We start from the raw sequence: 144,179 nt of genomic DNA, 5'->3' as shown, positions 1-144,179 counted from the left end.
CAAAGGAGTGGAATATGTTAGTGTTGGTGGGTCATTTTTAGCACTGATTCCAAACTCCTTATAGAGGACCTTCCTGTACTGCAGAAGCTGGAGAGGTTAAAACCACATTTCTGATTTCCTGAATTCTAAGGTAGTAGATTGGATACACATCTTATTTCTCTTCCTCTTGAAATCCTACACAAGGTACAATAAAGAGATTTATTTTTTAAAAAAGATGTAAGCCCTCTGGAACTGGGTGAACAAGAGTAGAGACAAGAACAACAATATTTCAGAAGCTGGATAGTGACACTGAAGAAAGCAAATGCCTATTCCACCACTGTATTTTAGAAGCATATAGCATGTTTGATTTCATAGGTTTGCAGCTGGAAAGCAATTTGCCTCAGGATGAATCATACCTTGAGTCTCATCCATATCTGATTTAGATGATATTTGGCTGAGAATGTGGACTTCAGACTTTTGAGTCGACGCTGGAATTATTTAAGACTTTGGGGACTACTGGGATGGAATGAGTGCATTTTGCATGTGAGAAAGACATAAATTTTGGCGGGGGGGCAGGGCCTGAATGCTGTGGTCTGAATATTTGTGTCCCTTGGAATGTATATACTGACATCCTAACCCCCAAGGTCATGGTATTAGCAAGTGGGGCCTTTGGGAGGTGATTAGGTCATAAGGGCACATTTCTCACTATTAAAATTAGTGTCCTTATAACAGAGACCCCAGACAGCTAGCTAGCCCCTTCCACCATGTGAGGAAACAGTGAGAAGATGTCCATATATGAAGGATGGTCTTTCTTGATCTTGGACTTCCCAGCCTCTAGAACTATGAGAAATTAATTTCTGTTGTTTATAAGCTACCAAGTATATGGTATTTTGTTATAGCAGCCTGAACAGACACACTCCTAACAACCTCCCCAGCAATTTTGAGAGCACCCAATTCCCTATTTTAAATGCTCTTCTGCCTATTTTAATAGCAGAGTGGTTTGTTTCCTGAACTGATATAAGTGATAATAAAAATTTTCAAACAGAGAAACTGCAAACCTATTTTAGAATCATTAAAGTAATTCATTTTATTTGTATCTATCCTATACACTGAATGCTACTAAAATGAGTGTTAAGTGGTTTAAAAACGGAGAACTCTCTAGGAGATTCTCTTCTGTTTGTACTAACTACTGGCACATTTAAAAAAATTACACATCAGCCTGGGCACGATGGCTCACACCTGTAATCCCAGCACTTAGGGTGGTCGAGGCAAGTGGGTCACTTGAGGACAGGAGTTCAAGACCAACCTGAGCAACATGGTGAAACCCCTGTCTCCACTAAAAATACGAAAATTAGCTGGGTATGGTGGCATGTGCCTGTAGTCCCAGCTACTCGGAGGCTGAGGTGGGAGAATCACTTGAACCCGGAGGCGGAATTTGCAGTGAGCCAAGATCATGCCACTGCCCTCTAGCCTGGGTGACAGAGTGAGACCTTGTCTCAAATACAAAACAAAACAAACAAACAGAAACAAACAAAAAACACACATCAAGTCACGGGCAGCATGTTTAACTTTATTTTTAAAGTTTATCCAGAATATAGAATGACTGAATGAGTAGCTATTAAGGATTATTTTCTATAAAGTAATATTTTTACTTAAAAAACTGACAAAAATGAACATGACTGGCAGAAGTACAGTGGCTTACTCTACTCTCTAAGAAATGCCTGGTGACATCAGTTAAAAGGTATGTCAGAGACTAACAGCCGGGTCACTCCAAGTTTCACTCTCTTTGACTCAGCATCCTGAAATGACTCTCAACAGGCTGGGAAAGCCATTAAAACAGCTCCTGGCCCATAGCAATAACAGGCTTTTTACCTTTCAATCCTGGTGATACTCTGGGAGCTGATGACAATTCTGAATTTTGTCTCTTTTTACACTGTTTGCAATGTGAATTTGACAGTGAGTAAATGAATAAAAGGGAGTGAAACGTGGGAAATTTTAGTCTTTGAGTACCACTGAGCACTTGGTATTTTATTTGCTTCTGAGGCAGCTTTTCATATTTACAGTTAATCCAGTGACATTTTTGGCTGTGCTTTTAGAAGAGAACAATTGATGGCTAAGAGGGCAAATGACTGAGAAGTCACAGCCCTCTGCAAATGCAGACACGCAAATTTACAATTTTCTGGCAGACGACAAACAGCAACAAACATTCAAGTCTACATTTTCAGAGGTTTACTCTGTATTAACCAGGTCACCATACAGTGCAGAATAAGATAGAATTGCTTTTGACTCTCAGGCCTTTTAAAGACTGGTTGGAGCCTTCTAATGCTTGACCATATGTGAATTATCCACTTGGTGGATTATTTGAAATTCAGCCAGCGTAACCCCAAATGAACTGCTCTGCCTAAGTTATATTTAGAAAACCACTCACTTATTTAAACATTAGACTACACAAAAATTTATGGGCTGAATATATCCAAGATAAAGTATATAACTATATATATATAAACATTCCTAAAAGTAAAAGGATTTTTTTTTTGGTCCCCCAAAGTTTTGGAATTAAAATTATTTAGAGCTGGCAGGGTCCTTAAGACATTTCATCCAAGAGTTTCATTTTATAGCTGAGAAAACAGACACGATGAGGTTTACTGACTTGCCAAGCAAAACAGTTCATTGTTAAATTAACATTTTTAAATCATAGCTTCCCTTCCATTATCCTGCACATAAGGAAGTTTTTGGAAATATTTTTAGAATTGTCTGTGATATGGAGGAAATAATCCAAGGCCACACCAAAGCTCCCTAAGGACAGAGTTGGACTCCAGGGGTGATGGGCTGATATGCTGGGGTATGCAGTTGCGGGAAGGAGCCTGCCAGGTGTTCCTTCACTTGTCCTTGTTAGCCCACACTACAAGAAGTCCTCAGAACCTGTCCTCACTTTCTTTTTATTTTGTTTTATAACTCACTCAGACTGCTTAATTGTCCTTATGCTATCTCTTTTCTGCAAGTAAACCTCAGTTGCCTTCTGTGAACTATGGAATTTTAGGGAGGAGTTGGACCCATGAGTACGGAGAGGCAACCCCACACACTAACAGAAAGTAAGCACCAGGGCTGCTGGAGAAGAGAGGAGAGTATAGTTCACAGTGTATATTTAATGCTGCTGAGCAGCTGAGCATCAGGGATTGTGAGACTTTACACCCCAGAAGTTGCTCAATAGTGGTCTGTGGGGCTCTGCTAGAAACCAGCAAGGGAGCCAGCAGAGAAAAGGGAGTGCAGCCGGTGAACAAATCCCAGAAGCTCATCTCAGGACTGCTGGCTACCTTTCAGGCTAATGACCTACAGCTGGGGACTTGCAGCTATTTGCAGATGTACTTAGATTTTAAAAGGAAGTCTGTACCACCTGATACACATTAGCATGGCTACTATTTTTTTAAAAAAGAAAAAACAGAAAATAATTATTAGTGAGGATGTGGAGAAATTGTAGCCTTTGTGCACGGTTGTGGGAATGTAAAATAGTCCAGCCACTATAGAAAATAGTATGGCAGTTCCTCAAAAAATTAAAAATTGAACTATCATATAGTCAAGCTATCCTAATTCTTGATATATACCTAAAAGAATTGAAAGCAGGGACTTCAGCCTGGGCAACATGGCAAAACCCTGTCTCTACAAAAAATACAAACTTTAGCTGGGTGTGGTGGCATGCGCTTGTAGTCCCAGCTATTTGGGAGGCTGAGGTGGAATGATTGCTTGAACCCAGGAGGTCGAGGCTGCAGCGAACTGAGATCATGCCACTGCACTTCGGCCTGGGTGACAGAGTGAGACCCTGTCTCAGGAAAAAAAAAAAAAAAAAAGAAAGAAAAGAAAAGCAGGGACTTGAACATACATTGGCACACTCATGTTCATAGCAATATTATTTACAATAGCCAAAAAGTGAAAACAACTTGTGTGCATTGACAGATAAACGTTTAAGCAAAATATGTACACACAATGCAGTATTATTCAGCCTTAAAAATGGATGAAATTCTGATACATGCTACCACGTGGATGAACCTTGAAGACATTATGCCAGTCACAAAAAGACACATATTTTATTATTCCACTGATAAAACATATCTACAGTCAAAATCATAGATAGAAAGTTGAATCATAGTTTCCAGGGGCTGGGGAAAGGGGGAAATGAAGAGTTATTGCTTAACAGGTACAGAGTTTCAGTTTTGCAAGATGAAAAGCGTTCTGGTGGTGGATGATTGCACAACAATGTGAATGTACTTAATACCACTGAGCTATACAGTTAAAAATAATTGGGGGAGGGGAGGGATAGCTTTAGGAGATACACCTAACGCTAAATGACGAGTTAATGGGTGCAGCACACCAGCATGGCACATGTATACATATGTAACTAACCTGCACATTGTGCATATGTACCCTAAAACTTAAAGTATAATAATAATGAAATAAAAAAAATAATTAAAACTAAATTTTTATGTGCATTTTGCCACAATTTTTTTTGAGAAAAGGAAGTTTGCAGTATTCCTAAAGTGTATGTTAGCTGAAATTTGTTAAGTATTTGATTTTTTTTCATTGAAAGGAAAGCCATAGCCTATCTTTCATCATTCTTCCCTTAGTTCCTTCCTCTTTCCTTTCTTCCTTCATCCTTCCCTTCTTCCTGCCTTCAAACATCTACTTGATGTTTGCCAAACATTGTGGGAGGCCCCTGATAAAACATACCATGGTTGGGTGCTGTGGTTCACACCTGTAATCCCAGCACTTTGGGAAGCCAAGGCAAGAGGATTGCTTGAATCTAGGGGTTTGAGACAAGCCTGGGCAACAAACTGAGAGCCCATCTCTACAAAAATAAAAATTAAAACATTTGCCAGGCACAGTGGCATGTGCCTGTAGTCCCAACTACTTATGTGGCTGAGGCAGGAGGATCACTTGAGCCCAGGAGTTTGAGGCTGGCTGCAGTGAGCTATGATCACACCACCCCTGTACTCCACTCCAGCCCAGGCAACAGAGCAAGATCCTGTCTCTTAAAAAAAAAAAAAAAAAAAAAAAAAAAGATAATATGCCCTGCTGGTAATCCAGGTAAATAGACATTATCATCTGACCGAGGTCTGCTCTGTGATAGAGACGTGCTCAGTTTCCCATGGGAGCTTAGAGAGGGGACACTAATGCAGCCTTGGAGACAAAGGAAAACCTGTAGCATTTTGGGATTCCTAACTGAAGTCTTGGAGGGTGAATAGAAATTAGCTACCTAAAGAAGGAAAAATCTGAACTAACATAACAACATCAGTAATAACATTTTATAGTAATAAAGCTACAATTAATGCATTATTTATACAAATGATGTTTGTTAAACACTAGGTGCCAGGCACAGTTCTAGGTGCTGAAAATATGAAGGTAGACAAGATAAAATTTCTCTCTCATGAAGCTTAGGGGCAGACAGTCAATAAATACATAGATAATATATGGAATTATCAAATTGTGGTAAGTGCTATGCAGAACAACAGAGCAGGGGAAAAGGAAAGGGAGGTTTGGGTTAAGGGAGGGAGAGGACATTACTAATTTTTATAGGGTAGCTAGGGAAGGCCTCACTAATACAGTGGCATCTGAGCAGAGGACAAAAGGTGGGAAGGGCAGGACCCTGGGGAAAGAAGTAGAGACCAGAAGAATACCATAGGCAAAGTTCTTGAGGTGGGAAGCATGCCAGGTGTGTTTGTAAGACAGTGTGACCGGAGTTGCAGCAGGGAGGGAAAGAGTATTTGGAGAGGAAGGGGGTGAGAGGAGGGCAGCGTTCCCATCATACAGGGCATTTGGGACCACAGGAGGACAGGAGCATGTGCTGCCTATGAGATGGAAGCCACTAGAGGGTTTTGAGCAGAGGAATGGCTAAAAACTTGGGTTTTAAAGGGATCATTTTGTTTACTCTGTTAAGAAGATTGGAAGAGGCAAGACTGGATATAACATCACTAATTAGGAGACTATTGCAATAATCCAGGAGAAATTGATAGTGGCTTGAACCAGGATGGCAACAGTTGATACAGTTGATGTTGTCATATTCCAGATATATGTTGAAGGTGGAATCACAAGATTTGCTGACAGACTGGATATCAAGTGTGAACAAAAGCAAATAATCAAGAATGACTCCCAAGTTGTTGGCCTAAACAACTAGAAGCACAGACCTGTCATTTACTAAGATGAAAATCCCGTAGGACACGCAGATTTGGGGTGGGAGTAGGCAGGTAATCAGACGTTTGGTTTTGGACACATCAAGTTTGAGATGCCTGTCAGATATTCATGTGGAGATATCAAGTGCTGTTATATGTAGAAAGTTCCAGAGTTTAGAGGAGAAGTGTAGCTAAAGACATAAATTAGAATCTCCCTGCTTGGATTGCTTCCAAGCCACGACCCTCCCTGGGTGAGATTCCCAAGTGGGGAAGTATAGATAAAGAAGATGTCTAATGATTGGGCCATTGGGTACTTGGGACACTCCACTAGTCAGGGAAATGAGGTGGAACCAGCGAAGAAGACAGAAAGAACAGCCACAGAGCTAAAAAGGAGAAGCAAGTGAGTCTCCAAAACTAAGTGAAAAAGACGTGTTTTGAAGAAAAGGGAGTGAGCAACTGTGTCGAGTGCTGAAGACAGGTCAAGTATAAAGAGGGCTGAGATTGGACCACTGGATTTGGCAGCATGGAGGTCAGTAGTGACTGCAAGAGCTACTTCAGTGGGGCGGTAGGAGCGAGAGCTTGGTTGGAGTGCATTTGAGACAAAATAGCTTTTACCTATTTGAATTCTCTATGCCTTGGTTTCCTTATCTATAAAATTTGGAGTAACTCAGTACTATTCTCATAGAGTTTTTGTCATAAAAATTAAAGGAAAAAACACATCTGAAGTGCCTGATTAAGGTGTAGTATGTAGTAAGTCCTTAGTAAACATAAGCTATTGTTATTATTAAAATATTATTTTTATTTCAACCATCCAAAGGAAAAATTGGCATTTACTTTTCTTTACCTTAATCAACTTTTTTATAATGCTCAGATAAGAATTGTCACATTTAATGACCATTTTTCTCTTTTTTACATTTATTTTCTCTAAGTACAGAAATAAAATGAGGGTATATAGACAAATACCATAAAAGGGGAGGAGAGGAAGTAGAAACAGATAGAGATAGGACACCTTTAAGGAGTTTTGATGCAAAGGAGCAGAAGAATCTAGCGGTGCTGGAGGGTATTTTTGTTTTTGCTTTTTAAGTTGAGAAAAATAACAATGTATGGCAGGGAAAATGATCCAGTCAAGAGGGGAAAATTAATGAAAAAAGATGAGAATGTCTTGAAGAGGGAAAGAGGAATGGAATCTGGTATTCAAGTGTACAGGCTGGCCTTAGGAATGTAGTCAGTTCATCTGTTATCGAGGGACAGGCAGCACCTACAGGTGTAAATGCAGGTGGGTGGGCAGATGTAGCAGAATTTCTCATCTAAGGCTTTTTGCTGCTTTCTTAATAAGACATGAAGCAAGATCCTCAGCTGAGAATAAGGAGGGGGAGAGGTGTTGGGGGTTTGAGAAAAGATGTGAAAAGTGAAGCAGTCATCTAAGAGATGAGGAAAATGAATATATTAAGGAAGGGTAGGAGGATTATCTTGCAGCACTGAGGACCTAATTGAGATTGGTGTTGTCTTAGTCCGTTTTTTGTTCCTCTAACAGAATACCTGAGACTGGGTAGTTTATAAAGAAAAGAAATTCAGTTTTTACAGTTCTAGAAGCTGAAAGTCCAAGACTGAGGAGCTGCATCTGATGAGGGCCTTCTTGCTGATGGGAACTCTCCAGAGAGTCCTGAGGTGGTACAGGGCATCACATGGCAACAGGAAAAGAACATGCAAACTGGCTTTTATAACAGACCCGATGTGTTGATAACCTATTAACCCATTCATCTATTAATCCATGAATCACCTCTTAAAGGCCCCTCCCCTTAGTATTGTTACATTGGGAATAACATTTCAACATGAATTTAGAGGGGACAAAATTGAATCCATAGCAGTGGTGATGAATTTAACATGGCACAGTCAGCATATTTTCCAATCATGTTTGTCTATGTGGATACTCATTCAGAGGAATTGGAAAGCTGGCATCATCAGGAGGGATTTCATCAGGTGAGCACAATGAAAGGAGAGAGAGGTAAGAGATTAGGTGGGTATGCAAAGGGTAACTGTAGGAAAGAAACATGCAAACTAAGGTGGAAAAGCAAGGAAGTGAAGCAATGAGGAGGTGAGGTATAATGCAATGGTAGAATCCTGACAAGGTACTAGAGGGATGGCATGGGAAAATTAGGAGGTGGGGTCAGAGAGTAGGTTATTTGAAAATGAGATGGAAAAGAAGTTGCAGCTATTGGTAATGACAAGGCATGACCATGCAGTGGGAGCTAAGGTAGGTTGGAAGACAAGACCATTGGAGGAGAGGAGAGGTGGAGGTCAAAGACTTGAGAGGTCAGTGCATGGAAAGGATTATCTGTATGTCATAGAAATTGTTCTGAATTAAGACAAGATTACCTTTGGAGACAATGACAGTGAGACAAGAGCTAAACTCTTCAAGGAATGAAGTGGAGTGGTCCAAGATCTGCAGATGGCTGCAAAAAGAAGGGCTGGCAGTTGTTTAATGCAAAGAGATTCAAATTTTGTGGGGAGGGGTGGTGCAAGTTTAGGAAGAGCAAGGGAAAATGGTCTTAAAGCAGCAATAGGAACACACAGGTTATGCATCCCTCCTCCAGGCCCAGTGGAACATGGGATGTGACAGAAAAGCAGCCACCTCTTGAGAGAACTGCAAAGGAAGCAGTGCCCCCGCGGACAGGTAATTTTCAGTTAGGCCGAGAAGGTGAAGAGAGTATAGGAAATTTTGCTAATGGTGAACTGCACATTCCAGGGAGCACAGTGAAAGTTCCTATGTTATGGAGGGGAAGGAAATAGGATCAGGTGAAAAAATATACAGAGCATTATGGGCATACAGTCCTACCTTGTGGCAATACAGGGCACACATATAAGGATAAAGGGCAGGATGGGACTTGCAGCAATGGTCTCCCAGGTAGACTGTGGCAGTGAGACCATAACTCTGGTGGGAGAGGAAGGGATGAGGGTTTTACCAGGAGCACGAAGGCTCTGGGCTCTGTCTTCTCTCCTGTAGGGAGGAGGCTAGGAAAGGTGTGATGCCACAGAAGCATGGGGCTATTACAGGAGCCCAGGTAAGGGATGATGATGGCTTGGGTTATTGTAATAGTGGAGCTACCAAGGAGTAGCTGAATAAGTAATGTATTTTTGAGATAGAGCTCAGAGGACTAGCTAATGGACTGATTGATGGGGCAGGACTGGAAGCAGGGACTGGGAGAAAGGGAAATCAAGGATGGTTCTAGGTTTTGGTCTGAGAAATGGATGACTGAGAAACAGGGATGGCAATGAGTGACTAAAGAAAGAGCTTTTCAGATAAAGTTTGAGGTGCCTATTTAATGTTTAGATGGAGATAGTGAGTAAGCTGTTGGATTTATGTCTGAAGCTGTAAGTAGAGGAGCTTGGTGACTTTCAGCAAGTTATGTAATTTCCCTAAGCCTATTTCCAACTGGAAAATATAACTATCTATTATTGTTATCTATGTGATGTGAGAATTAAATATGGTAATGCCGTAAAGTGCTTAAGCTAGAGCCTGGCTCTTGTGCAGAGTGATGCATAAGAGACATTTAATTATCCCTGAGGGAAAAACAGGGGTTCACTGAACCTAAAGTGACTTTTCCAGAGCTGCTGAATAGTAAGCCCCACAATCAAGGCTTGAATACCAGTCTACGCTCTTTCTACTACACTAGTGGCTCAATTAGAAGTAATATTTATTGACAATCCTCTGCAGCCAGGGGACAATTCTTACCATAGTATCAAAGAATACAAAGAGATATAAACTATTCTTAGAGTGTTTTCATATCAGGCATCTCTCTTGTTTCTCCAGAGAGTTATGATATAGGGAAGAGGAAAGTATAGGCTATGAAATCCAAACTGACCTGGTTCAGATTTCAGATTATAATTGTGCTCTTAGATTATTCATCATAACAGCAGATTTGGGGATCTTCATTTTCTAAAAAGTAAAATTATTAAGTATTTACTCCTTGGCTTTCTGTAGCAACCAAATTCCATTGGTGTAACCTGCTTTTTAAAAATGTTCTTCACTAACTTAAGATCTACATTTCCAGTTAAATAATTACACACACCCCCACCCACAGTAATTACCATTTTCTGAATACTAGTTCTAGACTATTAGCCTTCTTATGTCAACTTTAGAAATCCTAGAGTCTTGTTAATTTTCTCTACTAAAGAGAAGAAAATTGTCCTCCTAATCAGACTCACTACCACTGTTCAATATCCCATCAGAGACAATCTGCCTCATTTTCCTGTGAAATAGAGCTTACTTCACAGAAGATGATAGAGCTTACTCAGAACAGAAAATGAGCTCTTAGAGGTCTTTGGGAACATTAATTGCAATGGATTAATAATTTACCTTTAACAGTTTTCAACAAATACTTCTTGAGAAAAATCTTATCAAAATACTATAAGCTTTTGCTGCTGGTTAATCCTGTCTATAGCATGATGAAAAAATGGGCTCAGCTTTCATAACTTCAGGAATACAAAGCTCATTATTCAACTTCCATCCATGGCTTTAGTAAACAAAGATAGAGATTCTGCCCTTAAGGTACACCCTGACTATAGGGGATACAGGCAAGAAAACAAAGAGGTGTATAGTACAGAGCATAACAGATGCTTGTTGTAACAGGGTGGAGGCACAGAAGTGGAACAAGGCTTTGTGGGGATGAGGTTGCTGCCAGGGATCATTTCAGAGAATGATATACCCATGCTGCAAAGGACAGGCCTTGAAAAACCAAACCTGGCACAACTTGCATTTACAAACTGTTTTATTTAATGGAAATGCCTTTTTATAACTTCTATTCATTTATTTAACATTTACTGGGGGCCAGGCAGAGTGGTTCATGCCTGTAATTCCAGCAACTTGTAAGGCCGAGGCAGGCGGATTACCTGAGGTCAGGAGCGTGAGACCAGCCTGGCCAACAAGGTGAAACCCCGTCTCTACTAAAAATACAAAAATTAGCCTGGCGTGGTGGCTTGCGCTGTAATCCCAGCTACTTGGGAGGCTGAGGCAGAAGAATCACTTAAAGCTGGGAGGCGAAGTTTGCAATGAGGCCAGATCGCACCACTGCAATCCAGCCTGGACAAATGCTTTTTTTTTTTTTTAAGACGGATCTCACTCTGTCACAGAGGCTAGAGTGCAGTGGCGCGATCTTGGTTTGTTGCAACCTCTGCCTTCCAGGTTCAAGCTATTCTCTTGCCTCAGCCTCCCAAGTTGCTGGGATTACAAGCGCCCATCAGCATGCCCAGCTAATTTTTGTATTTTTAGTAGAGATGGGGTTTCACCAGGTAGGCCAGGCTGGTCTCGAACTACTGACCTCAAGTGATCCACCTGCCTCAGCCTCCCAAAGCGGTGGGACAACAGGCGTCAGCCATCGTGCCCGGCCACTTCTGCACCTTCACCATTCTGAAAATAAATGATCTGTACAAATGTAGAGTTTAATCAGAACTCTCCCAGATAGCAGTTTTTACTAAGTATTCATTAAAGTCTTGTCTGGCTAAGAAGGATGTGAGACTACAGGTCCTAATATTACTTAATTTCATATTGAGAAATTCTTGTGCTTACGACCCTAACTCTAGCCAGCTGACTTACAAATGCCCATCATTGGTCATGACAGGAAAATTATTTACTGCATAATTTTTACAGAAGGTAGGTAAGAGGCGCTATCACCAGATGTAAAGGATGGTATATTAACAGACTCCCACTTACCAACTTCTACCTTACAAAAGCAGACAGATATAACCAAAGCCCTGAGCCAGGGTAAAAGCAGGTTAATTCTGCCCACTGACAGATGGCATTAGTAGTAGCTGCAAGCCTTTCAGTACCTGCTACAACTGCACACTAAATGATTGTGAAATTCATTGAAAACAAAGTCTGCTTTCCAAATCCCAGAAACAAAGAGCATCGGAGCTGAAAGGGATATGAGAGGTCATCTGGTGGAGGCTTTGCCAGTAGATTTTAAAGCTTTATCTAGCAACTTTCACCACAATGAACCTTTCGCATCTTGTCAACTTCTCTGATTTTCCTGGAACCTTAACCTGTGTTGAGAATCCCACCCCATATTCCTCTCTTACTCCTTCCCACATTCATGGAATGGCTTAAATATCATCACCCTACCCTGTGTTGGGATTTTATAGTTGCAAAGAAATTAAAAAGTGGCAGAATAATGAGAAAACGTTCTGGAGTAATGATAATATCCTATATATTGATAAGAGTGTGGGTCATACAAACATATGTATTTGTCAACACTTTGGAATGGTACACTAAAGATTTGCAAAAAACCCAAAACACTCTTAAAAATATATTGAACTCTAATAAATGAAGACAGGCTGAAGTATTTAGAGATGAAATATGTTGATGTCCACAAATGTATCAAAAATATCAGATGGACTGATGGATGGACAAAAGGATAGATAGACAGGACAAAGGTCCCCATCCAGACCCCAAGAGAGGGCTCTCGGATCTTGTGCAAGAAAGAATTCAGAGCGAGTCTGCAGTGCAAAGTAAAAGCAAGTTTATTAAAAAAGTAAAATGGTGAAAGGACAGCTACTCCATAGACAGAGTAGGATGTTCCCAAAAGTAAGAGGAGGAACGCACCCACCCTAGGTACAATGCTTGCATATACGGGGAGAGGTGCTCTGCTACTAGGGTTTGTGATAGAAAATTAATTTTCTTAATTACTATATTTTGCAAGAATCCATATTATTATCTTTAAAGCAAAATTAGGAATGCCTTTATTCTCCAGACTCGGGATATCTGGACACTCCCAAGTCAGGGTTTGTTTTAGTAAACATTATTAATTTGTTCCCTTAAACACACATCTAGAGGCTAGGAATGCCTAACTTTCTGGGAATGCAACCCAGCAAGTCCCAGCCTCATTTTCCTAGCCTCACTCAAAATGGAGTCGTTCTTGTTTGACTGCCTCTGACAGATAGATAGATCATTATGTGAGAAGGCAAACATGGTAAATGTTCATTGCAGAATCTAGGTGGTTACATGGATGTTTACTGGATAGTTCTTTTAATTTGATTTTTCTGAAAATTTTTCATAAAAAATTTAAATAATTTATAATTTAATGATACATAAAATGCTAGTAAAAATAACTAATTAACAAATACATTGTTTAAGTAGTAACCAATAAGACATTTAAAATTTTTTACAATAAAATGTTCGGTAGGGGAAAGTGGCAGAATCCTTCTTCTTAGGCCAACTCGTCATTTTACAGATGAGGAAACTAATGCTTAGAGAGCATGTCTGATCCTTCTGATCCTATTATTCCACTTTTTAAGATCTCCAAACGCTCCCTCATTCCCTTTACAATAAAACCCAAGCTCTCTGGCTTGGCACACAAAGCACTTCATAACCTGTCCCTGACTCTTTCTCTGACCACATCTTCCATCCTACATGCAGAAGAGCACAGCCATGAGACACATGAGCAATGGAGCAGGCTAATAATTTGTCACCCTTTTAATATGATAGCTCTTTTAAAACTAATTTTTACTTATCAAAGCAATATATGTACATAGCTTAAAATGTCAAGTAGTTCAAAAGGCTTATAACAAAAAACAGCCGTATTTTCACGCAGCTCTATCCCACCCCCAACATTCCATTATCCAGAGACAATCACTTTCAGCTGTATTAGCTGTTTCTCTTTGCCTCCAATTCCTGGATTTGTGATTCTCTCTCTATTCATCAAGTTAGATATTATCTATTGATTTCCTTTTGTTGGTGGTGAGGCTATTAGCGCTGCTACTCTTCCTCTGCCCCTTCTCCCATTCTTCCAACATAATTGTATCACATCTTTTGGTAAAATCCATATTCAGTTCAATTAATATGACTGTAAATATTGTTTTCTGATGAATCAAGAAAAGTGTTGAGATTACATTTTTTCTTGCATATCTTTTAATTTATTTTGAAGTTGGCAATTGCTTACGTTTTTTCATTTGCTTAGATTTCATTGAACCAATTGTAAGTGTTCCCACAATAAACCAACAGCTGTGTAAAATGCTTCTCAACAAAAACTTTCACATGACCAACCTCTTAGATAATCTAATAGTAGTTCCATTTTCTTCCTCCTGGCACCATCCTTCCTGGAGCCCCCAGTCCCACCTAATTCACACAGGTTATTTTCTGGGCTTGCCACCTGGCCTAGTCTTATCTGTTGGTCTTCAGGGACTTCCTTTGGTCATCATTCTGGAGATGCCCTTCACCTGACTCCTGTGTGTAATCCCCTGTTCCTTGGATCTTTCTTGGTTTATTTCATCATTTGGTGGAACAAATCATCCAGCAGTTTCCTGAGAAAGGATATGTGAAAAGAACGTCTTTTTGTGATGTTACTTTTATAAAAATGTGTATATCCTATCCTCACCCATAATCAAAGGTTTATTTTGGTGGGTGAGTATAGAATTCTAGGTTAAAAATCATTTTTACTAAGATTTTCAATGGCATTATTCCATTAGCTTCCAGCTCTCAATGTTGTTGAGAAGTCCGGTAGTATTCTTTTACTCCAATCCTTTGGAATGACTTTTTTTTCTCTTTGAAAGCCTTTTGTCTTCCTCTGAATTTTTGTTTTTATTCTGCTGGCTTCCACCTACGTTATTGGGGGATTTAATCACATCTCCAGTGATCTTTGTGTATCTTTTCTATTCATTTTGTAAAATGAAAATAAATCTCAGGACCCCTGAAATCACTAAGCCAAAGGGAAAAGTCAAGCTGGAAGCCATATAAGACAAACCTGCCTCCCATTTTATTACTAAATAAGATAGCTACAAAGAGTTTTTGTTTGTTTGTTTGTTTGTTTGTTTTTTTAGCTACATACCTCCTTCACAATTTGCTCACAAGGCAATTCCTTGTGGATAAAGGATAGACAGAACTCAAAGTCATCCCTCTGTTCACCTGAGACAACTGCCTATCTGACTGCTTACTCTGCCCTATTGTTTCACTAAGGCAGACTGACATAAGTGTCTACTCCTCTACTCTATTCTCACATGTAAATTGTATATTCAGTGAAAGGCTAATCAGAAACTCAAAAGAATGCAAACTTTTGTCTTTTATCTATCTAAGACCTGGAAGCTTCTTCTTCCCCTTTGAGTTGTTCTGCCTTTCTGGACCAAAACAATGTACATCTTACACATATTCATTGATGTCTCATGTCTCTCTAAAATGTATAAAACCAAGCTATGCCCTGCCCACCTTGGGCACATGTCATCTGGACCTCCTAAGGCTGTGTCAGGGGCACATCCTTAACCTTGGCAAAATAAACTTTTGAAATTGATTGAGATCTGTCTCACATACTTTTGGGTTAACAAATTATATTAAAAAAAACAAGGCATTTGAAAGATGTTTGGAAGCTATTTATATGTTGGTGGCCCTGTCTTCTGATGGCCTTTACTAAATTATAAACAAATGGCCAGCAACATTTTTCATTTGGTATCCCTACAATTAATATAAGTAGGTCTCTTCTCCAGTGGTATTCGATTTCTCCAGAGAAGGATCACCCCGTCTCTATGAGTGGAGGGAAAAGAGGGAGTACCGCTAAACCTGGCAGAGAAGGGCATGGAGGCTCTTACTTTCCTCTTTTCAGACTCTAGCACCTCACTGCCAGCTCTCCTCTGTGTGGTACCTGATTTCCTAAGACTTTCTAGCTTAGATTTTCCATAAACCCATCTTCCTATTTTGTAGAGTGGGTGGGAACCTAGACATCTAGGGGCTTCTTACACACTCTTACTCCCTATTTTCACTCCTTCACCTAGCCTCTGTCTTCCGGGTACCTGATGCCACCAATTCCTGAGTTTTTCTGCTGTTCAGTGGAGTGGACTATCTCCTTCAAATTAGCCTGGCCCTGGGCAGGTACGTTAGTTTGACCTTCCTCCTCTTTAGTTCAGCGCTGCCCCTAAATGGACTTCTCCTTGGAGGAGATGGCTAGAAAATATAAAGTTCATTGATTATATCTATAAGCACCTACTGAATACCACTGGGTACTGGGAATAAAAAGATAAATAAGATCCAGTCCCTGACCTCAAGGAGCTCATAGGCGAATTGTCAAGAGAATCACATAAACAAACAATTGCAGTACAGTGTTATGAGTGTAGCAGTCCAGATGCTTAGAAGACATAGAGAGAAAAGAGGCTGTAATTTCCTCTGCAGGAGCAGTGTTTCAGAGCGGTGACACAAGCTGAGTTTTGAAAAACATAAATACGAGTTTACCAGCCAAATAGGAAGAGGGAAAATATTCCAAGAAGAGGGACAAAAACATGGGCAAAGGTTCATTTCTTCATCTGTTTAAACATTTATTAAGAACTTGCACTAGGTAGTCATTGGGGATACAATTCTTTTGTTGTTGTAGAGACACGGTCTCACTCTGTTGTCCAGGCTGGAGTACAGTGGTACAATCACAGCTCACTGCAGCCTCTACCTCCTGGGGTTAAGCAATCCTCTCACCTCAGCTTCCTGAGTAGCTGGGACTACAGGTGCACACTACCACACTGGGCTAATTTTTTCTAATTTTTAAATTTTTTTTGTAGAGACAAGGTCTCACTATGTTGCCCAGGCTGGTCTTGAGTTCCTGGTCTCAAGCAATCCACCTGCCTTGAACTCCCAAAGTGTTTGGATTACAGGCATGAGCCACCATGCCTGGCCAGGGATACAATTCTGAACAGAACGAAGTCCCTGTTCTTGAAGTTTGCAGAATGACAAAATCAGACAATCAAATTATCAGACAAATACCTAATTACGAACTGTGATAATTGTCACAGATGGAAAGTAATAAGAATGGCAGGGTTGGGAGGGAGGGGTCCCAGCATGGTGTATTGAGGGAACCATAAGCAATTCTATATGGCTGGATAGGAGCAGAACGCCCAGCTATCTTGGACTGGGCAACAAGTCAATTGTTCCCATTTTACCCTTGGGCTGATCCATACTCGTAAACAGTTCTTCAACCCCTGGACAGATAATTATGAATTCTAGATTTCTTTCCTTCTTTCAGCAAGTTTAGCTTTTCTGAGAATTTCACTTACTTTTAAAAATTATGAAGACTCAAGCGAGACTTAACCTGTCATATGGCTGCTCGCTGCCTCTGTCAACATGTTCGAGTCCATCTGGAGTTTCTCAGAATCTTTCCATGTTTTTTTTTTTTTTTTAACGTCTCCAAACAATTTAGCATCATCAGCCACCTTCTCCAACTTAGAGTTCACCTTTTCTTGCCAAATGCATTAAGCACACTAACAGTTGGAAATTTATTTTTATTTTTATTTTTTGAGATGGAGTCTCGCTCTGTCACCAGGCTGCAGTGCAGTGGTGCCATCTCGGCTCACTGCAACCTCCGACTGCCTGGTTCAAGCGATTCTCTTGCCTCAACCTCCTGAGTAGCTGGGATTACAGGCACGCACCATCATGCCCAGCTAATTTTTGTATTTTTAGTAGAGATGGGGTTTCACCATGTTGGCCAGTTTGGTCTCAATCTCCTGACCTCATGATCCACCCACCTTGGCCTCCCAAAGTGCTGGGATTAAAGGTGTGAGCCACCGCACCCAGCCAGAGACATTTTTAAAAGCTGACTTTGGATATACTCTCTCTTCTCCTATTAGAAATGACTAGTATGTTTTATTCTCATTTAGCAAACCAAGACTGCTAAGATTTCTGCTTGTGTGATATTATCAAGTTGTGGTGTCACTGGCACTGGCTTCCAGGTTATACCAGGCTGGATTCCTCATTTGCACACTAAAGTCTACAGTGTCCAGATCTACATTTATAGAGAATACACACCTAGTGCAGCCTATTAAATGTTTCACCTAGAAATGATGTCCAGGGCACCCCACTCAGACTGACTACCAAAGGCCCTCAGCAAAATGGCCAAGTAGGTATAGTTTGCCTTTGGTGCCTACTCATAGGCCCCATCTTTGCCTCATCCCCATGTCCTTTTTCCCCAGCCACAGTTTTTTTGCACTCAGCTCTACTGCAAAAAAAAAATTAGAGGCACAAGGGAGGCATTGAGAGAGATGAAGAGAATTTTTTTTTTAATGACTCTGACAGTAAATGATTCTTTCTGGGGGCATGCGGATGTTTATGTGTCCACCCCCAAACTGCTCATACACATCTTCAAAGAGGCCCTCAGAGAAGGAGAAGGGGGTCTGTGGGAACAAGATAAGGGAGGGAAAAGGTTCAGAAAGGAGAAGTTCTGATGACAGCCTTGCCCTTGACAGCAGAAGAGAAGCTATCTACATTTCTGGGTAACAGATAAGGATAAAGTTGAACACCATGTCAGGTTTTTTTGGAGACTTTGTATTTCCCCATGTTGTTATTTTTGTTATTACCTTCTGTTTTTCCATGATAATTAGTCCCAAACGAAGCCCTTAAAATGGAAAAGGTCAGTGTATTTATTTTGGTGCACAGCAAGAAGGGAGTATATCCCACCCTACATTCTCTCTTGAAGAAAAATGAGAACCAAGAACTTGAAAGTTTAACTGGGAAGTCTGAGAGTTCCCCAACAATCCTTAGAGCAATGCAACCCTCCTCACCTCCAAATGCTCCATGTTTTAACGTGACCTTTCCTTTCTTACCCTTAATCCAAACTTCAATGTGGGTAAAACAGGAAGAGAGAGTACCTGGATCACCATGGCAAAATCAGAGAAGGCGTCACAGAAGAGGAAGATACATATGCGCGTCTTAATGTGGCATCATCTCTAACAAAATACTTGTATAATGCACCTACATCAGCCACAGTGCCTGGGTCAGCCTCCACGGTATCTTCAGGGCAAGCATCACTTTCCATTTCCCAAAAGGAATAGCTACTTTCTATTTTGTTTTTGGAAAAGGAAGGTAGGGCAGAGCGAGCCCTAAGAGAAACATCCAGTGGAAACATGTTTTAGAGTCTGCTACATTCACTTCAGAGCCCATGATTCTCTTGCATGTGTTCCTGAAAGTTATTATATTAACCAGACACAAATGGGAAACATTTTACATTAATGACTATAGCTGTGTTCCCTTTATCTTGCCAAAGAAAGTGTCTATATGTTTTCCTTTTATTCTGTTAATTATTCAGCATCAATGAAAAGTACCCTTGCAACATTTTTTTATCAAAACCAGGTTTCCTATGTCACTTTCATACATAATAGGAAATGAAGACCCCGAATCAGCCCATCAGAAGCAGGAGATCCCTTTCATCGACCTTCTCATTCCATCTCTATGCCGGAGCATTCTTGTGACCTAACCATATTGAAACTGCCTTTGCAAAATATGACTGAGACAGTGAAAGAGGTATAACTTCACCAATTCCATCTTGGTTCTAACCTCCAAGCTCTCCTTGATCATTCCTAGGCATTGGCTGAACTAACTTTGGGAGAAACTTAGTTTATAGTTTACAATTTAAAACAGACATGGTAACAGCCCTTTCCTAAAGCAGGCCTCCTTCTTGCCCGGGAACTAGATTGCCTCTGTAGGACTAACATTAGCACAAGATTAGAAATTATGGTTTAGGAGTCATGCAACTGGTGGCTATAAGATTCTGACCCTCCCTAAACTGCTCCTAAGATCAGTGCTTGAGATATTTTGCAGACCCTGCACTTGATGGTTCAGCTGGCACTACCCACCCAGATCAATAAACTGGCTCACCTGATCCTAGGTGGCCCACCCAGGAACTGACTCAGTTCAGGAAGACAGCTTCAACTCCCTATGATTTCAACCCTAACCAATCAGCACTCCCGGCTCCCCCCATCCACCAAGCTGTCCTTAAAAACTCCTCCAGAGTCTCGGGGAGACTGATTTGAGTAACAATAAAACACCAGTCTCCCGCACAGCGAGCTCTGTGTCAATTACTCTTTCTCTATTGCAATTCCCCTGTCTTGAGAAATCAGCTCTGTCTAGGCAGTGGGCGAGGTACACTCCTTGGGTGGTTCCAAATTGTTTACCTTCCAGTCTTCTAGGATGACCTACCATACACATCCTCAAGAGCCTCTTGAGTAGCACCCATTTCCTTCTCTAGCTTCCCTTCCCTTAGCTTCTTGGGTTTGGGGCTGGTGGCTGGAAGGAATTAGGAGGCTATAGCCTGTTTTAGGGTAGAGTGCAGTAGAGTAGTGGTTATGAGGGTGGCCTCTGCAGTCTCACTGCCTATATTACAATCCTTGTTTCCTCCACTTAACAGCAGTGTTGCCTATAAAATAGGCCCAAAGCCTATAAAATGAGGATCACAAACCCTTAATGTAGACAGGTTGACAGTGGCACGAACCTGACTTCTGCTAAAATAACAACTAATAATCCCAAATTGGGTACCCCACTTACACTTGTCAGTAAAGGCAACCGACAGCCCTAATCCTGAGCGGGCATTCCACCTGAGTGGGAAGACAACACTTCTAAGCAGCCCAGCACTTATATAATACCTAATCAATAAAGCCAGATATTGCCAGCCAATAAGAGACACTCTAAGACTTGGTTTTTTAATATAGAAGAGAGCTAGTTTGTGGTTTTAGCTTTAGAAGATGTGGTAGCCAACCCCAAGGTGGCCCCCCAATGATCTACACCTCCAGGTATTCATGCCCTTGGGTAGTTCTCTCCTACATTGTGTCAGAGTTGGGCTATGTGATGGATAGAATATGGCAGACATGATGAAATGTCAATTACAAGGCTAAGTTACAAAAGACATTGTGGCTTCTGCCTTGCTTTCTCTTGTACTGCACTTTCTCAGGGACGCCCATTGCCGCGGCTTGAGGCCTAGAGAAGAGGCCCATGAGGCAAGGAACTGAAGTCTTCTTCAGTCTTCCTACATCCAGCAAGGAACTCAGGTCTTTTCAATGAGTGTGGTCAGCTACCACTCTTGCCAAGAGCCACGAGTGTCTGTCATCTTAGAAGCCAATCCTCCATCCCAATCAAGGCTTCAGATGACTGCAGGCTTGGCCAAAATCTTGTCTACAACTTCATGACACACTGTAAGCCAGGAACGTTCAGCTAAGCTGCTCCTAGATTTCTTACCCTTGGAAACTGTGAGATAATAAATGTTTGCTGTGTTAAGCTGCTAAACTTGAGGTAACTTTTGGGAGTACCCAGCAATACACAACTAACATAAAACACTTTATCTGTCTTCTTTTTTTTTTTTTTTTTGAGACGGTGTCTCGCTCTGTCCCCCAGGGCTAGAGTGCAGTGGTGTGATCTCAGCTCACTGCAGTCTGCACCTCCCGGGTTCAAATGATTCTCCTGCCTCAGCCTCCCAAGTAGCTGGGATTACAGGCATGCGCCACCATGCCTGGTTAATTTTTGTATTTTTAGTAGAGATGGGGTTTCACCATGTTGGCCAGGCTGGTCTTGAACTCCTGACATCAAGTGATCCACCTGCCTCGGCCTCCCAAAGTGCTGGGATTACAGGCCTGAGCCACCACGCCCAGCCCACTTTCTCTCTTGAACCCAAGCCCCTAGGGCCAAAACTCCACTGTATGCCTGGTCAACAGTAAAATAAACTTCCACTCTGATCTCACACTGTGGCAATAATATGCCTATTTCATCAAGTTGGGAGGATTAAGCAGATAGTGCATGTAAAGTGTTTAGTATGAGCCCAGTACATGGTAAGCACTCAACTAATGCTATTTACCACTATTATACAGAGACATAGGCCTGTGGGTGGTTTCTCTGGCTCTTGGTGTCCAAGAGGCTTAAGGCACAGCATAATTAATGAGGACTTAGAGCTCAGGGGACAGGGAAGGAAATCCGAATGGATCTTCCCCACTCCTAGTAGCTCAGAGGGAGCAAGCCTCCAGCTGCTACAGCCAGGATTCCCTTCTATGGGGGCAGAAGGAACAGGTCAGAGAAGAAACATCCCCTTTTCTTGGTCTCTAAATTGACAAAGCAGTATGTAAAATGATAGAAAAAATGTACCAAGTGAGGAAAGGGAAAGAAACAGGAAGTTAAGGTAGGAAAGTTATCTTCATCTGCTTCTTGATTTTGCCCTGGAACTACCTCATTTATTTTCAGCTTTCCCTGGGCCAAGCAGAATCTGTGCACAACCATGCATTCTAGAGCTTAGGACAAAGCACAAGTCTACTGTCTAGCATCTGCTTGTGGCCTAGGCCATCTCCGGTATGTATGGGCTGTAAGAAAAGTGGTAGGCTCTGGGGGTGCAAGTCAGGAGGTTTATTACTGGATCATTTATTGTCAGTGGAACCATGCCAGAAGGGAAAGGTAGTTGCTTGGAATACAAAGAACAAAGTGCAGACTCTGATCTGAAAGTCTGTCAATCCATGTGCCAAACTAATTAGGCAGGAAATAAACTGAAGAACAATTGAGAGCCAAGAGTGGTCAGAGACAGACTAAAGTAAAATGGGTCACTTGGAGCAATCATGGAATTAATTTGGTGAATGTTGTTTATATGCTGAAGCCATTATTGTTAAATACACTAAATGTAAGCCTCACAATTTTCATCTTTTTGATCACAATTATATTCCTAGTACCTAGATCAGAGCCTGGCGTATAGTAGGTGCTTCATAAATATTTGTTAAGTGAACGACTGAATGAATGAATGAATGAATGCAAATGTGATTCAACACAGCTCGAGAAGTTGGGGTAAATTTAGAAAGACCTATTATTTAAGTATACACACAGATTTATTTTAATTTATACAGTTATGATTCACACTTTTTTTAGGGACAATCTCCCATATAACTCGGTAGTCAATGTGCATTATGCATTCTGCTTGGAGACTTGGTCAGGTTTCAAGTTCTTCCTGACTAAAAACTTTGAGTTCCACTCACCAGTTAGACAAATTAGAGAGAGTGTTCTAGCTTTGTCGGCTATGGAAATAGAAGGGAGAAACAAGCCGGCTGTTACAAATATGTCATATGAGGAAATTATAGTTTGAATTCACTGGTCAGTACCAACATATTAACAGAATTAATTGTCCTTCAAGGGTTGTAAGCTGCCATATCTTTAAGGGGTAGAAATACTCAACTAGCTGTCTAACATATGGGCCCCCAAATGATCTACTCTTAGAGAAACTCATTTGATGAGACCAACTGTTTCTCAGCCTAAGACTCTCCAGGATCACTGCATTTCTGTTGTTCCATTTGTATGAATAAACAAGAAACCTAAGAAATGTCTATATTTTCTCTGCTCTTCCCAGTCTGGACTAGAGATGTGAACTCTACTTGTTTGACAAGAATCCTTTACTCTCTACCTTTAGGACTTTCAACCATTTCAGAAATCTCTTGCTCAGTAAACAAATCTCTCTTCACAAGGAGATAATGCAGCACAAAGTTCAGCTCAGAGTCTATGTAGGAAAGACTGCAGTTACCCATCGATTGTCCACAGTCGACTTGGTTTGAGCTTCCCAGAGCTCAACTTGGGAACAGTACTGTCACCTGGAGCCATTCTGTGCTGAATGACAGCCATCTGCTTTCCATGTGCCCTTTCTATTTGGACAAATAAAAATAATCACCCCACATTACAATCCATAAATTCATAGTTCTTCAAAGACACTTAGCCCCACTTCTGAGTAGTAAGACCTCTGACAGCAATTCTTTGGGTATCAAGAATGGATCATCTAGAGCAAACCTGCGAAATACTGAGAATGTGCATTTCTAACAAGAAAAATGCTCTTGATTCCTGTTTTGGAAACTTTTATTTTCCCATCTGTCTGTAATTGCATTACTCAGATGATGCACAAAGAGTGAGTGAACAATTATTTACATGAACCCTGGCTTAAGACCCTAAATTCTGACCATACTGATACTAGTTTAAAATAATATATGATTTGTTATAATCCTATTATTATTCCTATTCATAACATGTGTCCTTATCTTCAAAGATAATCCACTATTGAAGTATTAGGGATTTGGGAGTTGTGGATAAAAGAAGTGAATTAAATTCATTCATTCAACAAGTATTATTGTACCTACTATCTTGGCCTGATACCCCTGCAGTGGGATGCAGGGGTGATTTTATATTTATTGAGGGCCATCCTTGTGACTTTCCCACTTTCATCTTCATTCAGAAGATACCTGTGTCTTTGTAGCTATCTATTAATTGATTCATAACATTATATGCAGCACTATACCAATGTGCACTATAATTACTTTTTTAAAGCTGGAGTTTTATGACTCTTATATTGTGTGCATCATGAAGTTTGGACAGTTAGCCTGGAACAAATATATTCACTTTTTTAGTTCTCCTTTCTGTCAAAGATTATTTTGTCAAAACAAATATAACAAGGAAAACACATATTTTGAGAATCAGTATTACTGTTATTACAGTGCTGTAAAATTTGCCACTCAACACGACTGACGACCTAAATAACAACAGTTGAGAAGCAGCCAGAGTCCCAGGCTTCCCACATACCACTACTGCTTAGACAAATAAAAAGCAGGTGGTGAGAAACTTCCAGCATCAAAAAAGAGAATCAAAAGCAAAGGTTTACAGCTTTGATGCTGTCCTGCCTTTGAGAAATCCCTCCAGAAGACAAACGGCACTGGGGTGACTACTGTTTAAAATAAAAGTCTCCCTAGAACCACTATGAATGCAGTGAAAAGAAACAGACTTTAATACACACACATAGCTGGGCGTGGTGGTGCACGCCTGTAGTCCCAGCTACTCAGGAGGCTAAGGGTGGGAGGATTGCTTGAGCCCAGGAGTCCAAGGCTGCAGTGAGCTATGATGGTGCTACCACACTCCAGCCTGGACAACAGAGCAAGGCCCCAACTCTAAAATAAATAAATAATAAAAATACATACATACATATGTACATCATATACATATATGCACACATATATGCATACACATATATGCACACATATATGCATACACATGTATGCAAACACATATATGCACACATATATGCACACATGTATGCACATATATGCACACACATGTATGCACATATATGCACATATAAGCACACACATGTGTGCACATATATGCACACATATGTATGCACATATAGGCACATATATGTATGCACATATATGCACATATGTATACACATATATGCACACCTATGTATACACATATGCATACATATATGTATACACATATATACATACATATGTATACACATATACACACATATATGTATACACATATATACATATATAACTATATTATATAAAGTAGTATATGTCTGAGGGAAAGTAATGGGAAGAAGTAAGGGAACCAAAGGGAAACTGTGTGTGAACTCCTCCCACCTCAGGACTTTGAAAGGTAATACTTGGCTTTTTGAAGTAAGCACCTCTCTGAAGGGGACAGTGATCAGAATGAATTCACACCTGGTGAGCCTGTTTTGTTTTGTTAGCATAGCACTAAGCAGCAGAATATGCTGGAAACTTTCTTTGTACGAAGTGCACCTTAACTTCTGCAACTGCTGTGAAGCTGGTCATTTTAGGATTCATAATTTGGAAAAGAAAATGAAAGTACCCTGGTGTTTTTACTTATTCCAACCACTAAAATGGAAGTTTCATGAGAGCACAGATGTGCTCACAGCTATGACCCTACATCTATAAATTGATGGTCCTTAATATTTATTTGTCAGTTGAAGTCCAGGCGCGGTGGGTGGCTCACGCCTGTAATCCCAGCACTTTGGGAGGCTGAGGCAGGCAGATCACTTGAGGTCAGGAGTTTGAGACCAGCCTGGCCAACATGGTGAAACCCCATCTCTACTAAAAATAGAAAAATTAGCTGGGCGTGGTGGCACGTGCCTGTAATCCCAGCTACTCAGGAGGCTGAGGCAGGAGAATCACTTGAACCCAGGAGGTGGAGGTTTCAGTGAGCCAAGATCGCACCACTGCATTCCAGCCTGGGTAACAGAGCAAGACTCCATCTCAAAAAAAAAAAAAAAAATTGTTAGTTGAATAAATGGATGAAATGAAGGATCAATCAATGAGATCAATGAGTATTGAGTGCTTTCTATATGTAATGGAGAATACAGGAATAGAAGGCCTAATTGCTGCCTACAGGAAACTTTGCAACCAGATAGAGACACAAAGTTAACCACCATAAAGTGATTGGAAAACAATGTTCAATAGTAATAATGACAATAATGAAAGCTGGGTTATGAGCAGTTCCATTTGTAATGCTCTTAAGGTACTTGGAAACAGAGAGATAATGCTGAATTAGGCCTTAAAAATTGATAGGATTTAAATAACACTGCATGCTTAGTAACCCTACTCCTCCAAGTGGCACCGTGGGGATTCTGGGGCACATCCTCAGATCGTCTGGGTCTGGTTCTAATCATTTAAAATTTTTTTAAATGTGTTAAATTAATCTGTCAGATCTACCTGTAAGAGTGGCACTGCCTTCATTAGAGGAAGAAGGAAAGACAAAGAATGATTTTATAATATAGCTATGGTGACCATATATTTAGAGCTCCAACTCCAGTCATACAATAGGACATCATATTTGGAATTGAGACTCTATAGAAAAATCTATGCTCAATAAATACTTTCAAATTGTCTGACTGATACAGATCCCACGGCCCTCATCTCACTCATCACAGGTAAAGAGTTATTGTGATATAAAGTGGATGCTGTTTCTTTGCCTTAATGATACTTTAGGAAAGTTAGCTTTCAGAGAGAGCTTTGCTGAAGACTTAAAGACTGATAAGGGTAACAAATTGATCTCCGGGTAGCCCCTTAACATCTTAAAGTCAAAAGATCAATAGATGGAATGAATCAAAGCTGTTTTGTTTGCCTAATCTGAATATAGTTGAGGATGTAGACCTGCACAGACAGTGAGGGATCCTCTAGCTTCTCAGAAAGATTTTGTGATACCACTATACTAACACTGCCATACCTATACATATACATTCCCAGGAGTTCCACTTAATATTTTTTGCAAGAATATCTTGAATGGCAAGACTTTTTATTTCCTACTTTACTGGCCTCTTTCTTGTTTTCTTCCTACACTGTCCTTAAGTCAGGTTGCAGATAAAATGTGTGTTTGTCTGTTATTCCAGGAACAGTCCTTGTTGAATTTAATGGAGAAATGGGGTCACACTAGGACTTTTGGAAGACATTGACAAGTGTCCTAAAATGAAAGCAATGTACAGCAAAAGTCTCTTCTAAAGCTCTCTGTGTTTTGCATTATTCTTAAGGACAATAAAAACAAAAAGAAGACAAACCTTTTGATTGAGAAACAAAAGACAGGTACAGAAAAATATACACAAAAAATGTACAGTATACCTTTATGAGTCATTATGGCAAACACCTTTGTAACCACCATCCAAGCCAAAAAACAGAACTCTGCCAACCCAACCCCAGCGCAGAAGCTTCTCCAAATGCTCATTCAAATTATAACCTCTTCTTTCCCCAAAAGTAACCAGTATCTGGGTACTAAAGCAATTTACTTTCTTTACAGAATTATCACCCAAATGTAATAAAACATCCTATGTGCATCCCTAGACTATTGTTTTGTCTTGTCTGTTAACATTTTTTTTTTCTTTTAATTCTATTCCAAGTTACAGGTTCCTTTTCCAGTTCTCTTCTTTATACTCTATCTGTTGAGGAACCCAGACCATCTACACCCCTATACTCTGAATGTTGCTGATTATGCACTCATGAAGCAGTTCAACCAGTTTCTCTGTCCTCTTTATGTCCCACAGATTGGCAGCCAGATCTGGGGATATGATCACACTCAACTTTGATTCCTTTGGGAAGACTAGGCGATGGTGTTTTCTTTCATATGGAGACATGTCTGCCTGTCTCTTTTTGTACCGTCAGCAGCTGTTGGTGCTCAGTGCCTATGTCCATTAAATCATTGGGGGTTAAAAAGTGGTGACACTTTATATCATTTCTTTTTAATTTACTTGTTGAAATAGTTTTATATAAAGATGGTTTCCCTCATTAACTAGTTAGTAATATAATGGTACTGTTCATATAAGGTAGGACAAATGCTTAATTCTTTTCCATTATTAATTTTCAAGACAATGATTTAGCTGTCTATCATCTTCTAAAGAAGACCAACTTAAAACAAACAACTATATTTATACATACATATATGTGTATAAATATATAACCTTGAACACATGTATTTAATTATAATTGATGAGTTTTAATAAATTATTATCAACTTTGAAGCTCAAATTGTTATCATCCTGTGTTTGGCCAATGGAAATCTCTTTAGGCTGGCTCCTGGGTCTTTGGACATGACCCTGGTAAGTTCTTTTTCTGTTTTTTTTTTTTTTTTTTTTTTTGAGACAGTCTTGCTCTATCTCCCAGGCTGGAGTGCAGTGGTACAATCTTGGCGCACTGCAACCTCTGCCTCCCGAGTTCAAGCAATTCTCATGCCTCAGCCTCCCGAGTAGCTGGGATTACAGGCACCTGCCACCATGCCCAGCTAATTTTTGTTTTAGTAGAGATGGGGTTTCACCGTGTTGGCCAGGCTGGCCTTGAACTCCTGACCTCAAGTGATCCACCCGTCTCGGCCTCCCAAAGAGCTGGGATTACAGGCATAAGTCACTGCGTCCAGCCAGACCCTGGTAAGTCTTGATAGGTTCCCCACTATCTAGTATGACAAGATAGTTGAGGCTCATCTTGTATATTGACTGCCAGTTATGAGTGTAATTATATTCTCCAAAATTCATATATTAAAATTCGAACCCCAAGTACCTCAAAATATGACTTCATTGAGAGAGAATCTTTACAGATGTAATCAAATTGGAGTGAGGTCATTAGAGTGGGCTCTAATCTAGTATGACTGGTATCCTTATGAACAGGGGAAATTGGGTCACAGAAATACATATAGAGGAAAGACAATGTGAAGGGAGAAGATAGCCTGGAGCTGTGAGACAATACATTTCTGTTGTTTAAGACACTCAGTTTGTGGTACTTTGTTACAACAGCCCTAGCAAACTAATACATTTCCCAAGATTTGAAATTAGCCATTTCTCCAAGAAGCCCTGGTTTCTTTAAATGAGAATGCTATTCAAAAATCACAATCTGGCTTTTATGGGTGCTGATCACTACAGGACTGAACACTGTTTTTAGGCCTCTTCTGTGGACAGAGATATCAAGGTTGAAAAAGAAAATATCCTTAAACAAAACTGTTTTTAAAACAACACATACAGAAAAGCACACATTTTAAATAAAAAATACCTCGGAGTTAATAGTAACATTTCCAATTCAGATTCAGGACCACAGTTTTTTTGTTTGTTTGTTTTTTAATCCTCCTGTATTCACACAAGAAAGCCTGGTTCTCACCAGGCACGGTGGCTCATGCCTGTAATCCCTGAACTTTGGGACGCCAGGGTGGGTGGATCACTTGAGGTCAGGAGTTTGAGGCCAGCCTGGCCAACATGATGAAATCCCGTCTCTACTAAAAGTAGAAAAAATTAGCCAGGTGTGGTGGCAGGCACCTGTAATCCCAGCTACTCAGGAGGCTGAGGCAGGAGAATTGCTTGAACCCGGGAGGCGGAGGATGCAGTGAGCCATGATCACACCACTGCACTCTACCCTGGGTGACAGAGCAAGACCCCCTCTAAAAAAAAATTAAAAAAAAAAAAAACCTAGTTCTCAAGGGCAGAGAATATCTGATAATTGCTGTTTACTTTATCCTGTATTACACATATCACAGGCTCAGAAAAATATACATTTACTGAGAACAGCTAAAATTGTTTCCATATATTCTTTCCCCCTTCTCCCCTCAGTTTTAATAGATGTACTGTATTGACGTTGTCAGATAGCCATTACGTACTATGCTTTCCCTATTACCACTTGTTTAGTCTTAGTCCTACAAGTAACTATTTGCTAATGCTCATGAGCATTCCTTATGTCAATGTCTCTAATCATTTTGGTGTCTAAAGTTCATTTTCTAGCAGATTCCTCAGGGAAAGAAAGTGAAAGCAATATTCCCTGAGTTTTTGCATGTTGATAAACGTTTGTCTTTTATATTTGAAGTTCAGATTTGATGGATATAAAATCCTTGGCTCACGTTTTCTTTGAGTGTCTCAAATATGGTACTCCCTTTTTATCTGGCATGAAGTATTATTTACAAATTTGCTAATCTGTGTTTGCCTCATAAAATTACATGGGTTTGAGGGTTTTTCTGTTTTTGTTTTTGCCTAAATGTCTAAAGATTTTTTCCCATTTTTTTTTAAGTCCATGAATTTTACTAAATTATGTCTTAGTGTTGGTTATTCTGAATGACTATTCTCAGACTATGGTGTGCTCTTTCAACATGTAACTTAAAATATTTTTTCTTGTTATATCAGGAAAGTTCTTGAATTATGGTTTTGAGTATCTGTTCAGTTCTCTCAGTTTGATTTCTCATATGGGAGACTTCCTATTATCTAGATGTTGGATCTTCTTTGTCTTCAATTTTTTCACATTCTATTGAATTGTTTCTCTTTTAACTTTTTTTATTTTTAAAATCCTTATTCGTTTCACTCTCTTTTCTCTTATGGCATTATCTGTAGTTTATTCTCTTGTATTTTTTCTAGTTAAGACTTTATTTCTTAAGTGATTTTTGTTTCTAATTCTCCGGGTTCTATCATCTCATTTCTGAGTTTTAAAAATCTGATTAATAGATTTTCCCATGTCTTACATTATTTTCTTAATGCTTTTTAGCTTATTTTGAAACTGAAAGTTACACTCTTGATGTGTTCTGTGGATACATGTCTCCAGTGTGCTTTTGTTGACTGAACTGATGTCATTCTGCTTTTTATTTTTGTATAGTAACTGATTTGTTGCTCATTTTATGTGAAAAAGGTTTTTCTGAAGTTTTAGGAGACATGGTTGAAGGCAGTTTTGCTAACTTCGGAAAGTTCCTTGTTTTGTCTTCATAACGTAATTTTTAAAAGTAACTATTTGCCACCTGAGATTTTCTAGCTGTGGGTCTTCTTACCTTTGTCTCTGTTGTCTTTATCCTGATCCATTTTGATTCCAATTTCAGAAGTCTGGGTCATGCTCCATTTTGGAAGGAAGCCCTGTTTGGTCAGTTTTATAAGTTCATTGTGGCCCAACTGTTCTAGCTCATTCCACCCTTAATGTGGGCCTCTTGTATTCACCTGCTTTTGGAGTGGGAGAAAATGCCTCCAAATTTCAGCTACTATTCTGAAATAGGTCTGTTGCACTTTGCACTCACAAAATATCTGTTGGCTATTTTTCCTATTCTGTTCTTGGGTTTATCAGGGGCTCTATTGTTTTCCTCTGCTTTCTCCCACACAAATGGCAGATCTTGCAGATATTAATGATTTGTTCTAATCTGCTTGTATAGTAGTCCCTCTTTATCCATGGAGGATATATTCCAAAACCCGCAGTGGGTGGCTGAAGCTGCAAATAGTTCCAAACCTTATATATACTATGTTTTTATTTTCCCGTACATACATACCTATGATAAAGTTTAATTTGTAAATTAGGCACAGTAAGAGATTAACAACAATAAAATAGAGCCATTATAAAAATATACTATAATAAAAGTTATGTGAATGTGGTCTCTCTCTCTCTTAAAATATCTTATTGTACTGCACCATGGGAAATCACAGAAAGCAAAACTGTGGGTAAGGGGGGGACTGCTGGTATTTGGGGTTTTCCAGGGATGCTTTATCACCTGATTTTATTGTAAATGTTTTTGGTTTTGCTATCTAGTGGATCTGTTTGTTGTTATGTTATGATTTCGAGAGATTAAAAAACTGTCATTGCTGTTGTAGTCCCAGAATCTTCTCAATCCTAATACATTTTTTGTATATATATTTAAAGAACAACAGAATTGTCCCACACGCCGCCCAAAACAACATGATCTCCCGACACACCAGGTTGCATCACAGATCTTGGAGCTGGAAAAAGCCTCAAGAGATCATCCGGTTCAGCTCCCTGCGGTTAGGCAGGAAAAGCACCATCCTAAATTCAGAATAGATAACAGAAGCACTCAGAAATTAAGTAAGAAGTAGAACCTAATATTATTTAATGGTTTTAAATTTTGGTGTTTTTTTATAGTGTTCATACAACTGAAAATCTAAATGTATAAATATATACCACAGAATGTTACTCAAATTAAAATAAACACACAAACAATTCCACAGTATAAACATCAAGTTTATGGTACATTTGGGTATGGATGAGTGTTAAAATTTCTGTATTTATTATAGCCATGTATTGGAAATATTAATTTAAAATATATACTTTTCAAAATAAATCTGAAAATCAGCTAAATGCAACATCCAATTCAACCAGTTTGTGAACAGCTTTGTGAGTGAGCCAGAATATTTTAAGGCAAATTCTTGTGAATTATCTAGGGAATGAAATCTGATGATGGTAAAATACTGAACTCACAAATGATAGCTTTTTTTTTTAAAGATGGTCCTCCATAATAATGAAAAGAAATAACTGTAATACAAGATGAAAATAACCTAAAAGTAAACAGAACATGTCATTAATAGAGTCCTTCATTATCTAGCGTAGCCTGTAATGGAGGAAACGGCAAGTGTAATTCTCTTATCTTACCATAGGCAGTAAGCACACACTGTAAAATCCATCTCTTCATTTTCTGGTTGAAAAGATCATTGTAGAAAAGGCCTGCCAGGGAGTAGAGGTCATGCTGATTTATTGGCAATTAAACCTGCAGGATTTCTGCACTCCCTTCAAAACAAAGTATCTGAGGCTATTCAGCCAGGATGATTACATAGTGGGCTATCTACTAAAACCCAGGAGTCTTTCCCTTAGTGCACAACAGATACAATTGACTTGGTTGTATTTAGAAAATTACTGCTATTTTCTGTGCAGACTCTTGTTGTATCTTCCTAAAATCGCCTCAGCCCAAAGAATTACCTTGTTAGTCAATTTAATAAAGCAGAATCTTACCAAGTGATATATGATTCAGCTTGGAGGCATAAGAACTTCGGTAAAAATACCACCAGGGACTCACTTGAAGCAAATGAATGTATTGCTGAATCTATGCAATCTGTCCGTGGTGACTCAGACCTAGCTTTCTGAATGTTGACTAGTTTGAGATGATGTTTTAGAGTTTGATACTCAAAATTAATTAGCTTTTATCTATTTCATGTCTAGACACAAATCAAGTTACTTAGGTTAGCTGTTTAAACCACAGACACTACTTACATATGGACATTTTACGTAGACGCATTTTACGTATAGATATTTACATATAGACAAGCAGGCTCAGGTGCTAGGAATGATGGAATCTCAGCAATACAGGTAAGGTAGGAAAGAGGAAGAAGGTAGAAATAGGATGGGTGAGAATGGAAAAAGTGACCAAATCAGCATTTCTGCCTCTGCCCAACCCCATCTACCAGAATGAATATGTTATACCTGAGTTAGTTCTCCTTAGAAAGAAGAAGATGGCTACTGTACATTGTACCATACAGGACCACCTGCGTCAGGCGCTAGCCTGCCACCACCATTCCTAGCTTCCTCTTCCTTCCTGCCAGCCTGTGTGGCTATGGTCTCATTTATTCATCCATCCATTTATTCAGTAAATATTTTTTGAGATTTTAATATGTGTCAATTACTGTTCTAGGCCCTTGAAATATACCATGCCTCTGTAATGCACTGTTTTTTTCTTTACTTTTTTACTTATAAAATTCTTTTTTCTTTTTTTTTTCTGAGACGGAGTCTCACTCTGTCACCTAGGCTGGAGTGCAGTGGCACAATCACAGCTCACCGCAACCTCCACCTCCCGAGTTCAAGCGATTCTCCTGCCTCAGCCTCCCAAGTAGCTGGGACTACAGGCGCCCGCCCCCATGCCTGGCTAATTTTTATATTTTTAGTAGAGATGGGGTTTTATCATATTGGCCAGGCTGGTCTCGAACTCCTGACCTTGTGATCCACCTGCCTCAGCCTCCCAAAGTGCTGGAATTACAGGCGTGAGCCACCGAGCCCGGCCTTTTACTTATAAAATATTAAATAGAAATGATACATTTATTTTAGAAAATAAAAATGAATATAAGGATGATATTTTAATCCACATATAATCCCAACAAATACTGTTAAACATTTCACTGTATATCTTTCTGATCTTTTTACCTCTTCTGATGTTTTTAAGTTGAAATATCCAGGCATACAAAATATTAAAGATCAATAAAACAAATACTCATGTGTCCATTACACAGTTTAAAAATAAAATATTACACTTTTGAAGATCCCCTTCCCAGTTGTATTCAACTGCCTCACTGTCAGGAGCTACCACTATGGTAAAATGTTTTTTTCTATTTTTGACCATATATGTTATGTAGCATATTTTTATTATATACTTGTGATATATAGGACTGTTTTGCATATTTTTAAAACTTTATGTATATATTATTCTGAATATATTCTCCTGTAATTCGCTTTTTATCTCTCATCATTTTTGAGATTTATTAACATCAATGTATATAGCTCTACTTTATTGATTTTAACTGTTGTATCACAGATATTCCAGGGATGAATACACCATGATTCATTTATTCTTTCTCCTATGGATTGGCATGTAAGTTGTTGCCAATATCTTTCTGTTAAAAACATGGCAATGGCTGTTCTATTCCTGTCTCCCTGAGCACATGAGGGAGACTGTCTCTAGGGTATATAGCTAGGAATAAAATTGTTGAGAAAAAGGGTGCAAATTACACGGATATTACCAAATGGCCCTTTGAAGTGGTTGCATTAACTTACACTACTACAAGTAATATTCACATAATGTACTCTTTATGTATAAATAAATATATACATGCCCACATTCACACATATGTCATATGTATATGATGTGAATAAGGTATATGTATCAGAGCTCAGAAGATCCAAGGCCAGATGGTCCTACCAGCATTTCTTTTCTTTTCTTCTTTGTCCTGATCCATGTCCTCTCACCCTCCTGTCCTTCAAGATCCACCTCCAGTCCCTCAGGACGCCTTGTTTGTCACCAGGTTCCATACATCTCTCCTTTCCCTGACTTCCCAAGGCTGCCGCTCACATGCACTCACCATCCAGGGGGTGTATTTAGTGTTTCAGGACTTATGCTCCAGCTCTACATCATAAAATCAGCTCTTCAAAGGCAGGAACCATCCTGAGGATCTACTGGCCTCTCCCAGAATCCAGTGCCACATTCATGATGAACCCACCATGTTCTTGATGGGGTTAGTGAATTGTTGATGGAGTGAAGGCAGTTTCATTTTCCTCCCATAGAGAGGTCAGGTCATATTCTTGGAGCAACTTCTTAGGAACAGCTGTCCTCTCCTATATTGGTAATACTTGGAACCACCTAAGATGTTCATCTTCATACCCTTTGTCCCAACAATTTCATTGCTGTTATATACCCTAGAGAAAACCCCTCACGTGTGTTCCTGCCTTTCTCTCACACTCTCCTCTTGGTGAATTCCCAAGGCAGCAACATGTACTTAGGCTAATCTTCCTGAAGCTACTACAAGTGATAAGACTGTTCTTTCAAAACCACAGGCACAAATACAGACTCAGAGTTCACCTTTGTTCAACTTAGAAGAACTCTATTACTGACAGCCTTCAGTCTGTTCAGTTACCCAAGTATATTCTATTCTTAGTTCTGGGTCCCTGAGAAGTCTGGATTCTCCGTTTCTATTTCTAGCTATCTTCTAGTCTTCTACAATATCCTGAGCAATATACCCTTTCTGGCATGTCTAATCCCAAACCTTGTTGCGTTTCCCTCAATAGGATATCAAATATTCAGACGTATTTTCTTATCAGATTTTTCTTTCTTTTGTTTTGACAGCAACATGGTGTAGTGAAAAGAAAGCAGGCTTTGGAATGGATAGAACTGTACTTGAATCTCTGCTCTGTCACCTTATCATGTTATGTCAAGCAAGTTACGGAACCTCCATCATTTGTCAGGTAGGGAAATCTGTCTTATGGTTGCTGAGAGAATTAAATGAGATAACATAGGTTAAGTGTGTTTATCATAGTGTCCTGCATATAGTAGATGCTTGATAACGATTCACGTCATTCATTTCATTTTCCTCCCTCCCTCTGAATTATCAACAGGTATTTCTTCTTGAATAGAGATGGAATAGGAAGTCATCTTCCTACTTGAATAGAGATGGAGTAGGAAGTCATCTAAGTGACTGGAAAGGACTCCATTACAGCCCACCCAAAATAATCTCTACTCCTATTTGCATCACAGAAATTCTACCAGTACCAATTACCAGTTAATTATTTTGTACTCATAATTGACGAGTATTTAAGTACCTTCATTACCTTAGGCAAGTTTATTAGGCACTTTGTCGCAGGACAGAGAAAACCAATGTGAACCTGTTGCCAAGAAATTTAGTGGGGCACTAAAAGGGACACTCATCTGACCAGTTTGGCTGAGAGACCTATTTAGTATTTGGTATCTCCTAAAGACATAAATGTTTCTGTTGGATAATTATATATCTATGCTTATACTGGCACACATATAGAAACCAATGGTGTCATTACACCAGAGATATCTGCCTCTCTGTGAATGTGTTTTTTATCACGGCTTTCTATAAATATTTTTAGAATATTTCAAAATAACATATTATGTAAAATATTTAATTACATTTTTATAATAAAAACCTCTATTATCAGTAAGATTGTATCAATAAGATCCAGTATTAATTTCCTTCCTCTGTATATCCACAGCAAGGTAAATGCTTTGAATGGTAAAGCAGCTGGAAAAAGAGTTAGTTCTTTCTGAACTACTTACCCGAGAAAGCTATTGGAAGGCCCCAGACACACTTAATTATCAAAGTAGAGCTATCCTAGATCACCGCAGGACTTGGGGAACTTGAGACTAAGAAAAAAGAAATCATTCATTAGGAAGTGTGAGAAATGTCTTAGGGTTGATTTTGTTTAAATGCCAATGTGAACTGATCATTAGCATTTGCGAGAGCTGTGCAAATAACACCACCTAAGGGTCTAAACCAATGCGGAATTTTTATAGAGCAATTAATTCACTTCCAAGCCTTTTGTATTACCTCCACCTTATTTCCCTAGTGTAGATAGACAATTTGTTTAAAAAAAAAAAAATCAACCAAAAACTGTGACATTCTGCCAACAAGATTACAGGGGTGAAAGAACAAACCCCTAGTCAAATGCAAATTGTAGTCATATTAGCATGTTAATGAGCTAAGTGATAAACTGTGGGTCAAATTTCCCCTTCTCAGCTTAAATAGCACTCCAGAAGGGCTTATTTTAAAATGTTTGGGAAACCTAGGAACGGCAGCAATTAAGGATTATTATGTGAACATGATTTGTTCAGCAATATGAAAAATTAATAGATGGGACTTAACTAAAATGAGACATAATTCTTCCTAATGATTTACAAGTTATCAAGAAACATAGCTTAAAGGAGATATATTTAACTATTCTAAATTTGGAGTGAAGTCTTTTCAAAATTTCTTATATTGAGGTTTTTAAAATTTAAATCTGTTTTATCTAGTCAAAGGAAATTTAAGGAAGAGCCAAAAAGGAAAATAGAAGACAATGACATGTTTAGGGATATCAGTTTCTCTTTCTTGACCACTTATCAAAGAAGTCTTTCCTGATTGAATCTACTCCCATCACCCGACCTCACCCTTACAAAGCAGGTTTGTGCTTTCATAGAATTTTTCATATTCACTAGCTTTTACATGGTCATGTTCATTTTATAAGCAGGTTTCATTGTATTTTACAGTGCCTAACTCAGCTTCTCGCCTGCTGGTCAGGCTCTGGAAAGCTGAGTGAAAACAGAAGGCAGCCAGAAGGTGCAGTGGGGACAACTTGCAATAGTGTCACATGGCCCTCCTCCCTCTTTCTATGTGCCCATGTCCACCTCTATCCTTGTTGCCACTTCCAGAAGCTTTGTAACCATGGGCAAGTTACTGAATCTCCCTGGACTTCAACTTTGACATTTGTAAAATAGAGACGATAAAGCTTTAGGTCCAAGGCAGTAGTCTCAGCCTTGGCTACGTAATGGAATCATCTGAAGAACTTTTAAAAATACTGATGACTATGTTGGATACAGTGAATTCTGATTTCTCTTCAAAGAATCAGTATGTCAGTATGTTCAGTTCTTTATCCTCCATTTTAAAGTTTAACTTCCTCGTAGTATCAGTAAACAAGCTTTTCCACCAGTTTTAATCAGTATTTCACATCTGTTCCCCTGGTCACCTGCTCTGTCCTGACTCATCCCAGTCACCTGCTTTGACCTGAGTCACCCCTGGTCACCAGCTCTGACCTAAGTCACCTTTAGTTACCTGTTCCTAATCGCCCTTCCTGCAAAACTACCCACCCTGCCACTCTGGCTGATACCCCTGCTCTCTTTAAAATAGCCTATCAGAATTAGCTTAGACTGTGTGGTCCAACCCTCGCCAAGAGGGGAAGGACACAGCAGTAGGGGGCTACCTGCATCAGGAATAAGAACCCCTTCCCCTCCCTTGTTCAGGTATGCTCTTGCCATTACTCCATTCGTGACTTGCACCCTTCTATAGAAGTAAAAATTGCATTGCTGAGAAAATTAAATTTATGTTTGAGTGCTATTTCTTCGCGGCTCCAAGGAACAAGCATTTTGTTTCTAACAATCGAGGAGCAGGCATTTTGTTTCTAACAACTGGGTGCATCCCAGAGCTTCTAAATTCATCAGCGTGGTTGTTGCCAGGGGATGGCAAGCTTTAAAGCTCCCCAGGAGATTGTAACGTCCAACTGAGGTTGAGAACCGATATTCTAAGGAGTGTTATGATAATTAAATGAAACAGAGGGGAAAAAAGCAGCCTATAGGTAGTAGGAGGTAAAAAATAATTTGTTTCTTTCTTTCTCCAGTTAGTTTTACTATTTATGTTGATAGCTGTATTTGATCCTAGCTAGAAGCTGAGGGACAGAGAAAGAATTTTGTTCAAAGATTTTTTTTTAACTTTCTATTTTGAAATAATTTTAAACTTATAAAAAAGTTGCAAGAACAGTGTAAAGAATTCCCATATACCCTTCACCCAGGTTTATCAATTGTTAACAATCTACTACATTTGCTGTATCACTCCTCCATTCTCTGTATGCACTTTTTTTTTTCTGAACTAGTTGAGAGATAGTTATAGAAAATATGTCCCTTTACCCCTAAATAGCATATATTTACTAAAAACAAAGAAATATAACCACAGAGACAATTATTTGGAAAATTTAATATTGACACAATGTTCATATCTAATCTATTGTCCATATGTAATTATTTCTAGTTTTCCTAATAATGTCCCACGGCATCCTCCCATTACCCTTCTCTATCCTCACCCCCTTCAGGATTCAATCCAGGTTCATACATAGTAGTTGGTTGTCATGCCTCTTTAGTTTCTTTTAATATGGAATAATTCTCCTTTTCACAACACTGAGTTTTTTTTTTTTAAGTACAGGCTAATTGTTTTGTATCCCATGCCATCTTTTTTGGTAAGCGTATAATTAAATACTTTTTATTAAACTTACAGGTGTGCAATCATCACTAAAACCCAGCCTTGAACATGTTTATCACCCTCAAATGTTCCCTTTTCCCCCATTCCCACCCCCAGCCCTAAGCCACCACTGATTTGCTTTCCATCTCTGTAGTTTTGCCTTTTTCAGAATGTCACATAAGTGGAATCATACAATATATGGTCTTTATGTCTGGCTTCTTTTACTTAGCCTAGTGTGTTCGAGGTTCACCTACTTGTAGCATATCTCTGCAGGTTGTTCCTTTTTTATTGCTGAATAATATTCTAGTATATGGATATGCCACACTTGTGGGCAGTTTCTAAGATAGTCCCCAATGATTCCTACTTCCTAGTATTCATGCCCTTGTGTAATTCCCTCCCATTGAGTATGGGCTGGACCTAGTGCCTTACTCCTAATGAACAGGATGTGGCAGAAGTGATGGAATGTCACTTCTGAGACCTGGTTATACAAAGACTATGACTTGCACCTTGGGAGCTCTCATTCTCTCTCAGTTTCTCAAGCCCCTTGGACTGAGTAGCCATGTTGTGAGCAGCCCTATAGAGAGGTCCACATAGCAAGCAACTAATTTTTCTGGGCAACCACCAGTGAAAGCTGGAGGCCTGCTAGCACCACGTGAGTTAGCATGGAAGCAGATACCCCTTCTCCACAGTACAGTCTTCAGATGAGACAATAGCTCTGGCCAACACATTGCCTTCAACCTCAGGAGAGACTGAGTCAGAGTTACCCAGCTAAGTAAGGTAGATTTCCCGTTGTTTTTAGGCATTACATTTTGGGGTGATTTGTTCACAGCAATAGACAATTAATACACCACATTTAAAAAAATCTATTCTCTGCAAGATGGACATTTGGATTGTTTCTGGGTTTTGACTCTCATGAATAACTTTGCTATGAACATTTACACACATGTCTCAAAGGATTTTTTTTTTTAAATGGCACCAAGCTCACCTGGCTTGTACTACCCCTACTGTTCCAAATACAATTTTGTTCTTTTTCATCTTGTTTCCTTGTTTAAAGCACTCTCTTATTCTGTCAAGTAAAATTGTGCAATCTACCACCTATGCACTTCGGTAATATCTGAAATCAAGAACACATGCTGGAGAGTAAATTGACCAGATTTTAAAAGCCATTCAAGTCCAATCTATACAGAGCCCCTACTACTTCTTGATAGGGTATTAATGTTTCAGGATATTAAAATATTATTTGGGAATAGTGGTGACAAAACATACATCTCTTAGAAAAAAAACATGTTTAATCTACTACACTTGCACAGTAGTCCTTCATTCCTTTAACTCTTAACAGAGGATACAGTTACCATGACATGTGTCTTTGTCTATTTTGTGCTGCTATAACAGAGTAATACTGACCGGGTAATTTATAAAAAACAGAAATTTATTTCTCTCAGCTCTGGACGCTGACATCTTGTCTGAAAAGGGACTTGCTGCTGCATCCTTCCCGACAGAAGGGCAAGCTAACTGGCCATTGCGTGAGGCCTCTTTTATAAGGGCCTTAATCCCATTAATGAGGGAAGAACCCTCATGGCCTAATTATGTCTTAAACACCCTACTTTTTAAGACTAGCACTTTAACAACACCTCAATTTTGGAGGAGACACATTCAAATCAAAGCAACATGCATTTAGGATTTTCTTTGCATAAGCAAGACATGAGCCATTGTATTAGTTTGTTTTCACGCTGCTGATATAGACATACCCAAGACTGGCGGAAAAAAAAAGAGGTTTAATTGGACTTATAGTTCCACATGACTGTGGAGGCCTTAGAATCATGGTGGAAGGTGAAAGCCACTTCCTGCATGGTGGCCACAAGAGAAAATGAGGAAGCTGCAAAAGGGGAAACCCCTGATAAAACCCTTCAATGCATTACATTTTATTTAATCCTTACAAGAGTCTTAATCATCACAACTTCATGAGGTAGATCCTCATCACAGGAAGGCCTTTTTGCATAATTCCATGAGGTGCCATTCACATCGTGATCTTTGTGAATGGGATCCCTGAAATTGTGTACTGCTAGGCTGCCTATTGGTATTATCTATTGCAATCTCCACTTTACAAATGAAGAAGCACAGAAAGGTTAAGTATCTTGCCCAGGCTTCCTAAGCTTGTAAGTGGTAGAGCTAAGATTTGCATTTAGGGTATCCGGTGTCTTCCACGGTGATATGGTTTGGCTGTGTCCCCACCCAAATCTCATCTTGAATTATAGTTCCCACAATCCCCATGTGTCGTGGGAGGGACCTGGTGGGAGGTAATTGAATCACAAGGACATTTACCCTTATCCTGTTATCATGATAGTGATTGAGTTTTCATGAGATCTGGTGGCTTTATAAGGGGACTTTCCCCCTTTGCTCGGCACTTCTCTCTCCTGCTGCCATGTGAAGAAAGATGTGTTTGCTTCCACTTCCACCATGATTGTAAGTTTCCTGAGGCCTCCCCAACCATGTGGAACTATGAATCAGTTAAACCTCTTTTCTTTATAAATTACCCAGTCTTGGGTATTTCTTCATAGCAGCATGAGAATGATCTAATACACAGGGTAAGAGCTCTTAACCACTGCGCTCTTGCATAGAATCTTACTGTTTGGCTAAAATGAAAAAGGTTATGTTAGATATACCTCTCAGATGATTATTTCTAGGGCATTGTTTCTCAAGCGGTGGTCCCTGGACTGGGAAGATTATCATCATGTGGGAGCTTGACAGATATTTGAACTATCATGACCCAGCTCCATCCCAGATGTATTGAATCAGAAACTGGGGGTAGGACCCAGCAATCTGTGTTTAACGAGCCCTCTAGCTGATTCCAATGCATGTTAAAGTGTAAGAACTATTGTTTTAGGAAATAACTTAGTTTTTTAAATGAAAAAATATTTTTAAAAACATGTTTTCATTTGTTTTAGAGCAATTTTCCTACTCAGATAAGTTTAAGTGTTGAATATACTCTTGATCTGTACTTTAAGAATTCTAAACTCACAGAATTCAAGGAAAAGGCAAGGGTGGGAACAGGGCAATCACCCTCTTGGGCTCCTCTTTAAAAATGATGTAGCTACTCACTCCCTAGGTCTGTGTGTCTCCTCTCTCAAATGTTGAAACAAGGAGAAATTAATTTGTTTAGCTGTGCAGTGGGGTGCATCTCCTTGGGGCATCAAATTATTCATCCATGACTGCCTTACCTAAGTCCAGGGGAGGGGGTAGGGTCACATAGTACAAATGGGCCAGTAAAGTCTCTGTTGTGATGGAAGCAGGGGTCAAAATCTTTTGGAATAGAGCATGGATATAATTAATTCATCTCCAATACACAATTTACGTTTTATGTTATATAATATCAAATAGACAAGAATGTATTTTATTCCATCACATTTTTCTTACTTAACATATTGCATTTGAGTTTCTAAAGTTGTTTGGGAAAGGAGGAAGACATAGGTGTGGCCAGAGATCAGAAGTCCAATGCAACACAGCAATTGGTGAGGTATTCAATGCATTTTTCTATTAAATGGCAGCACAGACACCAAAGAAAGGCCCAGTAAACAAAAGGGATAAATTATTCCATTAGCCAGATTAACTGAATTAAGATTGGTAATTTTTCTTTTAGGGACCTGAAGATATATTTTAAAAGAATGCGAAATGCAGTATTTGCTTATAAGAAAATAAAGTCGGCCAGTCGCAGTGGCTCACGCCTGTAATCCCAGCACTTTGGGAGGCCTAGGCCAGCGGATCACCTGAGATCGGGAGTTCGAGACCAGCCTGATCAACATGGAGAAACCCCATTTCAACTAAAAATACAAAATTAGCCGGGGGTGGTGGCGCATGCTTGTAATCCCAGCTACTCAGGGGGCTGAGGCAGGAGAATTGCCTCAACCCCGGAGGCAGAGGTTGTGGTGAGCCGAGATCGTGCCATTGCACTCCAGCCTGGGCAACAAGAGCGAAACTCCATCTCAAAAATAAATAAATAAAAATAAGAAATAAAGTCAATGGTAGTTTACACTTTCTCAAGGTGACATAATCAGTGGTGGAATTATATATTGTATCTAGCTATTTCCTGAACAATCTATCACCTTTGAATAAACCCTGCCTGGGCCTTTTTGGTCCTGGCTGCCCTGTTTCTGCTATACTGCATTCTCACCGGCCCCAGTTTATGGGATCAGAGGTGGATATCTGACCAAGGAGAAAGAAGCTATTTCAGCCAATCAGACTCTCTGACTCAATATTTTAGTACCTGAACTGCATTAATGATGCAGCACTGGACTCTTTGTACTGACAGTCCAGAACTGTATTGATTCTTGTCTTTCCTGAGATTATTCCATTTCCTTTTCCTTGTAGACCATGGGGTGATATTTTTATAATGCTCCTTTTAAAGTAATTTATTATTTAAGGACACATATACAGATGGTAAAATCTATAAAGAATAACGAGAATAATTATCTCAAAGAGCAGCATAATGGTTGCCTCTGAAGGAGAGGGAGGGAGATATTTTCAGACAGGGGCAAATAAGAGCTTTTTTTTTTTGGACAAGAGTCTCGCTGTGTCGCCCGGGCTGGAGTGCAGTGGTGCGATCTCAGCTCACTGCAAGCTCCGCCTCCCAGGTTCACGCCATTCTCCTGCCTCAGCCTTCCGAGTAGCTGGGACTACAGGCGCCCATCACCACGCCAAATAAGGGCCTTTTAAGGTACAGCTGTGCTGTATTCTTTACCTGATGGTGGTTACTCTAGAGTTACTTTTAATATTCGTGCATGTATATTTCATATACTCTTGTTCCATAAGACGCAATTTCTCAAAGAAGATTTTTAACTTGAGCTAATTTAGTGGGTTTCTATTCCTTTCAAGCAAACATATTTCAAGACCCATTATTATTTCAAGACCTATCATTATTAAAGATAATTTAGTAGTAGTGGTATTCATTCAAATAAATAAAGTGTGTGTGTGTGTCTGTGTGTGTTTAAAGCATGCTATTCAAATCTCACTGAACTCTAGGATTAGAATAAACCTTAGGAATGTTCTAGCTTGTTCAAGGTCTAACAAAAGAAAAGAAAATTGAGAGCCAACTCAGAATCCTGAGATTTTTCTACCAAGCTACATCACTTTCCTAATACAAGAGACAGCAATCATAACAGCAAGAAATGCATATTTCAAAGATTAAATTATTTTTAATGCTTATTTTATTCTTAGAAAACTTAACTGCTGGCCGGGCGCAGTGGCTCATGCCTATAATCCCAGCACTTTGGGAGGCCGAGGCGGGTGGATCACAAGGTCAAGAGATCGAGACCATCTTGGCCAACCTGGTGAAACCCCGTCTCTACTAAAAATACAAAAAAAAAAAAAAATTAGCCAGGCATGGTGGCAGGTGCCTGTAATCCCAGCTACTTGGGAGGCTGAGGCAGAAGAATCGCTTGAACCCAGGAGGCAGAGGTTGCAGTGAGCCGAGATCGCGCCATTGCACTCCAGCCTGGGCAAAAAGAGCAAAACTCTGTCTCAAAAACACAAAAACAAAAACAGAAAACTTAACTGCCTCAGTACTGGAAATAAATTATCTTATGTAATATAACATCTATACATAAGCAACATTTTATATCATGATTGCTGGATATCAAGAACATCCAGAAAAGAAATTACTGCAATTTAAAATAGAATTTACTGACAACTACTAAATTTTCTTTCCTGCTTATTAATGTTAAATCATATAATAAAATGAATTTAATGACATAGCGAGTCTTATGAGTATGAGAAACATTGCTTCCCCTTTGCTAAACCCATCACATGTAATTGAAGATTAATAATACCACATGTTGTAAAAATTGGCTTATTTTCATTAATGGAAGGCATATCACCATTTCTGATGTTATGTCCCGTTACCTAGAAAGAAAAAAGAAGCAGAATGCCTACAGACAGGACCTGCTACGTAATTTGCAGGGCCCAGTGAAAAATGAAGATATGGGTGCCTTGTTCAAAAAGCAGAGGTGGGAGTGCCATTAGGGGTACTAAAATATCAAACTTTTCTTTCTTCAGATGTTTCTCTTTCTCTCAACTTGTCATGGTGTTTTTTATTTGCTACTTAATGTTGTGCTCCCTTGCAAGGGGAATGCTTAGAGGGCAAATGGAGACACTCACAGGTGCCCGGGGCCCCATTCCTGGATTTGCTATGTTTTCACTGTCTACCAGCTGCCAGGTTCACCCGCTTATCAGCTGCAGGACCAACGTGCTGCACCCTGCAAAGAACAGGAAGTCAACCTCCCCTTCACATGGCCTGCCGCTAACCCACAGGATACAGGCACCCTCCTTCAAGACCATAACCTCCACACCAGGAGATATTCAGTACCCAGATCATGGGTGGGCGAGAGACTTGACCCTGCCAAGACACCAAATGTACCATGGTGCTAACAGCCTAGAGCAGGGATGCTACAGTCATGCCCAGGCCCAAGATGCTACTAGGTGCATGCACCCTACTCAGACCTTTCCCAAACATACCATGGTCCCTGCTGGAGGCAGAGGGTGCCAGCAGATCGCAACCCCACCTCCATGACCTGGTTGCTACCCTGGGTAGAAGTGGTCACTTGGCAGGGGCAAAAAGAGGGAGGCTGGGCAGGGTTTTGGCTGCTGGAACATGGTAGAGCTAGCAGCTGAGAACCCCTCCTGGGAGGCAAGGAGATGGCAAGGGGGGGACATGTGTGAGCCAAGGTTCCAAGCCCCATCATATGCTCCATTGTCTCATCAAACTTCACTTAAAAACACAAAATCAAAGATAAAGATTACGAGGATTTTTAAGGAGACTGCAGACATTAAACCCAAAAGCAGGGCCCTTCTGAGCACCAGGTCCTATGGAACTGTACTGGTTACACCTATGAAACCAGCCCTATCTACCGAACTATATAGTTACTTCCAGGGCATGACAAAAATGAGATCACAGATACCTGTGTATATTTACAGGTATGTATTTATATCTGCTCTGAAATGTCTTTTTAGATGAAAATAGTATTACTGGTAGGATTCAAGTCAAGGTATAGTGCCAACCAGTCAAAATGATGAAGGTAATTCTTCCATAAACATATAGCTTTGATAAAGAAACAGATGGGAAAACATTGTGTACAAAAAAACTTTAAAATTTCTAAGGATTTTTTGCTATTACATGAAATACAGATGATTATGTGTCTAATTTTTGGAGTCTCTCAGTCAGTCCTTCAGTTACAAGGAGTCATCATTTCTTTTTCTCTTCCACATTTCATTTAATAGTAATACTCACCAATCCTCAATGCCCAATCAAATTCCACCTTTTCTTTAAGGCCTTCTCCAGCTATCCCAATATTATCCTTGGTTTGTTTGTCTCTTTTTTACCACTGGTAATTGTTGATTACCTTCCAACAATATGTGTGTTGTGTTTCCAAACGAGACCTTTACTTTCTTTGAGGAGAAAATTCGGATTCTCTAGTATTCTCTGTGTTCTTTATTTCTTTATCTCCCTACTCAGGGTTTAACAGTCTGTCTTGTATTGTGTATACCTAATCACATTCTTTTTTTAAATTAGGGCTCCAAATTGTCTACATTGTTAAGAACTTGCTTAAATGACAGCAAACTCTCCATTGGAAATAAGAGGCCAGCAGGAGATGAGGCTGTATGTGAACATAAAACCTTAGGCCAAAAATCATATTAGGCAAAAATGTGATGCAATCTAAGAGAATATGATCCAGTCTCTCACACAAAGGGCCAGCACCTTCCACTCTGTCCCCTCCCCACGACCCTGAGCACATGCTGTGGTGCCAATGCCTGTTTAACGCTGTTGGCAATATACTTGACCTCCAAGCACTTCTGAAACTCCACTTTCATCCTAACTATGAATGCTTTCCTTTTGTCTTCTTTTCTCAAGGCTTTGCTCACTGTTTATTAAAGAAACTAACCTCAATAAGTGAGTTAATGAAAGATGGAATAAACCCTACCAATTTCTCCCTTCTTAGGTGACGTTATACATTTGTAAAAGATGTTTTGGGGAGTCAGATTCTTCACCCAAAAGGAGCACTCTCATTATGTGAATTTTTGTCACTTTTATGGTCCCTCTCCCAACACTTCCCTTGAATACTTGAACAGGTCCTTATTAATTCTGCTAATCCAACACCTAAAATTTTTCTTATGTAAGCCTGCCATGGGAAGCCTCCATTTTTGCTCCATGCCAACCTTAAAGTAAAAATCAGAACACGTTCAAATCCCTTCAAAAGAAAACCCACGCTTTGGCCGGGTGCAGTGGCTCACACCTGTAATCCCAGCACTTTGGGAGGCCAAGGTGTGTGGATGGCGAGGTCAGGAGTTCGAGACCATCCTGACCAATATGGTGAAACCCCATCTCTACTAAAAATACAAAATTAACTGGGTGTGGTGGCATACACCTGTAGTCCCAGCTACTCGGGAGGCTGAGGCAGGAGAATCGCTTGTACCTGGGAGGCAGAGGTTGCAGTGAGCCAAGATCATGCCACTGCACTCCAGCCTGGGTGATGGAGCAAGACTCCATCTCAAAAAAAAAAAAAAAAAAAAAAGAAAGAAAGAAAGAAAGAAAAGAAAACCCACCCTTCAAATATTTAAAGCAATGGAGATTTTACTGAAGATTTTGTAAAGAAGCCAAGGGAGGGCTTTATAAACCATACTCTACAGCACACAACTTTATTAATGCCCCCTTCATTTTTCTTCCTTCCCCTGTTCCACCAGTGGAGTGGGGTGGGTAGAGAGTTTTCGATGTTTTCCCATAAAGGGCCAACTCACAGATCATCCCCTATGTGCTGCTATTCCCCTTCTCTCATTTCTTCACCGCAATAGTCCCTACACAGGCTACTGGCCTCAGGATGAGTGCCTCTCAGCCAATGTATCAGACGAAGCAGTCCTAAAAATAATGGATATTTGGAAATAAAGTTCTGTTCTGTTCACAAACTGGGGATTGCTAATGACTAGAAAGGGAGTGGAAGTGGTAAAAGTACTATCACACAACATAAGGAAGATGAACTCTTAGGTGAGGAAATGTGCACATCAGTTTAAAGTAGAGTTATATTTAGGACATATGGGAATTTTTATGTTAGTATCAAAAAGAAGTTAAAAACAGAAGTAGAAAGAAAATGGAAAACCCCTCAATTCATGTAATTATTTGCTTTCTTAAATGATTGTCAATTTGGCTTAGTCTTTGCTCAAATAAGACAGTACAACAAACACATGTAAAACTAGTAAACACAAAACTAATTAATTGATTCAACAAATATTTGTTGGGTGTGTATTATAAGCCAAACAGTGTTCTAAATGCTTGGAACACACCAGTGAAGCAAATAAACACTGCAGCCCCTGTGAGGCTTATGTTTTAGTAGGGGAGACAGAATTAACCAAAATATAATAAATAAGCTACGTAATGTGTTGAAAGATGATTGCTGTGGGAAAAATAGAGTACAACAAGGAAAGGGGATTGGGATTCCTGGGTTGTGGTTGCAGGTATTAATAATTTGCAGTATTAAATAAGAAGGGCAAGGCAAGCCTCATTAAGTAAGTAAAATTTGAGCAGAGACTTAGAAGAGATAAGAGGGTTAGCTAAGCAGGTATCTGGGGGAAGAACATCCCTGGCAGAGAACACGGCTGATCTGGCAGGTTGTGCCTGGCACTGTCAAGAAAGAGCAGGGAGGCCAATGGTGTGGGGAGGGGTAGTCAGATCATGTAAAACTTTATGGGCTATTACAAGGACTTTGGTATTATTATTCTGAGTGAAATGGGAGCCATTGAGGAGTTTTGAGCTGAGGAGTGACATGAAATGACAGATTTTAAGAGGATCACTCTGGCTGCTGTGTTAAGAAAATACTCCTGGGGGCAAAACTAGAAGTAGGGAGTTAGGAGGCTATTCAAGTGAGAGGCTATTCAGGTGAGAGATGACTGTGGCTTTGACAAGGGTGGTGGCAGTAGAGGTAGGAAGAAAGGATCAGGTTCTAGATATAATGTATTTTGAAGGTATGAAAAAAACCAAGATGGCTCCCAGGTTTGAGCCTTATACAACCAAAAAGAGAGACTGAAGCAATTGACCATCATTACTAAGAATGCCTTACTCTAAATAAAATACAACACCACTGTGGAGCAAAAAGTTGCATTTGTTATAATTTGAAATCTCTTTAATACTCACTGCTTTTCCTGAACATTTAGCCTGGATTCAAACCCTATTCTGTCTAGGTCGAGGGCGTTTAAAAAACTGCACACACTGTCTCTCCATTTGACTGCTAATTATGGAGGGACCAGAGAAGAGGTATGGAATTTCAGCATTTTGTTGTCCTTAAGATTTTAAATATATATACTTTAAGTTCTGGGATACATGTGCAGAATGTGCAGGTTTGTTACATAGTTATACATGTGCCATGGTGGTTTGCTGCATCCATCAACCCGTCATCTAGGTTTTAAGCCCCACATGCATTAGGTATTTGTCCTAATGCTCTCCCTCCCCTTACCCCTCACCCCCCTGACAGGCCCCCATGTGTGATGTTCCCCTCTCTGTGTCCATGTGTTCTCATTGTTCAACTCCCACTTAACAGTGAGAGCATGCGGTGTTTGGTTTTCTGTTCCTGTGTTAGTTTGCTGAGAATGATGGTTTCTAGTTTCATCCATGTCCCTGCAAAGGACATGAACTCATTTTTCTTTAGGGCTGCATAGTATTCCATGGTGTATATGTGCCACATTTTCTTTATCCAATCTATCATTGATGGGCATTTTGGTTGGTTCCATGTCTTTGCTATTGTAAATAGTGCTGCAATAAACATACGTGGCCATGTGCCTTTATAATAGAATGATTTATAATCATTCGGGTATATACCCAGTAATGAGACTGCTGGGTCAAATGGTATTTCTGGTTCTAGATCCTTGAGGAATCACCACACTGTCTTCCACAGTGGTTGAACTAATTTACACTCCCGCCAACAGTGTAAAAGCATTCCTATTTCTTCACATCCTCTCCAGCATCTGTTGTTTCCTGACTTTTTAATGATTGCCACTGTAACTGGTATGAGACAGTACCTCACTGTGGTTTTGATTTGCATGTCTCTAATGACCAGTGATGATCAACTTCTTTTCATATGTTGGTTGGCCACATAAATGTCTTCTTTTGCGAAGTGTCTGTTCATATTCTTTGCCTACTTTTTGATGGGGTTGCTTTTTTCTTGTAAATTTCTTTAAGTTCTTTTTAGATTCTGGATATTGGACCCTTGCCAGATGGATAGATTGAAAAAAGTTTCTCCCACTCTGTAGGTTGCCTGTTCATTCTAATGGTAGTTTCTTTTGCTATGCAGAAGCTCTTTAGTTTAATTAGATACCTTTTGTCAATTTTGGCTTTTGTTGCCATTGCTTTTGGTGTTTTAGGCATGAAGTCTTTGCCCATGCCTATGTCCTAAATGGTATTGCCTAGGTTTTCTTCTAGGGTTTTTATGGTTTTAGGTTTTACATTTAATTCTTTAATCCATCTTGAGTTAATTTTTGTATAAGGTGTAAGGAAGGGGTCCAGTTTCAGTTTTCTGCATATGGATTGCCAGTTTTCCCAGCACCATTTATTAAATAGGGAATCCTTTCCCCATTGCTTGTTTTTGTCAGGTGTGTCAAAGATCAGATGGTTGTAGAGGTGTGGTGTTATTTCTGAGGCCTCTGTTCTGTTCCATTGGTCTATATATCTGTTTTGGTACCAGTACCATGCTGTTTTGGTTACTGTAAGCTTGTAGTATAGTTTGAAGTCAGGTAGCATGATGTCTCCAGCTTTGTTGTTTATGCTTAGGATTGTCTTGGCTATATGGGCTCGTTTTTGGTTCCATATGAAATTTAAAGTAATTTTTTCTAATTCTCTGAAGAAGGTCAATGGTAGCTTGACGGGAATAGCACTGAATCTGTGGATTACTTTGGGCAGTGTGGCCTTTTTCACGATATTGATTCTTCCTATCCATAAGCATGGAAGGTTTTTCTATTTGTTTGTGTCCTCTCTTACCTCCTTGAGCAGTGGTCTGTAGTTTTTGAAGAGGTCCTTCACGTCCGTTGTAAGTTGTATTCCTAGGTATTTTAATCTCTTTGTAGCAATTGTGAATGGGAGTTCACTCATAATTTGACTCTGTTTGTCTATTATTGTTGTATAGGAATGCTTGCTTGTGATTTTTGCACATTGATTTTGTATCCTGAGACTTTGCTGAAGTTGCTTATAAGCTTAAGGAGTTTTGAGGCTGAGACAATGGGGTTATCTAAATATACAATCATGTCATCTGCAAACAGACAATTTAACTTCCTCTCTTACTATTTGAATATGCCTTCTTTCTCTTGCCTGATTGCCCTGGCCAGAACTTCCAATACTATGTTAAATAGGAGTGGTGACAGAGGACATCCTAGTCTCGTGCCGGTTTTCAAAGGGAATGCTTCCAGCTTTTGCCCATTCAGTATGATATTGGCTATGGGTTTGTCATAAATAGCTGTTATTATTTTGAGATAAATTCCATCAATATCTAGTTTATTTAGAGTTTTTAACAGGAAGGGATGTTGAATTTTATCGAAGGCGTTTTCTGCATCTATTGAGATAATCATGTGGTTTTTGTCTTTGGTTCTGTTTATGCGATCAATTACGTTTATTGATTTGCATATGTTGAACCAGCCATGCATCCCAGGGATGAAGCCAACTTGATCGTGGTGGATAAGCTTTCTGATGTGCTGCTGGATTCGGTTTGCAAGTATTTTATTGAGGATTTTTGCATTGATGTTCATCAGGGATATTGACCTGAAATTTTCTTTTTTTGTTGTCTCTCTGCCAGGTTTCAGTATCAGGATGATGCTGGCCTCATAAAATGAGTTAGGAAGGAGTCCCTCTTTTTGTATTGTTTGGAATAGTTTCAGAAGGAATGGTACCAGTTCCTCTTTGTACCTCTGGTAGAATTTGGCTGTGAATCCATCTGGTCCTGAGTTTTTTTTGGTTGGTAGGCTATTAATTACTGCCTCAATTTCAGGACTTGTTACTGGTTTATTCAGGGATTCAACTTCTTCCTGGTTTAGTCTTGGGAGGGTGTATGTGTCCAGGAATTTATCCATTACTTCTAGATTTTCTAGTTTATTTGCATAGAGGTGTTTATAGTATTCTCTGATGGTAGTTTGTATTTCTGTGGGGTCAGTGGTGATATCCCCTTTATCATTTTTTATTGTGTCTATTTGATTCTTCTCTCTTTTCTTATTAGTCTGACTAGCGGTCTATCTATTTTGTTAATCTTTTCAAAACACCAGTTCCTGGATTCATTGATTTTTTGAAGGGTTTTTCGTATCTCTATCTCCTTCAGTTCTGCTCTGATCTTAGTTATTTCTTGTCTTCTGCTAGCTTTTGAATTTTTTTGCTCTTGCTTCTCTAGTTCTTTTTTTTTTTTTTTTTTTTTTTTTTGAGCTGGAGTATTGCTCTTGTTCCTCAGCTGGAGTGCAGTGGTGCGATCTTGGCTCACTGCAACCTCTGCCTCCCAGGTTCAAGCAATTCTCCTGCCTCAGCCTCCCAAGCAGCTGGGATTAGAGGCATGCACCACCATGCCTGGCTAATTCTGTATTTTTAGTACAGACAGGGTTTCTCCATGTTGGTCAGGTTGGTCTTGAACTCCTGACCTCAGGTGATCCACCCGCCTTGGCCTCCCAAAGTGCTGGGATTACAAGCGTGAGCCACTGCGCCTGGCCTTCTCTAGTTCTTTTAATTGTGACGTAGGGTGTTGATTTTAGATCTTGCCTGCTTTCTGACGTGTGCATTTAGTGCTATAAATTTTCCTCTAAATACTGCTTTAAGTGTGTCCCAGAGATTCTGGTACGTTATGTCTTTGTTCTCATTGGTTTCAAATAACTTATTTATTTCTGCCTTTATTTTGTTATTTACCCAGCAGTCATTCAGGAGTAGGATCTTCAGTTTCCATGTAGTTGTGTGGTTTTCAATGAGTTCCTTAATCCTGAGTTCTAATTTGATTGCATTGTGGTCTGAGAGACTGTTTTTTTATGATTTCCGTTCTGTTGCATTTGCTGAGGAGTGTTTTACTACCAATTATGTGGTCAATTTTAGAATAAGTGCTATGTGCTGCTGAGAAGAATGTACATTCTGTTGATTTGGGGTGGAGAGTTCTGTAGATGTCTACTAGGTCCACTTGGTCCAGAGCTGAGTTCAAGTTCTGAATACCCTTGTCAATTTTTTGTCTCATTGATCTGCCTAATATTGACAGTGGGGTGTTAAGTCTCCCACTGTTATTGTGTGGGAGTCTAAGTCTCTTTGTAGGTCTCTAAGAACTTGCTTTATGAATCTGGGTGCTCCTGTATTGGGTGCATATATATTCAGGATAGTTAGCTCTTCTTGTTGCACTGATCCCTTTACCATTGTGTAATGCCCTTTTTTGACTTTTTAAATCTTTGTTGGTTTAAAGTCTGTTTTATCAGAGATTAGGATTGCAAACCCTGCTTTTTTTTTTCTTTCCATTTGCTTGGTAAATTTTCCACCATCCCTTTATTTTGAGCCTATGTGTGTCTTTGCACACCGACGGAGTGTGCTGTATATTTTATCCAACTTGCCAGTCTGTGTTTTTTAATTGGGGCATTTAGCCCATTTACGTTTAAAGTTAATATTGTTATGTGTGAATTCGATCCTGTTATCATGATGCTAACTGGTTATTTTGCACATTAGTTGATGCAGTTTCTTCTTTATGTTTTGGTGTTTTTGCTGTGGCTGGTCCCGGTTTTTCCTTTCCATATTTAGTGCTTCCTTCAGGAGCTCTTGTAAGGCAGGCCTCGTGGTAACAAAATCCCTCAGCATTGGCTTGTCAGTAAGGATTTTATTTTTCCTTCACTTGTGAAGCTTAGTTTGACTGGATATGAAATTCTGGGTTGAAAATTCTTTTCTTTAAGAATGTTGAATATTGGCCCCCACTCTCTTCTGGCTTGTAGGGTTTCTGCAAAGAGATCTGCTGTTAGTCTGATGGGCTTCCCTTTGTAGGTACCTGACCTTTGTCTCTGGCTGCCCTTAACATTTTTTCCTTCATTTCAGCCTTGGAGAATATGACAATTATGTGTCTTGGGGTTGCTCTTCTCGAGGAATATCTTTGTGGTATTCTTTGTATTTCCTGAATTTGAACGTTGGCCTGCCTTGCTAGGTTGGGGAAGTTCTCCTGGATAATATTCTAAAGTGTGTTTTCCAACTTGATTCCATTCTCCCCGTCGCTTTCAGGTACACCAATCAATCGTAGTTTTGGTCTTTTCACATAGTCCCATATTTCTTGGAGGCTTTGTTCATTCCTTTTCATTCTTTTTTCTCTAATCTTGTATTCACGCTTTATTTCATTAAGTTGATCTTCAATCTCTGATATCCTTTCTTCCACTTGATCGATTGAGCTATTGATACTTGTATATGCTTCACGAAGTTCTCGTGCTGTGTTTTTCAGCTCCATCAGGTCATTTATATTATTCTCTAAACTGGTTATTCTAGTTAGCAGTTCTTGCAACCTTTTATCAAAGTTCTTAGCTTCCTTGCATTGGGTTAGAACACACTCCTTTAGCTCAGAGGAGTTTGTTATTACCCACCTTCTGAGGCCTACTTCTGTCAGTTCATCAAACTCATTCTCCGTCCAGTTTTGTGCCTTTGCTGGAGAGTAGCTGCGATCATTTGGAGGAGAAAAGGCATTCTGGTTTTTGGAATCTTCAGCATTTTTGTGCTGGTTTTTCCTCATCTTCGTGGATTTATCTACCTTTGATCTTTGATGCTGATGACCTTCGGATGGGGTTTTTTTGTGGGCATCCATTTTGTTGATACTGATATTGCTTTCTGTTTGTTAGTTTTCCTCCTAACAGGCAGGCCCCTCTTCTGCAGGTCTGCTGGAAGTCTACTCCAGACCCTGTTGCCTGGGTATCACCAGCAGAGGCTGTAGAACAGCAAAGATTGCTGCCTGCTCCTTCCTCTGGAAGCTTCATCCAAGAGGGGCACCCACCTGAGGCCAGCTGGAACTCTCTTGTATGAGGTGCCTGTCCACCCCTGCTGGGAAGTGTCTCCCAGTCAGGAGGCATGGCGGTCAGGGACCCACTTGAGGAGGCAGACTGTCCCTTAGCAGAGCTCGAGCACTGTGCTGGGAGATCTGCTGCTCTCTGCAGAGCCAGCAGGCAGGAACGTTTAAGTCTGCTGAAGCTGTGCTCACAGCTGCCCCTTCCCCCGGCTGCTCTGTCACACTGAGATGGGAGTTTTATCTATAAGCCCAACTCAGGCTGCTGCCTTTCTTTCAGAGATGCCCTGCCCAGTGAGGAGGAATCTAGAGAGGCAATCTGGCCACAGCCGTTTTTCTGCGCTGCAGTGAGTTCTGCCTAGTCCAAACTTCTGGGCGGCTTCCTTAACACTGTGAGGGGAAAACCACCTACTCAAGCCTCAGTAATGGCGGATGCCTCTCCTCCCACCAAGCTTGATTATCCCTGGTTGACTTCAGACTGCTGTTCTGGCAGCAAGAATTTTGAGCCAGAGGTTCTTAGTTTGCTGGGCTCCGTGGGAGTGGGACCCGCTGAACAAGACCACTTGGATCCCTGGCTTCAGGCCCCTTTCCAGAGGAGTGAATGGTTCTCTCGCTGGGGTTCCAAGCACCACTGGGGTCCAAAAAAAAAAAAAAAAAAAAAAAACTCCTGCAGCTAGCTTGGTGTCTGCCCAAACAGCTGCCCAGTTTTGTGCTTGAAACCCAGGACCCTGGTGGTGTAGGCACACAAGGGAATCTCCTGGTCTGCAGGTTGCAAAAACCGTGGGAAAAGCATAGTATCTCGGCGGGATAGCACAGTCCCTCTTGGCTTTCCTTGGCTAGGGGAGGGAGGTTCCAGCCCTTGCACTTCTCAGGTGAGGCGATGCCCTACCCTGCTTCTGCTCGCCCTCCATGGGTTGCACCCACTGTCTAACCAGTCCCAGTGAGATGAACAGGGTACTTTAGTTGGAAATGCAGAAATCATCCACCTTCTGCATTGGTCCCGCTGGGAGCTGCAGACCAGAGCTATTCCTATTTTGCCATCTTGGCAGGTCCCCGTCCCTAAGATTTATTGAATATTAGGTTTGTTTCTTTTGTTAGCAATTAGTATAGCTTTAAATGTAGCTGTGTTTTAACGAAGTTTAAATGGTCACATTCTGAGCCCTAGATGCTTTATTTATTTATTTTGAGACGAAGTCTTGCTCTGTTGCCCAGGCTGGAGCGCAGTGTCGCAATCCCAGCTCACTGCAACCTCTGTCTCCCAGGCTAAAACAATTCTCCCGCCTCAGCCTCCCATGTAGCTGGGATTACAGGCATAAGCCACCATGCCCAGCTAATTTTTTGTATTTTTAGTAGAGAGGGTGTTTCACCATGTTGGCCAGGCTGGTCTCAAACTCTTGACCTCAAGTGATCTGCCTGTCTTGGCCTCCCAAAGTGCTGGGATTACAGGTGTGAGCCACAGCACCTGGCCGCTTTATTTTTGAGTTGAAAAATGTGATCTATATCAGTGATTCCCAAGTTTTTAAAAATGTGTACTCTTTCAAAACAGGACATGTCTCATCCCTAACATGGATTCATTGTAGTAGTTCTCAATGAGGTGGAGCTGGAAAACAGCCTGGTAGTTTAACAGACCCTGGGCCTGAGGATTCTATTACTTCTGCTCATTCTGTTAGATCAGTGGTTTTCAAACTGTGTTCTTGGAGGAACATCGAATAAACATGCCTGGGTTTTCCAGCCCTTCCCTGCCTTCCAGCATCCTCCCATCTTCAATCAGAACAGGTCTACTTTGATCTATTTTATGAATTGGGCTTTATGAAAGATTTCATTCAAAGAAAATGAAACAAAACAACTGTTCCATTTTAAACCATCTGAAAACTACTATACTAATTCATTGCTTCTCTTACTTTAATGTAACTAGAATTGACAAAAATTCTCTGCTCGACCAAACCTTCTTCCAGCATATTTGTACACTGTCTTGTAAAGTCCATTTTTAGCAAAGAACTCTGCAACGTCAGTTTAGCAAGAACCTCCCCGACCTTTAGTATCTGACTGGATTCTTCATCCTCTGCCATCCTCCAGAGGATGTCTGATTATAGAGGATGTCTATAGCAGAAGAAACCTTCTTAGGTTAGTTTAGCCAGAATCCTCCTTACTGCCGATGTTTGCTCTTAGTAATTTTTCATCCACTGGCCCCTACCTGCTCCTTGGCTATAAATTCCCACTTGCCCTTGCTGTATTCTGAGTTGAGCCCAGTCTCTCATCCCCACTGTAAAATCTCATTGCAGTGGTCCCTATACCTATCATGATGGTTCTGAATAAAGTCTGCCTTACCATGCTTTAACAAGTGTCATTGAATAACTTTTTCTTAACAGAATCATTTATGGGATTTTTTAAAATGCAGGTTCTTATTCACTGGGTCTAGAATGGGGCCAGGGATTTTGCATTTCTTTTTCTTTTTCTTTTTTTTTTTTTTTTGAGACAGGGTCTCACTGTGTTGCCCAGGCTGGAGTGCAGTGGCATGATCTCAGCTCACTGCAACCTCCACCTCCCGGGTTCGAGTGATTCTCCTGCCTCAGCCTCTCTAATCTCTGGGATTACAGGAGCGTGCCACTACCATACTCAGATAATTTTTGTATTTTTAGTAGAGACAGGGTTTCACTATGTTGGTCAGGCTGATCTCAACTCCTGACCTCAGATGATCCACCCGCCTTGGCCTCCCAAAGCATTGGGATTACAGGCATGAGTTACCACACCCAGCCGGGATTTGGCATTTCTAATAAACTTCCTGGTGATGCCAATACCGCTGAGTGTGCTTGGGCCACACTTGGAGTAGTAAGGATCTGAAGCTTAGGTGTTTGTTTTGTTTTGTTTGAGACAGAGTATTGCTCTGTCACCCAGGCTGAAGTGCAGTGGCGCAGTCTCGGCTCACTGCAACCTCTGCCTCTCGGGTTCAAGCGATTCTCTTGCCTCAGCCTCCTGAGTAGCTGGGACTACAGGTGTTCGTCACCACACCTGGCTAATTTTTCGTATTTTTAGTAGAGACGGGGTTTCACCATGTTGGCCAGGCTGGTCTCGAACTCCTGCCCTCAAGTGACCCACCTGCCTCGGCCTCCCAAAGTGTTGGGATTACAGGCATGAGCCACCGCGCCTGGCCATGAATCTTAGGGTTTTAAAAAATCTAATATTTTTTCTACTCACACAGAAAAAGTGTTTCTTATCAAAGATTTCCCCACAATTATCTTAAATTTACCAAAATGGTAAATTCTAGATTTTATTTTCTCCTCCCTGATCAAGTCTCAGTCTATCTGCCTCTTTCTATTTATCCGTCTCTTTCTCTCAGTACCTTCTCTCTCTCTCTCTCTCTCTGGAAGGTAAATAATATTTAACCTTCTGGACATGCATTTAAAAATCTTTGTACAGTCAGCAAATATTATGCCTCAGCCAGTTCATCTCAGCAAGAGCTATGCTTGGAGGGTCTGGGAAATTTGCCACAAGTGAGTTATTTAAAGGCAGTTACAGGTGACATGCGCTCCTAAATTTAGCATCTTAATGAATTTCTCCAGAGTAAGAAGTTACGGCCTTTTACCCTTTCACCCGTTGTGTAAAACATTTAGCATACACTTGAGACCGATTATTTTCTTTCCTGTGTTAGTTTGCAACCCGTTCCTTTCTCAAAATACTTCCACAGCCACAGTTTCTTTCCCCACCATTATCCTTTTTTTTGAAGACACAAAGGGCTTATCCACTTTCAGAGCTTCCATTACCAGAGCTGACTCCCTGTAAATCTTTATACAGCTCTATACCTCCACATGACCTGTTTACTGCAAAGTCAGCAAACTTTTTTTTTTTTTTTTGAGACCGAGTCTCACTCTGTTGCCCAGGCTGGAGTGCAGTGGCGTGATCTCGGCTCACTGCAACCTCTGCCTCCCGGGTTCAAGCGATTCTCCTGCCTCAGCCTCCCAAGTAGCTGGGATTTACAGGTTCGCACCACCACGCCCGGGTAGTTTTTGTATTTTTAGTAGAGACGGGGTTTCACCATGTTGGCCACGCTGGTCTTGAACTGCTGACCTCAGGTGATCCACTCGCCTAGGCCTCCCAAAGTACTGGGATTACAGGTGTCAGCCACCGTGCCTGGCCAGCAAACTTTTTCTGTAAAGGTCGCCATAGTAAATGTTTTCAGCCTTACGGTCCATTGGTTTTCTGTCTCAGTTGCACAACTCTGTCTTTGTAGTGCCAAAGCAGCCATAAATAGTATGTTAATGAATGTGTGTGGCTATGTTCAATTAAAACTTTATTTACAAAAGTGGAAGGCAGGATAGATTTGGCCCCCAGGGCCATAGTTTGCTGACCCCTGATATACAAGCATGTAGAAGCTGCATCACTCTGATTACAGCTCCTGGGAATGTGGAAGTGGGACCCTGAGGCTGTGTTAGGTAATAACTGTGGGTTGCTAAGCAGGAAAGTTAAACAAAGTGGGTTGGTAGCAGAGGTGGAGAGCCAAGGCCCGTATCTGGGACAGCCATAATGGGCCACATGTAAGCCTATAAGTGAGCAGAGAGTGAAACAGACACACAAAGAAAAGCCAAGACTAGGTGGTGAGAGAGAGAAAGGGGAGAGTTCTTGTAATGTTGGCTGTGCTTCCCACAGTTGTGTCTCACATAATCCCTGCCTATTTTTATATTCATTTCTCCTACTTTAGCCAGCTGGCATGAGTTTCTGTTTCTTGCAACCGGATAATCCCTAACTTGAGCAACCTTTTATATTCCAGACATTCCAAATGACTGGCAGTTCTCTGACTTGAATAATCATGCTCTTTCCCCACTAGGCTTTGCTAGATATGGTTCCACCCCTCCTACCACTCCCATTCCTACCTCTACTCTATATTCTTCTCTCTTCAATCTTTGTTCAGACATCTCCCAGGGCTGAGTTAGGACTTGATTCCCATTACTACTTATGTAAAGCTCTATCACTGCACTTGTACACCGCAATTATATTTTCTGATTTGCTTGTCTGTAGTTTTAACTACTATTTTCATCTCTGTACTAAGTGCAGGGCCTGGAACATAGTCAGTAGTTAATATATTTATTTAATGAATGAGGTAAAGGTACACAGTCTATCTGTAAAATAGGGATAGATTCTAAGCAGCCTGAAGGCTCAGGATCCTCTGATATCCTTACCAGCTTCATGAGCCAAAGCAGAAATAACATAAACTAATGAATTTCTTCATGTGTAAAGGACTGTAGAAAAGTATTCCATATGTCCTTATACTTAACTTTGCTAATAGCGTTGTTCAGACCCATAGTCACTGAATTTTTTGTCTGCCTGTTTTATCAGTAACTGAATATGTTAACATCTCCTCCTAAAATTCTGGATTTTTTATTCCTCGTAGTTCTGTAATTTTTGCTTTATATACTTTGAGGTTAGGTTATTGGAGGAATACAAATTTAGAATATTTTTATCTTCCTGGCAAATTAAGTCTTCATTATTATGAAGAGTCTCCCTTTCACTCCAGCAGTACTTTTTGTCTTTTTTTTTTTTTTTTGAGATGGAGTCTCGCTCTGCTGCCCAGGCTGGAGTACAGTGGCGTGATCTCGGCTCACTGCAAGCTCCACCTCCTGGGTTCATGCCATTCTCCTTCCTCAGCCTCCCGAGCAGCTGGGATTACAGGTGCCCGCCACCACACCTGGCTAATTTTTTTTGTATTTTTTAGTAGAGATGGGGTTTCACCGTGTTAGCCAGGATGGTCTCGATCTCCTGACCTCGTGATCCGCCCGCCTCGGCCTCCCAAAGTGCTGGGATTACAGGCGTGAGCCAACGTGCCTGGCCCCAGTACTTTTTGTCTTAGTATCTACTTAATTTAGCTATTCCAGCTTCCTTTTGGTAATTTTGCATGGTTTACTTTTTTTCTATTTTTTACTTTCAAACTTTCTGTATTTTTATGTCCTAGATTATGCCCCTTGTAAACAGCGTGTGGTTATTTTTGCCCAGTGACAATCTGTGGTAGTTGGTTACATCAATTGGTGGCCCCAGGTTCATCCTACTTCCTAGTATTTACACCCTTATGCAGTTTCCTCCTCTTGACTCTAGGCCTGTTATTTCCTTTATCTGATAGAATGTAACAGAAGTGACATTGTGTTAGTTCTAAACCTAATCTCCTTGGGAACTCTGAGCTTGCATGTAAGAAGTCGGCTATCTTTCTGGAGAGGCTACATGGATTGGCCATGTGGAACAGAAGTCCTAGAACTACTTGTAGAAAAACCAAAGAACCCAATCAATTGTGAGAACCAAGACCCCACACATATGATATCAGTCAAGCTGTTCTAACCCCTGGCCATTGGAGCCATCCTAGCTAGGTGCTAGACATGTGAGTGAAGAAGCTATCTAGAACATTTCAGCCCCAGCGGACATCACCCAGAGAAGAGAGAGCCTTCTCCATTATGCCCTGTTGAAATTTCTGACCCATAGAATCTGGAAAAATAATAAAATGGTTTTGATTTTAAGCTACTACATTTTTTTTTTGGAGATAGGGTCTTGCTATGTTGCCCAGGCTGGAGTACAGTGGCACCATCTCGGCTCACTGCAACCTCCACCTCCTGGTTCAAGTGATTCTTGTGCCTCATCCTCCTGAGTAGCTGGGACTACAGGTGGGTACAACCACGTTTGGCTAATTTTTTTGCATTTTTATTAGAGATGGGGTTTCGCCATGTTAGCTAGGCTGGTCTCAAACTCCTGACCTCAAGTGATTCACCTGTTCAGCCTCCCAAAGTGCTGGGATTACAGGTGTGAGGCACCGTGCTGGGCCTAAGCTACTAAATTTTGGGGTAGTTTGTTATATAACAATAGGCAAAAGAAACAATCTTTGTCATTAAATTATGATCTGTTTTCATTTAGTGTAATTAGTGATATATTTGGGTTTATGTCTACCATCTTATAACAACTTTCTATTTGCTCTATCATATGTTCTTATTTCTCTTCTATCTTGCATTTAGATTATTTTTTATTTCCTCACACGCTCAAATTAGATTGGAAATTGCATAGTGTCCTGGTTTATTTTATGAATCAACTTGCCAGTGCCACTGGTGTCCAAATGTTTGGTCAAACACTATTCTAAATGTTTCTGTGAAGGTGTTTTTTGGATGAGATTAACATTTAAATCTGTAGACTTTAATAAAGCAGATTACCTTCCATAAGGTGGGTAGATCTTATCCAATGACTTAATAGAACAAAGATTTATCTCCCATGGGCAAGAAGGAATTCTGCTAGCCGACTGCTTTTGGACTCAAACTGCAGCTCTTCTTTGAGTCTCTAGCCTGTTGTTCTACCTTACAGCTTTTAGGCTACTAAGCCTCCACTTCTGTTTCTCTGAAGAATCCTGACTAATACAGTTTCTTACTATTTTCTCAATGATTATTCTAAAGCTCATAAGATGTATTCTTGACTTACCAGAGTCTAATATTAACTATCACTTTTTCCATACTTCTAGAAAATGCACTGATTTTAGAACACTTGATTCCATTTACCTTCTCCTGACATATACCATTATTTCGTGTGTGTGTGTGTGTGTGTGTGTGTGTGTGTGTGTGTGTGTGTGTGTGTCTTAAGAGGGTCTCTGTTGCTCAGGCTAGAGTGCAGTGCAGTGGTGCAATGATGGCTTACGGGGCTCAAGCAATCTTCCCACCTCAGCTTCCCAAGAAGCTTTCCACTACAGGAATGTGCCATCGTGCCTGGATAATTTTTCAATTTTATGTACAGATGGGGTCTCACTATGTTGTCCAGGCTTGTCTCTAACTCCTGGGCTCAAGTCCTCCTGCCTCAGCCTCCCAAAGTGCTGGGATTACAGCCATGAACCACCGCACTTAGCCCACTGTATATTTTTAAATACAGAAGGCAAGACTATTATAGTCATATAGTCAGTATCAATATTCATTTAGATTTACCTATATATTTATTATTTTTCTTGATCTTTATTTCCTACTATATCTATGATATAACTGGGATCATTTACTTCCTGCCTATGGAATGCCACTGTTAATACTGTTTTGTTCCTTTGGAAATTCCTTAATTTTACTTTCATTCTTAAAAAATATTTGTTTCATCCCTTTAAAGTTATCATTCCATCATTTTCTGGCTTCAGCTATTTCTGTTAAAAAGTCAACTGCAAGTCTAATTTTCTTTTTTTTAAGTTCTCTCTTTTCTCTGGCTGCTCTTAAAGATTTTTCTTCTTGTCTTCAGATTTTAGCAATTTTTTCATGATGTGTCTATATATCAGCTGTGTGGATTAAAAAAATATCCTGATGGAGATTCATTGGTTCAAATATTATTTAGGCTGAATACCTTTTCCTTTCCTTTTGGAATGTCATTTATGGTCATATTAAACTTCCTTACTCTATCTTCTATGTGTTCTATATTTTCCATCTTTTTTCCTTTTTGTGCTTCATTCTGAATAGTTTCTTCTGACTTACCTTCTAGCTCACTAATTCTATCTTTATCTGTGCCTAATATGCTCTTAAACCCATCATTGAGTCTTTATTTTCAGTTAGTAAATTTTTTTGTTCCAAAATTTTCATCTGGCTCTTTTTTTCAAGTTTCTAGTTGTCTGCCCACATATTTAATCTTGTGTTTGATTTATTTGAACATAGTAGGCATTGTTATTTTTAAATCTGTACCTGATAATTTCATTACCTGACCCCTGCTGGGTCTGTTTTTGTTCTCTGTTGTTTCTGCTATATTTTTCTTATTTCCTTAGGTAACTGATTTTTAAAAATTGTGTACGAGGCACTGTGATTTCAAAATTATCTGTAGAAATTATTTGAGGCCTAGAATGATATTGTTTCACTCCAGAAAGGATTTTCGTTTGCTTCTGCCAAGTGCTTGTGGGCATGAGCTCAAAGGAATTATCCTAATCCAGTTTCAAGGTTGAGATGATCTGAAACTGAGCTACAGACCTTTTACTTTTATGATGGACCCCTTTGAATTCCTAGTCCAAAGCAAGGGGCCTTCAACAGAGTTCACCTCTTTCTCTCTTAGTATGCCCTGAACTCAAATCTCTGTCCCCCATTCCTGCTCATCCTCTCAGCAGCCCTCTATGGAATTGACCTCCATCATTCCCCAGATCATGGCCTGGTAATTCCTCATTAACTTTTTAGCTTTCTCATGCCTTCAAGCTGATATCTTTTATATTTTGTTGAAGATTGATCCAAATTACTGTTAATACCAAGGCTTACAAAAATGTAGATACCATTAAATATAGGTAGTTGCTTTTAAAAAATGCATTGAAAATGATCCTTCAGGAAAAAAAAATTAGACTTTTATTCATAATTCTAACCTTTTAGCCCAAGTGGCAGACCAGTATTTAGGAATAGTATATACTAGTCCTGGTATCGTAAAATTTGAGATTAGTTACTTATTTTATTGACAAACATTATTGAACATCACCACTGTACCTGAAGCTCTTCTTAGAAATTAGATTATGGAAAAACTTGGTTCTTGACCTCAAGGGGCTTGAAGTCTAGACTCCTTACTGACAAACTGGTTATTTTTAGAATCATCAATTCATGATCAAAACGTCTTTTGTTAAATTTATGTAGCATTATACAATGATAAATACATTTAAAACATAAACAAATATTTGAGCTTCTATCACTTTTTAGCCTAAGCATGGGAGCATTTTAAACAATATATTTTCTAATGCATTTGTCTTCCAGTAAAGTTTATCACTGAATATGTTTCTCTGAAATATTTTGGAGACAGAAGAATAGTAAGCTTCACAAGAGATCTTAAAGCCAGGATCATCTTTTTCCTAGAGTTCACTTCTTGTTTCCTAGCCTTTTTACTGTTGCAAACTTCTGGGAAAAGCTATTCACTCTGAATCATCATTATCTTTAATCAGGGCTTTTCCTTGGCAGATGTTCAAAGTCCTCTAACACAACCTGTAGGTATACAAGTATCCCTGGACTGTAAACTAAGGGCATAACAGATTTGCTGAGACCTCAGCCTTATTCACAAATTTTATTTAAATATGCCCAGACTTTCTGGGTTGAATCAGTCGGTAAGAGGATTAGGAGAGGCAATTTAGAGAATGAGGGTGCAGTAGATTCATCATTTGATCTTGGACAAATTACATAACTTTTCTGGATTTGTTTTCTCATGACAGATTGAGTTCCTGGATGATACATCTCTGAAGTATCGTCCAGCTCTCAAATTCTGTGATCCTTCTACAGTTAAACAGGACTGCTTAGCCACTTGATTTTAAAATAGATGGACGGCACGGCGCGGTGGTTCACGCCTGTAATCCCAGCACTTTGGGAGGCTGAGACAGGGAGATCACCTGAGCTCAGGAGTTTGAGACCAGCCTTGCCAACACAGTGAAATCCTATCTCTACTAAAATTACAAAAATTAACTGGGCATGTTGGCGCACGCTGTAATCCCAGCTACTCCGGACGCTGGGGCATGAGAATCACTTGAACCCGGGTGGCGGAGCTTGCAGTGAGCCGAGATTGCGCCACTGCACTCCAGCCTGGGCGACAGAGCGAGACTCTGTCTCAAAAAAATAAAAAATAAAAATAATAAATAAATACATAGATGGAGTAAGAGCAATGAGGAGAAAGATAATTAAAGTTCAATATATCAAGTAAGATATTAGTAAACTAATTTGTAAGAAGATTAACATATATTATGTTAGTAGCCACCACAACAATGGCTGGCAGCGATAAAACAAGACTGAGGTGTGAGGAGGCTATGGCTCCTTTGTGGCTCCATCTTCTTTCAATCTTCCCTTCGTTCTTTCCCCTGCTCCCTCTCTACTACACCCTCGTTCCAAGAATTTCCTTCAGTATGTCCATATGAGTGGGCAACAGTGATTGCTCCGAAGGGAGAAGTCACAGCAACTCCTGTTCCAATTGAAGCACACTGTACCTTTGTCTTGTGGCCTCCGAATGTAGCTGTGAGGCCCTCCAGGACAGTGCAAGAAAGACAAATGGAACTGGTAGATGACTAAACAAGTTATATAAATGCAGCGTTCCATCTGTGGAATAACGGGATCAAATGTTTATATTTTAAAAATATATTCTGATGCCCATAATTCTTCTGCAGCTATCAGCCCCACAGCCTGACTTGTTTCATTGTCAGCAGGTAGCTTGTTTCATACACAGCTCACCTTCTACTCAGAGCCTGGACACACAGTGAACATGCTCAGTCAGTATCCGGGCTTCGTATACCTTTTCTTTTAGTCTACTCAACACCTTAGTGAGATAGGTATCACTACTCTAGTTTTTGAAGATATTGATAGAGAAACTCAGAGATTTAATTATCAGGATCATATTCGTAGCAAACTAGAGCCTTAGTGCTGCCACTTCTCATACCTTTGACGGGTCATTTTTCTAAGTCTCAGTTTCCATATCTGTAAAGTTTCCACTTCTAAGCCTCCGTTTCCGTATCTGTAAAGTTTCCATGAGTTAGATAGGGTTCTCAGATTTAGTAAAACGAACCAAAACAAACAGGAAGTATATTCCAAACGGGATATTCTTATATTTAAAAAAAAATCTCCATTTATCTGAAATTCAGGTTTAAATGAGCACTCCTGTATTTCATGTGGCAAAGCTATGTTATTATTATGGATATGACAATGGATGTGAAGTCCTTAGCTTCTGTAAATCCTATGCACACTAAATTTTGGATTTGATCCCTAAGTTTTTTTTTCCCTACTGCAAACACAGTGACTTGTTTCCACAGAACATTTCAGTCAAGCCAGAGTAACACTACTTTAAGTTACAGCAATGCTTTACCGTTCCTAAAGCGCTTTCAAAGCCCAGGCAATGGCGGAAGGTCTTGCGGAAACCCACATAACTTGGGGTGTCGAGGAAGGTCTCCTCAGCCCGGGCACAGGCACCGAGGGCCGTCCTGCCCTGCGGCAGCCTAGCCCCGCCCCCGCGCCTCCTCGGCCACTCAGCGGCCGCGCCGTGCCTCCGCCGCACTCCTATAGGTCCTTCCTCGGACATGCGAGGCCTTTCCATTTTCCCGCTTTCCCCTGCCCTGCTCAGCCCTAAACCGGCACCGGCCTACAGCGCCTCCACCCTGCTTTCCGTGTGAGCCCCGCCCTTCCGGACCCTGCATTTCACCCCCACCCCAGCCGCCGTGCCAGGCAGCCAGCCGGAACCCAGGCCCTTCCCTTCGGTAGGAGGTGGGCGGGAACCGGGAGGGGCCGGCCGAGCCCCCTTCCTCGGGGTCGCGGGAGGCGGGACTGGAGGGAGGGGTGGGGCTAATCGCCTTGGCGCCGCGTTGCCATGGCAGCGGGGAAGGGGAGGGAGGGGGAGGAAGCGAGCGGGAGGGGGATGTGGTGCTGCCGGGGCCGCCACTGCAGCTGCTGCTGCCTGCTGGTTGCCGCGTCTTCCCGGAGGCGACTGCTGGAAGCTGCAGGGAACAGCTGCGGTGCTCTGCCATATTGTGTCTTCCCCGGCCGGTCCCTCGCCTCCCGGCCGAGCTGACGGTGAGTCCCGGGCGGAGCGGTGCCCTCCAGGGTCGGCGCTCCCCGCCCCAGCCCGCGGCGCAGCTCCCGGGCGCGGAGGCAGCGCGAGCGACCCGCGCCAGGCGTGGGGCGCGGAGGCGGCTGTCCCGTGACGCGCCCGGACATTTTTGTCCCGTGAGGAATTTGCGCCGGCGCGGGGGTGTCCCCGGCGCGCGTATCGGGTGGTGTGTGTGCTCCGGGGGATGTCGAACTGAGGGGAGTGTGGCTTGTGAGGAGTTAGGAGTTTTTCCTGAGAGGTAATGACCGCCCGGGAGGGGCTGTCGCGCGGCGGAAACCGCGGCGAGGGGTGTCGTCTCTCCGGGAAGGCGTGGAGGGGGCCCCAAGGACCCTCAGGGCTCGGCTCGGGGCTGGAATCTGCTGTTAGGGAAGTACCCCAAGCACCTCGGAGCCTTTGCAACGCCCCCTCCTCTGGCTTGAAGTGGAGCGAGACATGCCGGGCTCGGAGTCCTCGTCCGGCCCCAGTTGGGACTGGCTGGGCCCCGCCAAGTAGTGCACGGGGAGGTGCCGAGGGCGGCCGGGCGTTGTGGTGGGCAGAGGCGGGTCCCGGGTGTGTGTGGGGGCGACCCCGGCACCCTCTCGCCCCTCCACCGCCTCGAGGGGGCCTCAGAGGGTGGCTGTCTTGGGAGCTACTGTTTCAGCGCTGCAATATGGACACTTCCTGTTCGCCGCCTCCTTTGGGGCCGTGGTTACCTTTGCCTTTCAGTCCTCTTTCCTGGCAAGGTGAGAGGTCTGCGGTGGAAGAGGCCTTCAGCCTTTCAAGTTTGCCCCACTGCAGCAGCAGCCTGTGTGGAACCCGGCAGGACGGTGGTAGTTAGCGGAAAGCAGCCCATGTGCTCCGTGCTCCATCCTCCACTCTACTTAACTCCACCCCCTTTTGCACCTTTGCAAAATGCCTCTTTTTCCACCGCATCTCTCGGGAGTTGGGGTGTCTGCTTCGCTGAGGAGCCACACTCTCGCATTGTTCTTGCACTGGATTTCTGCTTTAAAGTCTTTTTACAGCAGTCTCTGAACTTCATTTTCTCCCTACTGGGAAAAAAGAGTTTTAGCGTGCAAAGAAATGACCACAGACTTTCTTTCTCCTACCCCAACTCCGAGGTGAGGGGAGGAGGGCAGTTAAGTATTTACAGGTTAGTTGAAGTTGTTTCTCCTATCTTTTTTCTGATTGTGACAGCCACGTGGCCGGCTGAGTGTAATAGAGTGCGCTAGCGGCACTAGGGGCTGAGGTTTCTCTGGTAGCCAGGGGCTTTGTAACTGTGCTGTCGCCTCGCATGTACATTTATCTTGGTGGGAGAAGCTGAACCATTCATGCCTGTACCTGTTCCATCCGAATCTTAAGACTTACCTCTGTTACCTTGCAGTTCTCCTAAGGTGTATACCGACGTTTTTTGCCGTTCTCTGCTGTTTTGTTGATACATCTTTAAAACCTCGGCATTATTAGGTAGCATCATAGAGTGATGGGGAATAGTAGAGTAAGTGCATTATGGAGTTTGCCAACTTTGGGAAAAAAATATTACTTGAATTTCAAAACCGTTAATGAGAGATTCTAATGCAATCAGAAGTAATTGCATTATCTGGATTTCTTTTTGATAGTTTTAGAAAAATCTATTTTTTTCTTTTTACATGAAAATTGTGATCTAAAAATACGTAAATAAAATTACCAGTGAAAATACTTTTTTAGGGATGAAGTAGTGATTTGATTTGTGTATATGTGTGCTTTTTAAAGCTTTTTTTTAAAATGTGAAGTTAATATGAACGTTAACATGAACAGATTTTAAGAATGAAATATAATTTTTAGAATATGTAAAAGTAGAAGGTCAAAGAGTTGAAGATAAAAAATGAACTTTTGGAGAGTATGGAAAATTTTTGAATTTAAGGACAATCCTTGTTTACTAATGCATCGTTTCATTTTGTGAATGCTTTGGTAGATTTGAATTATTTCTGTAATGTATGTTTTTATTTGAATCAATTTTACTGGAAGAATGTTAAACCACAGGAACCATTTAAAATCTGCACAAGAACTGTATAGAGAAGTTATAGCAACACCATTTTATTGGAATTTTAATTACCCCATAACAATGGTGCTCAATCAGAAAAGTTAATAGATAAAGATATTGAAGTGGCATCTAGGCCTTAGGGCAGAAAAGACAATACAATTGAGAAATGAGTATATATGCTAACCACTGAGAGCAATTTTTAGTTGAGAAAGAAAAGTAAATGACGTCATAAAATACTTATATAAGGCTAAGGCAGGAGTCCAGCCTGGGCAATGTAGCCAGACTCCCATCCCTTGAAAAAAGGATTGCTCAACTCGTGCCTGTAATCCCAGCACTTTGGGAGGCTGAGGTGGGAGGATCACCTGAGGTTAGGAGTTTGAGACCAGCCTGGCCAACATGGCAAAACCCCATCTCTACCAAAAATACAAAAATTAGCTGGGCCTCGTGGGGCATGCCTGTAGTCCAAGCTACTCGGGAGGCTGAGGCAGGAGAATCGCTTGAACCTAGGAGGTGAAGGTTGTAGTGAGTTGAGATCATGCCACTGCACTCCAGCCTGGGCGACGGGGCAAAACTCCGTCTCAAAAAAAATTTTTTTTGAAGGGTTGAGAACAAAGATTGATGCTTTGGGAAACTAACATTTAAGGAGCATTTGGTTTGGTCACATGTGACTTCAAAATTAATACTACAGGTGTGTACAATGCCTATAGCCTATAGTATTGCTTTTTTTTGTTTGTTTGTTTGATGGAGTCTGGCAGCCTTTCTCCCAGGCTGGAGTGCAGTGGCGCTATCTTGGCTCACTGCAATCTCCACCTCCCGGGTTCAAGTGATTCTCCTGTCTCAGCCTCTGGAGTAGCTGGGGTTACAGGCCCCTGCCACCAAGCCTGGCTAATTTTTGTATTTTTAGTAGAGACGGAGTTATACCGTGTTGGCCAGGCTGCTCTCGAACTCCTGACCTCAGGTATCCGCCTGCCTCAGCCTCCCAAAGTGCTGGGATTACAGGCGGGAACCACCACGCCCGGCTTATAGTATTGTTTTATTAATAATTTTATATCCTCTAAATGAGAAGGCTATCCCTGTCCTGCCACTAAATATAAAGGAATCAGAAGAATGTTTATTATTATTTGCTTCTAAGGGATTTTGATCCATATATACTTTATTTCCCTTACCCTAACTTTTCTATTTAAATAAACTTTTTATTTTAGAATAGTTTTATAGTTACAGAAAAGTAAGCTAGTATACAGAGTATACCTCACCCAGTTTCTCCTGTTTAATTTCCTACATTACAGTGGTACATTTGTCACAATTAAGGAAACAAAATTGTTACAGTACTATTAACTACATACTTTATTCCTATTTCGCTAATTTTTCCCTAATGTCTTTTTTTTGTTCCAGAATTTCACTTTCTATGACTTCTCTTTGTTTTGATGACTATGACAATTTTAAGAAGTGCTTGTCAGACATTTTATAGAATATCCCTCAAATGAGATTTATCTGGTATTTTTCTGATGATTAGACTGGGATTATGAGTTTTAGGGAGGAAGATAACAGAGATGAAGTGCCAGTCTCATCACATCATATCAAGGATACAAACTAACAACATGATAAAACTGATGATGCTTACCTTGATCAGGTGGTTGAGGTCTTTGTGGAGTTTCGCCCACTTTCCTGCCTCCTTCCGATCTCTACTCTTTTGGAAGCAAGTCACTAAGTACATGCCATACTCAAAAACCTTAACCTAATTTTGATTCATGTATTTTTAATTTGCCTCAACCTAATTTTCCTTTCTATAAACGAATACTTAAACTTGGGACAGATATTTATTTAGTATCTATTGTATTTAGGTGCTAAGAATACAGTGGTGAGCAAGAGAGACATTTGTTCTGGAGTCTGCCTGATTTAAATATCACATAGGATGTATCTCCTCACCTTAGGTCCTGATTTCGTTAACAGTTTATAAACATAAAATTACTGAAGCCCTGAAAGGCTAAATAATAAATAAAAGCTTGAGTAAACATTTAGAATATATGTTATTAGCATAAAGTTTAAATATATGTACCATAAAAATAGCCATCTCTTTGCTCCCAACACAGATAATGGAAAATTACTTTGATTCTTCCCGAGTAGATATATTACTGTTAAATCCCTGGGATAGTTTAATTACTGTTAACTATCTTCCTATCTTAAAAATGTTTACAGGTGTTAGAAGAAAATTCTTGCCTTCTTACTAGTGCTTTTACAGGTATTGGTGCTTCTGCCGCTCAAAAGCCTTTTTTTTTTTCTGAGAAGTGCTTTGAAAGGTGTGTTGGAGAAAATACATGGGGAAAATAACAAGGACCCTGGTCTCTCTATGAGAAGCCATGCTTACATATTTATGGAAAAAAAATGAGACTGAGGAGATAAAAAACATTAATCAAAGTTTTCAAAGTGATAATAAACGTTTTTGGAGGGAATTTACTGTATATTTAATAGAAGAGTAGAAGAGTGCTGCCATCCTAACATTGGGAATGTTACTGGGAATGTTTTTAACCAAATAATACCAATTTTATTGGAGAATAAAATTTTATTAAAGACTTATTGAGTAAAGATTTCAGTTAATATTTTTCTGGTAAACTGGGTTAACTACAAAACACTCTTAATTTGAACTTTTAATTGAAATTCTTTCTAAAATATGTCATTAATACACTTTAAATTGTATAGCCCACTGAACAGAATTTTTATATATTTAAATTCTTTTTTTTTTTTTTTTTTTGAGACAGGGTCACACTCAACCCTGCTGGAGTGCAGTGGTAACAATCACAGTGCACTGCAAGCTCCACCTCTTAGGCTCAAGTGATCCTCCTGCCTCAACCTACCAAGTAGCTGGGACCACAGGGGCGCTCCACCACCCCTGGCTAATTTTTTAATTTTTTTTTTTTTTTTTTGTAGAGGGGAGGTCTGACTATGTTGCCCAGGCTTGTCTCAAACTCCTGGGCTCAAGGGATCCTCCTACCTCAGCCTCCCAAAGCACTGGGATTTTAGGCATGAGCCACCTCACCTGGCCAATCTTTAAATTAAATTTTGCATTATACAGGGTTAGTGTGGTTATTCTGGGTTTTATATGTAACCTTGGAGATAGAGAATTGAGGAAATTGACACATTTATATCTTTGTAGTTTGTTTCTTTTTCTTAAAAGAGGAAATACAGAAAAAAAGGGGAAGAGGTTTCTTGTAATTAAGATTTTACTGGTCCTTTTGACTGCACCATGCCTTTGTCCAACCCTTCCAACCTTAAAAATTCAGTTTATATACTACCTCTTTCTATGCTGATTGAAGAATTATTAATAATCATAGCAACAACTGCAGTCTTTATTGTGTTTACTATGTATTGGCATAGTTATACTAGACATATGAGTGTATAATTTAAATTTTTTTTTTTTTTTTTTGAGATGGAGTTGTGCTGTGTCGCCCATGTTGGAGTGCAGTGGCTCCATCTCAGCTTACTGCAACCTCTGCCTCCCGGGTTCAAGTAGTTCTCCAGCCTCAGCCTCCCGAATAGCTAGGACTGCAGGCACACACCACCGCGCCTGGCTAATTTTTGTATTTTTAGTAGAGACGAGGTTTCACCATGTTGGCCAGGCTGGTCTTGAACCCTGACCTCAAGTGATCTGCCCACCTCGGCCTCCCAAAGTGCCGGAATTACAGGTGTGAGCCACTGTACCTGGCCATAATTTAATTTTCAGTAATGCTGTAAGGAGTGTCATATTCTCATAAACAGATAATGAGAAATTGTGTAAATGTAATACTGGGTATTTACCCAAATCTCTCAGACTTGAAAAAAATCATTAATCTTTGTACTACAATCTGAAGTCTTTAAAAAAATGAGTATTTGTTAGGATGAGATGCCTACATCTTGATTTGTTCCTAAGGAGTAGGGAAGAATACAAGGTAGGGAGAGAAACTAATATTTATAGAATGCTTGCTCTGTGGCAGGAATGTTGCTACTTTATTGTTATAGCAAGTTAAGTAAGTGGTATTATTTCCTGGGACTCAAGGAGGTTCAGTCATTTGTCAGAGATTGCCTAAGTATGTTGGTGGCTGGTGGGTCAGTTTGACTTGAGAGCCTTACTCTTTCACTTTTCTCTGCTTTGTTTTTTTTTTAACTTGCCCCAAAGCAATGAAGATACTGTTTCAGTTTTCTAGTACAGCATCTACTATATTTATTCATTCATTTAAACATTTAAATGTTCACTACATGTTATGGTCTGTAGTAGAGCATAAAAATGAATGTATTGAGTTCTGCCAACAAGGATTTATATTCTAGTGTAGTATTTCTTAAATGGGTGACTGAATTGGGGTGGGAAATTTTGACCAGCTTTTATTAAAAAACAATCTAGGCCGGGTGCAGTGGCTCATGCCTGTAATCCAAGCACTTTGGGAGGCCAAGGTGGGCGGATCACAAGGTCAGGAGATCGAGACCGTCTGGCTAACACGGTGAAACCCCATCTCTACTAAAAATACAAAAAAAATTAGGCGGGCGTGGTGGCGGGTGCCTGTAGTCCCAGCTACTCGGGAGGCGGAGGCAGGAGAATGGCCTGAACCCGGGAGGTGGAGCTTGCAGTGAGCCGAGATTGCCCCACTGCACTCCAGCCTGGGCGACAGAGCAACACTCCATCTCAAAAAAAAAATTTTAGTACATTTTATGTGGTAAGGGTAAAAGTATTATTTCATGAAAATTTTAGTACATTTTATGTGGTAAGGGTAAAAGTATTATTTAGTACATTTTATGTGGTAAGGGTAAAAGTATTATTTCATGAAATTGTGACCAGCTTTTATTAAAAAAAATCTAAAAAAATTTTAGTATATTATACGTGGTAAGGGTAAAAGTATTATTTCATGAAATGTTTGTTTTAGTTAAATATGTATGTATATTGTGGGTCTCTATAAAAAAATACATTTCTTATTGTGGGATAACATTGAAAGTGAGAACTACAGGTCTAGTGGCTGAGATAGAACTGTAAGCAAATAATTATACGTAATTAGAATAGCAAGTAAGTTCCTTTTTTATTTTGAGATGGAGTCTTGCTTTGTTGCCCAGCCTGTAGCACAGTGGCGTGATCTCGGCTTATTGCAATCTCCGCCTCCGAGGTTCAAGCAATTCTTTCTCAGCCCCTGGAGTAGCTGGGACTACAGGAATGTGCCACCACGCCTAGCTAATTTTTTTTTGTATTTCTAGTAGAGATGGGGTTTCACCGTGTTGGCCAGGCTGGTCTCGAACTCCTGACCTCAGGTGATCTGCCTTCCCCGGTCTCCCAAAGTGCTAGTATTACAGGTGTGAGCCTCTGTGCCTGGGCTAGAGGTAGATTTAAATTAATAGCAGCAGTTTATTTTCCTAAATTCTTTTTTTTTTTAATTGTAAAGTGAAACAAATGCAGAAAACCACACAAAACAAATGTGTAACTTAGTGAATTACAAGGCTAGCACCTGTGTAACCCTGTCCTTTAAAAAGTAACCACTGTCCTGGGTTTTCTGAAAATGAATTAAGTTTTTGGTTTTATTACTCAAGTATGTGTCCCTAGATGCTATAGTTAAGCCTGTTTTCTTGCTCATGCTCACGCTCACGCGGATTCTTGCACTCCCCCCTCCTTTTTTTCTTTTTCATTAAGCTTGCTTTCTTTACACCTTCTGTTTCTCTAAGATTTTATCCAATACATTTTTTTCTCGTAATCCTTTAAGTCTTCATTTCTGAAATGATTTTTTCCCTTTTATTTTAAATTCTTTCTTGAGCTCTATCACCTCATGTCTGAGCTTTTCTAATTCTGATATATTTGATATATATAATACAATATATATTTCTGATATATTTGATATATATATAATACAATATATATATCTGATATAGGTATTTCTCATAATTTTTTTAAGTTTACTTTGAAATAGGAGTTCATTTTTATCTCTTTGAGCATCTCTTTCAGACTTGCTTTTATTGTTTATAGGGATGTTATTTTATTCTGTTTCTTTTTTTTTTTAGTTGTAACTTTGTGTGGGATTCAATCTCTTAAAAGTATGAATGCTTTCATTTATACTGTGCTAGGAATAAGATGCATGTAAGTAAATAATTGCATTATGAGACATATTCTAAAATACATTCAAGGGTATTATGAGAACACAGAGTAGGAGCTTACTTTCCCCAAAGTGTAGGGATTAGATGAGGTGGACTTCAGTCATGATGGAGGTTTTTTATTGGTGTATCAATATTTTTAAATATTCTGGTTTTTTTTAATAATTGATATATTTTTGAGGGTACATGTGATATTTTGGTACATGTTTACAACGTGTAATGATCAAATTAAGATAATTAGAATATCTGTCACCTGAAACGTCATGGTAGTTCTGATTTTAGTTTTTGAGGAAACTTGATACCGTTTTTCATAATGGCTGTTACTTTACATTCCCACCAACAGTGTATGCGCATTCCCCCTTTCTCCATATCCTTGCCAGCATTGTTATTTTTTGTCTTTTTGATAAATAGCTCTTCTGACTGGTGTAAGATGGTATCTCATTGTAGTTTTAATTTGCATTTATCTGATGATTAGTGATGTTGAGCATTTTTTTCATGTTGGTTGGCTGCCTTTATGTCTTGAAAAGTTACTGATCATGCTCTTTGCCCGCTTTTTGATAGAGTTGTGTTTTTCTTGTTCAGTTGTTTGAGTGCCTTGTAGGTTCTGGATATTAGTCCTTTGTCACATGTATAGTTTGCAAATATTTTCTCCCATTCCACATGTGGGTTGTCTCTTTATTGATTATTTCTTTTACTGTGCAGAAGCTTTTTAGCTGATTAAGTCTCATTTGTCTGTTTTTGGTTTTGTTGCAGTTGCTTTTGAGTTCTTAGTCATAAATTCTTGTTCAGGCCAATGTTCAGAAGAGTTTTTTCTCGGTTTTCTTCTAGAATTTTTATAGTATAGTTTCAGGTCTTACATTTAAATCTTTTCTGTAGCTAATTTTTGTATGTGGTGAGAGATGGGTCCAGTTTCATTCTTCTGCATATGGCTATCCAATTTAGTAGTGCTTTTTATACAAATGAATTTACTGTTGACTTCCTTCAATTACTACTTTGAAATACTGTTCAGATGGAATTAAAATAATATTTTAAAATTTTTCTTTTGCTATACTGTTGTCATATGTCATCAACTATCTCTTAAGTAGAGACCTGAAATTTAGAAAGTGAAAAGGTCACAAAGTAGAATGGAAAACATAGTATAATGCATAGTATTCTGTACGTGAATGACAAATTGCTCAGTAATTTTTTTTTTTGTGACGGAGTTTCTCTCTGTCTCCCAGGCTGGAGTACAGTGGCACAATCTTGTTCACTGCAACCTCCTCCTCCTGGGTTCAAGTGAGTCTCCTGCCCCAGCCTCCCAAGTAGCTGGGATTACAGGCACCTACCACCTTGCTTGGCTAATTTTTGTATTTTTAGTAGAGACGGGTTTTGCCATTTTGGCCAGGCAGGTCTCGAACTCCTGACCTCAAGTGATTTGCCTGCTTTGGCCTCCCAAAGTGCTTGGACCAGTAAATATTTTAATGAATATCATATTTCATCCTTCAGATTTTTTTTTGTTTCATGTAGTTTGATTAAAATGGCTTCTTTGTTTAGTTAAAACAAAACTTAATGATGTGGTATGGTTTGGGTATAATTTTCCCTTTGTACTTCTATTCAAATTGGCAGCAAGTTAGAGCCAGGTTGTGCTTGCTTTTGAAGTACTCTGCTTAGGGATATTGAGTCCATTGTTTTCTATTTTCTTTCTTTGGTTAACGATACTTTTGACTTGGTGTGTATTAAGTATCTTATAAAATAACTTTAGTGTTTATGAAGTGATCTCATGTCTATTGTTTCTTTTGGTCTCTTAACATAAATAACTACAGTAAAAAAAGAGGAAATGTAAATAAATGCAGTTGGAACACGGAGAGATTGAAAGACTAACAGAAAAAAAAGGTGGGGTGGGAATTATGTGGAGGAGTTGTCGTTAAATTAGGCCTTAAATATTAGGATTTGACTGAATGATGAGAGGGAAGGTAGACAATCCAATTGTTAGAATATCAAAAGCAAGCATATAGAGAAATGTATTTGAACAGGATTAGTATAGTTTGGACTGACTTCTAATACAGAAGCATTAGCTTGAGGATGTAGATACTGAATCAGTTATTGATTTTTGTTTGTTTGTTTTTGGTATTTTGTACTTAAAAAGCAATCTAGGCAGGATGTCAGGCTAGTGTAGCAGTGAATAGTGTGAATTCTGGAGCCAATACTTCCAGTTTGGAGCACACCGTTTAATCCTTCTCTATGTGTGTTTCTGCGTATAAAATAGACATTAATAATGGCAACTACTTGATAGGGTTGTTATGAATAAGATTAAAAGAGTTAATACTAGTAAAGTATTTACAATACCTGTTACCAATAAGCATTCAATGAGTTTTTTTAATTTATGAGAGTACTAGCTCTTTCATTTTATGTGTGTGTGTGTATTTGTAATGTACACATACATGTGTGAGTATATATGGAATATAATGTGAGTGTATGTGGAATAAATACAGAAAGGAAATGTAGATCTCACATGTATGTATCTATAGGAAAGGTAGTAATATTTGAATTTCAGTTTTGATTAGAATTTAGATTATTATAATAAAGTCTAACATCTCATTTTACAGATGGAAAAATTATGTACTAGCAGAACTAGAACCAAGATTTGCCAGACAACAAATATTTGAGCAGTAAACAAAACGGACAACTAGCTCTGCCCTTATGAAGCTTTCAGTTAGTCAGGAAAGATATGTATTAAACCATCTCAGGTGTGACAAATCTTATCAAAAGGTTAGAGTACTGTGGGAGAGTAGAACTGGGGCCCCTCCATAGTCTGGGATTTTAGAGAATTCTTCCCTAAAGATTTCTTTTTTTTTTTTTTTTTTTTTTGAGACGAAGTTTTCCTCAGTCGCCCAGGCTGGAGTGCAGTGGTGCGATTTTGGCTCACTGCAAACTGTGTCTCCCAGGTTCAGATGATTCTTGTGCCTCAGCCTCCCAACTAGCTGGGGTTAAAGGCACATGCCACCACGCCCAGCTAATATTTGTATTTTTAGTATAGATGGGGTTTTTGCCATATTGGCCAGGCCAGTCTCAAACTTCTGGCCTCAAATGATCTGCCTGCCTTGGCCTACCAGATTGCTGGGATTACAGACATGAGCCACTGTGCCCGGCCTTCTTTTCCCAAGATCTCCAAGCTGTGGTGTGAATAATAAATAGCAGTTAGCCAGGGTTAGGTGGAATGAAGAGTGTTCCAGGCAGAGGGAGTAGGATTTGTATAGGCTTTGAGAGAGGAGAAAGCATGGTCTATTCAGATATCCGAAATGGAGAGAACAAGGGAAAGAGTGGCAAAAAATGTGACCTGAAAGGTTAGAGCATGGCTAAAATACGCAGGGTCTTGTATACAAGGTTAAGGATTTTGACCTAAGGGTCCCCTTGATGGATTAAGCAGGAAAGGGACATTGCTAGATTTACATTCTGCAGTATTACATTAGTGTATTACAGAGAACAAATTAAGAGAGAGTCTGGCATAAGTTTAAGGAGATTAGTTTAGGAAGATACTGTAGGAGCTGCTGTGTGTGGTTGTGCAGAGCACACCATAGGGGTTTCCATTCATGTATACTGGTTGAGCGTCACTAATGCAAAAATCCAAAATCTGAAATGCTTCAAAATCTGAAGTTTTCTGAGTGCCAACATGCCACAAGTGGAAGATTCCACACCTGACCTAATGTGATGGTTTGTAGTCAAAATGCAGGTGCACAACACATAGTTTATTCAGCATCTCCAAGGGAAAAATAAAATTACCTTCAGGCTATTTGTATAAGATATATATGAAACATAAATGAATATTATGTTTAGACTTGGGTCCCATCCCTAAAGTATCTCATCATGTATATACAAGTAAATATTCCAAAGTCCCAAAAAATCCCAAATCCAAAGCATTCTGGTCTCAAGAATTTTGGATAAGGAGTGAGTATTCAACCTATACTACCTTTGGAGTGGTCTGGATGAAAGATAATGTTGACCTAGGCTATAGTTGTGACAGTGAAAATGGAGAAATGTGGACAGATTTCAGAGATATTTCAGATTTAATGACTCCAAAATTTATCTCCAGACCAGACCTCTTTCCTGAACTTTAGGTCACGTATATCCCAAATGCCTGTCCTACTTGGATATCTCACAAATGTCTCAAATTCAACAGGTTTTTAAAACAAAACAAAACAAAACACTGCAAACATTAATCTGTCTCCAAAAAGAAAAAAAATAGTCATTTTCTCTTCCAGTATTTATAGTAGCAAATAGAACTAACATCCACTCACTTGCTAACCATGTCTACTAGTAGTGACCACTAGACTACTTAGCTATATGTAGCTGCAGTTGATATGGCTTTTTAGAATTTAGGTTATATTCCATATAAGTTTATTTAGAAACATTTATTTTAGAAAGTATTACTTTCTAAAATGATCTGGAGATAGTCTTTTTTTTTTTTTTTTTGAGATGGAATTTCACTCTTGTTGCCCAGGCTGGAGTGCAATGGCACGATCTTGGCTCACTGCAAACTCTCCCTCCTGGGTTCAAGGGATTCTCCTGCCTCAGCCTCCCAAGTAGCTGGGATTACAGGCATGCGCCACCATGCCCAGCTAATTTTGTATTTTTAGTAGAGACGGGGTTTCTCCATGTTGGTCAGGCTGGTCTTGAACTCCCTACCTCAGGTGATCCACCTGCCTTGGCCTCCCAAAGTGCTGGGATTACAGGTGTGAGCCAACGTCCACACCTGCTGGAGATAGTCTTTAATAACATTAATATCTTTAATAATTTTTTAGCATAAATATATTTTTAAGTCAGAGTACATATGAGGTTAATGTAGCCCTATTTAAAATCAACTTAATTCTGTTAATTGTATTTTTGTTTTGTTTTTAGAATTACATATAAAATCAATATATTAAACCAATCAGTAGAGAGTCCTAAGTTTTACTCTTGCTTTCCAAATTTGACATTGGGGCTATTAGTAAGGTATCATTGTCTGCATTTATTAGATTTATTTCTGATCATGAATATACTTTTAAAAGATGCTTCTTTTCAGTGGAGCAATTTATTTGGCTATAGGTGATTTACTGCATGACTATGACTTATATTCAAGGCATTGAAATATTATTATACATAAACAAATTTTGATGACAAGACCACGTGTTTATATTCAAATGCCAACCAGATTTGTCCTTTAGGACTTTCGCTCCGTTGACTTTTTAAGTTTCTATAACTTTGTTCCTTTCAGTGTTGTTTTTCAAGTGCAATATAGTCATCCCTTGATATCATGGGGGATTGATTCTGGGACCTCCTGAAGATACCAAAATCCACAGATGCTCAAGTTTCTTGTATTACATGGTGTAGTATTTGCATATAACCTACCCGCTTCCTTCCATATACTGTACTTTAAGTCTCTAGATTACTTATAATACCTAATACAATGTAAATACTATATAAATAGTTATACTGTATTGTTTAGGGAATAATGACAAGAAAAAAAGTCTATATCTGTTCGTTACAGACACAAGCAACCTTTTTTTCCCCCCAAATATTTCTGATGTGCAGTTGGTTGAATCCATGGATAACAGAACCCACAGATGCAGAGGGCTGACTGTACAAGTCTGTCAAAAAACCAAACTGCTGGTTGGCTAATAATTGGTCACTGTATGACTTATAGTACAGGTGATATTACTTCTGATTCTAGATGGTAAGTATATTTTTCTCCTTTAATTATTATTTTTGCTCTTTGATTTCTGTGCTGTCAGTTTTTTTCTGCTTTTAACATAGTTTTGTTTAGATGTGGCATTGATAGCAATCCTAAAGTTTAAGTAGATGGGTTTTCTAAGTCAGATTTACTCTAAGAGCTGTAGTGGTTCTTTTCTATTGTATTTAGTAACATGTAGGGTATGTAAGTGTTATGTTTGAGATAATAGAACTTTATAAATTATTTAGTCACCAGTTTTTTTTTAACCTTTGTTCAAAATAGCCATTTTTCTTAAAACAGTTTTTACTCAATTTAGATCTTTTGTGGTACTGCTTTTTGAAATCCGTGTTTCTGTGAAACGGAGGAGGATTGTGTGCTAGAGACTCATCTTGATGTATTTGGTCTTTATGCAGAAAATATCAGGTTTGTAAGTTATTGCTTCATTTTAACTTCCCCAAGAAAGGGACGAATGACTATGCTTTTATTTTTGAGACAAATGCTGCAACATTGTGTAGAGGAAGTCTATATATACACTGTGTACAATTGACAGAAAATTATTAATATTTAAATAGAAGTGGCATCTAAACACATGGTTTACAAATTGAATCTGGGCAAGTTAGTATAGGAGAAAAGTAAATTCAGTGGAAGGTTGCCACACATATTTTTTTTTCTTTTTTTCAGTTTTAATGGTATCTGCTTTTAGTATGAGTTGGAGAAAGGTTTTCCCCCCACTCACTTTTATTTCATTTTTTACTCTCATTTGAGAAGCAATTTCTCCATGAGACAGATCTTTGACCCTTTTGTATTCTGCACTCCCATCCCCCTTGACTAGAAAATGCAGCTGCACACATTTTTTGTTTAGAGACAATGGATCACATGCTGTGTCACCTAAATCTATGACCAAGAGGCAGTTTTATCCCTAAGAGACCATAATGCTTCAGTTCGCCTGGATACATGACATCATGTAGCATTATAATCAAATATACATCTTTTTGCAGTACATTTGGGATTTGATTTTACCCTCTAATCTCAGTATTGGATTTTATGGGGATAGACATTATTTATAATGGAGAATCTTAATCAAAACAAAAAATGTATTGTTAAATCAATAGGAAAGGTTGTGAGTTCCTTCCTTTTATATGCCTTTTTTTTTCTTACATGAGGTTTACCAGTGTTTTTAGATATTCTGAGATTATAGAATATCTTTAAAGCTGTAGTGGCTGTTAGGTTTATTACACAGTGCATTGCAAATAATGTGTGTTCAGTAAATGCTAGACTTTATTTTTGCTACTGACTAGACAAATTAACAGGAAGAAAATGGTTTTCCTTTTTTGAGTGAGAACCAACCTTAATTACCAAGAAAAAAATAAATAAATAAAAAATTGTTTTCCTTTTTAAAAATGAGGAAGTCTTCAGATTTAGAAAATAGTATCTATAAACTGCTAAAATATATTATGTCGTTTATTATAATAAGCTGATAATACTTTTGAATAAATCTGGAAAATACAATGCTGTGGCTTCCAGTCTTGAGAAATGGTACCTTATTATAATTAATAAATATGATTCATTCCTAAGAATATTGGAGGTGAGGAAAGGAGAGGAAAATTGAATGGAAATTTCTTTTATTATGTATTAAATCTTAGTGGCAAAGCTTATAAAATTGCAGTGAATAATTGAACTAATTGCTATGCAGCTTCCATAAAATTCACAAACATTTGGATTTCTGGGCTTTGCCATAGCTCTGTAGTAGACATTTCTTTTTCTATGAAAAACATTGTTTAGTGATCTGAATTCAGTGAATGACTACCTCTTTCTCTTTACTAGGGTTATCTTAGCCTCTGTCAATTTGTTTTTTTAATATTGGTTACTTGAGAGTGATTGGATAAGAAAGCCACAAATCTGAGATGATGCCTACTTTCTGGTTGCTCTTTTGACATTTGTGAAATTGCTTGATTTGCTGATGACATGCAGTTCTTGGTGGGTGGTAAAATAGCAAGTCAATAACATAAAGTTTCCAAATATCTTAAGACCACCTAGAAATAATTAGAGATTGTAAACTTAAATTAAGTGTAACCCAAAAATCCTATTCTTATATGCTTCAGGATTCACATGTTTAAGTATTTAATGAGACTGATTTTAAGTAGGAAGCTGGAGTAGTAGGGTCAAAATGGTGAGAAACAATTTTATCTGTAGGCTAGATGCTGCCATATAGTTTGAGGTTAATTATTCCTTGCTTAAAGCATGGGACTGGCTACAGTCTTCCTCAGGCCCCTTGGTACAGTTATTCAAGTGTTGGTTTCAACTTCTTTCCAGTTCTAGTAGAAATAACAGATGGCATGGTTCTTTTTCACTCCATGTAGTAAAGCTTATTAGAAACAGCACAATTGATGTTCTTCGTTACCCAAAGAGGTAATAAGGAAAGATATTCAGTGACTGGCTCAAGGGTACAAGGAAAAAATAAATTTGCCTAAGTTTGCTTTGGGCTATCAAGAATTGACTGTTGTATTTTGTTTTGATCTGAGTCTTTTCTCAGTGCTATATTTTATTTCCCAGTAAGAATTCTTAGACAATATAATGGATGAAATATAAATTTTAAAAAAGTAAACAATTATTTAGAAACAACATAGATTTAGGACTCTAAGAACTATAGTATAGGTAAGATAGAAACAATTAAAATTGAAAATGTAGCATGAAGAGATTCAATAATAAAACTTTAAAAGCACTTTTTAAAGGTATTGAACTCATAATTAATCGAACCAAGTTAATTGCAGCTATTCCTTATTTGCTGTGGACCTATGTAAGTTATTAAAGAATACACTAAAAATCATTTATGTTGGCCAGGCACACTGTTTCACACCTATAATCCTTACAATTAGGGAGGGGCCAAGGCAAGAGGATCACTTGAGCCCAGGAGTTTGAGACCAACCTGAGCAACATAAGGAGACGCTGCCTCTACAGAAATAAGAAAATTAGCTGAGTGTGGTGACACACACCTGTTGTCCCAGCTACTCAGGGAGCTGAGGTAGGAGGATCGCTTGAGCCCAAGAGCTTGAGGTTGTAGTGAGCTATGATCATGCCACTGCACTCCGGCCTGGGTGACAGAACCAGAAAAAAAAAAAAAAAAGAAAGAAAAAAACCCAGAACCTTTATGTTCATGAGAATTTCTGAACTGAGCTGGATTTTTTTTGGTCGTTAAATATATATTCATATACCCATATTTTTAATGTACTGTAGCTGCTAGGCTGAAATTAACCATGTTATTTATATATTTTCTCAGATCTACCGCATTTGTTAAAAGTAGTATCTCAAAAATGGATGGAAAATTATTATTTTGAGTATTTTAACTTAAGAATTCTGAAACAGAACAGTACATTCTAAATTAGTTGGATACAATGAATGTAACTAGGAGATATTTATATTCCTGTCCTGTTTTCATGATGCCATTACATTTGTTGCTGTGTCTTTTCTTTTTGTTTTTGAGAATGGCATTAATAGTGAAAACTCATGATTATTTCAGAGGTAGTATAGTTATTTTTATTGTTCATAAATTCTTTTTTTGTGTGTGAGAATGTTGGCATCAGACAAAGCTGTTAATAATTTAGACCTTTCTTGGCCATTAATAACAAAATATTAAAAGTTTATAATAAAGTTCTTTTGGATTAAACTACAAGGATTAGAAGAAGGGTTCTGTCATGTTGCATGATTGGCAAAATATCTGCAGAGTGCATGGAGACAAATATAATAAGGAAGTGAAAGTCGAATCATAAAGAAAATGATGAAAGACGTATTGTGGCACTCTTCCAAGAAGTCCTGATCTCATTTGGCCACCTCGTCAGTGGATGTCATTGGTCATGAGGGAGATCTATCCTTAACACTAGACAAATATGTTTTTAATTTCAAAACTTCAAAATATAAAGCATTGTTACTGATTTTGTACCCTAATTTTTATATTTGGAGGTTATAATATTTATACATCTACTTTAGGAAGAAAGCTAATAATTTTAAAATTTATAGTAGTAATAACCATCATTACCATCTCTGCAGCGAGTATTCATTGTATACTTACTCTGTACCTCTGTTCTAAGTGCTTTATTTTTGTTGTTTAATTTGTACTAAGAATCTTATGAAACTAGGTAGTATTATAATTCTAAGTTGATAGGTCTCATAGCTTAGTGAAAGGCAGGGCTGGGATTTGAGGCCAAGCAGTATTTCTTCACAGCTCATGCTGATAATCCTTTGGTTCACTGTCTCCAGATGTGATTAATATCAAGGTAAATGATTTAGATTTTCCTTTTTCAATTTTTAAATTAGTGAAGTTCCTTATCCTTCATAATTTCAACTTCAAATATATTGCTGCCTCAAGTTTCTGCCCAATATCTCCTAGTGTTATGTATGTTAATCCTTTCTAAAGGAAGAAGGCTTTCATTTTATAATTATATAATATTTACGATAGACTCTAAGCATGACAACAGAGCCATGCATGTAGTAGAAGCAAGAAGTTTCTGATTTGAAGCCTCTTAGAAAAGAACCAGCAGAGGTTCTTCTGAATAGTATATCTCTTATACATCTCTTTCTCTACCTTTTATCTACATTACTAGATGCAGAGATACTATAATCATAGTCCAATATAGCTAATACTTTAGCTTTAGCATTTAAAATTCCTATATACATTTTATATAGATTTAAATTTCTATATTTTAAATTCCTATATACATTTAGGTACTTCTGACATTATAGTAATTCATAATACATTTCCTTATCAGGAGGTTACTCTGTATCCTCAACTGTTAAACCACAGATAGACAAAAAAGAGACTTACAAGTATTTGTTGGGGGGAATCACGAAGTTTATGCATTAAATTCATGTCCCTTAAGGTGAGCTCTTTACCCTTATTAAGATTTTATTCAGATCTGTGATATTATATGAAATTCTAATGAAATTTACCTGGCTTTCCATTCTGTAACAGATAATAAATCTAAAAGTCCATTTCCATGATTTAGAAATCCAAAATGTTCCAGAAGCCAAAAGTTTTCTTAACCCTATAGTGGCAAAACATGATCTGAGTGGATGTAAGGGTATTGGTGGTCTTTATTTACAACCCCTCTTACTGTAAATATACATTTTGCCACAGAAATATTAACATAGTTATTTTGGGGTGTTGCCTCAGACTTCACTAGGATGTGAGATATGTGTGTGTGTGTGTGTGTGTGTGTGTGTGTGTGTGTATGTGTATGTCATATTACCTTTCTGAAATCCAAAATATTCTGAATTTTGAAATATATTTGGCCCTAAGGTTTTTAGATAAGGGCTTGCAGACCTGAATAATCAGGTACATTGACTACATACAGTACCATTGAGGACTAAGATATGGAAGTAAGGTTTTTTTGGTAACTTAAATATAGCAATTTGAGACCTTTCAGTATGGAGCAGTGCCTCTCTCAAATAATATGGATCTCTTTTAAAGAAAAAAAAATCTCGTTTTGAGAATCTCCAACTATAGTTCTTAAGGCAGTTTTCTTAAAAAATACCTCTCACTTTTCTCTTTGAAAATGATAAAATACATTTTTTATTATTGAAATGAAAGCACAAAATGAAAATTTGCAACACTTGTGTGGCCTGTAGAATGTATCCATTAATTTTTTACCTCCAGGGATACTTGCAATTGAGATTCATTGTCATAATGACAACTCTTGTTAGAAGTATGTCAGACTTCTCAAGTGTGCTGAGGGAGAAAGGAAAACATAAGAAATTATGTGCTAAAATAAAGGATAATGTACTTTAGTGATGTTGTCATCAGAAACTAATGTAAACATCTGTTTCCAGCAGCATGGTGAACCACGTACCTGGATCAAGGTACCAAGTACCTTCAGCTTTCTGCTGAAAACAACCTAAAATGCTGGATAAAATAAAATCTTAAATGCATCAGTGCTCTGGCGCAAAGGGGAGAGTACTTAGGCCAGGCTGAATTCTGAACCTGGCTATTGCTTTGAGGATATTTGCCAAATCAGGTGAGCTTCTCTGTTCATGGCTTTGTGGGGCTCAGGGATCAGGAAGCAAAGCCTAGACCCAGTCAAGGTGGAGCATTTAGCAGGAAATAGTCTTCCTCATTAATTTGGAGCCCCATTGTACTGTACCTTTATAAGAGTGATATAGAAATTATTTCCTTTTATGTTCCCAGGGTTTCTACAGAGAAATTTTCTTCTAGAATATTGCTGCAAATCGAAAAAATGTCACTGAAAATGTGCTACCACAAACCAGCTCTCACACTAGTTTGCAGCATAAGTTCACACTAAACCTTAAGAATTTAAAATGATCCTGGGCTGTTACTACTCCCAAGGGCCTGATAAAACCTAACATATAATCATCATTATCAAAGAATTCCCATTGGTAAAGTTCTAATGAAAATAAGTGGCTTATAATAAAAATTACAGACCATCCAAGGAAAAAGGCACAATATAAGAGAATCATTTGAGTCAGATGTGCAAATAGTTCACGTTTTGGAATTTTCAGATGTAAAATAGAAAATAAATAAGTTTAATATGTTCAGTAACAGGCTTAAAAATGAAGAAAAGAGCAAACATGTTGAAAAGGAACCAGAAGTTTTAGAAATGAAAATAGTAATTGAAATTAAAATTCAGTGGATAGGTATAAAAGCAAATATGCTGTTGAAAAGTTAGCATAATGAAAGGTAAATCTTAAGAAATTTAGACCACAAGATAGACAAGAAATTGGAAAATATAAAAGAGGTTAATAAAGGGAACATTTTTAAGAGAAAAGACAGATTACCTCCAAAGGAATATCAGGTTTCGATAACAGTAATGGAAATAGTGGACTATGAAATGATATGCAAGACAAAATAACAGCGTAGAATTCTATAGCAAAAACATCTTAAAGATCATGGGCAAAAACATGTTCATACAAATAAAATGTGAAAGTTCAGTGACAGACTATTTTTTAAGCAGAAGTAAATGATCAGAGGTAGAAAATCTGAGATTTAAGAAAAAATGATCAAAGACGGTGACAATTATATAGGTGAATAAAAGTGGACTCCATAAATAATAATAGCATCTTATGAAGTTAAGAAAAAGCTATATTGGCTGGGCACGGTGGCTCACGCCTGTAATCCCAACACTTTGGGAGGCTGAGGCAGGCGGATCATGAGGTCAGGAAATAGAGACCATCCTGGCAAACACGGCGAAACACCATCTCTACTAAGAATAGAAAAAAGTTAGCCAGGCGTGGTGGCAGGCGCCTATAGTCCCAGCTCATCGGGAGGCTGAGGCAGGAGAATGGCATGAACCCAGGGGGCAGAGCTTGCAGTGAGTGAACATTGCACCACAGCACTCCAGCCTGGGCGACAGAGCGAGACTCTGTCTCAAAAAAATAAAAAATAAAAAATAAAAAGCTGTATTATAAACCAGGAGAAGGTGATTGGAGCTAGCATTTAAAGGACTTTTTATTATTGCTTGGCACGGTGGCTCACGCCTGTGATCCCAGCACTTTGGGAGGCCGAGGTGGGCAGATCACTTGAGGTCAGGAATTCGAGACCAGCCTGGCCAACATGGTGAAACCCAGTATCTGCCAAAAATATTTTTTTAAAAAAGCCGGGTGTGGTGGTGCACGCCTGTAGTCTCAGCTACTCAGGAGGCCGAGGCAGGAGAATCGCTTGAACCTGGGAGGGGGAGGTTGCTTTGAGCTGAGATTGTGCCACTGCACTCCAGCCTGGGTGACAGAGCAAGACTCGGTTTCCAAAAAAAAAAATGTGTGTGTGTGTGTGTGTATTTATTTATTTAGGAGCAGACTAAAGATAACTGGATTTTTAGAAGTATATATCAAAATTTATAAGGTGACATTTCAGTGATAGAAATATGTATATAATTTCCACGCTAGTAGAGGATTAAAAAAATGGAATGAGAAAAAAGAATCATTCCAAAGAAGGCAAAAAAAGAAAGAGAAAAATTAACATGGAAAGAGCAGGATACCAAAAAGGATGGTAGAAGTAAATCCAAATACATGCATGCCTTTAAAAACAATATTCATTTATATGGGGTTTAGAATAGAGAGTACAAGGAAACAAAGGAAAATGTTGAAAGTAAAATGATGGAAAAACATACACCTGGCAATTTTTTTTTTAATTTTAGTGTGTCCATAGTAGGTGTATATATTTATGGGGTACGTGAGATGTTTTGACACAGGTATGCAATGTGAAATAAGCACATCCTGGAAAATGGGGTATCCATCATTTCAAGCATTTATCCTTTGAGTTACAGATAATCTAATTACATTCTTTAAGTTATTTAAAAATATACAAATAAGTTATTATTGACTATAGTCACCCTATTGTGCTATCAAATAGTAGGTCTTATTCACTTTTTTTTTTGTACTCATTAACCACCCCCACCTCCCTCCCACTAATCCTCCACTACCTTTCCCAGCCTCTAGTAACTATCCTTCTACTCTTAGACGTTCATGATTTCAATTCATTTGATTTTTAGATCCTATGAATAAGTGAGAACATGCGACGTTTGTCTTTCTGTGTCTGGCTTATTTCACTTAACATGATCTCCGGTTCCATCCATGTTGTTGCATATGATTGGATCTCTTTTTTTTTTTTTTTTTTTTTTTTTTTTAGTGAGACGGAGTCTCACTAAAGCAACCCCTTTGTTGCTTAGGCTGGTGTGCAGTGGTGTGATCTCAGCTCGCTGTAACCTCCACTTCCCGGGTTCAAGCAATTCTCCTGCCTCATCCTCCCAAAGTAGCTGGGACCACAGGTGCACACCACCATGCCCCACTAATTTTTGTGGGGGTTTTTTTTGGTACAGATGGGGTTTCACCATGTTGGCCAGGCTGGTTTTGAACTCCTGATCTCAAATGACCCGCCCACCTCTGCCTCCCAAAGTGCTGGGATTACAGGTGTGAGCCACCACGCCTGGCCTGATCTCATTCTTTTTCGTGTGTATATGCACCACATCCATTTCTTTCGTTGATGGACACTTAGGCTGTTGCCTAATATTAATGGAAAGAAAGCTAGTGTATAATTTCAAATAGACTTAAAGACAAAAAGAATTGATACATAATGGGAAATGGCTAATTTGGCAGGAATATATATGTTTTAAAGTTATATGCAATTAATAACCATAGCCACAAAATAAAGCAGAAAATTAACAGATGTACAAGGAAAAAATTGAAAAATTTTTCCAGTATAGCAGGAGATTGTAATATATCTGCCTTAGTATTTGATATAGAAAGCAGACCCCAAAAAAAGATTAGTAGGAATATAGAAAATTTAAACAGTGCGATTAACAAGCTTCATCCAATGGACATATATTTCATCCACGCACCATAGAAACGTCAAATGAATCATTATGAAAATTAATCATGTACTGGGCCATGAAACAAGTTTCAACAAATTTCAGAGAATTGATACCCTATACACTATTATAATACCAACTCAGTTAAGTTAGAAATAGGTAACACAAAAAACTTTATCACATGGAAACTAAAAAAAGTTTTCTCAGTATCTCATCGATCAGAGAAGAAATGCTGGAAGTTGGCCTGTTCTTTAGTAGGAGATGTTAAATCATACCTCAGGTTTGCTTGCAGCAAACAAAAAACTGAGAAATGGCCCAGATAAAAGGCCTTGCATTCTTAACAGGTGAGAGTGTGCAGGGATGCTAAGGACTGACGGTGGATAGGTTCTCCTAACAGGAAGGATGACATTTTTTTTTTTTTTTTTTGAGATGGAATCTCGGAATCTTGCTCAGTCGCCCAGGCTGGAGTGCAGTGGCGCAATCTCAGCTCACTGCAAGCTCCGCCTCCTGGGTTCACGCCATTCTCCTGCCTCAGCCTCCCCAGCAGCTGGGACCACAGCCGCCCGCCACCAGGCCCAGCTAATTTTCTGTATTTTTAGTAGAGGGGGTTTCACCGTGCTAGCCAGGTTGGTCTCAATCTCCTGACCTCGTGATCCGCCCGCCTCTGCCTCCCAAAGTGCTGAGATTACAGGCATGAGCCACCGCGCCTGGCCTGAAATTTTTAATAAATGGTGCTGGAACAATTTTATGTTTATATGTGAAAGATGAAATTGGATAAAAAATACATGTATACATTTTTGGTGAGTTGGAGATTTAAATGTAAAAGGCAAAAATTATAAAACAAACTGTAGACCGTAAAGAAAAGGGTTAATAAATTCCACCATATGAAAGTAAAGACATTTCTTATTAAAAGCAACCAATAAAGAGATTGAAAAGACAAGTCATCTACTGGGGAAAGATATTTGCATCACATATAAGTTATTAGTATCCAAACATTACAAATCATTAAGAAAACCCATAAAAAAAATGGGCCCAAGGCTTCAATAGATACTTTATGGAAGAATAAATCCAAATGGTATATGTATAGATATATGTTCATAGCTATATATTCATATATATCTATACATTCATATTCTATATATACATATACAGATATATATGAATGAATAAAAAGGTCTTCCGCCCTGTTACTAGCCTGGGAAATGCAAATTAAAACTGCAAGGAGATACAGTTTCAGAGTTGATATGGTCTGGCTCTGAGTCCCCACCCAGATCTCATCTTTAATTGTAATCCGAATTGTAATCCCCAAGTGTTGAGAAGGGACCTTGTGGGAGGTGATTAGATCATGGGGGTGGTCCCTTCAAGCTGTTCTTGTGATAGTGAGTTCTCACAAGATCTGGTGGTTTTACAAGGGGCTTTTCTCCAGTTTGCTCAGCACTTCTCTCTCCTGCCACCATGTAAAGAAGGACATTTTTGCTTCCCCTTCTGCCATGATTGTAAGTTTCCTAAGGCCTCCCCAGCCATGCAAAACTATGAGCCAATTAAACCTCTTTCCATTATAAGTTACCCAGTCTCGGATATGTCCCTCTAGCAGCGTAGAAACGGACTAATACAGTAGTCATCAGATTGGCAAAAAACAATTTTGGCAAGTACATGAAGCATTTGGTATATACACTCCTGGTTAGTGGTAACTGATTCAGCATTTTTTGGTAAGCAGTTTGTCATCAGTTAAAGTTGAAGACTATTCTGTGACCAAATAATTCTACTTCTTGACATATGTTCAACTTTTAGATGTATACTCAAGAGAAATTTTTGGCACTTGTATACCAGGTGATATGAACAAAGACTTCTATAACAGTAGTACTTGTAATAGCCCCAAACATAAACAATTAAATGTTCCTTAAAAGTATAAGAAATTATTGAATATTCATAAAATGGAATACTAGTCTCTATAAAGATGAATTACTGCTACAATAATGTTAATGAATTCGATGGGGGAAAAAACAAGTCTCAGAATGTCTTCCATATAATTTAATTTTATGTGATGTTTAAATGTGGAAGGCTAAGTAATGTTTAAGGATTCTAACATCTGGGAAAAGTATAAAGAAAAAACCTTTTGTTAACTCGGTCTTTAATCAGTTAAAAGTGTGGAAAAGTAAGTCAAAATTCTGATTGGTTAAATCAACATTTTGTGTTTAGTAGGTTTCTTAGTTATTTTGGGCAAAAAAGGCTATCACTGTGACACATCTAATTCTCTGTAATGCAGCATATTATGTTTTAGGTAATGCTGAAAATTCTGTGGCTTTGTTTCCCTTTTCTTATGTAGTCTCTGAAGCATTTCTCTCTTACCAATGTTAATACCAACCTAAGCAAAAATGCTCTCCTATGACCTTTTGGGAAATGATCAGAGAATTCCAATACATAATTTTATATTTCTTATCCTAGAGTAGGATATCACTATAACATTGAACGTAATATGCAGATGTGCAAATCTCTGTTAGACACCTTAGGAGATGCATGAGCTGCACAACTGTGAAAAAAAAAAAATAGTACATTTAAATCCGAAGCCGCCTTCTCAAGATACCGCCATGGCAGGCACACAGTCAAGCTTTAGATGGGTTCCAGAGTGATTGTACTGGGTTGGTTTGAACTCTCCACTTTTATTTTTATTTATTTTTCTTATTTTATTTATTTATTGATGTCTCCATAGAGACTGTCAAAAATTGCCAGTGCTGACTGTATCGCAAGTAATTGCAGTGGGGTATTGGGAAAAGTTTCCAATTAGCAATAATTGCACTCAGATAAACCTCATTGGCTACGATACTGCTACTGCACAAAGCTTGAACTCTCCACTTTTAAAATTCTCCTTGTGAATATTTTTTTTTCTTTTTTAGAATGTAGAGGATGGGAGCCTTAACACAAATGAGTACTTTGCTAAAGTGTATAGTACATTTATCTACTTTTTTGGATAGCAGTGTCTTGGCTTAGAAATTAGTTTATTAGTGGTTGTATTAATTACTTGGATTAAGCTAGTTATACTCCTAAAAATTAGAATATATTTTTTAAATCCCACATCATACTATTTTGGCCTTTTTTTTGAGTAATATTTGTTATGTATCACAATTTTATGTGGTTCATTGAAATACTGTTCTTAAAGGAGTAATAAAAAGAAATGTTACATCACAGGCCCAGGTTTCCTTTTATTTATGCATTTGGCTTTATGAAGCAAACTGACCATGCATATGATTAATGCTGTGCTAGTGAATGTTTTCATTTCATTTTAAGATGCAGTTTCTCATAAGACTATAATTTTTAAAATAAATAAAATAGAAAGTTTTCTTGATTTTATTGTGAAATATACAGATCTTTTTGTAGTAATATTGCATATTTATATATTCCTGAACACACTAAAATTGTGCACAGTTGATGGGCCAACTCACTCAAAAGTGAAAAATATGCAGCTTTGTAACCAGAATGCTAACAAAAATAAATCTTAATGAGAATACTAGAATATATTAAAACATATATGAAATTTGTCACAAACAAGTAATATGGTCAGTTTAGGATTTTAAAAAGAAGATGAACACTGTGCAAGGAAGGGTTGAAGCTACAGGATGATGGACGCCAGGGTAAAATGCATAAAGATTTGGAAAGAAGAGCTCATTAAACACTTCCAAGAAAGAGCATGTGGCCAAGCTGTGCCAAGAGGAAGAACATGGGTTGAATGAGAATTGTGTACCATACTGTCTTTTCAGCAGCTTGCTGCTTTCCACTGTGTTAGCCTATTTTGGGTTCAGCTGTTGTTATTTGGTAGTACAAAAACACAGGCTGAGAAGAATCATGTACAAACCAATATGACTTACATTATACTAAAATCATTCCCTTATTTACCAATGGGCTAATTCGTGTTATGGAAAAGGTTTGTAACAGAACAGCCTGTACTAAGAATATAAGAGGTGGCTTCTGTTTTTGACTTGAGCTCTCTGATAAGTCCATGACCTTTTTAAGATTTGATTTTTGTGTGTGAAATGGAAATACTACATCTAAAAATAATGTAGTACAGCCTTTTCTCCCTTGAGCTTATTGTTTTAATTTTAAACTATAAAAATAATAAGCACGTTAAAGAAAAATTGGGAAATAGAACAACAAAGACAAAAATTAGTAATATAAATCACCGTTTTCTTTTTTGTATGTATTTTTTACTTTTTCACTGGTTTTTATAAGCTTTTTAATTTATTCACATTCTTCAAGTCAGTAATTTTTAATGGCTACTCAATATTAGATTGAATAGTTGGGCTTTAGTTTACCATTTCTCTATTATAGAAAATGTAAGTTGTTTATAGTTTTCCGTTATCTTTAATAATTCTTGGATGAATATCTGTGTGTCCCTCCACACATCGTGGGTTGGGAAGGGAATATCTTTTTCCCTACATAAGGTTATTTCACAAAAGTGACACATTTGGAATTGTTGGGTCAAAGAATGAAATTTTTAATAATTCTTGATACACATTTCCAGTTAGCTTTCCGAAATGGCCCTAGGTCCTTGCCCAAAATTGTTTATTTTATATTTTTTAAAATAAGTTTTTTATATAATTTTTTAATTTATGTATTTGTTTGCTATTTGTATTTAATATATTAATGAGAAAAGATCATTTGCCTGTTTATCCATTGTGGTGGACTTGGTGTTCCAAATGGATAGTGCTCTGTCTGCGGTCATAGCACCCTGAACATGCCTGATCTCATCTAAGTGGATAGTGCTCTAAAGTGTTCTATAAGGATAGTTTATAAACGGCTTTTTTTCCTTCTTGAAAACACAATGACAGTTCAAACCTTACTAAGATAATGTCAGCACTTGGTTTTTAATAATGTCAATACTTGGTTTTTAAACTTTGCTTGGATTAACACTCTGTAACTCTTTGGCATACTTTGCTGCCATACTGTTTCTTTACATCTTAAAGTAATGAAATTTTTTTGTAAACTTCTATTTCAGAGGAATAACATACTTGCAGCCATTTAAATTACTTATGAGAAAATTTAGTCAATAGTTATCAGGAGACTGATTTTTGAGTATGTTACGTTACTAAAACTCACTATTTCTGTTTTAAGTAGTATTGATAAAAATTCAAGTTTCTTGAGCGATTGAGAGTGACTCTAATGGCCAGAAATTTGAATATTGAACTTAGCCTTGTTTATAATTTTGGCTCCGCTTTTTATTAGCTTTAGCACCTTAGGGAAATGGCTTACTTCATTTCCATTTCCTTATTCTTAACAATGAATTTCAGTTTTTTTTATTGTTACCATTTAGGATGTTTCCTACCATTAAGGATTCATTTCCAAAATAAATTAACTCTTCAAGGCAGTTAGTGCACCTTTTTGCAGAATAGACAAATAATTTGTATTATGAGTTCGTTTCCATCTGAAATAATTATGATTTGAGTGTCTACTCATACTCAACATTTTGAAAAGATTCATTAGGAATGCAAAAGTAAAAAACTCTTATCCCGGCTAGGCATGGTGGCTCATGCCTGTAATCCCAACACTTTGGGAAGCTGAGGCAGGAGGATTGCTTGAGGCCAATTGTTTGAGACCAGCCTGGGCAACCATAGCAAGACTCTGTTTCTATAAAAAAAATTTAAAAATTAGCTGGGCATGGTGGTGTGTGCCTGTAGTCCCAGCTACTTGGGAGGCTGGGGTAGGAGGATCGCCTGAACCCAGGAGGTGGAGGTTACAGTGAGCCATGATATCGCCACTGTACTACAGCCTGGGTGACGGAGTGAGACCCTGTCTCTTTAAAAAAAAAAAAAAAAAAAAAGACTCTTGCTCCTCATGGAATTCACAGTCGGAAAGGAAGGGCATTTATTGAACTAAGGAGTAGTTCAGAGTAAGTAGAGATGATGCATTTTAAAGCTTGTGACATAGAATCTGTAATGTAGTAAAATCTCAGCAAATGTTAGCCACTGCTGTTTGGTACTTTCTAATTTCTAGATGTAATGGAAGATAGATGGAGATTTAAGTGACAAGGCAAAAGTGAGACATTAGAAATTAATCACTCCCTTCTTTAACTGAACACTGGGTACACTAAAGACTGGTTTTTTGTTTGTTTGTTTCTTAAGGAAGCAAAACATTATTCAATTCTCATTCGTCATGTTTTTAAGTCTCTATGAATAGAGAGACTTTGGTGATAAAATGAATAATTTGGTCACTTACATAGTACAGGATATCAGTTCTGAAATACATTGTGTGCTCATATATGTGAATGTTTATGTATGTGTGGTTTTCATAAGAGATTGAAACAGAAACCAAATCCGTTATCGTTTGATCTTTTCCTTTTTACAGTGTTTTGATGTTTCAAGTTATGGGTGCACAGGAGAGAGATAAGAACTGGATATGGAAAGAATGCTGTTAAGATTTAAAATGAATAGGATTTGAGTCATTGGTGCTCATGGGTGTTGTGTACATACTGTTGCCAGCACATAGTGTGGTTAGAGTTTTGTTTCTGGAGTCAGTCTGCCTGGATTTAAATTCTGACAGTTCCACTTACGCTTAACTTCTCTGATTAATTTTCCTCATCAATAAAGTTGAATTAATAATAGTGCCTACCTTATAGGGTTTAATTGACAGTTAATTGAGATATGATATGTAAATTGTTTAGCACAATGCCTGGGCACTAAAGTATTATCTAAGGCTGTTGCTAATGGAGTGCTCTGAGGCTAACTACTTCTGGTGGTAGCTCCCAGAATCCAGATAAACTGTTCTACATCTGAAATTAACTAGCTTTCTCTTTTACATAACTGACATAAAAAATAGAAATAAAATCAGCCGGTTTTCAGAATTCTTGAAGTAACCTGCCATCTATGTCTTAAGCAAAAAACTCTGGAGGTACCCCCCCCCCCAGTTATTTCAGTTACACAAGCATAAGTGGGTTGAATAGGATAATAGTTGGTTTTTCACTGAATTTAGAAATGAGTTATCTTTATGAGCCACTGAAAATTAATTAAATAGCACATTAGCCTATTGCTTTCTTCTCTGGTCTGTTGTTGTCTCATGATAAAGTTTTTGAATAGAAGGGTGTTTAAAATGCAAAACAAAAATAATTTGAGAAAATAGAAATGAAAAAAGAATAGTAACAGCTATTTTTCGCTCTCCTTGAAAGTACAGGGACAGTTCATACCTTGCTAAGAGAATGCCAGCCTTGAAATGTCAGTACTTGAGATGATATAGAATGCAGAGTTTAAAAGTACTGGAATTTTAAAAAGAAATGATAACTTATAGTGAATTTAATTTAGCTAATAATAAATTTAGTGAATAAGAAGTGTTATCTTGTTAGACTTACGGAAGTATAGAGTAGAATGGTTGGTAACCAGATATGGGTGGTGGGGGTAGGAGGAGGGTGTAGGGAAGGGGGAGATGTTAGTCAAAGAGTACAAAGTTCTGGTTACACAAGAGGAGTAAGTTCTAATGACCTATTGCATAGCATGATGACTATAGTTAATAATAATGTATATTTCAAAATTCCTAAAAGAACATTTAAAATGTTCTCACCACAAAGAGAAATAGGTATGTGAGGTGATGGATATATTAATTAGCCTGATCTAATCATTTTCACAATATATACATGTATCATAATATCACATTGTACCCCATAAACATATATATAATCATTATTTGTCGATAATGAAATAAAAATGTTATCTCTTTTTAGTATGATGTGCTGTAAAAATAGTATACATAGTTTCTTTTTATAGTAAATATTTGAGATTTGAGGAAAGGGTTTATTTTAAAATATTGCTTAAATATTTCAAATTTATTATTTTCAAGATTCAACTATTTGTATATAGTAAAATCATAGATTCTTAAGATACGTATAAAGTCTTATAGTTCAAAGAAATAGCCTGTCCACTTTAAGTAATAATAGCCACTTCCTATTAGGTGATTAGTGTGGGCTACGTACTTTACTAAGTATTTAAAATACATTATTTAATTGTGTTAATATCACCCATACACCTGGTCCTATAAAGCTGCACTTTATTTACAGCCATTTCAACTAATAGAAGTTATTTTCCTTGTATTATAACCATTAGTATCTTCATTATACAAATGTGGTGCTTACATATTATGTGGGACAATTGATTGCAAAATTTCTCTGATTTGGGGATATTTACATATGTATTTTCTTTTTCCCAGAGTTTAAGAATCTAAAGTATTACATTGATAATTGTTTCCTTTGTTGCAGAACTGTAAGAGTAAATGGGTCCAGTAATTGGAATGACTCCAGATAAGAGAGCTGAAACCCCAGGAGCTGAAAAGATTGCAGGATTAAGCCAGATTTACAAAATGGGAAGCTTGCCTGAAGCTGTTGATGCTGCCAGGCCGAAGGCCACTCTAGTGGACAGTGAGTCAGCAGATGATGAACTCACAAACTTGAACTGGCTTCATGAAAGCACTAATCTTCTAACAAACTTCAGCCTCGGAAGTGAGGGTCTTCCAATTGTTAGTCCATTGTATGACATAGAGGGAGATGATGTGCCATCCTTTGGACCAGCTTGCTACCAGAACCCAGAAAAAAAATCAGCAACTTCAAAGCCCCCATACTCCTTTAGTCTTCTCATTTATATGGCCATTGAGCACTCTCCAAATAAATGTTTGCCTGTCAAAGAAATTTATAGCTGGATTCTGGACCATTTTCCGTATTTTGCTACTGCACCAACAGGCTGGAAGAATTCTGTTCGACATAATCTGTCCCTGAATAAATGTTTTCAGAAGGTGGAAAGAAGCCATGGCAAGGTCAGTGTTTATGAACATTGCTATATTTGGTGAGGTGGGGGGACTAATTAACATGGAGCCCTTAAAATGTCTGGAAATCGGGGAGACAATAAGTAGTCAAGTCAGATTACTTCAGCTGAACTGAATTATATTCATTTGTTTTCACTTGAGATGTTTTAAAATTTCTTAAATATTGATATAAATTTAGCAGAATTTGTTTTGTCTACTATAGGTACCTAGATTAGTCTTTTTATTATTTTAGTTCTTTGTTTCTAGTTTCTGTAGTGTTCCTATAACTATCAGCATTTGATTCTTTATTCAATATGATAATCTCTGCCTTATAATCAAACTATAGACCATTTAAATTAATGAAATTGATATGGTTGGGTTTAAATCTATCACCTTGCTATTTATTTGATTTTCTTTTCCACTTTTCCTACCTTTTGTGGGATGAGGTGTTCTTCACTTTTGGTTTTGGTGTTTTGGTGCCTTTTTTTTTTTTTTTTTTTTTTTTGTGAGACAGTCTCGATCTGTCACCCAGCCTGGAGTACAGTGGCGCGATCTCCGCTCACTGCAACCTCCGTCTCCTGGGTTCCAGCGATTCTTAATGCCTCAGCATCCAGAATAGCTGGGACTACAGGTGTGTGCCACCACGCCCTGCTAATTTTCGTATTTTTAATAGAGATGGGGTTTTGCCATGTTGTCCAGACGGGTCTTGGAACTCCTGACCTCAAGCACCACCCACCTTGACCTCCCAAAGTGTTGGGATTACAAGTGTGAGCCACTGTGCCCAGCCGAGGTGTTGTGTGTGTGTGTGTGTGTGTGTGTGTGTGTTTTTATGCTTCAATTTTATCTCTACTATTGCCTTATTATTTATGTATTTTAGTGGTTGCTATATGGTTTTCAGTATACATCTTTAATTTATCATTGGTCCACCTTCAAATAATATTATACCATTTCACTTAACTGGCTCTTTACAGAAAAAGTTGCTTGGCGCCTGATGCCCTATTGGATTAATTCCTTTTGCCTGGAGAAGTTTATTTAAAATTTCTCATTATTCAGTTTTGCTGGCAATGGTTATTTTAAACTTTTTTGTGGGGTGCGGGTTTAGAATTCTGGGTTGACTTTTTTTCTTCTATGTATTTTAAAGATGATTTTTTGTCTTCTGGCTCCCATAGTTTCTGGTGAGAAGTCTGCTGTCATTATTCCTCTTTATGTAATGTCTCTTTTTAATTGCTGTCTTCAGTACTTTTTCTTTCTCTCTTTATCATTGTTTTTCAGCAGTTTGACTATAATGGACCTAGATGTGTTATTCTTTGTTTTTATCTTGCTTTGGGTTCTCAGTGGTTCTTAATATATGGTTTATTGCCTTTCATTAAATTTAGGAAATTTTTGCTCATTATCTCTTCAAATATTTCTTCTGCCTCACTCCTACTTTTAGGACTCCAAGTAAAAATATATTAGACCATTTGCTATTTGTCTTACCTCTTGATTGCTTTGCCTTTCCCCCACTCTTTCTCTCTTAGTTTGGATAATTTTTATTGATTTTTCTATAGGTTCACCGTTTTTCTTTGTTGTGTTCATTCTGCTGATAAGCCCCAATGAAGGACTTCTTCATGTTTTTAATTTCTAATGTTTTCATTTTCCTTTTAAAAAAGTTTCTGTCTCTGCTAAAATTCCCCACTAGATCCATAAACATATTAATTATAGTTATTATATAATGTCTGTCAGTTTCAATATCTGGTCCATCTCTGGATCTGGTTTTGCTGACTGTTTTAATCTCTTGTTTTTGTATGTATTTTATAATTTTGGATTGAATATCAGACATTGCAAAAGAATGGCAGGGATGGAAGTATGTAATATTTCTACCCAGAAATTAGGCATGCCTCTACTCTGTTAGGCTGTTAGTGTGAACAGGTATTGGTCAGTCTAGTTAGTAATTGAGAAGAGTTTTGAGTGTTTGTGGTTGCAGTAGTTACCGTCAGTACACCACACTCTTCAGACTCCTACAGAGATGGACTGCCAATACTTTGTGTTTAAAGTGAGGCCTGGAGCAATAGATGACTTTTTTGTCTCAGCATTACTGCTACAACTTCATCTTCCAGCTTGTGCCACATTTGAGGGTGGGAGAGAGGTAAGATAGCTCTCTCTGTTGCCCTTCCTACAGCACTAGATTGCTATTGCTTGTTACTTGGAGCAAGGCTTTTGGATGGGGCAGAGTAGGATCCTTGATTCTTCTCCAGCATTAGTCTTTTTTTTTTTTTTTTTTTGAGACGGAGTCTCGCTCTGCCGCCCAGGCTGGAGTGCAGTGGTGCAATCTCGGCTCACTGCAAGCTCCGCCTCCCGGGTTCACGCCATTCTCCTGCCTCAGCCTCCTCCAGCATTAGTCTTAAACAGGTTCTGCATGCCTGTGCTTCAGGTGTGAGTCTTTCTGTGCCTCCCCCAGGAGCAGACAGTCTCTCCATCTACTCAGTATAGAGTCTAGAGCTGCATTTTTCAGTAGCAAAATGTACTCTTTAATGCCAGGAACCATCTCACCACTGCATTCCAGCCTGGGCGATAGAGGGAGACTCTGTCTCACAAAACAAAATGAAAAACATTGGATTCAACTTTGGCTGAGTGCAGTGGCTCACACCTGTAATCCCAGCACTTTGGGAGGCTGAGACAGGTGGATCGCTTGAGCCCAGGAGTTAGAGACCAGCCTGGGCAACATGGCAAAACCCTGTCTCTACTAAAATTAGAAAAAATTAGCTGGACGTGATGGTACATGTAGTCCCAGCTACTCAGGAAATGGAGGTAGGAGGATTGTTTGAACCCTCGGAGGTTGCAGTGGGCCGAGATTGTGCCACTGCACTCCAGTCTGGATGACAAAGTGAGACCCTGTCTCAAAATAAAAAAATAAGCTGGACGTGGTGGCTCATACCTGTAATCCCAGCACTTCGGGAAGCTGAGGTGGGTGGATCACCTGAGGTTGGGAGTTCAAGACCAGCCTGACCAACATGGAGAAGCCCTGTCTCTACGAAAAATACAACAAATTAGCCAGGCATGGTGGCACATGCCTGTAATCCCAGCTACTCGGGAGGCTGAAGCAGGAGAATCGCTTGAACCTGTGGTGAGCCTAGATCGTGCCATTGTACTCCAACTTGGGCAACAAGAGTGAAACTCCATCTCAAAAAATAAATAAATAAAATGTGACAGGGTCCATCCTGTGAGGTGAGATGTAACATATGAACTCTTACCTTTGACAGAGCACAGAAATGGCAGTCGTAAAAGAATGTAAGAAAAAGAAGCCACCCAAATTTTAAATCAAATTATTAAAGACCAAATGTGAGCTAGCATGACAGCTTAGAATCCCTGACATTCCCAGAAGAAGAAGAGTCTGCATCCACTAGCTAGGTCTTTTTCCACTGGCCTCTATCTGGTGCTCCAGAGGAAGACTGCAGGCAGGCCAGGAAGCCTAAGAGAAACCCTTATGAATGAAGACAGGTGTACAGAATCTGCCAAGATTTAGGCAAAGATAGAGCCTAGAGCTGCATTCTTCAGTTGCCATTTATCCACATGTGGCTAGTGGTTGGCATATTGAACAGCTATAGGATATTTCTGTCATCATAAACAGTCCTTTTAGACAGTGCTGTTTTAGAGTTCAAGCCAGTTTTCTGCTCATTCCCATTATGGTGGAGAAACTCAGCCTAGTCTTAGTGGGAGGTCTTGGACAAAAGTGAGTGACCACTCCGCTTCCCAATGGCAGCAGTTCTCTGTATCATCAGCAGATTTGAGCATGAGCAGCTGCCTTTCTTCTAGTGGCACATGGCACATTGCCTTGTTAAATATGGGGATAGCTAGGTTTTATACTTCTCTTTTAGCAACAGCCATCCTTTGCCTGGGACTAGAGTGGGCAAAGTATTTTGCCTCTTCCTCAGTGGCAGACAGCTTTTGCTTTGTTTTAGAGAAGAGTCCGGGATATAGGCAGGTTTGTGTCTGTCCTACACCACTATCTGATCTTCACCTTGTGCTTGTTCAGGGTCTAGAACATGGATGATCTTTGCCTAAACCTTGGCAGATTCTGTACATCTGTCTTCATTCGTAAGGGTTTCTCTCTCAGGCTTCCTGGCCTGCCTGCAGTTTGCCTCTGGAGCACCAGATGGAGGCCAGTGGAAAAAGACCTAGCCTAGTGGAGGCAGACTTCTGGGAATGTCAGGGATTCTAAGCTGTCATGCTAGCTAACATTTGGTCTTTAATAAATTTGTTTTAAAATTTGGGTGGTGTTTTTTTCTTACATTCTTTTATGACTGCCATCTCTGTGCTCTGCCAAAAGTAACAGTTCATATGTTACATCTCACCTCACAGGATGGACCCTGTTACAATTTATTTTATTTTTTTATTTTGAGATAGGGTCTCACTTTGTCATCCAGGCTGGAGTGCAGTGGCTCAATCTCGGCCCACTGCAACCTCCGAGGGTTCAAGCAATCCTGTTACCTCCGTTTCCTGAGTAGCTGGGACTGTAGGCATGTACCACCACACCCAGCTAATTTTTTCTAATTTTAGTAGAGACAGGGTTTTGCCATGCTGCCCAGGCTGGTCTCTAACTCCTGGGCTCAAGCGATCCACCTGTCTCAGCCTCCCAAAGTGCTGGGATTACAGGTGTGAGCCACTGCACTCGGCCAAAGTTGAATCCAATGTTTTTCATTTTGTTTTGTGAGACAGAGTCTCCCTCTATCGCCCAGGCTGGAGTGCAGTGGTGAGATGGTTCCTGGCGTGAAGGAGTTTAAGTTTTAAAAAGTAAGAAGGCAAACAGTTAATCATAATACAATATAGAAAGAAATATAATAATAGCAACATGAACAGAGTCAGAGAGAAGTTGGTTAATTATTACCTAGCACAGTGGTCCCCAAACTTTTGACGCTAGGGACTGGTTTTGTGGAAGACAGTTTTTCTGCAACCTGAGGTGGGGACATGGGATATAGTTTTGGGATGAAACTGTTCCACCTCAGATCATCAGGCATTAGATTCTCATAAGGAGCGCACAGCCTAGATCCCCTCACATGCACAGTTCACAATAGGGTTTGAGCTCCTGTGAGAATCTAATGCATGGGCTGATCGGACAGGAGGCAGAGCTCAGGTGGTAATGCTTCTCAACTTCCACTCTCCTCCTGCTCTGCGACCTGTTTCCTAAGAGGCCATGGACCTGTACCGGTCTCCAGCTTGGGGGTTGGGGACCCCTAAACTAAAAGATTTGTGAAATTTTTATGGAAAAGTTTGCCATTGAAGTGTGCTTTGAAAAAAGAGAACAGGTTTTAGAAGGGTAACATATGCCAAAGGGCAATAGTATATTCTGCTGGGAGTTTGGGGCAGTAGGAATATTCTCTGGTGAGGAATGTACGAGAGCAGGGTGGAAAAGCAGAGTGATCCAGAATAGAAGTGTGATGAATATCATGCTTGGACTTCAGTTTTGGACTTCAGTTGTTTGGACTTCAGTTGTTTGGACCTCAGTTTTGAGAGCAAACCAGTGAGAGTTTTTAAGCCAGGAGCGTGATGGAGTTTCTCTGTATTTGACTTGTGACAGTGTGAATGATAGGGCAATATATTACCTTAAACAATATCTGAATTCATTTGCCAAAGGAATGTTACAGTTAGTAGTACCATGCAAACAGAGATAGTTTCAGTGAAGATGTGGGATTTGAACACTTTGTAATCATTGCCCTCCTTATGTCTATCTAAATCCACTGACTTCTTTTCTGTCTTATTCAACCTAAAACTGCATTATATGACATGATTAGCTCTGGGAATTCATCTTTTCTTTGATTTGTGTAACACTGTGCTTAATTCTTTGTTTACCTGTGTGGACTCTCATCTTTTTCTTTTGCCACTTGCCATTTAAACTTTAGTGTTCACTATTTTGTCTTTTTTGTTGATTTAGTGTTTTCTTAATCTCATTAATTCCTATGGCTTAATATGTTGTCTGTGATCTAATGACTTCTAGATCTTTCTCCTAAAGCCCAGACGTAAATTTGCAACTAATTATTAGATCTGGAGGTATCTCAAATTCAGTGTGTCCAAAATTGGACTTTATTCCTCTCTCTTCTCCAAGGATCTATTTGGGTCTCAGCTAGAAATCTGAGTCATCTTGGGTACCTGCTCTTTGCAATGCCTAAGTTATTTGAATGTCAAATTTGAAAGGAATATAGACATTATCCTGATGAACTTCCTTATTTTATAACCAAAAAAGTGAGATACGTGGTATTAATTGATCCTGGTCTAGAAAGCCTGTCAAAGCCAGGGGTTAGATTCAAGGAAAAGCAGTATCAAGTAGCACCTATAAATACCTACAAGTTGCTTTTTGGTTCTGGCCATTTCTTTTAGTTTCTACCATAACATTGGCCTTAGTTCAGGTCTTCCCCTCATTTCTCATCAAATTGAACTGTTATATAAGTTGAGGAGTCAGCATGAAGGATTGGATTCAGGTATGTTCCTAGATCCAGATAGATGTGTGACTTGGTGAAGTTAGACTCTCTGAGCCTCATTTTTACTTCAGTTTTTGTAACTAGTAAACCTTTAGTAAATATGACTTACTAAATAAAAGCCAAACTTGTTAACATGGTTTTCAAGACCCTCCCCAGTTTGGCTTCTGCCTGTCTTTGCAGTTTTTTTTCTTCACTACTCCATGATCTACCCCCACAAGACTACTTGCTATTCCAGTATACTATAAATAGTCCTTGTTTATTTTGTTCCTCTATCTACACTGCATTTTCGTAATTCACTTTCAGTGGAGATAACATTTCCTCAAAGCCCAGCTCAGAAGTCACCTCTCAAGCATTTCCTGCTTTTTTGTACTCATTTTGTGTTTTTATAGCATTCTGTTTGTTACCTTTATAACATACATATCCCAGTTATGTATAGATTTGCTTCTCCCACTAGGGAAGATATGAGAGCTCTCTGAGGTCAAGGCCTTAGTAGAATAGTCACTTAAGACTGTGTGTGTGTGTGTGTGTGTGTGTGTGTGTGAAAGAGAAAGGGGGGAGTGATATTATTCAATAACCTTTTAAAAGCTCAGCATCTTTTTTCATCTTAATGCATAATTCTCTTTAATTGTGATGTGGATGAACATTTGGGTTTCTAATTTTTTGTTATAAACACTGCTACAGTGAAAATCATCTCCCTATCCTTCCTTCTCTTTGCCTTCTTTGAAATTGATCTCCCTTTATTCTTTTTCCTCTGTTGTGTTGGTATTGTTATCCTCTGTCTTTTTTTTTTAAACACTGTACATATTTCATAATTATTTTATGTAGTCTCCGTTTAAATTTACCCTTATAGTTAACAGTGTCATTGTTTGCTATTGTTTATGCATTTAGAATTTCCTTAGTGATTTTATTCTTGAATTGTGTCAATTCTTTTATACTTTTAGAACTATTGTGTTTATACTTATGATGGTGCATAAAAGGTAACCATCTACTAGGTACTTAGAAATATAGGCAGGAATAGAGGTGATGTGGTGAGATTACAGCTCTTAAGTTTGGAATTTATCAGCATTGCTTCTGAGTGGAATAATCTAGGAAAAGTATGGTGTAATGAAGCCAAGGAAGCTAAGCTTAAGTGTGAATGGCCAACAGTGTCAAATGTTGCAGAACACTTGAAAATGATTGGCTAAGAAGAAGTTGTTGAGAAAGTAGCAGCCAAAAGATGAGGATTCAAAATATATAATAAGTGCTGTGCTGGCTGGGCGCGGTGGCTCACACCTGTAATCCCAGGACTTTTGGAGACCGAGGTGGGCGGATCACGAGGTCAAGAGGTCAAGTCCAGCCTGGCCAACATAGTGAAACCCCATCTCTACTGAAAATACAAAAATTAGCTGGGTGTGGTGGCGCGTGCCTGTAATCCCAGCTACTTGGGAGGCTGAGGCAGGAGAATCACTTGAACCCAGGAGGCAGAGGTTGCAGTGAGCCGAGACTGTGCCACTGCACTCCAGCCTGGCAACAGAGCGAGACTTCGTCTCAAAAAAAAAAAAAAAAAAAAAGTGCTGTGCTGATAAATGTTTAACAACTGGCTAGGGACAGGCTATTTAGCTTTTGCAGATTTCCATGGTATAATATTTCCATCATGGCCAATTTCAAGCTACCAACATCATGTCATTAAATGTGGAGTTGAGAAGCAATGTTTACTATCAACAATATACCATTATAGAAGAAACTCATATAATTCAATAAGAAAATTAAAATCTGATAGAAAAATGGGCAAGTATATGAATAGGCAGTTCACAGAGGAGGAAACACAAATAGGCAATAAACATAAACAAAGATGTTTATCTTACTAGTAATGTGTGTGAGGGACATTCAAATTAAAAGAACAAAAAATGCTTTTTTATCTATTAGAATTCAAAAATTTTAAATATTTGAGGACATGAGTAAATATTGATACTTTCACACCATTGATAGGAGTATATTAATATGACCATTCTTGAGGGCAGTAGTTACTAGAATTAGAAATGGGCTCTTCTTTGATCTAGCAGATCATGTTCTGATTTCTCCCCTGGAGTAACATTCATAGTTGCATACAAGAAGATGTATGTGAAAATATTCATAGTGGTATTATTTTTAGTAAAAGTTACAAAACCTTATGTCCAATAGTATGATTTGTGGTAATACTCAAAAGGGAGTTGGTCACGTCTATAATTTTTAAACATATACATTTTTAATGTAATTAATCTGAGTGTTTTGAATGTTCAGAGAAAGGAAGAAATTAAGGAAGTGAGAGCTAGAGAATGGGAAAGGATGCAGTCCAGAGTATAGGTAGAATTTGATAACGAAAAGGAGAGAAATCATCTTACAATTTTAAAAAAGGGATAAATAGAGAAATGGTAATATATTGGCATAAAAATTAGCAAGCTATCACCACGAGTCAGGGTGGGAGGGAAGGAACTTGTAAATCGTCTCATAAAAATCAGTTAACTATTTTGCCTAAATGTCTGAGATTTAGACAGAAAGAGATACATTCAAGTAGATTTGGGAATGCATGTGGATTTTTTTTTTTAATTTATGAAATGGTTCTTGGGTCAGTGACAGAATGACAGTATTTTTCTTCCAATCTGTGGAAGCCAAATATACTTAGTTGCACTAAATGTTAGAATTGGATTTGGCAACCTTGACAGCACTTTTCTGATGAATGGCTGTTATCTGATGATAATCCCAATAGAAGGCAGAATGGCAAGGTCTAGATCAAACTATGAAGTGGTAATGATAGCCAGCTGATACAGCTGCTGATTAGATGTTTTTCTCCCTATCATCATACCATTTTTACTACTCTGAAAAGACAGGTCTGACAATCCTGGTTTGGTATTTATTTGTCTCTGGATTTTAAATTTGTTAAAATTATATATGGTTGTCTTTTGTTTTGGTTCAGCTTGCTTTGGTTTGGGCTTTATGTTTTAAATGTTAACATCTGACTGGGCACAGTGGCACTTACACCTGTAATTCCAGCACTCTGGGAGGTTGAGACACGACAATCACTTGAACCCGGAGGCAGAGGTTGCAGTGAGCCAAGATCGTGCCACTGCATTCCAGCCTGGGTGACAGAGCAAGACTGTGTCTCCAATTTAAAAAATAAATAAAAATAAAAATAAAAATTGGCCAGGCGTAGTGGCTCACACCTGTAATCCCAACACTTTGGGAGCCGAGGCAGGTGGATCACTTGAGGTCAGGAGTTCGAGATCAGGCTGGCCAACATGGTGGAACCCTGTCTCTACTAAAAATACAAAAATTAGCCGGGCATGGTGGTGCACACCTGTAATCCCAGCTACTTGGGAGGCTGAGGCAAGGGAATCGCCCGAACCTGGGAGGCGGAGGTTGCAGTGAGCCGAGATCGCGCCACTGCGCTCCAGCCTGACTGACACAGCGAGACTGTCTCAAAAAAAAAAAAAAAAAGTTAATATCCAAGTCTTGTATGTAGTTTTCTAAATTTTTATAAAGCCCATCTTAAACATTATTACTATAAGACTTTAGCTGGGAAACATGGAATTAAATTTTTTCCTAGTGTGGTAAAATTTTAATCAGTTAATTATTTTTAATTCAGAGGTTCTAAAAGCCACTGAAAATCATTACCACTCTATAGTTTTATCTAGGCCTTGCCATTTTGCCATCTTTTTGGTAGTAGACAAGGTGAGCAACTCTATTAAAATATACAGGACAAGTTCATAAAAACATTTTAGGAATAATGAACGTTGCCTTTTCTCCCAATCTGGTCTTTACCACTTCTGTTAAGACAATTCTTTTTAAAGTTCACCTTTTAGGATGTTCAAAATTTCTTCAAAACCTTTAGCAGTTCTCTACCAAGTAAGTTCAGAAGCCTTAGAGTTCTAAAACGCAAAATAATAAAATGAGAGAATGCTCATTTCCTGTTTCCGTAGCACAGAAGGCTATTTTGTTATAGGCAAATTTAGTTTTAAACAGTTATTATTTGTATTCTCTCATCTAAGCCCAATAATATAGGACCAAAGCTTTTAAGTGGAAAATTAGTTAAAAATAAGTTTCTTTTTGCTGTAGACTCTAAAATGTAGATTAGCAAATACAGAGTTTTATCTCTTGTTCATGATAGTTCATGAACAGACCCAGTGAAAGGAAGTGCTGCCATGGTAACATAAACCAGACTGTTACTTGAGACCATACTCAAGATACTTAACTGCCCTGAAACTGCACGTTTTCAATACCAGTTTTTCCAATTTGCTATTTCAAGGAAATAGCAACTCTACTGTGATCAAAACAATTTGCAGTCCCCTCACAATAGAATTTGAAAAGTAGACTTGAACTAAACAATTTCTAGGAGCGTAATCTCAGGAATTCCAAGGTAGAGCATGGCTAGCATTATTAAAATAATTGTCTTGGTCTGTGTATGAAAAGTAATGCTGCATATCTTTTCTATATGAAACTGAATTGGCTTTGGGGCAAAAGATGTTGTAGATGCTAACATTTTAATTCTTCCTTTTTTTTTTTTTGAGACAGCATTTCACTCTGTCACCCAGGCTGGCCTCAGCCTCCTGAATAGCTGAGACTATAGGTGCGCACCACCACACCAGGCTAATTTTTTCTATTTTTGTAGAGACAGAGTTTTGCTATGTTGCTTACGCTGCTCTTGAACTCCTGAGCACAAGCAGTCACCTTCGCCGGCTTCCCAAAGTGCTAGGATTACAGACGTGAGCCACCGCACCTGGCCTGGTGCTAACATTTTTTTCCTTGTCATCAAAACACATTTATCATTTGGTCCAGGTGACTGAACATATAGCTAAGTTAAGAAGTTTCATTTAATCCAAAAATACATTTGTAAAACTTGTCTTTTCTTGAAAAAAAAAAAAAAGAAAATGTCAAATACTTTTTTAGTATAGTTAATGTAATATCTTGCTGCTAAACACCAGGAGAATGTTTCTCCTGATAATCCAGTGCATTTCTTTCTTTATGACAGTGTGATATGACAACCATGGTTTTTCTATTTATATAAATTGCCAGCATAGTAAAAAACTGCCTTACACTCAATTGCTACATCTTTTCACAGGCAAAAGGTTTTATTCTCTCCTAAATTAATTTTATCCCGTTTTTTTTTTACCACCTAACTTTTGCCTTTTATTCAGAACTAATTTATTTTTTTCTTATTGTTGATTTTTTTTTCAAAATTCCCTCCTCGGTGGAAAGTAAAGGAGTAGGAACATACTATTATTCAACCAACATGCAGCAACCCTTACGTATGTCAGTTTCAGAATGGCCCCTTAATAGTCACCTATTTTGCAGCTATGTCTCTTGCATATAAATCCTCTTATTTGAATCTCATTACAATTCAGTGAAGTGGCCTGCATTGTTGTTTTACTTTACGGGTAAAATGTAAATGAGAAGTCTGACTCTCAAAAATTAAATGATTTGCCCAATATCACATAGCCAGTCAATAAGTAGTGATCGGGACCTTGCTTTTTGAACCTATAGAACGGTGTTCTTTCATTTTGCCATTCTGCTATAAAAATTATGAAATGATATTTAGAGATAAAAGAGCCTCAGTAATAGACTAGTAGTACCTTGAAAAAGAGTGCGGGAAATGGAAGGACTCTGGAGATCATCACATTAAATCTTAATAGCAATCATAATAGCTTATATCATAGAAGATTTGATACACGCAAAAAGGAGTATGAGAATGGGAAACAAGTAAATTTTGTTGTTATGTAAATAATTGTTAATGTAGTCATAAAGGTAATTCAAATTTTAAGAAAGAGTTTTTGAAGTAGAAAAGGCATAATATAAAACCAGAAGCTAATAACATTTGAACCTCACTAATCTTGCGTATTAGAGGAAGTTTTGTACATCATAGGATGACTTTTAGTCACTACAGTGCACACATAGCAAGCTCACTTCAACCTTAGTTTCATACTCAAAAGTCGCTAGAGATTATTTCCCCCTGCACATTTATTTAAAACATTTAGACGCTGACTGTTTATGTATAAATGTTCCTAGTTAGTTATTCTTGTGCATTTTATTCTAGGTTAATGGAAAAGGTTCCTTATGGTGTGTTGATCCGGAATATAAACCCAATCTTATCCAGGCACTGAAGAAGCAACCTTTTTCTTCAGCATCTTCACAAAAGTAAGGATCTTCCATATAACTGTCAGTGGTGATTTATAGGATTTCACTGTGTGAGATGGAGAAACTTAAAGGTCCAGGGTATTTTGTTTCTGTTTTATTGTATAAAGAAGTATTTATGTTTTATTTAGTTTTTAGTTTTTGTTTTGTTTTGTGGACAGAGTCTTACTCTGTCACTGAGGCTGGAGTGCAGTAGCGAGATCTCGGCTCACTGCAACCTCCCTCTCGTGGGTTCAGGTGATCCTCCCACCTCGGCCTCCCTAATAGCTAGGACTACAGGCACGCACCACCACTCCCAGCTAATCTTTGTCTTTTTAGTAGAGACACGGTTTCACCATGTTGGCCTGGGTGGTCTCTAACTCCTGACTTCAAGTGATCCTCCCACCTCTGCCTCCCAAAGTGCTGGGATTACAGGCGTGAGCCACCATCCTCGGCCTGTTTTTTCTTTTCTTTTCTTTTTTTTTTTTTTTTTTTAAGAAGTATTTATGGATAAGACATTAGCCTAAGTTAGTTTTCCTTATGGTCTAATTTGTGTTTCTAGAATACAGGAGATTGGTTACTTGAGAACATACACTCTGGGAAATATAGTCAATACTGAGTATAAGTAAACCCTAAAGAAAGTTGTAATATAATTTCAGTTACAAACAGGTCAGATCATTTTAATTGTCTGCAATACTAATGCTAACCTAAAAATGAAGGAAATTAAAAATACATTTAAAAATTTTTAATAAGATTATTAAGTTTGTTATTATAACATTTTATATACATATGTAGGTTTCTTTTTCTGTTTTAGGTTTTTTTTTTGGTACTTAATATTTGAAAAGTATGTTCAAGTCTAAAATTTTTAAATGTTTGGCAAATAAAATAATGCTTTGAACTTTGTTTTTGTTTTTTCTGGTAAATATAGTTGTACTGTATTTGCTTATAATTTTCCTTGTCTTTGTTTTCAATCCCAGTAACCCCTGTTGATCTTCTAGCTTCCTCATTTTAAGTTAAATCGGAAAATAATATGACCTTCTTAAATCTGATTTTTGTTTCCTTTTTCTAAAGAAGACTGTAGAGTCTTCTACAATTTATTATATACCTTCATTTGAATTGAAAATCCCAGATTTGGTTAAAATACTTTAAGGGTAGTTTATAATGGCTAACTTGTTTTTTGAAAAATTTAAAAAGATTTTTAATTAATAAATGGAAATTTTCAAACATGGAAAAAAGTAGAGAGAAAGTTATAATGAACTCCCAGCTGCAGCAATCATCAACGTTTCATATAGTGGTTAATTTGAATTCTTAAAGTATTGTTAGATAACTTGCAGAGGAGTGGTTGTAGCTGGAATACAGTAAATAGCTGGGAAGGCTAAAGTTGAAATATCAGTAATATATTCACTCACTGAGATTTTAAGCTTCTTTACCATATTATAGATTAGATGGATCATTATAAAAAGAATAACTGAGTGGTTTATCTTTATGAAATGAAACCTAGAAAAGAAGTTACCAGATTTCATATTCTTACTTGGAAATTGATATCTTTATTAATTAATTTTGGTTATTATGAGGCATTTTAAATAATAATTTAGAAACTAATGGTGAGTTCTACTGATGTTCACCTATGTGTTTTACTTAGCTGTGTTGGGTTTTTTTTTTTTTAACTGAAGATTAAGCCTGGACAACATGGCGAAACCCTGTCTCTACCAAAAATACAAAAATTAGCTGGGCGTGGGTAGTGCACGCCTGTGGTCCCAGCTACTCAGGAGGGTGAGGTGGGAGGATCGTTTGAGCCTGGGAGGCAGAGGTTGCAATGAGCCAAGATGGTGCTACTGCACTCCAGCCTGGGTGACAGACTGAGACCCCATCTCAAAAAAAAAAAAGATTATATGAAAGAATTGGCACCATTTTTTCTAAACCATCACAAATATATTTTGCTGTCTTTGATATATATATTGTATTTTCATGTTTCTATCTTTTAGCCTTAATCATAAGTTTAAATGTTAAAAGTGATCTTGTGGCTTTAAAAGAAGATAAAAACTATGGTCAGGTGAGGTGGCTCAAGCTTGTAATCCCAGCACTTTGGTAGGCCGAGGCCAGTGGATCACCTGAGGTCGGGAGTTTGAGACTAGCCTGGCCAACATGTTGAAACCTGACTCTACCAAAAATACAAAAGTCAGCTGGGTGTGGTGGCACGCACCTGTAACCCCAGCTACTCGGGAGGCTGAGGCAGGAGAATCATCTTGAACCCAGGAGGCAGAGGTTGCAGTGAGCCGAGATTGCGCCACTGCTCTCCAGCCTGGGCGACAGAGCAAGACTGTGTCTCAAAAAAAAAAAAAAAAAAAAAGATTAAACTACAACATAAGGGTTATATATAACCTTTTGACTTTAAACCCTTAATGTAAAATGAAACATTTTCCCCTTTATGTTGTTTGGCAAAATAACAGTTCCATCTGACATGCTTTTGTGTAGCCTTTGCATGTAAGAATTTGTAAGTCTGAGGAAAAGAGTGAGATACAGTATATGTAAAACTATGAATAGGAGATAAACTTTTAAGTTCGTTAACAAATAGATTTTTTTTTCATGCTATCATAAATTCCAAAGAAGAGAAGTAGTTTTTCCCAAAAATATTTTAATTCCTGGATTAAAAAAAGAACTGTTGGTGTCTTTCCATGAATATAGAAAGTTTAATTTTATGTTTATTAATAAAATCAGGAACATACCTGTTTGCTATCACTACCAAGTGTTCCTTAACCATGAATTTTGGTAAATGCTTTTATTTCTGTGGTAATACCTATATTAGTATTATATCAAACTTAAGAATCCAATGCAAAACCAAACAGTAACTATCATGTATTATCTATAGTTTCAGGCATTTTAAATGCATTATTCTTATTTAATTATCACAACAGCCTATGTGGGAGATTTAATTATTCCTATTTTACAGATGAAGAAACTAAGAGATTAATTATTTTGCCTAAGAATATCCAAATAGTTGTGATTTACCTCTTTTGGCTCCTATGCTCTTTCTGCTTTGGCAGACTTTCTAAATTGAGTAGTATTAGCAAAGAAAACAAGGTAAAAATAGTTTGTTTTTGGTGGTACAAATTAGCTGTATTTGTGACTAAGTTCTATAAAAAGTGAAATAGTTGGGTGCAAGTGGCTCACGCCTGTAATTCCAGCACTGTAGGAGGCCAAGGCAGGTAGACTGCTTGAGCCCAGGAGTTTGAGACCAGCTTGCACAACATGGTAAAACCCTTTCTTTACCAAAAAAAATTAAAAAATTAGCCACACATGGTAGTGCATGCTTGTGGTCCCAGCCACTCAGGCAGCTAAGGTGGGAGGATCACCTGAGCCCAGAAAGTCAAGGCTGCAGTAGGCTGAAATCATGCCACTGTACTCCAGCCTGGGCGGCCAGCAGAGTGAGAGAGAACCTGTCAAAAATTAGGGGGAAAAAAGTGAAGTAAAAATTTTTATAAGCATATTTGCTTTTCTGTTTGTTTTTCAGTGGTTCTTTATCACCTCACTATTTAAGCTCTGTAATCAAGCAGAACCAGGTGCGAAACCTCAAAGGTATGTGTGAATATCAGTACAGTCATGCACCACACAACAATCTTTTGGTCAACAACAGGCGGTGCATAACAATGGTGGTCCCCTAAGATTATAATGGAGCTGAAAAATTTCTATTGCCTGGTGCCCTGGTAGCTTATTGTAACATTGTGGCACAACGCATTTACTGAAGTTTGTGGTGATGCTGGTGCAAGCGGACTCACTGCACTGCTAGTCCTGTAAAAGTATAGCACGTAGTTATGTACATATGTTAATACTTGATAATGGTAATAAACTATGTCACTAGTTTATGTATTTACTATACTTTTTACTGTTATTTTTGAGTATACTCCTTCCACCAATTAAAAAAAGTTAACTGTAAAAGAGCCTCACGCAGGTCCTTAAGGAGGTATTCTAGAAGGCATTGTTGCAGTAAGATGACAGCTCCCTGTGTTTATTGTCCCTAAAGACCTTCCAGTGGGACAAAAATGTAGAGGCAGAGGACAGTGATATTGATCTTGACCCTGTGTGTATGCTCAGGTTAAGGTGTGTATTTGTATCTTTGTTTTTAACTAAAAAGTTTTAAAAAAGTTAATTTAAAAATAGAAAAAAGCTTATAGGTTATAAATAAAATATTTTTATACAGCTGTATTATGTATTTTATGCTGTTATTACAAAAGAGTAAAAATTTAAAAAATTAAAAAGTTTATAAAGTTTACAGTAAACTAAGGTTAATGTATTATTGAAGAAAGAAAAAATTAAAAAATCAATTTAGTGCAGCCTACGTGTACACTGTTTATAAAGTCTACAGTAGTGTACGGTAATATCCTAGGCCTCTACATTCACTCACCACTAACACTCTCTGACTCACCCAGAGCAATTCCGGTCCTTCAAGCTTCATTCATGGTAAGTACCCTATACAGGTGTACCATTTTAAATATTTGTATAGTGTTTTTATTGTACCCCCTTTTTTGTTCCCTGGCAGAAACGAATCGATCATTTACTGTACCTTTTCTGTGTTTAGATACACAAATACCATTTGTGATAAAATTACCTATAGTATTCAGTACAGTAACATGGTGTACAGATTTGTAGCTCAGGAGCAATCCTAGGTGTGTAGTAGGCTATACCATTTAGGTTTAAGCACACTCTATGATGTTCACACAATGACAAAATCACCTAACAGTACATTTCTCAGAACATATTCCCGTCATTAAACAAAGTATGACTGCATTTTTATTTATTTGTTTTATTTTTAAGAGATGGCGTCTTGCCATGTTGCCCACACTGGTCTTCTGAATGCCTGGGCTCAAGTGATCTCCTACCTCAGCTTCCCAAATAGGTGGGACTACAGGTGCACATGACTGTATTTTAAATCATAAAAAATTCAGATAAAAATTTGGGATATTTTGTTGTTGCTGTTTAACATTTTTCTATTTTAAAAAGTATTATGTATTTATTATAGGAAATTTGGGCAATAAAAACATTTATTAAAGAGAAAGTAAAGTCATTTATCCTATTGTTAATATTTTGTTTATTTTTATTTATTTATTTTTTTGAGACAGGTTCTCACTCTGTCACCCAGGCCAGAGGGCAATGGCACAGTCATGACTCACCATAGCCTCACACTCAAGCCATCTTCCCACCTTAGCTTCCCAAGTAGCTAGGACTACAGGTGCCATCACACCTGGCTAATTTTATTGTTAACATTTTGATATAATTCCTTTGGGGTTTTTTTAATGCCACATATGTGAATAGATACACTTGCATGCATGTATGTACAGGGACACATACATAAACACACACATACTTTTTCTCCAGATACTAGATTCACACTGTGTATACAGTTTTATATCCCTTTTCCATTTATTTTTATGGGTATTTTTCATTGAAAATAGGATTGAATTTTTTAGTAATATCAGTAGAGTTATTACCTTTTCAGGTCTATCTTAGACTAGAAAAGGGGTTGGCAAACTATGGCCCATGGCCATATCTGGCCTGACATCTTTTTTTGGGTGTCCCATGAGCTAAGGATGGTTTTACATTTGTAAAATGGTTGGAGAAAACAAAATCAAATAACAATAAAATTTCAAGACTGTGAAAATTCATTGCAACAGAGACCTACATATTATATCCTGGGTTTTGCCTCTTAGCATGCAAAGCCTAAAATATTTACCTTCTGACCCTTTACTGAAGAAGTTTGTCATCCCTCGAATTAGAATATGCTTGAAGATATTTCTCCTGTAGGTTATTTAATCTGAAGAACTTTAATTTTAAAAGGTAATAAGTTGACTTTTTAAAAGTATATCAAAATTCTGAATTAGTGAGTTTTTTTCTTGTAGATTAGTAGTATATTAAAATCAGTTTTTCTAGTGTTGCTTTGGAGCCTAGAGACATTTTCATAACCTTTAAAAATAGAAAATTTCGGATGAAAACCTTTCTGTGTGTGTCAGAAATATTTTGGCTCTTTGGAACTATACTAAACTGAGCCTCAGAAGCAGTGTGCTGATATCTTTAAAAATAAAGGAGGAAAAGAATATGAAAAAGTTCTAGAGAACCCTGCAAAGAAGTTAAATGGATAGGGGATCTGTTTCAAATAATGTTCTGTCTTAACATAAGACAAATATCCGTGTTCCTGTTACCTACATCAGTCAAATGTGGTTTCTCTTTACGTTTAGGTATTGCCAAAATGCCTTTATCTTTGTATTGCCTCAATAAAGTCTGACAATTATTCTCTAAGGCTCAGTTCGTATACATATTTTGAGAACATTTTCTTTGTGAATTCTGGAGTTTACTTAAAATATTTTCTTGCTCTTGTTCTGTTCTATCCAAATTCTTTCTTTCTTTGGGGAACAGACATTTCCACAAGTTTTTGCTGCTAGTTTCAGCTGCATGTTTTTCATTTACTAGGGCACAGGTACTTCTTCTTCATCTAATGACTTGTACGTATTATGCATCATCTGTCTAGTGCTACCAGCACCTTACCTCCATTCCTATATGCATGAGTCTTAGGCCTGTTCCTCTAGTAATAATTAACTTAGTGGGGAGGTCGTTGGCATTCTAGGTTAAAACAAATGCACATCTGTCCTGGAATATAATACAAAATTCTTCATGAATTTTAAGGGAAGAAAACATAAAACCTCACAAAAATTTAGGGAATTTTATTTTTGAACTTGGTTGTTTTGGGGTATATTTCTGAGGAAATTTTCTCTTGCCTCTTTATATTATTTCTAGAGAGAAGTTTAAAAAACACCAAGTGGATTAGACATTCATTACAACTAATACTGTTGAGCCAGACTCCTTGTGCCAGACACTGTTGGAGGTTCCTTGGGATATGCATAGATGAGAGACCCAGGCCCTGCTCTTAGAAAATATATACTTTGGCTGGGCATGGTGGCTCACGCCTATAATCCCAGCACTTTGGGAGGCTGAGGTAGGTGGATCACATGAGATCAAGAGTTCAAGACCAGCCTGGCCAACATGGTGAAACCCCATCTCTACTAAAAATACAAAAATCAGCTGGGTATGTGTTGGCACACGACTGTAATTCCAGCTACTCAGGAGGCTGAGGCAGGAGAATCACATGAACTCGGGAGGTGGAGATTGCAGTGAGCCGAGATCGCGCCACTGCACTCCAGCCTAGGCGACAGAGTGAGACTCCAAAAAAAAAAAAAAATGATGGAGAACACCTGATTATCAACGATTTGTTCAAGGTACAACCTCAAACTTTGTGGAACAAAAGTTCTCCCTGGCAGAGAATCATAACAATAGAGAAAGTTGTCTGGCAGTTGCTAGGAATCTGTCTGGCATGTTGATATAGACCAGGTAGATGTGGTCATTTGCGTGGGCAAGGCAAATGTAGCAGAAGTTTAAGAGCTTATTTAGCATAATAAGGACTTTGAACATCCTCCTCTGCCTAGAACAATTAATAAGCCTTAAGTTGCTTACTTGATGCTTTGCATGCATTATCTAATTTAATCCTTAAAACAACCCTCTGAGGTATTGCTGCCCCTCTTTTACAGATAAGCAAACTGAAGTTTGGGGAGATTAAGTAACTTCTCAAGGTCACACAACTAGTAAGTGGCAAAGAAGGATTCAGATTGAATAATTCTAATTTCAAAGCCTGACTCCTACTAGATAAGTGGCACTGGGAGACCTGCTGAAGAACTTTAAATAGTGAAGTGACATTGTCAGTTTTATGTTTTATAAAGATCACTTAGGTATTATCATTGGCCTCCAATATTAAAACTTACATATTCATCTAACACTTCATAGAATCATCTTTACTGATCATTATATTAGAGCTACCTTTAGACACGGAAAACTAAAGGGAGAGATTAGGCTTAGAACTCCAGAAACTGTTATCAGCCTAAACAGGTGCAGCAGTGTGTTTGTTGTCTCTTGATCAACTTACAATGACTTTTATGTGACAGTATCAATGTTATGGCATTGTATAATAGATAGCAGGAGACACAGGATTCTTACACTGAGATAGCAGAACGAAATTTTTTTTGGTCAATAGTTTGGTTTGGTGTGTATTTAGAGTAAATTCACCTGTTTAAAAATATTACTGAGCTGTTCTAGACACCAAGGTACATCAGTGAAAAAAGCAGACAAAAATGGAACTCACATTCCAGTTAGTAAATTTTAGTAGTTATACTAACTGCTAAAAGCACCTGGTATACTACAAACAGATATAAAATTAAGGTAGTTGATGGTGATGTTAGGGCTACATGTAAAGCTAAGATTTGTGTCTTATTGAAATGAAACTAAACCAGTGGTCCAGACAGCTTAAAGTGTTGGTAATTTATTGAAACTATTCTTCTACTTCAGAGAATTACAAGAGACAGCTTCTCCATCTGGATGCTCTGCAAATGTATATATTAGTTTTGATAGAGACAATAAATCCTTTTGTAGTTACTACAAAGCTTATACCATTTGAATTATTTCTATAGTTCTCATATCATTCCTTACACAAATGGACTGAGAGTCAAACAACAGAAATATGCTCGACTTACAACCTTACTCTCATATGGCTAAAACTAGTGTCTTTGAATTGTTTTTAATTATTTTTAATCATTTCCCAACATCAAGGTTAAGGAAATAAAAATCAACAGGCACAAATTAACAGGTTTTTTAAATTGTTGTTTATTTTTTGTTTTTTGAAATGGTGTCTCGCTCTGTCACCCAGGCTGGAAGTGCAGTGGCACGATCTTCGCTCACTGTAACCTCCACCTCCTGGGTTCAAGTGATTCTCCTGCCTCAGCCTCCCAAGTAGCTGGGATTGCAGACGCGTATGACCTCACCTGGCTAATTTTTGTATTTTTAGTAGAGACGGGGTTTCACCATATTGGCCAGGCTGGTCTCGAGCTCCTGACCTCAAGTGATCCACCCACCTCGGCCTCCCAAAGTGCTGGGATTACAGGCGTGAGCCACCACGCTTAGCCAAATTCATGGTTTTGACACGGTTTTGTTTGAACCAGTTATGAAATCAGTAGCATGTTTGAAACTATCAAATTTTGGTTCCTTTTGAATGGGATATGTTAGATAATACAGCTAATAGTGTTATTCTTTTTAAAAACAGAGCCACCTTTAAAATAGCATAAAGTACTTTATCAATGAAAAAATACCATTATGAAGTATTTTCAAATGTGACAATAAACAAATGAGTCTTCAGTTTAAATTTCATAGCAAAATTGGCTGAACGTGGTGGTTCATGCTCGTAATCCTAGCACTTTGGGAGGCCGAGACGGATCCCTCAGGAGTTCAAGACCAGCCTGGGCAACATGGTGAAACCCCATCTCTACCAAAAATATGAAAATTAGCCAGGCGTGGTGGTACACACCTGTGGTTCCAGCTACACGAGAGGCTGAGGTGGGCAGATCACTTGAACCTGGGAGGTGAAGATTGCAGTGAGCCATGATTGCACCGTTGCACTCCAGCTTGGACAACAGAGTGAGACCCTGCTGATAAATAACGAACGAATCAACAAAAATAGATTGGGTACTATAATTAAAAATTGTTAGTTCTACCCAGAGAATTTTTATTGCTTTTGTTCCACGAAGTTCAAGACTGTACCTTGGACAAATCATTGATAATCAGGTGTTCTCTATTATGATGGTGATTTGGATCATTCATCGCTTATTTTTAATGTTGAAGTTAAACTTTTTTTCACAGTTAATTGGCAAGGCATTGCAGGAAGCACACTTATAAATGTTTTAAACAAATAAGATACAGGCAAAATCCTTTTGCAAAGAAGTGTTTGGTTTCACAAAGTTAATTTCATGTTGGAGATTTCAAATTAATTTGGCTATAATAAATTATCTACCATAAATAAATCTATTTAAGGTGTATTTTTCCTACCATTCTACTGTTGTAGAAACAGTACTTAATTTGTTATCACTTTACAATATTCAGAAATGGTATTCATGTAGCTTTCTTATGTTATCAGGATAAGCCTCCTACCAGTTTTAGGTGTTGTGTTTCAAAATAATGTTCCTTGAATTATAATGGATGTTTGTTAAAAGAAGTGAAGTTAGGCCAGGCGGGGGGCTCACGTCTGTAATCCTAGCACTTTGGGAGGCCAAGGCGGGTGGATCATCTGAGGTCAGGAGTTCAAGACTAGCCTGACCAACATGATGAAACCCCATCTCTACTAAAAATACAAAAATTAGCTGAGTGTGGTGGCGAGTGCCTGTAATCCCAGCTACTCAGGAGGCTGAGGCAGTAGAATCACTTGAACCCAGGAGGCGGAGGTGGCAGTAAGCCGAGATGGTGCCATTGCACTCCAGCCTGGACGACAAGAGTGAAACTCCATCTCAAAAAAAAGAAGTCAAGTTAGAGATATACTAATTTTTTAGTAAGTATATTTTACAGGTGCTTCATTTATAAGATATAGTTTCTGTAATTGGTTTCTCATTATAATGCATTTTCTTGTTAGATTATTTTACCATCACCTTCCTCTTTTATAAAATTAGAAACAAGGTAGATTCTTTTTATTAAAAAGAAAAATTAGGCTGGGCACAGTGGCTCACACCTGTAATCCCAGCACTTTGGGAGCCTGAGGTGGGAGGATCACTTGAGCTCAGGCAACACAGTAAAACCATATCTCTACAAAAAATAAAAATAAAAATTAGCCAGGTGCGGTGGTACATGCCTGTGGTCCCAGCTACTTGGGAAGCTAAGGTGGTAGGATCATTTGAGCCTGGGAGGTTGAGGCTACAGTGAGCCATAATTGTGTCACTACACTCCAGCCTGAGTGACAGAGGGAGACCTTGCATCTCAAAAAAAGAAAAGAAAAAAAAAGAAAAATTAGTTTATGGAGAAGTAATCTCTCTGTTGGGGCTTTTGCATAATGCCATGCAAGTTGTGCCCTCTTCAAGTCCACCTGGCTTAAGGCAGTGAGTGGGGCCTGAAATTCAGCCCACATTCCATTCGTCTAGCTGTGTGCCTTGAATAGGGAACCATTCACCTGGAGGAAGATTTGCCTTTTTTCCAACTCACACAGAGACACAATATGGGCTAGCGGCTGCAACTTTTCTTCTTTAGACGTGTTAGAATACTGAACTCAAAAAGAATTGCCTCAGGCTTCATCCTAAAAGACAGGAATTGGAGAGGTCATTGTTTTTGCTAGCCTCTTGGATGTGGCATGTGGGCATCATTGATTCAAATCCTTTGTACTTGCTCTTCTTTCTGCCCAATACTCTTTTCCCTCAGATATCTTTCTTTCCCTCCCTGAGGTCTTTGCCCAACTGTAGCCTACCTTCTCCTTCAGGATTTCTCTGACCTCTATATTTAAAATTGTAACCACTTTCCCCAACACTCCATTTCCCTTTCCTCTTAATTTTTTTAAATTTCTTGGCCATTTGTATGTCTTCTTTTGAGCAATGTCTGTTCTGATCATTTGCCCATTTTTAAATTAGAGGATTTTGGTTTGTTTGTTTTCCTGTTGAGATGCTTGAGTTCGTTTTATATTGTAGATGTTAATCCCCTGTCTGATGAGTAGTTTGCATATATTTTATTCATTCTGTAGGTTGTCATTTCACTGTTGTTTCTTTGCTGTGCAGAAGCTTTTTAGTTTGATATAATTCCGTTTATTTTTGCTTTTGTTACCTATGTTTTTGAGGTCTCATTCATAAAATCTTTTCCCAGACCAATGTCCTGAAGTGTTTCATCTTTGTTTTCTCCTGGTAGTTTTATTGTTTCAGTTCTTACATTTAGGTCTTTGATCCATTTTGAGCTGATTTTTGTATAGGGTGACAAGTGGGAGTCTCGTTTCATTCTTCTGCCTGTAGATATATATCCAATTTCTTTTGTATCATTTATTGAAGAAACTGTCTTTCCCCCAGTTAGTATTCTTGGCACCTTTGTCAAAAATCAGTCCACTGGCAGAGGGGGTGGGGCGCGGTGGCTCATGCCTGTAATCCTAGGACTTTGGGAGGCCGAGGCAGGCAGATCACTTGAGGACAGGAGTTTGAGACCAGCCTGGCCAACATGGTGAAATTCCATCTCTACTAAAAACACAAAAATTAGCCGAGTGTGGTGGCACGCCTTTGTAATCCTAGCTGTTCAGGAGACTGAGCACAAGAATCGCTTGAACCTGGGAGATGGAGGTTGCAGTGACCCAAGAACACTCCTCTGCCTTCCAGCCTGGGTGGCAGGACAAGACTGTCTCCAAAAAAAAAAAAAAAAAAAAAAAAGTTGGCTGTAAGTATGTCAATTAATGTCCAGGTTCTCTATTCTGTTCCATTGGTCTATGTGTCTTATTTTTATGCCAGTACCTTGCTTTTTTGGTTACTACAACTTTGTAGTATATTTTGAGGTCTGTTCGTATTTTGCCTCCAGTTTTGTTCTTTTTGCTCAAGATTGTTTTGCCTATTTGGGGTCTTTTGTAGTTCCATACAACTTTCAGGATTATTTTATATTTCTGTGAAGGATATCATTGGTATTTTGATAGAATTTATAGATTGCTTTGTGGGTAGTATTGTCATTTTAACAATACTAATTTTTCCTATCCATGAATATGGGATGTCTATTTGTATTGTCTTCAACTTTTTTGTAGGTATTTTAATTTTATTTTTTGTAGCTATTGTGAATGAGATTGCCATCTTGATTTCTTTTTCAGCTAGTTTGTTGTTTTGTGTATAGAGATATTACTGACTTTTGTGTATTAATTTTGTATCTTGCAACTTTACTGACTATATCAGTTCTAAGAGTTTTTTGGTAGAATCTTTAGTTTTTTCTATATATGAGATCATGTTGTCTGCAAACAGGGACGTTTGACTTCCTCTCTTCCAACATAGATGCCTTTTATTTCTTTCTCTTACCTAATTGCTCTGGCTAGGGCTTCCAGTACTATGTTGACTAAGAGTGGTGCAAGTGAGCATCCTTTTCTTGTTTCAGTTCTTAGGGGAAACGCTTTCAGCTTTTCCCCATTCAGTAAGATATTAGCTGTGGATCATGAGGTCACATTTTACTTGGGGAAAAAGAGGTAAAGTATTATGTGCTGTTTCATAGTGGCTAGCATCTGATTTACTTAAGCCTGTTAGTGTTATCAATAACAACAGCATTTCCTACCTTAAGAGAGTTTATGGTCTAGTTGGAGAGAAAACAAGTCATTATCTTCATGGCTTTATTATCTATAATAACTTTTAAATTAGACATTGAAAGTAAATAGGAAATCTTTATGGTAATAAAAATTTCCACCTTTGAGATATAGATTAGAAATTTCATATCTGAGTCTTATTTTAAATGTCTTTTTGTAAGCTAAAATTTATAAACATTTTCTAACTTTTCTAATTATTAATGGTGTAATTTAGATTATACCATTTTACTTTTCTTTAGTTATTCAGACTAATATATCACCAAGATGAAGAACTTACAGCAGTAAATATAAATAGGTATGAGAGCATAACTTTATCTGTTGTAGAACCTGCTGATTTTGCCAGTCTTTTAAAGCCCATTTTTAATGGAGTATCCATTTGACTTCATGAATATTATATAAATTTGTCGTACATGTAGGCTTGTGTATAATCATGACTAAAAACAATAATAATTATTTTTGTTTCTGCATAATTATTCACTTAGCATTTATAGGTTTACATGACCTAGACTGACAAATTACATATTTTTATCTCCTGTAACTGGCATGTAATTAACATAGTACTTCATAACTGCAGATATGCATAGGTAATGATAGTGTTCAAGTAAAAATGCAAAAAAAAAAAAAAAGGAGTAACGATGTACATTCTTAGCTAATTTAATCTGTTTAAGGGGAAACCTTACTGAAATACAGTTTAAGTTTTCGTTTTCGTTGTGAATAATTAAAGAAGAGAACTTGCATTATTTCTGGTATCTCTCCATCTCTTTTACACAGTATTGTTCACAAAACTGTTTCATGATTTTAAGTGAACAAAATCAGACTTCAGAATAATATATAATATCTCATTTTTGTTTGATGTGCGTTTATGCTTTCTTAGAATATACACCAAAATTGTAACGCTGGTTATCTTCGGGGGCACGCAAATACTTAGAATAGCCTCTCCTTTATAAAGAACATTAATATTATTACTTTTTCCCTTTTCAGAATCTGATATTGATGCTGCTGCTGCAATGATGCTTTTAAATACTTCTATAGAACAAGGAATTTTAGAATGTAAGTAATCATGCCTTTTTTAAAAAAAAAAATTTTAGTGCCTTTTCAAATTTAACCTAGACTATCAAATAACTATTACAGACAAAATTACTTCTTTCCAACCAAATTGTATTTTGATCTGAGTAACTCAGTTTCTGTTTTATTATACTTTCATTAATTTATGTGAGCAATTGAGAGATTGAAGTTAATGCTGTGATTTTTCTTACATTGACCAAGAAATGAAGAAAAATATATTTAGAAAATGAACTCAAAGAGCTAAAAGTAAAAATGAAAACTATAAACAAGAAAATATAGTAAGTAAAGTATATTTATGAACTTGGACTAGGAAAAGCTTTCTTTAAGATACAAAATGCAAAATCCATGAAGGAAAAAAATGGGTAAATTTAATAAAACATCAAAATTTTAACATTCTGGTCAGGCATGGTGGCTCACGTCTGTAATCCTAGCACTTTTGGGAGAACAAGGCAGGTGGATCACTTGAGACCAGGAGTTCCAGATCAGCCTGGGCAACATGGCAAAACTCCATCTCTACAAGAAATACAAAAATTAGCCAGATGTGGTGGTGCATGCCTGTAGTCCCAGCTACTCAGGAGGCTGAGGTGGGAGAATTGCTTGAACCTGGGAGGTGGGGGTTGCAGTGAGCTGGAGAGCACTGCACTCCAGCCTGAGGGACAGAGTGAGACTCTGTCTCCTAAAAAAAAAAAAAGCATTCTGACAACAAAATATATCTAAGAAAAGTGACATAAAATGCTGGAGACATGTTTTTTCCATATATAACAAAGGATTAGTATCGAGTATATACATAAAAAGGATTCTGCAAGTAAGAAATAAGAAAACAGTTCAACCGAAAAGTCAGCAAAATATATGACTAGGTGGATCTTAGAAGAGGAAATATATGTGGGCAATACACATGTGAAAAGATGTGTAACTTCTCTAGAAATTCGGGAAACACAAAATGAAATAATATTGAGGTAACTTTTTTGTCCATAAAATTATAAAAAATTTAAGTAATTGAGAATGGTGTTAAGTAGGGAATAAGTTTTGTCATACACTATTGGGAGTAAATTGGTACAACCATTTTGGAGAGCAATTTGAGAATACCAATTATAATTTTAAATGTATATATCCCTTAGCAATTTTTTCATATCTCTTTTTAAAAATTACTTGCATATATTCAAGAAAAGGCATCCAGAAGGATTTGTATTGCAGCATGATTTATACTAATGAAAAATTGGAAACAGCCTAAATATTAACACAGAAGTGATTAGCTAAACAGTGGTACATTCATATTGAGGCATTCTTTGTAAGCAATTCAAAATAGTTATATATGCTATAGAAAAGTCAAGACATTGTTAAATGGTTTTTAAATGTTTCAAATTAATGCTTGCAAAATGATGTGATCTGGGTAAAAAAAAATAAAAAAATCTACAAAGCATCATGAATCTAAAACATTTGTTGCTCAAGAGTAATGTAGTAGTTTAAAATTGGTCTGTTTTTGCAACCAAACACATTTGACCTATTGATGGAACTTTTATTTTCCACAGGTGAGAAGCCTCTTCCTCTTAAAACAGCATTGCAAAAAAAGAGGAGTTACTGCAATGCATTTCATCATCCCAGTGCTGTACGATTACAAGAGAGTGATTCTTTAGCCACCAGCATTGATCCAAAAGAAGATCACAATTACAGTGCAAGTAGCATGGCAGCACAGCGTTGTGCATCCAGGTCTAGCGTGTCTTCCCTGTCTTCTGTGGATGAAGTATATGAATTTATCCCAAAGAATAGTCACGTGGGAAGTGATGGCAGTGAAGGATTTCACAGTGAAGAAGATACAGACGTTGATTATGAAGATGATCCTCTTGGAGACAGTGGCTATGCATCACAGCCTTGTGCAAAAATCTCTGAAAAAGGGCAGTCAGGCAAAAAGATGCGAAAACAGACATGTCAAGAAATTGATGAGGAGCTCAAAGAGGCAGCTGGATCTCTGCTCCACCTTGCTGGAATTCGTACATGTTTAGGTTCCCTAATAAGTACTGCAAAGACACAAAATCAAAAGCAACGGAAAAAATAGAAATACTTAAAGTGTGGCAATACTCTTTCACTTAATTCTTTACAAGGGATATCAAAGCCATAATGGACTTCATTAGTTTTAGGGTAGGGAAGGGATACTGATTACTTATTTCTTTCAAAACATTTTTGGTTTTTGGTTTTTAAAATTTTTATTAAACAATTGCTGTTAGGATCATGCCTGATCAGAAATACATGATGTGAAGTCCTAAAAGCATTATTTTTGTGATAAATGTGTCCAAGATTTGAAAATTTTTATATAAGAAAATCCCCAGCCTCTGTCTTAAACTTGCGGGACAAAAATCCTTTCTTCTGTTAATATGTCAGAATGTAAGATTTGGCAACTCGATAAATTTTTTTCATTTTCTTTTCCAATCTGTAACTATAGTTACTGAACCAGCTAAAAATTTTGCTGATGTATTTTTCATATACTTCTCTCCTGACACGCAATCCGGTAACATAAGATTGAAATTTTTTTACTTTGTCTTAATTTGTTTCTAATTTTTTTTTTGTTGTCGTCTGAGCAAAGACAAACATAAATTGAAAAACATCCTGATGTTTAGAAAGTTTCTTTTGGTTACATAGGTAGAGAATACAACAAAGAGTTCTAAGACTTAGAAAAGACAATTTTGTGGTGTCATTTCATCAAAGAACACTCCCAATTCCTATTAGAATGGTAGCTTTGAAGTGTTTCTACTTCACAGATCCTGCATAGCATTTATTGGGGCCTTTTATTCTTTCCCAAAGTGCTTTGCAAACATTAAGTTTTAGCCACTAGCTGCCTTTGTTGAGTATAAGTTATCCAGTGAGAGGATATAGCCAATTAAGTGTGTTATGGAGTACACCCATTTTGACACACTTGTAATAAGAGAATCTTTCATTTGCCTGCCACATGTACTGTATTCTGAGAATCTTATAATCGGAATGGAGTGAAATGAAACATTTGGAGTACTGATGGCATGTTATCATACATAAAGTAGGTCATTTAGGAAAAAACTTCTGTCCAAGCTTTGTATGAATTAAATTCATAAGTATACCAAATTAAATCTTAATAGATTTAATGCAATTTTACAGTCACAATACCTTCATGAATTTCAAAATTCATATAAAATTTGATCTTCTGCAATACACCCTTTTGAGGAGGCAGTGTAATAACCTATAGTGCCATTGATCCATGAGAAAAAGATTTTTTGGTACTACTCCAAAAGTGCTTTGACTAAGTATCTTAACTATTTGAACAGTCTGCTTATATGAGACAGTTTTTCATAGTATCATTTGTATAATTTGATTAGATTATTCAGAAACAACAGGATGCTAAACTAATTCATTGTATCTTTTTTTTACAATGGTGGAAGCAACTTTCTGAAAGTTCAGTCTTATACTACATCCTAAGTCATAGACAATGACCTTGTTTTCATTATTCTGATAGATTGTATACATATGTACACATACACATACACATGCACAGTCAAGGTCATGATGTTGATTTGCTGCTTTCAGCTGTTTCTATGATTATAAAGCATTTTTTAGGAGACAAATATTTTAACTTTTAATTTTTATTTTGGCAAAACTGTCAAATGAGAAAAATGATTTTAAAAACTTTTTTTTCAATTGACAAGACTTCAAGTCAAGGATAACAGTATTAATGTTCTCTGTTCTGTTTCCATGTTAAATTTAATTTAACCTGGATAGCCACATTAATGAATTGGTGCTGTGAAAATATAGTAATTTTTAAATTTGTTAATAATGAAAACTCTTAAGCATGCAGGATGAGGTATTTGGGTTTTTTCTTTAGATCGATCACATCTACAGAAAATGGCTAAACCAAGTTAACTTTTATTATAGACAGTGACTAAAACACCAAAAACCCAAAAATGCTTTAACCACAGTATAAATAATAAAGAGATTATACACATCATCTTAATAACTATTTTTAAGTTATTTACCATAGCCTCTGGATAGACCTTAGGAACAGTGTTTCAGTGATCTGGCACCAATTTATTTTGTTCTGCTGAAATTCTGTATCACAAATGTGCTACCTGGTTTCTGTCCATTAGATAATTACTCTTTATAAGAAAAGGAAAGAGAAGCAGAGTTAGTTCCAGCTCTAATAGGGATCTTCAAAGTTATTTTGTCTTGATGTATGTAACAGTAATTCTTTACATCTTTTGATTTTTCTCTTCCTTTTTATTCACTCTTCCCACGAATTTAAATGTTTAAGTTATATTCATCACTAGCAAGGATGATAAACACTTGTGTACTGAAAGCTAACAGGGAGAGGTTACACAATATTTTACAGTTTCTTAAACATAATTTAATGCATCACCTTCCACTTGCTAATATACCAAGTCAGTTATTTTCAAGGGAAGAATCTTTTAAATTATGGTCCTCCATTTACTACTTCCATTGAGAGTATGCTCTCATTCCTCAGGTGTTTTGAGAAACATGACTAATAACCACACAATTAAGTAGAGTCATTCCAAGTCCTATGGCCTGGAAATTGTATTCCCTATAATATACAAATTTTCCTGTAATAAAAATAAAGTCAACTTAGAAACTCCAAGGAGGTTACATGTTTTCCAACATATCCTAAAACTGTGATATAAGCTAACATATAATTTGCCTTACGTCGAAAGAATATGTTTTGTTGCAGCTGATTCCAGTTTATAATAGATCCCTAGTAAAAAGCTTTGATTCAACACAATTGTTCATCTTCACATCCCAAACAGAATCAGTGTTTCTTGAATATATATTTTTGAAGTTTTTTTGTGCAATATATTACTAAATCAGTTATTATTTTACTTTTCAAATTCAGAGAAAGAAAACAGATTACCTGAATTCATGGAAAAAGTGGATCACCTCCCTTTTTCCACCTTCAAGCCTTTCCTGTCCTCATAGCCAGCATGACTTCTTTTAACTTGGATTCCTTTGTATATAGTAAAGTTTAGTATATATATATATTTTTCTTTTTGCTACTTTCTGAGGCATTATGTAAAGGGCTCATACTAGATGTTCAGTTAAGTATACTTTAGCACAAAGTCAAACTAGAGAATGTGTTAAGGAGGGAATGTATATGTCTTGGTAGACCAGCAGGCCTTTGCCAGCAATTTAAGCAACAGATGTGAATACTTCACAAAGCTGTAAAGACCATTGTCTTAAATACTACAACTTAACACCCTTTTGTGAAGATCACAGCATTTATCTAAGAAACTTTGAGGCTTTCTGGTTTACATATATCTTACAGGTGTTTTTTTGTATTTTTTTTTTTTTTTTAGTTTGAAATGTGTAAGCTTTGATTTAAACCAAGTTTACTTCAGTATGTTAATGATGTAGTAAAAATATTTATTGAAAGGTGAATTCGAGTATTTTAATGTTATACCTGCCATTTTTTTTCTTAAAGCATATTCTTTGCATCTAACTGCCAGTGCCATTGTCAAAACTTATTTTTTAAATCGTTGTACATTTCTTATTAAACTAAGTGCTTAATTTTAAAGTATTATGTTGCCATCATATAGTGTATAAAAATGTATAATTGCCAATTGATTGTAACTATTATTTATTTTTAAATGAAAGTGTAAGAATGCTTTCTGATTCAACAAATTTGTTATCAAACTGTTTCCTTATCCTCTTTTCTGATGTAGCATAAAAATTGTCCCGGTTTGAGTTATAACTGCCAGTAGATGACCAGTCACAAGTGAACCACTTCTCAGTTGCCAGTCTTTGCTCATATTAAAAACAACTTACAAATACTTAGTTTTTGTATCTAATCTCTGATTATTAAAATGTTTATAAAGTTTATTTTTACCAAAGAGATGCAATTCATTATGAGAAAGTATTGCATAATAAATTTTGTTTTATAACTTTTTTTGTGCTTTCTCTGATCTTTTGTAGGATAGGGTGGGACAGGAGAAGGATGGTAGGGCAGATGTGATGGCTATACTTCTACACACACTTCCCATTCAAATTGGAGTCAAGGAAATGAAAAATGCAGTTTAATTTCAATTTTTTTAAAGTATTTTTTATGGTTTTTAGATGTTAATTATTGAAAGCTAAAACAACATTAATTAAATTACTATCTTCCTAAAGTTAAACTTCTTTTCCTATTAATTTACATGTATCTGAAATATTTTGAAATATAACTGGGAAAAATGGAGTAGAATATGAAACCAGCCTGGCCAACATAATGAAACCCCATCTCTACTAAAAATACGAAAATTAGCCAGGTATAGTGGCGAACGCCTGTAATCCCATCTACCCAGGAGGCTGAGGCATGAGAAATGCTTGAACCCGGGAGGCGGAGGTTGCAGTGACCTGAGATCCCACCACTGCACTCCAGCCTACACAACGGAGTGAGACTGCATCTCAAAAAAAAAAAAAAAAAAAAAAGTCATCAAGAGCTTTATGCCAATAAGTTCAACAACTTCGGTGAATTAAAATGCAACAATAAGAAAACCCAATCTAAAAATGGGCTAAATACCTGAATGGACACCTCACCAGAAAAGATAAACAGATCACACTCATTGATATTTACCCAAATGAGTTGAAAACATGTCTAAACAAAAACCTGCACACAATTGTTATAGCAGCGTTGTTCATAATTGCCAAAACTTGGAAGCAAATAAGATGTCTGTCAGTAGGCAAATGTATAAACTGGTACATCCAGACAGCAGACTATTATACAGCAATTTTTTTTAAAAGCTATCGACATCCCAAAGAAGATATACAAATGCCAAAAGGAACATGAAAATATCCTCAACATCACTAATTACTAGGGAAATGCAAATAAAAATCACTATGAGATACCACCTCGTATCCATTAGAATGGCTACTATTAAAAGGTTAAAAACGCCACCAAAACTAAGTGACGAGTGTTGGCAAGGATTGGAACACTTGTGCAGCCACTATGGAAAGCAGTATGGAATTCAAAATAGTGCAGTCACTGAAAAGCAGTATGGAAGTTCCTCAAGAAATTAAAAATAGACCAGCAAATTTACTTCTGGGCACATACCCAAAAGAATTGAAAGCAGGTTCTCAAAGAGGTATTTGTCTACCCATGTTTAGAGCAGCATTATACACAATAGCCAAAAGGTGGAAGGTTCACAAATGTTCATCGATAGATGAATGAATAAAATATGGCACATACAGACAATGGATTATTATTTCACCTCAAAAGGGAAGGGAATTTTGACGCAAGCTACAACATGGATGAAACTTGAGGACATTATTCTAAGTGAAATAAGCCAGTCAGAAAAAGAAGGATACTGTATGGTACCTACAGTAGTCAAACTGATAGAGACAGAAAGTAGAAAGATGTTTGCCAGAGGCTGGAAGAAGAGGGGAATGAGAAGTTGTTTAATGGGCATGGAATTTGTGTTTTGCAAAATGAAAGAGTTCTAGAGATTGTTTTCACAACAGTGTGAATGTACTTAACACTATTGAACTGTACACACAAAAATAGTAAATGTTATATATATTTTACCACAAATAAAAATGAGATATCAAGCTATGATGGAAATTTAAACACATATTACTAAGTGAAAGAAGCCAATCTTTGACTTAGTTGAAAGGTTCACTTACTGAGCCTTAGAAGGCTCATTTCTGTGATTCCAACTACGATCTTGTATCGCTTAGCAACAGGAATACCTTCTGAGAAAAGTATCAGGCTGTTTTCTTATTGTGGGAACATCATAGGGTGTACTTACGCAAACTTAGATGGTATGGCCTACTACACAACTAGACTATATAGTAGATAGCCTATAGCTCAGGCTACAAATCTATGCAACATGTTACTGTCCCAAATACTGTAGACAGTGGTAATGCAATGGTATTTGTGTATCTTAACCATATCTAAACATAGAAAAGGTACAGTAAAAACACAGTATAAAAGATAAAAAATGCTACACCTGTATGAGGGCACTTACCATGAATGGAGCTTGCAGGACTGGAAGTTGCTCTGGGTGAGTCAGTGAGTGTGAGTGGTGAGTGAATGTGAAGGCCTAGGACATTACTGTACACTACTATAGACTTTTTAAACACTGTACTCTTAGGCTATACTAAATTCATTTTAAAATTTTTTCTTCAACAATAAACATTAGCTTACTGTAACTTTATAAACTTTAATTTTTTTTAGCTTTTTGACTCTTTTGTAATAACACATCTTAAAACACAAACACATTGTACAGCTGTACCAAAATATTTTTTCTTCATATCCTATAAGCTTTGTTCTATTCAAATTTTTCTTTTTACTTTTTAAACATTTTTCTTAAAAACTAAGACAAAAACACACACATTATCCTAGGCCCACACAGGGTCAAGATCATCAGTATTACTGTCTTCCACCTCCACATCTTGTCCCACTGGAAGGTCTTCAGGGGCAATAATATGTATGGCGCTATTATCTCCAATGATAGCAATGCCTTTTTCTGGAATATCTCCTGAAGGACCTGAGTTTGTTTTACAGTTAGCTTTTCTTTTTTTTTAATAGGAGTATACTGTAAAATAATGGTAATAAGTATAGTAAATATATAAACCAATAGCATAGTCATTTATTTTCAAGTATCCTGTACTGTACCTTATTGTATGCGCTATACTTTTATATGACTGGTAGTGCAGTAGGTTTGTTTATACCAGCATCACCATAAACACAATATATATAATATGATAATATGAGGGCTAAGGCATCACTAGGTGATAGGAATTTTTCATCTTCATTATGATCTTATGAGACTGCTGTTGTCTATGTGGTCTGTCCTGGCCTTTGACCGAAACACCATTATGCAGCTCATGGCTGTATATGACGTTCTAGAAAAAACAAAACTATGGAGACAGTAAAAAGATGAGTAGTTACCAGGGGTTGTGGGGGAGCATGGGCTTTTTAGGGCAGTAAAACTATCCTTCATGATACTGTAATGGTGTATATATATCATTATACATTTGTCAAAACCCACAGAAATTAAAACCAGACAGAGTGAAACCTAATGTAAACTATGGATTTTAGTTACTAGTGATGTATTAATATTGGCTCATCCATTGTAATAAGTGTACCACACTAATGCAAGACAATAATAGGAGAAACTGGGGCTGTGGTGGGGGCACAAAGGAGGGTATAAGAGACCTCTTGGTACTTTCCACCCAATTTTTCTGTAAACCTAAAACTCCTCTAAAAAAATAAAGTCTATTAATTAAAAAACAAAACCTAAAACAACTGGCACTTGAAAATACTTCCAATGGCCAAAGCTAGAACAATATGAGCACCAAAATAAAAATATAGTCTTGGCCAGGTGCGGTGGCTCACACCTGTAATCCCAGCACTTTGGGAGGGCGAGGAGGGCAGATCACGAGGTCAGGAGTTCAAGACCATCCTGGCCAACATGGTGAAACCCCGTCTCTACTAAAAACACAAAAATTAGCTGGGCATGGTGGCGCGTGCCTGTAATCCCAGCTACTCAGGAGGCTGAGGCAGAATTGCTTGAACTAGGGGTTGCAGTGAGCCGAGATCACGCCACTGCACTCCAGCCTGGGCTAAATTCCATCTTCCAGAGCGAGATTCCATCTCAAAAAAAAAAACAAAACAATTGTAGTCTTATATCTTAATGTATAAAATAAATATCTATGAGTCCATACTGATACAAATAAATGATTGAATATGTTAATACATGAGGGAAAAGAGACAAATCTCCCATGCAGAAGAATTCCACATAAATTATGCAGCTACTCCACCCTAAAGGAGGAAGCATAACTTCCCATTTCTTAAATGTGGGCTTGCATAAGGGCTTCCTTCCATAGTTTAGTGTGGAAGGGACAGTGATGCGGGTAGTACCTTCATGGTGGAGAAACCTGACAGACACTACTTCAGTCAGGCATCCTAGGTCAACATCAGCAGTCATGACTGACGTTGATAGCACGTGTTCTTGATATTATATAGAAATGGACTTTCCCTCTGTGATCTGCCTTCCAAAACTCATAGCCTAATTTTTAAAAAGAAATCAGACAAATTCTAGTAGTTTGGCATCCTGCAACAAGACTGACCAGTATTCCTCAAAGTTGTCAAGATCACTGAAAACAATCAAAGTCTGAGAAACTTTCATAACCAAAAGGACCCTAAAGAGACACAGCAACTAAATGGGATGCATCCTGAATGGGGTCCTGGAATAGAAAAAAATGGTATTAGTTTAAAAACTAAGAATACCTAAATAAAGTATAAACTTGTGTTAATAATAATGTATCAATAGCAGTTCATTAATTGTAACAAATGTACCATACTAGTATAAGAGGTTAGCAGCAGGGAAAACTGTGCAGGGCAGAGGGTATATGGAAAGTATCTGTATTATTTGCTCAATTTTTTTAACTCTAAAATGACTCTAAAAAGTCCAGTAAAAAAAAAAAAAAAAAAAAAAAAACTGAAAGCAAACTCCAAGTTCACATGGCTTCACATGAATTACATTTATTATTTAAGGAAGAAATAATACCATTATACCCGAACTCCTTAAAAGCAATAAAAAAAAAGAAGACAAGAAAATATTTCATAACTTGCTTTATGAGGCTATAGGTTTAGCATTAACCTAATATTAAAACTGAGTAAAGACATTACCTGCTGGGTGCAGTGGCTCATGCCTGTAATCCCAGCACTTTGGGAGGTCGAGGCAGGTGGATTACTTGAGGTCAGGAGTTCAAGACTAGCCTGACAAATATGGCGAAATCCCGTCTCTACTAAAAATACAAATATTAGCCGGGAGTGGTGGCACGTGCCTGTAATCCTAGGTACTTGGGAGGCTGAGGCAGGAGAATCATTTGAACCTGGGAGGCAGAGGCTGCAGTGAGCCGAGATCACACCACTGCACTCTAGCCTGGGCGATAGAATGAGACAGTCTCACAGGAAAAAAAAAAAGACATTACCAAAAAACTACAGACCAATATTCGTCATGAATATAGACACAAAAATTCTTAACAAAATATTATCAAATAAAATTCAGTAGTGTAAAAAAGAGACAATAACCAATGGGGCCGGCCCTAGGAGTGCAAGTTGGTTCAATACTAAAAATCATCATTATAATTCATCATATCAACAGAGGCAAGAAGAAGAATGTTGGGAACAGGCCCCCAAAACTGGCCATAAACAAAATCTCTGCAGCACTGTGACATGTTCGTGATGGCCATGACGCCCACACTGAAGGTTGTGGGTTTACTGGAATGAGGGCAAGGAACACCTGGCCCATCCAGGGCAGAAAACCACTTAAAGGCGTTCCTGAACCACAAAGAACAGAATGAGCGATCTGTGCCTTAAGGACATGTTCCTGCTGCAGATAACTAGCCAGACCCATCCCTTTGTTTTGGCCCATCCCTTTATTTCCCCTAAGAAATGCTTTTAGTTAATCTATAGAAACAATGCTTATCACTGGCTTGCTGTCAATAAATATGTGGGCAAATCCTTGTTTGGGGCTCTCAGCTCTGAAGGCTGTGAGACCCCTGATTTCCCACTCCACATGCTATATTTCTGTGTGTGTGTCTTTAATTCCTCTAGTGCTGCTGGGTTAGGGTCTCCCTGACTGAGCTGGTCTCGGCAAGTGGCGCCCATACGTGGGGCTCGAACCCAGGTTGAAGGGTCGCCAGAGCGACAGTTGGAGAACATGGAACTAAGCTGGAGGACACTCGAGTACTCTTAAAGCAATCCCCGTGGTGAGTAAGAAGGGGAGCTCGGAAGCATCAAGGGGAGCTCGGAAGCATCAGGGTAACAATGGGACAAGTGTGGGCTCTGGTTCGTTCCACCTTGGAACCTTTTCACACTGATGGTGAGGAGGAAGGAGAGTATAACAAAGTAACAGAGCAGGTTTGTTTGCCAGCTAAAGCTAAAGTGGCAAAGGAGGGAGAGGTTCATCCCTACCCTTCTGCACCCCCTCCTTATTTTGAAGAAAAAGAGTGGCCTGACCCTCCAGATCTTTCTTTTCCAGAGGACACTGGGCAAAAAGTAGTTGCCCCAGTGACTGTTCGAGCAGCACCTTGAGCGACCACTCTCAGTTCTATTCAGGCAGGAATCCAGCAAGCTAGAAGAGAGGGTGATTTAGAGGTTTGGCAGTTCCCTGTTAGAATACACCCCCCAGATCAACAGGGAAATATTACAGCTACATTTGAGCCTTTTCCTTTTAAATTAGCTCGGTTACAGGAGTCTCTTAAAAAGGTGATTGCAGGCAGCATGGGGGCTCAGTGGCTCACGCCCATAATCCCAGCACTTTGGGAGGCCGAGATGGGTGGATCACAAGGTCAGGAGATCAAGACCATCCTGGCTAACATGGTGAAAGCCCATCTCTACTAAAAATCCAAAAAAATTAGCTGGATGTGGTGGCAGGTGCCTGTAGTCCCAGCTACTGGGGAGGCTGAGACAGGAGAATGGTGTGAAACCAGGAGCTTGCAGTGAGCTGGGATCGTGCCACTGCACTCCAGCCTGGGGAACAGAGTGAGACTCCGTCTCAAAAAAATAAAATAAAAAAAAGGTGATTGTAGATTTGGCTGCTCAGGATATAGTGTTGCGGTTATTAGCTTTCGACAATGCTAATCCTGATTGCCAGGCTGCTGTGTGACCTATTAGATGGAAAGCACATTTAGTTGATTATATCAAGGCCTGTGACGGTATCGGAGGTAATCTGCATAAGGCCACTCTGCTAGCCCAGGCAATGGCAGGACTGAGAGTGGACAAAGGAAATACTCCATTTCCTGGAGCTTGTTTTAACTGTGGGAATCATGGTCATGCTAAAAAAGAATGTAGAAAAAATCAGCAAGTCAGGCCACCAGATAGGGGAAAAAAGAAAACTGCTGAGCCTGAAATACGTCCAAAATGTAAAAAAGGAAAACATTGGGCTAGTCAGTGTCATTCTAAGTTTGATAAAGAAGGGAACCTGATTTCGGGAAATGCCATGAGGGGCCCGTCCCATGCCCTGTTCCAAACCGGGGCATTTCCGGCTCAGGCCATTCCCTCACCCCTGTACAATGTCTGTCCCCTGACACAGCCGGTAGTGCTGCAGTAGATTTATGCTACACAAAAGCAGTGAGCCTTCTGCCTGGGGAACCCCCGCAAAAGGTCCCACCAGGAGTCTGTGGACCCTTGCCAGTGGGGACGATAGGATTACTTCTAGGAAGGTCTAGTTTGAATTTAAAAGGAGTACAAATACATACAGGAGTCATTTATTCAGATTACAATGGGGAAATTCAAATTGTGATATCTACTTCTGTTCCCTGGAAAGCAGAGCCAGGAGAGCGCATAGCACAGCTCCTGATTGTGCCATATGTGGGAATGGGGAAAAGTGAAATTAAATGAACAGGAGGATTTGGAAGCACAAATAAACGAGGCAAAGCAGCTTACTGGGTAAATCAAATTACTGATAAACATCCTACCTGTGAAATAACTATTTACGGAATGAAATTTAAAGGTTTGGTAGATACAGGAGCAGACGTTTCAATCATTTCTCTACAGCACTGGCTGTCCACGTGGCCAATTCAACCCACTCAATTTAACATGGTTGGAGTTGGTAAAGCCCCTGAAGTATATCAAAGTAGTTATATTTTGTGTTGTGAAAGGCCCGATGGACAATCTGGGACTATTCAACCAATTATAACTTCTGTACCTATAAATTTATGGGGGAGAGATTTATTACAACAATGGGGAGCACAAGGTCTAATTCCTGAACAACTATACAGCCCTCAAAGTCAACATATGACATGAAATGGGGTATGTCCCTGGTATGGGACTAGGAAAAAATTTGCAAGGTTTGAAGGAACTGCTTCAGGCAGAAAGACAAAGTTCCCACTAAGGTTTATGTTATCATTTTTGATGGTGGCCATTGTTAAGCCTCCAGAACCTATACCTTTAAAATGGTTAACAGATAAGCCAATTTGGATAGAACAATGGCCACTAAGTAAAGAGAAACTGGAGGCTTTAGAAGACTTAATTACTGAACAGTTAGAAAAAGGACACATAGCTATAACATTTTCCTCTTGGAATTCTCCAGTTTTCGTAATTAAGAAAAAATCAGATAAATGGAGAATGTTGACAGATCTTAGAGCCATTAACTCAGTTATACAATCTATGGGGACGTTACAGCCAGGATTGCCTTCCCCTGCTATGATTCCAAAAAATTGGCCTTTAATCATCATAGATTTAAAACGCTGTTTCTTTACTATCCCCTTAGCTGAGCAAGACTGTCAATGGTTTGCATTTACAATTCCTGCAGTAAACGACCTGCAGCCTGCTAAGTGTTTTCATTGGAAAGTGTCCCACAAGGCATGTTAAACAGTCCAACAATTTGCCAGACTTATGTAGGACAAGCAATTGAACCTACTTGTAAAAAATTTTCACAGTGTTACATTATTCATTATGTGGACAATATACTTTGTGCTGCCCCCACTCTAGAAATATTACTCCAATGTTATGATCACTTGCAAAATTCGATTTCTTGCACTGATTTAATTATAGCTCCTGACAAAATTCAGACTACTACTCCTTACTCCTACTTGGGGACCTTAGTAAATGACACTACCATTGTGCCACAGAAAGTAACTGTACATAGGGATCAATTGAAAACACTAAATGACTTTCAAAAATTACTAGGGGACATTAATTGGACACAACCTGCTGTAGGCATTCCTACCTATGCCATGAGTAATCTATTTTCTATTCTTAGAGGAGATACTAGTCTCACTAGCCCTTGGCAATTAACAAAAGAAGCTAAGGCAGAGTTACAGCTGATTTAAAAGCAAGTCCATAAGGCTCAAATAAATAGAATAGATCCAGAGAAGACTCTAGATTTGCTAATTTTTCCAACTCACCATTCACCTACTGGTGTTATTGTCCAAGAGCAGGACTTAGTAGAATGGCTTTTTCTTCCACATACTAATTCATGGACTCTAACTCCTTATTTGGATCAAATTGCTACTATGATAGGTAATGGGAGAACTAGGATTGTTAAATGACATGGATATGATCCTGGAAAAATTATTGTCCCTCTCACAAGGGCACAAATACAGTAAGCTTTTATAAACAGTCTTACTTGGCAAACCCATTTAGCTGACTTCGTGGATATTCTTGATAATCATTTTCTTAAAATGAAACCGTTTCAATTTTTGAAATTAACTGATTGGATCCTCCCTAGAATAACTAAATTTAGACCAATTGAAGGTGCTGAGAATGTTTTTACAGATGGGTCTAGTAATGGTAAAGAACAGTAAACACATTACTGGCATCCCATATAATTCTCAAGGACAAGCCATTGTAGAACAAATGAATCTCTCCCTGAAACAGCAGTTGCAAAAACAGAAAGGGGGAAACACGGATTACGGGACAGCCCATATACAATTGAATCTAGCATTATTAACTTTAAATTTTTTGAGCCTGCCTAAAGGCCAGATGTTGTCAGCAGCTGAACAACATCTACAGAAACCAGCTGCAAAGACAGAAGCAGAACAACTGGTTTGGTGGAGAGATCCAATAACAAAAAGTTGGGAAATAGGTAAAATAATAACTAGGGATAGAGGTTATGCTTGTGTTTCTCCAGGACCGAATCAACAGCTGATTTGGATACCATCAAGACGCCTGAAACCTTATCATGAGCCAGATGCCGAGGAAGAGATTCCAGGAGGATCCTGAGGACCCCCCGGTTGGTTGCAGCCATGTCGAGACTGATGCTGAGGAGGACCCCAACTGTCACGAGCAACACCCATTGAACACAGCCACCTACTTGGGGACAGATCAAGAAGCTGTCACAGATGGTGGAAGAAAACCTGAGGAAAGCGGGACAACCGGTCACAATGAGTAATTTAATGATAGCTATGATAGCGATGATCACCATTGCTGAGAGTATTCCTTCCGCAAAGGCTGACACAGAGAACAATTATACTTATTGGGCATATTTATCAATCTTGGCTGGCAATAATGCCTGGATATAATCACTCTATGACACATTTACACATGCTTTCTGATCTCAGCATTTACCATAATAAATCTGCTCCTATAATTGAGGCATACTGCCCTCAAAAACCTATTTGTAAACAGAATTGGACCTGGCCAGAAAAAATGAACATACTTGTTTAGGAAGATTGCATTGCAGAACAGGCAGAGGTTCTGCTCAACGATTCCTATGGAATCATTTTTGATTGGTCCCCTAATGGGATATTTAGCTTAAATTGCACCACTCAGTCTGCATGTCATGGCCACACTATGTTCAGCTGGTCTGAACAAAATGGTCAGATGGTAGAAATGGTAAGAAGTATGGCAAGAGTTCCTATTTTGTGGAAACATGGCAGTATAGTGGCACCTCAACCTCAAATAATATGGCCTGCTGTAGGAGCTAAACATAAGGATTTGTGGAAACTCTTAATGGCTCTTAATAAGATAAAAATTTGGGAAAGAATAAAAAAGCATCTAGAAGGACACTCTACAGACTTGTCTTTGGATATTGCAAAATTTAAAAATACTAATATTTAAAGCATCCCAGGCACACCTGACCTTAATGCCAGGAACTGGAGTGCTTAAAGGAAATGGATAAAAACACTTGGAAGGTCTGTGATTTCAATGATGACTGTGCTTTTAATCTGTGTTGTTTGTCTTTGCATAGTCTGCAGATGCAGATCCTGACTCCTGCGAGAAGCAGCTCACCTTGACAAAGCTGCCTTTGCTTTTATCGCTTTGCAAAACAAAAAAGGGAGACATGTTGGGAACAGGCCCCCAAATCTGGCCATAAACTGGCCCCAAAACTGGCCATAAACAAAATCTCTGCAGCACTGCGACATGTTTGTGATGGCCATGACGCCCACACTGAAGGTTGTGGGTTTACCAGAATGAGGGCAAGGAAAACCTGGGCCACCCAGGGCAGAAAACCACTTAAAGGCGTTCCTGAACCACAAAGAATAGAATGAGCGATCTGTGCCTTAAGGATATGTTCCTGCTGCAGTTGGGTCTAGCCAGACCCATCCCTTTGTTTCGGCCCATCCCTTTATTTCCCCTAAGAAATGCTTTTAGTTAATCTGTAATCTATAGAAACAATGCTTATCACTGGCTTGCTGTCAATAAATATGTGGGCAAATCTCTGTTTGGGGCTGTCAGTTCTGAAGGCTGTGAGACCCCTGATTTCCCACCCCACATGCTGGATTTCTGTGTGTTTGTCTTTAATTCCTCTAGCGCCGCTGGGTTAGGGTCTCCACAACTGAGCTGGTGTCGGCAGAAGAAAAAATACGACCATTTCGATAGATAGAAAAGCTTTTAACAAAATTCAGTATCATTCATAATAAAAATTCTAACCAAACCAGAAATTAAAGGAAGTGCTTTTATTGGAAGACAATTTTCTATGGATGTATTTTTTTTGCAATTTTTAAATTCTAGCAAAATATGTAACATAAAATTTTAATCATCTTGAAGTGTACACTTCAGTAACATTAAGAACATTCACGATGTAATGCAACCATCACAAATACCCATTTCCAGAACATTTTCATCATCCCAAACAGAAACTGTATTCATTAAACAATAACTCTC

The 144,179-nt window shown here is 38.5% G+C and overlaps 1 protein-coding gene and 1 non-coding gene across 16 annotated transcripts; one reads left to right on the top strand and one right to left on the bottom strand.

The window, feature by feature from the left end:
• Window positions 1-67,403: 67,403 nt before the first annotated feature.
• FOXN2 (forkhead box N2) lies at window positions 67,404-132,527 on the top strand. 15 transcript variants are annotated; one of them, XM_055377851.2, is made up of 9 exons: window positions 67,787-67,919; window positions 81,596-81,737; window positions 82,051-82,157; window positions 87,561-87,742; window positions 99,279-99,829; window positions 112,316-112,416; window positions 115,904-115,968; window positions 126,530-126,598; window positions 128,143-132,527. In XM_055377851.2, the coding sequence occupies exons 5-9, from the start codon at window positions 99,293-99,295 to the stop codon at window positions 128,664-128,666; spliced, it is 1,296 nt and encodes a 431-aa protein (XP_055233826.1). In that variant the 5' UTR covers window positions 67,787-67,919; window positions 81,596-81,737; window positions 82,051-82,157; window positions 87,561-87,742; window positions 99,279-99,292; the 3' UTR covers window positions 128,667-132,527. The 15 variants fall into 15 exon arrangements, with proteins under 15 accessions (XP_063551967.1, XP_055233833.1, XP_018877125.1 ...); XM_063695892.1 differs by lacking the exon at window positions 67,787-67,919 and adding an exon at window positions 68,086-68,194; XM_063695897.1 differs by lacking the exons at window positions 67,787-67,919; window positions 82,051-82,157 and adding an exon at window positions 67,404-67,606 and having other exon boundaries at window positions 87,558-87,742.
• LOC115933683 (U4 spliceosomal RNA) lies at window positions 93,747-93,886 on the bottom strand. Its single transcript, XR_004069537.1, has one exon. It is a non-coding gene; the product is annotated as a U4 spliceosomal RNA (small nuclear RNA).
• Window positions 132,528-144,179: the final 11,652 nt, after the last annotated feature.

Source organism: Gorilla gorilla, chromosome 12 (assembly GCF_029281585.2).
Source record: "Gorilla gorilla gorilla isolate KB3781 chromosome 12, NHGRI_mGorGor1-v2.1_pri, whole genome shotgun sequence".
NCBI classification, from domain to species: Eukaryota; Metazoa; Chordata; class Mammalia; order Primates; family Hominidae; genus Gorilla; species Gorilla gorilla.
The sequence above is the reverse complement of the archived record's forward strand: the minus strand, read 5'-3'. Positions and strand labels throughout refer to the sequence as shown.

Excerpts from the sequence above, each read along its gene's own strand:
- FOXN2 (XM_063695897.1), top strand. The coding sequence starts at position 99,293 with ATGGGTCCAGTAATTGGAATGACTCCAGATAAGAGAGCTGAAACCCCA. Across the intron at positions 99,830-112,315 it reads TGGAAAGAAGCCATGGCAAG|GTTAATGGAAAAGGTTCCTT; the intron begins GTCAGTGTTTAT and ends ATTTTATTCTAG. Across the intron at positions 112,417-115,903 it reads TCTTCAGCATCTTCACAAAA|TGGTTCTTTATCACCTCACT; the intron begins GTAAGGATCTTC and ends TTTGTTTTTCAG.